Here is a 107,721-nt window from a genome sequence, read left to right as displayed (position 1 = left end):
GTGATTCCCCTAAACCCATTTCACCCTGGTTATAGAGCCATGTGGCATCTAAACGTCCCACTGCACAAAAAACATAAATCTGTTTAGAAAAGAAAATCAAACATACCCTTATTTTTTTCTTAGCAAAACGATGCAACATCCAAGTTTACACTATTTGCTGTTTTCCTGAAAATACACTGCTTTTCTAATCTTTTTCAGCTGCTGACCATTTTCTAAATTTAGAGCAAGTATTTCTTCATCAAACCAGTCAGTAAACCAAGTTTAGGTGTTGATGGAAACAAGATAAAACAGTTTATTCCGTCTTCACATCCATTTTTTGTTTTTTGCTATTTTAAAACATATTTTGCAACACAATGAACACTTGATCAAATCATAAATAGCCGCTGATAAAAAATGAACCAAAGACATTTTTTAAATATAATTTTCTCCCTAGCTGTGATTTTGAACAGTCTCTTGTGATTAAGCTTATTTGCTTCTCTTAAATCACACCAAATGTATTTTTTCTCTAATTTTGGCTTTTTTTTTATAAATCCCTGCTAACCTAAGCTTATGTCAATAAGATCGATTTGCGTTTATGCATCTCGTATGATTCTTCTGCCTTTCTAATTTCCTTGTTTATTATTTGTAAGCATGTTCTCTGTCTTGTACTCAACTCTTCCAACCTGCCTGACATAGGCTGCATCATTTTCTCTGTAGCTGATAGTTTTGACCGTATCCTGGCAACCCGAATGCTGGGAGCCGATGTATAGACACCAATATTTACTGGATTTGTTCATAACCGCTTCCATAAACTTCAATTTAGACATCAGAAACCAGGAGATGTTTTTTTTCCACCACGTGAGACACACACTTCCTCTAGCTTATTTTATCATAAACATGAATGAATCTCTATGTTTATCTTCTTGCTTTTCGTTCACACATTCTGCCATTACCAACAGTAAAAGTAAAACAATCTTTTATTTACAGAAGAAAAGAAACAGATTTTATGAAATCACACGTTTAGTTGTTTCAGCAGGACAGATACAACATGAGGAAACTGTTAAAATATATTTTTAGCCCCAACAGTGAGCTGCAGCTTTCCCCATGTTTTAAAAATCCAGCAGTGGCTTCATCCCCATCTACTTTAAATATACAGACACATACATGCTCGCGATGTTTGGAAATTCTGAAAAATACAAACTAAAAAGCCTTTTAGAAACACAACAGAAGCTTTTATTTTATTTTTTTTTAATAAAACACATTGAAGGCTGCTATGTGATTTGGTAAACACGTGGTCCTCAGAATGGGAACCTCTGTTTTATTAAACTCTTTCTGATGCAATTTAGTCTGAAAGCTTTTAACCGTTAAAGTAGGACGTTGATGCATAACGAAGATGAGAGTGAGTGTGTCAAACATCTTTCCTTAGAAAAGCTCTTAGCATTTCCACATTTTACAGAGTGGGATCTTTGATCCTCTTCTCCCAGTCTGAGTTGATCACCCAGAATCCTCTCTGCTTTTCAGCTCATCATAGATTTTTCAGAGGATTTAGGTCTGAGAACTGAAATGGACTTACAAGGTGTCACATCTGACCATATGATCTGTATCACTTCCTGTTTTCTGCCAAGCATGCATTTCAAATATTAAAGTGTTTGAATGACCAAGGTTCCCGCCCCCAGCTCCTTTAGAAAACAAACAGGCCCACAGCATGACGGCTCCTCCGCTGTGCTGAACAGCAGACATGAAGGGCTTTTCAACATATTCATCTTTTGTTGCTTATGATAGCACTTCAACCAGATAAATTAAATACAGCTGTGTGAGTGATGTAACCTGTTCACACCTGCGCTTTTATTTTTGCCACAAAGAAAAGAAATCCTGTTGACTTCTTGGATTCAAGTTGAGGATCAGGCTGTAGTTTTGCTGATCCAAGCGGACTCGGACATCTTGCACAGATTTTAAACATGACTTGACTCATGGGGGCTAAAACATTAAGAGCACTTGTCTCATCATTACACCGACAGACTGTCAGTTTTATTGCTCATGTGTTGACATGACATGCAAGCAGCTGCAAAAGCCCTTCATTTTAAGCTTTTTGAATAAAAAGCCAGAAATCAACTGCAGGAACCAGACAGGCACTGATAAAGAAGACTTTGACACAGGAAAAGGACTGCATGTCCCATCAGTCCTTGCTCTCTGGGGCTTTGGAGTTGTGCGATCTCTTCAGGTGCGCCCAGTCGGCCTCGCTCTCGCAGCGCTGGACTCTGCTGAAAAACGTCTTGATGAGAACTTTAGCTTCACCTTTAACTGCAGACACAGAGGTTATAGTTACTGACAAGTAACTATACTGACAAAACAAACAAAAAACAATTTCATATGGTGCCAAGTGTTTAATTACCTTGGCTTTTTTCACAACTTTTACCCTCTGTAAGAAGGTGAGACAAGTATCGCGCAAAAGACTTAAACAGAACCTGTGAAAGCATTCATACATTTATTAAACACATTAAATTTAGTTCTAATTTGCTAATATAGAACTCTGCACACCTTAGTAGCAAACTTTCCCTGAGTATAATAGGGGTTGAGATAATGGACCACAATGTTAGCCGTTTCCTGCAGCGTCACGGCCTTCACAGGTTCACCGGGCGGCGGCAGCGACCTCTCCTGCACCTCCGGGTTGAACGTCACTCTCCTTTTGCTAGAACCCAGCGTCCGGCTGCGCTTCGCCGCAGGAGACGTCTCCTTCTGCTCCGTTTCCACGTCGTCTGTAACCTGCAAACACACAGCGCTGTCATCCATCGCCGAGAATTAAATGAAAACGCAAGTCCTGCACAAAGAGCGACATTTTATATCATGGACCAACACGAAGCAGTGCATAACTAAGAATCAGAAGGAGAAGTGGAACCTGTTCCGGCAAAAGCAGTTTAAGTCCTTCATGGACTTTGACTAGGCCGTTCTAACAAGCGAATATTTAGCTCTGGCTGAATATTTCATATTATTGACCTGCTAAACAAATAAACCTTTGTCTAAAGGAGTAATTAATAATGTAGGTGAAACCTCTGCTTAGCCCGCCTCTATGATGCGAGTGGAAACTGGGTGTTATTGGTTAAATACGGGTGAGCTATTTAACCAATAATAGTTGGCTAAATAGCTCTCTACTTAACCAACTATGCTAAAATAAGTTTTTTTATATGTCAGATAAAATCTATTGGTCTAGAAGTGAGTTTTTTTTTACTTGGGCATATCACCTTCTGCTTTGCTGTTTTAGTTGTTTTTTTTTCACAATGGAGCAGCGTTTAAATTTGCTCTCCCTCATAAATTCACAAAACGTCTCAAAACTTGGTCCCTCTTTATGCTCATTTTTTTCCTGAGTTATTCTGTATTTAAATCCAATAATCTAAATTAGTTTTTTTTTTTTTTCGTGTAGTGAAGTGAGTGACTAAAAACTGTTTAGATAACTTTATTTCTGGTGTGTCTGCCGTTTTTCTTGTCTTCACATCTGTTCTTTAACGGACCTCTGATGCTTTCACAGAACATCTGCATTTTTACCGATGTTAAATTAAACACAGTTTGAATAACCAGTTAGGTCATTTCTGAAGGCAGTCGATTCTATTTAGAGGTATCAAAGCAAAAGGGGACTGAAATCAAATGCATGTTACACTTTTCAGATTTTTTTATGGGTGAAATAATGTGAAACCATGTATCATTTTCCATCCACTTCACAGCTGAGAGCACCAATAATCTCCAATAAAGCATGTTAAAGTGTGTGTCCATAATGAGACAAAAGGTGGAATAGTTTAAGCGTTATGAATATTTTTGTAAGACACTCTACCTCTTGAACTAAAAGTAGACTAGAAGATGCTTCTTCTTCTTCTTTAGGTTGGTTTGGTCTGAAAATGGTGAAAATGTAGTTAAGGTTGTAAAAAAGACTTTTGCCAGTAAAGTTTGATAGAAATGTTTACTGAGGTTAAAGTACGCTGTGATAGTAGTCGTATCCTCATGAGGAATGTCTTCAACCAGAGTCATAGCTGCTTCTCTTCCCGCTTCCTGCTCTTCATCGTCGGACAAAACGATGACTTCCGTTTTAGGTTCTATCAGGATCAGATCCTCGCTCTCTACAAGCGCAGGGTCGCTCGGCAGGGAAGGCAGCTCCTGCCTTGAGTTCTCTTCATAAACCTCACTGGGAGTCTCTGACGACAAGCCGCCTGCCTCCGGGCGCAGCTCTTCCTCCTCCGCGAGTTTCTTCTTCACAAAGTACTGCGAGATGTTGCGAGAACTCTTCGCCGCTTCCGCCATCTTCTGCTGCTTCCTGCTCATGACTCTGCCTGCTTTGGCCGGGCTGACGGCTCCGGTTCTGACGGATGATGCCGTCTCTGTCTCCGACTCTTTCACCCTGATCCGTTTGACGTCTGACTCCACGGAGGAGTCGCCGATGAAGCCCCCGTTCTCCGTCACTTTGCTAGACACAGGATTCAGGAGATCCTTGGCGGACTGGAAGCAGTTAGAGGAGCCCCTCTGGCCCGCTCCCACTCTTTTCCGCTTCATCTAGAGCAAAAAGGAGGAGAATTAAATCGTGCTCAATGTTCTGTGATGATTGTGTAAAAAGCCACTCGTACCGAGTAGATCTGAGAGGCCGAGGTGAAGCCCTGCAGCTCCTCTGGGTATAAACACGAGGAATTTCCATCGGCTTTATGCTTCGTCTCCGTTTCTCTGGAGTCGTTGCTGCTGCCTTCTTCTGTCCGAGGTGCTGATTTTGTAATCTCCGACACCTTCAGGACAACAGATGAGTTAAACAGAAAACATGCCTGGTTTTATTTTATTTTTCTTTTTTTAAATCGCTCATATTGTGGCGCAGACATTTTCAATCTACCTTCTTCAAGATGGCAGCTTTGTACAAGTTGGAGGTTTTGCAGCTATTGAAGACCTCGTGCTCTAAATCCACCGCTGACATCAGACTGCTGCAGCTGAGCGACAGAAAGGAAATAAAGGAAGACTGTTATTTATTTCACTCTATCGGGTTTCGGCTGAACGGTTGTTGAGAACATCTGAATCCTCTGACCTGAATATGTCTTCTGACCCCTGGTGGTCACGCAGAGCATCTCGCAGGCGGTACAGGCAATGCTCTCTGGTCTGAAACGAGACTCAAGTTTACTAAATTAATTTTTTACATTTGTTATGTCAACATTTATTTATTACAGTTCTCAGGCTGCTTTGTGGCATGTTTTTAAAATGTAAAAACAAAAACTCACCTTTTATTTACTGTAGACTTTTTTTTTTTTTTTTATAGAGGAAGGAATTTAACTTTTCCATACTTTTTGATTAACCCTGGAAACCTCTTTATTAAACTTCATATCTTAATCTGTTCATATGAAATGAACGTCCGTTGAGAGGTAATACCTAAATAAAAATATAGATTTCACATTCTTGTATCAATAGAGCAACTACTGTACATGGTGGACACATGTGGGAAAAATGCATTTCAAATAAAGTCTACACATTTTACTGCAGCTGGACAGGCATCTGCTAACCGGCGCCTTGCCTGCGAGTTAACGAGCGTTCGCTAATGAATGCAGGCGAGGAATGTGTTCCAGTTCTGTCATGTACCTTCACCGTGAGCCGGGGGATCCTCTGGCTGCTGGCCTCTCTGAGCGGACAGTCAGCATCTGCACAACAGGAACAACTTGTTACTCCACCAATAAACCGCTCTACTCATCTCTGTGTCTTATTCCACTGTTGGCGGTACCTGGTGGAACAAAGTCCTTCCTCAGGCCGTCAGAGCCCTGAAGACACACGAGCATCGACATGAGTTAGCATTTTCACACTGACACGTCTTTTAACCACGCCGTGTGAAAACGATACTGTAATGGTTGTTTTTCTATTGGACTGCACTGTCAGAAAGGGGTTTAAGTTTTTATTCGGCTCCTTTTTCTTTCACCATCTTTGACATTCCTGTGTTATGTTGTTCTGTAAAGGGTTTGGCTGGCCGCCGCTTAGAGCAGTTTGACTCAAACGTTGTGCCAGCTCTCTCCAACATGTGGGAGTGATTTCACAAGACGGGCTCCAACAGGAATGGTCAGTCTTTGCTGCTAACAGCTTGCATGCAAATGGTAGAGAAGCTCCAAAATTCAGCAAATGTTGATTGAAACTAATAGGGGGGAGGTAGGAAATGCGTTGGGGCATATTTTGTTCTATGCATTTTTAATGTTTAAAAATACATTTAAAAAATCCCATTTAGGAAGAAAAAGTCTAACTGTGATGTGATCAGCTAGGCATCAAATTGTTGAATAAATATTAAAAGTCACCTTTCGTAGATTCATCTGCTTCTTGAAGAGGTCAGAAAACTCTTTCTTCCTCTTTTTGGTCTCCTCTTCAGCATTTCCTTCCTCCCCTTCATCGTACCTGCAGAGGTAGAATGCAGCATCATCATCATCATTACCTCACACCAAGTCGCATTAAAACTGCATTTCAGAAAGCGTAACAAGAGTTCGCCCTGCCTTTCGAAGCCGTAGCCCTTCTTCCCTCCTTCATATTGCTCCGGCAGGTACCCGAACGGCCCCTTGGGCTGTCCACTCTGGCCCTCTGCGGTCTTGGTGCTGAGAGCGGCCGCTTGCTCCAGCTGGGCCCGCACCACTTTGGGATTGAGGCAGAAGTCGCAGGCACCCGCGCACTTCGGTGTCTTGTCCCCAAAAAACTTGGAGATGTTGGCATGGCGACATCTGATGAGAATAAGGATGCAAGATAACGATTAATGAGCTAATAATCTAAAGTTGACGGATCTTTTCAATTGACCAGCAATTTTCCTAAAAGTCTGAGTTTTCTTTCGTATAAACAGGGTTGACCATATTTACATAACATGAACTGCTAAATTTTTCATAATATGCTTAATTTAAATAAATCTATCTATCTATAAATTACATTTTAACATTAGTAAGTGTCAGCTGTATTAAATGCTGAATAAATTGTTGTTTTCTCATGTTATTGAACTTTATATTTATAAAAAAAATAAACAGGAACATCTAGCTGCTGAACCGAAAAATAAAAGATAAAAAGGATCAAATATAAATAAGCACTGGATATTTATATTAAAATATAAATATAAATAAGCACAATAAAATAATTCATTTTATTAAATAAAATAAATAAAGATGTCAAGGGTTCATATTTCTAAACAGAACCACATAAAGTGCATTTTGCATCCTAAACCAGACTCTGTTTGAAACGTTTCTCTTTCCCATTCTGTTACAGTCCGGCCATCTTTGCTTCTGTATCCACTAAATCCACTTACGGATGACCAGAGGCGCCCTCATCTGGATGACGTCCAAATTATAACACTAAGAGAAGGCTTAAGTGGTCGTTATTAGTGAGTCGATTGAAACCAATTTTAATCTAATAAACCATTAATCGACAATTAACCGTAAGTCTATGAATCGTTTGCATCACTGGATGAGAGGATAAAAGATGAGAGAAAGAGGTCCAGCTAATGACCCTGCGTTATCCAGTAGAGCCTTATTGATCATCAGCTATTGTGTAACCATCACATATTTAGAATCAATGCTTGTGTTATCAGGTCAGTCAATAATTATTGTCTTTTTTAAAAGAAAAAATATGAGTTTGTCACAGAACTCACTTTCACAAAATGTCCTTATAAAATTCAGATTATAAAGTTTGTTAGAAAAAACACCAGACAGTCTCGCTTTGGAACCGCGGTTACATAACCGCTAACATCCACACATCCTCGCAGCCGTAGAGCCCGTTTGGGAACCAGCCGCATCAACCCCAACGCTGGAAATGGGAACGCTGCCACTTCCTTTTGTGTGAACAGGGAAGCTTAAGCAAAGCAGGCAGAGGAGTAAACCAGAGGGCAGCTCTAAGTGTAAAGCAGCAGTCCCTCCCAGTCCCAGACAGGACTGTCAAAGAGAAAACTGCAGCTTCTGAGCTAGACGGGACAGCAAAAGGAAGAACTCAAGAGCAAAGGTAAAAGATGACTTTCTGTCCTACTTTAGGACCTGCAGCAGCGTCACACAACACCAACTAACTAGTTCTGCCAAACAAAACCCTCTGCAGGGGAACTGCCCCTGGGAACACACTGTAGCATGCTCACACGGTCTCCACCCTGTCCTCCTCCTCTTCTGTTGGCTCAGGAACTTCTGACACTCAGTGTGGGCTTGACTAATTGTGGGAAAACTGCTGAGACTCTCACAGGTAGGTGTCTTTCAGTCCTTCTCAGCACTAATATGACTTAAAAATAGCGACAGCTGTGAAAAAGTTCGAAGAATGTCTTAAAAATAAGTATTTAATTGTAAACATATGCTAGAAAGTCAGAGCAGCATGCATCAAATTACATGGAAATCACTGATTTACAGCAGTATCTTGTACATAAAGGTTATTTCCAAGTGAAATAAATCCATCTGAGATTTATAGACCCATCATTGTGGTGCTACCCCAATTGGCAAAAGCATCCTGCATCCTTTTTTGTTGGAAAAAGCAAATAAACTGTCCTGGTACTTGCGTTTTAACCTGCAACAGAAAAAAAGTTCATCTAGTCTGTAAAAGTTTGGAGTGAAACTAACAAATCTGACTCCTCTCTTACTTTCAATGTATTAAAAAAAATGTAAGTAAAAAGTCTAAAATTACAGTAAACTCATGCGGATAGCTCTGCTCAGAGCTGTTTCTGATTATATTTGGTACATGCTGTCCAGAGAAACATATGTTTGTGCTTAAAGTCACTTAAGCAACGCCAGCTTCTCAGTGTTTTCAATGATCACGCGTCCCTAGCCATGAAAACAGTTAGCTAAGGCTCTTCGATACATGTAAGTTTAATAATTGTAGAGTTTTGTTTAAATTGTAATGTAAATCTGCAATCACAAAAGGAAATAGAGCGTCACACCCATGTGAGTAATTCAGCAAGAACACGGCAGCACCGTCAACAGTAAACAACTGGAATCAGTTTCCACCTCCCATTATGCTCATTACAGTGTGAAACTTCAAGGCAGAAAAGACTACACTTATAGTTAAAACATCTTACAAAATTATTCCCAACTCTTGAATCTCTCAGTGTGTTCTGACATTACAACAACAAGCTTGATTTTGTTTGTTTATGTCTTTTAATTTTGCGTCAAAAGCAGAGCGCAACTGCACCTGATGCATGGCTCCTAAAAATGTCCTTTGCATAAAAATCTGAAATGTTAAACAAGTATTTGTGTTACTCTAAACAAAACCAGAGCACACAATGTCTTCTAAACACCCACACCACTGGGGTGGAGTTTCACCTTCCAGCCGAACAAAACCAAACATTCAGCCAAAACTACAAGGAATGCATGCATGCATTAGAATAGCCTAGCTCAAGTCAAAGTCTAAATCTTTTAAGAAGCTATCTGTGGTAATAATTGATCAAATAAATGTTTACAGCTTGAGCAAAAGTTTCAGTACCCTTCATATTACTATCTAGGCAACTTCTGAAGGCAAGTGGTTGCACTGGATTTTAATTGGAGGTATCAGAGTAAAAGTGGTTACATAAAAACAAACAGCTTTCTTTTTTTTTAACCCCTCCAGTGGGTCTTTTGTGGGCTCTAGTGTCCCTTATATGATAGTAGGCTGACAGGAAACGGGGAAGGAGAGAGGGGGGAAGACATGCGGCAAATGTCGTCGGGTCCGGGAGTCGAACCCGCGACGGCCGCGTCGAGGACTCAAGGCCTCCAAATACAGGTCGCGCTAACCGCTACGCCACCACGGCACGCCCCCCAAACAGCTTTCTTATGGTTCTTCCACTTATGAGAGACGAACCAATTGGTGTTGCTCCATCACACCGCTGACATGTAAGACGACAAAATAGTAAAAAAGTTCAATGAGTATGATTATTGTTGCAGGTTACATTTGGGCTTAAATCTGCACAGTGTTGTTTTAGAAGTAGATTCACATTCAGACACACAGGCAGTAAAACTCCCGGGTTCCCTTTTCCTTAGTGTACAGAAACTGACAACAGACGCACACTAATGTGACTCAGATATGCTCTTTGTCCTCAGCAGGATGGATGCCAGAGAGGAGACAGTGGGTCTCCTGAACAATGTCCTGTTCAAGCTTCAAAGTCTGCCCAGTGCCCACCCTCTGGAGCTGGGAGGCTTCTTCATCCTCCTAATCTTCATCTGTGAGTCATGCCTCATTTAAAAAAAAAAAACCAAACACATTTCTTGGAATTAAAAAAAAAAACAACTAAAATACATAACTTTCCAACAGTTATGGTGATTTTCATGATGGTGCTCACCTGCGTGAGCCACTGCTGCTGCTGCTGTAAGTCCAAACAAGACGAGCTCGACGTCTAAGGGAACATTTTCACTTTCCGACAGGTTTTTCCTGCCGATCTGCTCACCACAGTGCTTAGAAATCCTGCCTGGGTTTCAGACATAAGCTGCACAACGTGTGCACAGGAAAGGAGACGGTGCCACAGCACAACAAAACAAACTCTTGGATTGCGTTCTAGACTAACAAAGCACACCGGTTAATGCTGCCAGGCCTTCAGGAGAAGCAGCATTCCTTTGGAGCATCCCTCCCTGCGGAGCAACAACAGCTCATCTATCATGAGGAGAAGGCAGGGCCGGAAACAACTGACTTATAAACAAATACGCAGCACCGAACAGGCTTACAGGTCTTTAAAAAACAACAAGCTGCTCAGTGTCAGATGAGCGGAAAGCCATATGTTTGAGAATGATGACCTTGTATCATACCTCTGTGAGGAATATTAGAATGGAAAGTTGATGTTTTAATTTTATAAGCAAGTAAATAATTGCATGTTGGGATACACCATTAGGAAAATAGGTTTAAATTTTTTTTTGTTGTTGTTTTCAGGATTTAAATTAAAATAGAATCATTTCAATGTTTGAATTGAGAAACGTAAAAAAGTGAGAGAGAGGAAAGAAGGCAGCACAACACAGGAACACAGCTGAAAGCTGTTTAAGGATCAGATAGCAAAGTCTCTCGTTCCAATTATAGCTCATAAAGTAAAGATTTATGTGGAGATTTGTCCAGTGAGGAAGAGGAAACCAGGAGAAATGTCTTCTGAAAGCGACAGATTAGAGCACAAACAAAACACTCTATTGAGGAATTTATAAGATCTGTGGTGAGGAAACATTTTTGACAAAAAAAAGTTACACAATTAAACCTAAACACTGCTGAACTCATTTTGTACTAGAACTATCACGGATATGACATCTGCTACTCTCAATAATCAGTGGTTTAAAAAATAACGGCTGTAAATTTAACTGTACTTCATATTTCTGAGACTTTTAGGCGATTTGCCTCTAAAATAAATTTGCCTTTAAAGTGTTCATTGAAAGCAGGGAATAGGAGGCCAAGTCTGCCCCCTGCTGTTCAGAAATAGAAAATTGGATATTCAAAGAAAGGAATAATGTTCATATCTGAAACTGTTAAATGAGCTCAAGTATACTGATGTGAGATTTTAACTGCATCGTAATGTAGTGAAGTGATTTTTATACAATAAAAGTTTTTTCTAAAGGATGTGTGCGTCGAATACTTCTCTTACCCTTCATGCTCACAAAACAAAACCATGGCTTCCAAATCCGTGAGAGCTGCTTTGTCAGTTTCCTTAAAAGAGCCTCGTTTCTCCTAAAGGAAATTAAAGAAACCTTCAGGCAAATGTTTTGGTGATAACATTTCATCCTCCTAAAGCTCTTCTGCTGCTAATCCGACCTGTCTCCGGGTGACTTCCTGCCGAATGAGGAAGTTTAGCTGATCCTTATCCTTCCGACTATAATATGTGCGACACAACGAGGGCAGACCGTCTCTACCTGCTCGTCCGGACTCTTGGTAGAAACCCGCCAGAGACTTTGCCAGGTTCCAATGTGCAACAAATCTGCAATAACATCAGCATGTGTGTAAAAATAAAAAATAAGAGAACGGGAAAAACAGAAGCAGGATATTTGCTCCCTTACCTGACGTTGGCTTTGTCCACTCCCATGCCAAAGCTGATGGTTGCAACAATAACCAGCACCTTCCCCTGCATCCACTCGTTCTGCGCCTCTGTGCGATCTACTGCCTTCATACCTACAAAAAACCTGAGTCTTGTCACTTGAAACCCAGAATGCATGTGGGGTTTAAAAACCTCGGACACATTTAAACATCCTACCTGCGTGATAAGCCTTTGCTACGACTCCAAGCTTGTTCAGCTGATAAGCAACCGTTTCACAGCCATCCCGAGTTCGACAGTAAACAATCCCACAGCCCTGAAAACAAACGGTGTAAAAGAAAACAACAAAACTCATTATGTATGAATTGACTAATTTGTATCTGATTTAAATACATATAGACAGGAAATAAATTAGGAGCTGTGGCATACTATTGCTTTAACTCTGGACAACAGAGTTAAAGCAATAAAAGCTGAGCGAGCAAAATGATTCTCATGGATGGGGGGCAAAAAATATTACATCTGTCCATTTCTGCTAAAAAGCTTTAGAGAGTTTTCTGTCTTCACCGATCAAGACTTTAAGAGCTTGTGACAAATTAAAAACTTTGGCTTATTTACTGATAGAAACGGAACTGATAACAAGCAAGGCCACAGCTGCAGACCCGGAGCTGAGCAAACTGAGATTTCTTTGTTATAAGCATGAGGGAAAAACTCCCTAAGAAGAGGTAGCTGAGCAGGAAGTACTGTGTGTACGTGACTGAAAACATATTAAAATATTAAATTGAATTGAATGGTTTTAAGTTTCACTTCTTTCTCTAGCTTGACCTCTGAGAATCACTGTTCATTTTGCTTTGTAATAAAATAACTAAAAGGCAAATGCGCATTTCTCTGATTGATTCAGCGTGTCTCTCTTTATTATATAAGAATATTCAAAACAAGTTTCAAACTGAGCATTTCTATTTTCTAAGTGGGAGACATAAAGGCGCAACGTGAACCAAAAGACTCCAAAGATGCGTCATATCATTTCCATTGTGGTAAATAACACCAGGCTTGTGCAGTATGTTAATATAATCCCTCAAAGTTCTATTTTACAAACCTGTCCAGCAGCTCCACTGTCCATAGCCAGGGCTTTTTTGATGAAGGCATGGAGGTGAGCATAAGGGTTCGGCAGCAGATCCCTGAAGATCACGTCATAATGAAGGTTGCTGCGGAAGACAGGCGTGACGAAAGACATCGGACACTGCAGCTTAAGCGACTGAACAATGTCTTCTTGAACGTTCTTGGGAGCTGTTGCCGTCAGCGCCAAACAGGGAACTCCTGGTATGCGAGCCCGCAGCTCACCCAGTTTGAGATAGTCTGGCCTAAAATCGTGGCCCCACTGGGAGACGCAGTGAGCCTCGTCCACAGCCAGGTAGGACAGCAGGCCGCGGGAACACAGGTCCGTCAGACAGGGATGGAAAGAGGGCGAGGCCACCATCTCTGGAGTGATGTAGAGTAGCTTCAGTTTGGGCCGCTTGCTCCTCAGATCAGCCAGGATCAGACGGCGCTCGCCCACCGGAAGCTTGGAGTTGATGGAGCAGGCAGCGATGTTGAGCTCCTTCAGGTGATCCACTTGGTCCTGGAGAATATCATGCAGTTCAAATAAAATATCAGCAGTGTGTAAGGTGAAGCAAAACCCCACATCGATATTGTCAATTTAATCTGCGATTATCTTAAAATTGAAAAAGATGAGCTAACTTTGTTAGTTAATTGAATGACCTGGTCGTCTTAGGAGGAAATCTAAGAAAATCTGTGGACAATCTAATAACTTTGAAGAACTATATCAGCTAAAGTGGGTACTGTCTTGTCAAAATGTGATTTCTACTAAAGAAAACTGACTAGTTATTTTTAAATAGAAAAAACATCCTTTAAATTGTATTTTTCAATATCAAAAAGCTAGTTATTTTAACAAGAATATTCAAGTTTGAGAGGCTTTACAGAAAAAGTTGAACCAATGCGCTGACATAATAACAGAAAATCTAAGAAAACAGAATTTCATAAGGATAAAAGGATTAAACTATCAACCTACCAAAATCATTGCACATGCAATAAAATACACAATTAAACTCTACCTTAGTAAACTTTTATTGGGTAGAAGTAGATGTTATATTGTAGATAGTTAATCAAAAAGGTGACCAGCAAGGCTCTGTATATGATCACATTCAGAAAGCACAACAGCAATAACTTTCTGCAGTATCGTTTTTGTTGTGCGATAGCTTTTACAGAAACCTGTTGAGATTTTCTTTTGTTTTTGAATTGTGAACAACAGAGCTTCGACAGATTGCCTTGCAGAGTCAGTATGAGGAGAGGGAAGAGTCTGACCTGAATGAGAGCGATTAGCGGGGATATAACCAGAGTAATACCCTCAGCCAGCACTGCAGGCAGCTGATAGCACAGAGACTTCCCTGCTCCGGTTGGCATGCACACGAACACATCCCTCTGACCTAAAACAAGACAAGAAAAGTCACATTTTTTAACAATGAAAGACAGTTTGACTTCCTTTCGTAGCCTGCTTCAAATGTTACATGCACTGAATGGGATAGCACTTCTGCTACTCTGCTGCTAGGGCAGAAAGACGACAAAGACTGAGAAGAAAATGTGAATTAACCACACTGTTTTTTGACTTACCTCTAACGACAACGTTAACAACATCTTCCTGAAGCTTAGACCTAAAGCCGTCGAAGCCAAAGTGAGATTTTAAAGCCTGTTTTAAACTTGTTGACATCCTTCGTCTGACTACAGACAACTTTCTCGTCGTCGCACACCTATTACGTCATTCGAACCGGAAAAAAGACGAGGAAATAAAAGTAATGGTAATAATGATCTGTTCTCATTGTATTTACATATAGTAGCCATTACGTTATTTACTTTGATGATTTTAATATTTAAACGAAAATAAAGAAAAAGTCAGCTATGATATAGTTGGTAACAGTGAACTCGAGCTCTGATTGGTTCAGCTGGGTGCACCTGCTAGCCTGAAATTTTAATTACCTGTCGTCATTCTTGACCCTTGCTTCCTGCTGCATGAATTTATTGTACATTCATAAAAAAAACAATGACCTGCTGTGATTTATAGGTTGCTGTTCGTTGCACTTCAATCAAGTTTCAACATGAATTAAAAAGGATTGTAAAATGAATGAATGAAGGCAATTTTATGTTACACTCTGATGAATTCTAAGAAAATTGGCTTTATTTGGTGTAAGTATTTCAATTTTAAAACAAGTTGGGCTTAGTGTAAGTTGTAGATGATAAAATACTTCAGTAATCACTTACTGATTGATGTTAGTTTCTAAATGACAAAAACGGCTATTTTGTTGTACAAACATTGTTAGAGTAAACTGTGACTGTTCATTAGTCTTAAAATTCTCAAAAGTCAAAATACTACATATGGAAATTATAATAAGGCTTGGCTCACGCTCTACTGTGGCCACACGATATTAGAAAATCCGATGTGTCTTCCCCGTTTTCAATACATTTAGAATGAGGAAGGCGAGCGCTGTTGGTATCTGACAGGCTTATCTCTGATTATTTAAGGAACTGCTGATCTACTGGTATTTGCAGACACAACCATCTTTTGGGCAAAACAAGAATACTCTTAAACAGAAATCAGAAATGTTCGATTGTAAGTAAGTTGGTAGAAACTCAGAGATCTATCATATTACTCTCCACCATCAGTTTTCAAGTTAGCATTATTGACGAGATTGGACAATATTAAAATTGTAGATAGACTTGGACTCTACATGAATATGGTGCTTGTTTTTTCCCCTAGGTAATTCTGATAACTAATAAGGTCAGGAGAGAATGGGAAGGAAATGGTAACTAACAGTGGCTAAAATAAATCAATTCAATAATTTAAAGATATTTTTTTAAGGCTTGAAGGAGAAATAAACAGCTCAATTAAAACTGAATTTGGTTTATTCTTTATTCACAGAAGTGCATTGTTGTCATCATATTAGTATTGCACATTACAGAAGATTTTTACATTGGGAGTTTCTGCTTAAATGTCTGAATACAGAAAAGACCAGAGAGTGGTGCTCTAACTCTTTTTTGAGAAAATAGCAGCAGAAATCACATTAAAGCAGAAGCAACATACAGAGTGGTCATTTATATCAGCATTTCACTGCTATTCCGGGTTCTTATACTCTAACTTTACTGGCTCATAGAGGAAAACTTGACTGGTGGGTGGTGGTGGGGGGTGAGAAACCTAGGCCCACAGGCAGGACGTGGGGCAGAGACAGTGGGACTTAGCTGCTGGAGACCGGATCACGAGATCCTTAACAATCTCCACTGTACCAAACAACGGGAACAGCCTTTCGGTGAAGGTCTCATTGTAGGTGTAGATGTGCAAGTGTTTGTCCACGTCGTAGAAGGACAGCTGGCCGTTGTCATAGTCGAGGTAGATGCCCACCTTACGGGGGATCAGGCCAGGTGGCAAGGCGGTGAAGGGGACCGTCAGGGCTTTAAACTCAGTGCCCCTCTCCAGCCGCAGGGTCATGTACCCGGTGCCAGTGTTCAGCGACTTGAAGCCTTTCCTCAGCGCCGACTCTTTGGCCACACCCAGCCGCCAGTCGCGCTCGCCGACCTCCGCCTCCCAGTAGTGGCGGCCGGAGCCCAGGCCGTGCACGCCAACGGCGCACCACCACCCGTCGAAACGCTGGTGGAAGTTGGGAACATCTTTCCGCTCGAAGCCGCAGCGCATCCTCTTCTCGTCAACAGAGATGAGCAGGTCTGGATTGGCTGTGTCCAGATCCAGAGTTACCTCCACTTTGGGTGGGAAGGAAGACGGTTTGAATATCAAGACGACTCATAAAACTGACCAAAATATTTCCAGGAAACATGTTCAAGTACCTGCAGCATCTCCAATCCAGTCCCACACTAAAAGAACAATAAAAAAAAGATTTATCTCAGCATGAACATAACTTTTTTTGCAACTGATGCATGTGAGGAATATTTCTCGAAAACATTTGAGTTTTCGAACTAAAATTCATCCAATTAGCTGCTTCAAAACAAAGTGTACCAGGGCCATTAGATATCTTGAGATCATGGTTGTCTGTTCTCTCATTGTGGTCTAAAGTCTTGGGAGGATTTTGAAAATAATTCTCACATAGGAAAAACTCTCATTTCTATTTGGCTGCCTAATTAACCGGTTTTAAACTTCAGTACCCATGTAAGGGCACTTCTGACATGGGTTGTTTTTCCTCCTCTGAATAAATGTACTCAAATTAATATTTATTTATGTTACTGTTGGATCATGCTCATGCGATAAAGTTGAATCTGTGTTAATCCCTTTAATAAATTTCTATCTTAGAGTGCCAATAAGAGTGCTAGATGCTGTAAATAGCAATATTTCACAGATATTTCTACATGTAAGCAATGTTTCCTGCGTCACTGTAAGGATAAACCCTGTATGCTTTTCCTAAATTTTTTGAGCAAAACAATATTTTCATCTTACTTGTACTATAATAGCAATATAACTCCTGTGTTGCTTGGAAATTGTTTCTATTAAATAATCTGTAACTTACCGAATCAAATCTATAAATTTAAGCTGTTTTGATTTCTGTCTTGAAGAGATTTGCCAGACAAATTTCAAAGTGTACTTTGATATTCTTGGTCTCATTTACCTGGCTGAGGAATGTAGGATATGGCACCTGGAAGGGAAACGATGAAACTGATGAAAACGAACATTTCCTTAAATTAAACTGCATCAGAATGAATTCTGGAGGGATTTACGAACCAATCTTGTAAGTTCTCTGCTTCCACAAAAGCCACTGCTGTGGGATGGTGTCCTGCAACAAAAAAGGAGGAAAAAAAGGGGGGTTTTGTTGGATTTTTGGCCCAGAAAATGTTCAGCATACTCTGCGATTCACAATACAAGCTGTTACCTTGTCAGGTCGCTGTGACACTAAAGTCCACAGAACCAACTCCATAGCGGTCAGGAGATTGGGCGCACGCCCCCAGCGCCAGGCTGACTGGAGGTCCTCCAGGATCTTGGCGACTGGTTCTCCGGGCCACACGCTTTGCTGGACATTCATGTGTTTAGAAAGAACAGCTTTTATTTTGAAGGTCCAGTACAACAGGAAGGGGTTAGTCGCATACTTAAACTTCCCACCTCAGGCTGGGCCCTCAGGTCTTTGATCCAGTTAAGGATGACAGCTTTGGCCCGCTCCAGGTCCTGTCCGTTAATCAGATCAGGCTGCTTGCCCTCATCCATCTCTGGCCAGCCATCAGTCTGCATCAGTGTCTTCTGCATACAGAAATTCACCTTAAGCAACACACCTTAGCTTTCATACCGCTATCATTTTTTTAAAAATAAGTGACATGTTGTCGTTGGGGGGTTTTTTTTGCATCCTGGCTTGGCACCTTGTTCTCCAGCATGGATGCCGACTGCAGGATGAAGAGTCGGCAGAGAGGAGACGACCAAGTGTCGTCTTGATTACAGATGTGCTCCAGGACTTCTGACCTCTGCAGGAATTAACAAAAAGAGAGAGAATAAAACACAATAGCGAAAGACAGCAGATAATTCTCTTATTCGGAAAAATTTAATTATTTTGTACGGCGGCTTTCCTGTCGGACTATCAATTAGCTGCGTAGTGCCGTGTGACGTAACAGAATAAGAAAGTAAAAAAAACAAAAGAAAACAGACAAAAAAACAGAGAAGTTGAGGAGAAAAAGAAAATACTCTAGATTGCTCTTGCAAATATGCTTCTTTCATGTTGAAGCTGTACCTGGCAGACCCGGCTCAGGTCTTTAGCCAGTTCCACCACAAACAGCTGATCCTCATCCAGAGGCTCCTTCTTCTCTCTCTTTGCTCTCTTGTTCGACTCCTGTCAGAAAGAAAAAAAACAACACACAAACAAAGGGGTTTCTGTTAGATACTCATTGGAATGAGAGTGAGGCTTCAAGACCCTCATTGAGGATGCCAGTGCTCATCCAGAAGTGCTTTACAAAGTAATAATGTCAATCTGGAGAGGAGGCAGTGGCTTGGCCTGATCAAAATGCACATCAAGGCTCTGATGGTGTTAGCAGAGACATCCAACTGGCTCTTTTCTGCAAAATAAAAGCAAGGTGCGCATCCTAGATGGCCATGATAACAATGTTTTCAAATGAATTATCTACTTGAGTAACAATGTGACCTAAAAAAAAAAAAAAAGTTTGAACATTAAACATGTTGAAGAAAACAACGCTGACCTTAATCTTGGCTGTGAGGTTTTTGGCCGGCTCGACCATGAAGTGAAAACACTGCATCATCTTGGCTGCTGTCTGTGCCTGTGTCCTGCAATGACAGATGTAAGCAAATACTGCTTACCGAAAGCATCACGGGTAGGTTTAATAAAAACAAACATGACCTCTTTTATTTATTGTTTGCCAGCCTGTGCTGTTGCCCTGACATAAAGGATAACCAGTTTTTAAGGGGATGTTAAAAATCTGAATGGTTTGGCCAACCTGAGGCCAGTTTACCTGTCACATTTTAAGTGAAACCCTAACCCTGAAATACTTGTTTTTAAATTGCATTTCTCCTCATAACAGAATTAATTATTCATGGAAAGATCAAATCAGGAATGCTTCTTCGAAGGAGGTGGACTTTGTGCAAGAGGTGAGCTAATGTTTACGGAAAAAACATCAGAATGGAGCTTATGACACGTGATGGAAACTTCACCTTTCTACCCAGCGTGATCACAACAGCAATGCCTTTGTTGCTTAGAGCACCTCTGCAACATAAACAAACTCAAGGAAGTGCAAACAGTTCAGAAAATAAGTTATCAAGCCAGAAGCCACTATTAACCAGAGCGGAACCAGAAAACTCTGGATTTTTTTTATCAGTTCCCTTCCGTTTACTATAACTTTCAAACTATTCAAGTTTTTCTAATGATGTATACAATTGCTGAATGTGTCAATCTGTTCTCTTTCAAAACCCCAAAGCAGTGCAAAGTTTGCTTATATGTTGGGCCTGCTCTGGTTGTGTCCTTGTTAAGGTCCTCTCTCTGTCTGAAATCCTTACACTCTGTTTATGCCACATTCACATTCTCCTACAATCTGCAGAGCAATACAAAGCAGTCAGATTGTGCATCAGAAAGCCATCACTGCAGCTCACACAGTCCAGCCCCATGCTCAATTATTAAGATGCAGCAACAAAACCTGAAAATAAAGAAGACTATCTAAGTTAGGGTTGAATGACGCTTTTTAAAAAAAAAAAATTAAATATTTCATTTTAGAATAAGTGACGGTTCACGCGGATAAGAAACATGCCGGATTTTGATTTAAATGCATGCAGCACATCCAGTGATCGTATTCATACAGTAGGAGAGCATGACCACGTAGTTTCAGCCCCGACCCAGTTCGAGGTCAGCTGATGACTGCGCAAGAAGTAAACACAGAGCCGCAGAGCGACTTTGCAGCAGGTCTGCACCAAAGCATCAGTAACTCTCTTCATACACTTTGCAAACTTATTTTGTTTTTCCACTATCATACAGTCCCATTAAACGCGTTTTTCTTTCAGGCAGCGCCACACAATTTCACCCCTGCAGTGCGTCATGCAGATAAACCTCGCTGGTTTTTCCGAATCGCTGAAGCGCAGCTTACCTTAAAATTGAGATTTTGTTGGGTCTCTTCTTGGTTTAAAAAAAAAATCAGGAGGGTTCGGCTCGGGAAGAAGTCTAGTCTGTGTGCTGCAGAGTCTGACCTTGTTTACATACCAAACTGACGGTCGGCGGCTCGGGGAAGTTCGGTTTTCTCCGTGAGTGACGCAAGCGGCTGTCCAATTGCCACAGCGCTGAGTCACGCTGGAGAAATAATAATACTGTCGTTCACAAAGTGTAAGGAGCTGAAAAAGAAAAACCTTTAAATCCATACATTACTCGATATTTAAAGCCCTGGGAGTGAGTCAATAGTGTTTTTTTTTTTTTTTTGGCTAGTTCAGTTGGTGTTGAGTTGAAAACATAACAGAAAACAAACGAGTGTCTTTTATTACTATTCTTAGCATCTTTATAAACAACTTAGTTTAACCATTTAATGAGGTTGAAATGCACAGTGAACAATTATAAGATACGACACATGGCGTTACAAAAATATCCGTATCCTCTGTCTGCATTTTGTAGTTTTAACTACAAACATCAATTTGTTTTATTGGGGTTTTATGTGACAGACCAACACGGAGTGGCACAAAACTGTAAAGTGGACAGACAATGACACATGCTTCTCGAATTTTCCTACAAATGAAAATCTGAAAATTTGGGTTTGCATTTTTGTGTGACCTGAACTGTCAGCAAATACTTTTTAGAACCACCTTTTGGTCCAATTAAAGCTGAAAGTCTGCTGCCGGCTTTGCGGATCTGAAATTTGCATCAACTCTTCTTTATTCCATGCAACTGGATATTAAAATAAACACACCTGTGCTGTTTTATTTCTTTTTGTTGAGCTATAATCAGTTGCACCATTATTTTATTTAGAGGTACAAGTATATATGGGCCTGAAATAAGTACATGCCACACTTATCAGATTTTTATCTGCAAGAATTTTTCAGAACCATATATCATTTTCCTACAATTTCGCAATAAAGCTCTACTTTCTGTTGGTCACATAAAATCCCAATAAAATAGCAAAAAAAAGAGAAGTTTGTTGATGCAACATGGCGCAATGTGAAAAAAGTTCACTATTAAATAACAAGAGGTAGAGTTCCTAGCAAAGTGTTTTGGGGAATTGGATTGAATTTTCATTACAAGATTTTTAAGACAGTTTTGTGTCTTATAATCTAATTATTTTAATTAGAAATACATGAACAATGCCATAAGAGAACTATTGATGGCACCTGCATGTGTCTGAGTTTGACTCCTCTGCTCCACGCAATTATAATCCATAAAAGCGTTAGTAGAAGAGAGGAAGGGGCTGTGAGACGTCTGCTGACCAGGTTGTGTATTTACTGTTCTTGACTTTGTGGAAAACTGGAAGGATATGCTGTGTCTCTCTAACCTTACTCATTTTAAGAACATCCTAAGGAAAAGCAAAAACAAATTCGTTTAAAAGCCAAATTTCATGTATTAATTTTGGACAACAAAACAATCATTTTGTGACCCATCCACATCACAAGAGAAGTCTTCATAATCAGAGCAAAACAATTTATGCGTTTTCCTCAAAGACTCTCTGTTCAGTTTATATTTAAAATGTTCTCCTCCTATTAAAGTCTCACACCTGTACAGACAAATCTCTTTACACTGCAGCTTTGTTGTGCACATGTTTTTTTTTTTTTTAATTCTCTCTTAATCATATGAAACTTAAATTATGACAGGCCATCAACAAAATAGTAAAACTGTTTATTTCTTGCGTTTCCACAAAGTAGAAACATGAGGGAAATTATTGTTCTTCAATAAATACAATACAGAACGAGTTCAAGATTAAACCAAGCCATGAACACACAGTGAGGTAAATGAACACAATAAAAACAGACATTGTTGCACAGTGGGAAATATAAGAATTTGATTTTTGTATTTAAGTTGTGTGATTTGCTCATATTACATTTTGCATTTCTTTACTTTTGTTTCCCTCTGTAAAACATACTATTTGATTGGTGACTACAGAGGACGATTCTCAGACTGTTATTTTAAGTTGTGTTTTATTGAATTTTACAAAACTAGCTCCTTGTTGTTCATTTGTTCTCTGGGTTTGAGTTGTTCCTCCCACTTTTATAGAGAACATAGAGATTTGGGAGCATTTAGCTCAACTTTCTTAAAAGTGAAAATTACTTTTGTCTCCTTCTCTTGTGGTTGGCTACACAAACAAATATCTGCTTTACAGCACATCTGAATAAAAATATACAATGTGTTTTCACTTTATGCTTCATGATAAAAAAAATCTTTAAAAAAACAAAACAAAACAAAACTATGAGCAGAAGCGCACCCACACCACTGTTATTAATGGGTTTTTTCGTTTTGGTCATTTTCCTTCGTTAAGATGTCCCAGCCACCTTCGTCGTTGAATGCTCCGTTTTTTGAAGTATTCATATGTGCCTCTGATTAGATGGGATGCAGCTCCTCTTTGGGTTGGGTGTTTGGCTCAGTTTGAGGTATCTGGATCAGAAAGTTTTGTTGAACTCTTTCAGAAACTGAGGTACAGCTTCCCTTTGCATTCTTTCGCCGGCTTGAGGACTTGTTTGGCATCATACAGGAGGTAGAACGGTGCTGTCTGTGGCGTAACCTGGGCTCTCGCTCATGTAAGCTCTCTGAGGAGGGGGAACATCCAGGTCAGATGACAGGATGTCGCACGGCAGCTCCACAGACTGGCGGATGCTCTCTTCGTATGATGGAGGAGACTGTATGGATCACAAATGACAGAGGAGGTCTGTGGCTTGTTTCTCCAAAAAAGCATCTTCTTAGGTAATAGGCAATAGATTTTGATTACTTTTCACTGAAAATATTTGGAGTTTGTTTCAACAATGACTTAAACAGAGGCAAATTTATGAGCACATGTATGTCTTGAGTTTTGATTCGCCAGAAATGCGAATTTGTTTTTAAGAAATTCCAACACCCATTGAATAGACTGTTGCAGGCAGAACCAAATTAATCTCAAGAGTAAACATCAGCAATTCCCAACAAAACTGAATTCCAACATTTAACAAAAGAAATATTCTCAAGTTTTCACAACCATCCATAAAACCTCCCATGTACTTCTTAAAATTGACCAATCAGGTTTTTACTGTTAGATATGAACCTGTAGGTTTTGTTAGAGGTGTGATCTGCTAATTTAGATCAAATGCAGATTCTGATTTTCTTCCAAAGGTCTATAATGCCCACAGCTCACCACATTGGGGTGCAGGCTCCTTGACATAGTGGTTCTAGACCTATCAAACAACAAATGGATTATAAATGTATGTCTATTCATATGTCAAACTGTGAGTTCCTAAATGTTATCAGTTGGTTTTGTTCTGTGCTCGAAATAATAATACATCTTGTTTATTGATACATTTACAGGTGGGAAATTTGGGAGTTCAGGTTGTCAGTGTTTGACCAACCACCAGTCAGAGCTAATTAAAGGAAAACAAGCTCAATCTTTGGTAAATTGATAAAGCATCAATTAGTCTTTAAGGTTTTGTCTTGTCTTGAAGACAGTTAATACTCTTGAAAATTTCAATCTAAAACAAAGAAGAAGTCATCACGCACTGGTGACTTTAGTGACCTAAAAATAATACAGACTGACAGCAATCTAATATCAACTGCTGATGTCTGTTGACAATCACAAAGGTAACTGAATAACTCCCAGTGGTGTTAGTGGCCTCCATTTGATTGGAGTTTTCAGAAAAATTCCACACAATTAAGCCCTTAAATAATCAATGTTTCCGAAAAATGTTGCTTTGTAGATTACTAATATAAGTTTTTGCTGCAAAGTAGGGTTTTTTTAGATATAAGTCCTATTAACGTTTTGTGAGTTTAAAAAAACTGAGTCAGTAGAATAGTGGGATTTTTAGCTACTTCCATCCACTGCATTTGTATGTTATACAAAACACTGAAATGCAGGGATCATCTGAGATGCTATCTAAGGGATACACATTTCTAGTAAGAGTTTAGATTGTGGTTTTTGGAGTTGGTTTAGGGTTAAATGTGTCCATATAACTTTGCTTTGCTTTGTGCCAATAAAGTTATATTCATAAACATCAAAAGGACAGACCAAATACAGCTGCTGGACCCAATCACATTTCCTGATTAAATTCCTGGATTGCGTGTTTGTGGGAAAAAGGGAGTTAGAGAACATCCTGTGGCCTGCAGGGCATGAAGCCTATTTTTAAAGAACAAAAGGAACATGTTTGTATTTACATTACCAATTAATCCGGTCCCACTCCAGCTGGCTGGAACGTGTTTTTTTCTCTTCATTATCTGCCTGATAAACTCGAGCAGATCCACGCTGCCTTACTGAGTTCTCTTATCTTTTAATTGCTCTGGGACCCTCAGGCAACACGAACAACCCCACACCCTGCGCTCTGTCTCACTCCACACACATGCGCCAGCCTGCAAATGTTTCCTTGCCGTCCTGCCTCAGGCTGCAGGAGAGATGGGAGACAATGAGCGGGCACCACTATCTGAATTCTCGCTCACGTTCAGCCCAGAAGGGGGAGGAGGCGGGAGGGATATTTGCTTCTTTATTGACCGCTGCTGTGATGGGCAAAAAGCAGCGGGTGTGAGCTCACTTTCATGTGTGTGTGTCATGTCAGGGAGTGTCTGATTAAGAAAAAGGAGGGAAGACGACAGGAGCACAAAGCTGCTTTCTTGGCCACTGTTTGCACTCATGGATGCAGCCTCTAATTATGTTCGATGTGCCTTTTTCTAATTACCTTGTTTGCTGGAGCGTTGTGCGAACCCAAAGCTCAGCCGTAGATCAACAAGGTAAAATGTTATTAGTGGTAACACAATGCAGAGGCGCTGATCGTGCTTTCTGATTACCGCGATGAGACTGCTGTCTGATCTCTTGCAGCAGAACTGTCTGTCAGTGAAACAGTGACAGATAAAAACGCACTTTAATGTATCTTTATTTAGTGCTAAGCCACACATTGAGCAGACCTTGCATGACTGAAGTGACAACTGTCTCCAGATCCCATTACAAAAAGCTCGACACCAGTCTCCGAAGGACTTCATCGTCACGGGATCTGTGACTGTATCGCATGCTGCGGCGAGGTCTTGAATCAACTCACCCTACCTCAGTAACAATGGGTCCATTGAGGCCGAAACGGTCTGCGATCATCATGTGAATCTGCCGCTGGCGGTCCTTCTTTCGGACGCTCTCGTAGGAGGGGAGCTTCGGCAGGGTGGTCTCCAGGGTGGGCAGGCTGTAGCTGGAGGGCAGGCCCACGTAGAACAGCTCACCCGGCAGCTGAGAGGCACAGAGGACACTGGACACTTAAGGCAAAAACAATGACTTTAAAATGAAACACACCGAGTTATGATCCAAGGATGTGATTTCAGCAAAGGATTGTTTTTGATAGAAATGATGAGTGCACAGAAGTGGGGTTACCTGGGTGACGCTGTCTTCAGGGATGTGAGTCTGCTCCAAACGAGGAGATCCAACCAGAGTCTGTCTGCTGCTGTAGTACTGAGGGGCAGCATCCTGAAACAAACAGCAGTGACTTCAGAAGATGCAGCTGATCCGGTGCCTTGAACAAGTATTCATACAAATTAAGTCATGGGAACCACAAATTCCAATGTTTTTTTTTTATAGAAATGTAACGTGATAGATCAATGCAAAATGCAGAATTGTAAAGGAGAAGGAATATTCTACGTGGTTTTTATCATTTTTGGCAAATTAAAATCTGAATAGAGGTATTTTAATCTCTTAACCCTTAAATACGACAGGACCAAACAAGGTGCTCTGGTCAGACAGAGCCAAAATGTTAACCTTTAATACCCTGGACACAACATGCCCACTGTGAAACATGATGGCGGATGCATCACACTGTGGGAAGTGTTTTTCTTCAGCAGGCTGATTAAAGTTTTTGAGAAGATGGGTGGAAGAAAAGCTGTTACAGGCTGCAAAACATACAACCAGAGCTCCAGTCTAAGGGTTTAGAAGAGTCCTATTAGTGTTACAATAGCCCAGTAAAATTCCAGAGTTAAATCTAAATGAGAATCTGTGGACAGATGTTCCACCTTTGTCCTGATTCAGCTGCGGCTATATTTTGCAACAACAACAACAAAAAAACACAAGTAAAAATGTCAGTCTGAATGCGCAAAACTCTAATTTCTGTTAAATCCCCCCAAAATACATATATGCAACGTGGCAAAAGTAACAGAGTTCAAGAGGTAAACGTACTTTTATGGGGCTCTGTATTCCGACAAGCAACACTAGTTGTTGTTTCCCCATCTGCGATTAGCCAGACAGCCACTAACTTCAGCCCAATTGACCAATTTTCATGCCTTGTTTCATCCCTGTGGGCCCCGGACGGTTTAGTAGCACCATAAATTATTAGATCAATAAGGCGACAACATGACCACCCTCTGATTTCTGCACCTCCTCCTTCCCACACCCCTTTCATTAAACAACAAGACCTGTCAGCGTCTCACTGTATGTGGTTCTGGGATGCGGGAAAAAAGGCTGACAGAAAAGCGAGTTAATTGCCTTGCGTCTAAATGAGTGTCCTTTGTGAGGAGAACAATGTGATGTACTGACTGTGTCAGGAGGGTCCAAGAGGTCTTTTCAGTGTTCTCCTTGTAGCTGCGGCAGGTAGCTGTTAATAAGCACACTCCAGTGAACATTATCTCCCTGCATGTCATGACCATAACAATGTCAATTTGTTGCGTGGATGACACTAAGTCTGAGTATTAGGAGCAACAGGCTTCTTCTGGACTTCAACATTTTATGTCATTTAGCTGTTCTGAAGTGTTAAATTGATCATTTTCTGTGGGCAGAATAAACTAACACTTTTCTCACACTCAAAAAAGACGCACAACGGCGACGTTTGGCTTGACCCCTCGCAGCATTTTGAGAAGCAACAGAGGACACTCGGAAAAGGTGATGGCAGAGGTCTCTGGTCTTTAAGGTCTTTAAGAGGTCTTTAAAGAAGTAGAAGAACGTCCTCAGGAAAGGGGAAAAAGAAAAGAAGGTTTGTCCTTTTGTTGCCTGCCATTGATTCGGCCAGTGTGAAAAAGCACAACCGTGTAAAATCGGTGTTGAAGTCGGGGGAGGATCCCAGCAGCGGCTCGTTTTTTTTTTCTTTTTTTCTATTGCTTCAAACTAAAGGAGATCCATTGTCTCCGTTGTGTCCCCAACACCCACAGTGTGGTCTGTCCCCTATTCATGGGGGCAAAGTGAAGCAGGGAAAGGTATGTGGCTATGAAGTTGAAGACGTGAAATATCCCTCTGAGAAACAATGAAAGAGGGCTTCTGTTTGTTCTGAACTTTTTCTTAAGTATAAGTCCAACAGACAACAGGGTTCTCTGTTCCTGAGTCCTAAATAGATGAATCATGTTTGGGATTTATGATTATTTAAAAGCAAAATCTCATCTTATGCGTGCGTATGGACGTAACTGGAGGCCAGAGCGGCCAGTTTAGAGCTGTGAATTAGGCTCTCTTGGTTCCTTAAGCTAGGCGGCAGGTCTATCTAATCCAGACCATGGCTGAGCACAGCTTCCTGTCTTGCATGTGCTTGTGCTCCTGCAGTCCAAAGATAGCGCTCAAGCCTCACCCCTGGGACTAATGAAGATGAGAAGCAAGTCAGGAAAAGGGAAGTGGAGAGAACGGTTGCCATCTTTGAACTGTTTACATTTCCGCACCAGTAACGTCCTGGTGCACCAAGCTGATAATCGAGCGTGATATCCGGCAAACATTTGTATAGCATGTAAAGTAGTTTAATAGTAGTATGCAACAGGAAACGCAACAGGAAAATCTGCTCCCACAGCATAATGCTTCATTGTAGGGTTGGTGTGTTCAAGGTAAAGTCCTGTGCTAGTTTTCTGTCACACACTGTGTTTTGCATGAAGGCACACCTGACCAGAGACATTGTTTCCTCTGCTTGACTTGTTCCAGACTTCAACCACAATTTCTTAAGGCATTTCCAGTGGTACCATAATCTTTCTGAGTTTAGGTGAGGAATTGAACACTTGGAATATTCACACAGAGTGTCAGTAAAAAAAAAAAAAAAAAAAAAAAGTGATTTGCTCTGATTTAATTACATTGGTGGTGAAGTTGCATCAGTATGCACGGTAAGAGCTAATTCTGTCCAATTCCATTAGAATCACTGAGTCTCTGTGAGATATTTCTGGAGGGCAGTTAATTCACACTGAGGCGAATCCATTGCTGCAGAACGATGATATCAAGCTTATTCAGTCCTTTCGCCACAGCCAGGCAGAACTTAATCTGACACTTGTTAACGGTGCTACACACACACTTCTCTCTCTCGTCAGGGTGTCCTAAACCACTGAACGTACAGATCACCTTCAGAAGAAAGCTCAGCACAAGGGAAACTTTTCATACCGTTGTGTGTTTATTTATTTTTTTGTTCTCTCTCTGAATTACTCACCATATCCGCATGTGGGTCCTGGTAGGAGCCGTGTTTGCAGCACTGGGGATCTTTACGGTAAATAATGGAAAGCAGCAAGACGACAACGAAAAAGAACACCAGAGAAGAAACTGTTTCGAAAGAGAAAAAGGGAAATAGTTCATTAGTAATTACTGCTTGTTTATGAGAACACATTGTGGTGTAATGGTTCACATTCTAACAAGGACGAATCGATATTCAAAACCTTCACTTTAGACAGAGGTGGAACTTACAATCTGCAATTAATTGGATTTTCTCTAATCAGAGACTAATCGGCAGATCAGTTGCTTATATTTTTTGTTTCATTAAATGCTTCAGAACTAAAACATTACTTTCCTGAAACTCAAATGTTACTCTCTGAAACTTACAGGGTATTTTCTGAAACTTTCCTGGAAGTTGCAGGTACTCTTGTTGGCTCACCTGTGACTCTCCAGAACGATGTGGCACTGAAAGTATCATGGGATCTAATAATTGCTTTTTATGAAAACTATTTGCTCCTTTTTTCAGAACTCAATAAGAACATTTACCTTACCAGTTTACTAGTTTACTCCTTGCACTTACTAGTCACTTTCCATGAATGCACCTGCTGCTTTCAGACCTTAGCAATTACTTTCAGGAAAATGTCTTCTAAAGTCCAGCAAAGTATCAGAATAAGAATGAGAAAAAAATCCCTTAAAGATAATTCCCCTTACACTTCCCCTCTAGTTTGTTTTGGAAAGGGATTTGTTATGTTTGAGTATTAGACAGGACATGCTGCGATTTGAATAATGTAGCAACACCCTCGTTTAATTTAAAACTACTATTTACTGTCAAAAAACATGCAGAACATTTATGTTTCACTCAAATAAAACCAAAAACTGATGTCAGCCCAAAAATCTTTTTTGACTGGTGCATCTCTGCTCAGCTGTTCAACAATTATCGATAAAAAAAATAGACACAAAATCACATGACAACGTGTGATAGCAAGTTGGATTTAAATAAAATAATCTCTTTGGCAGCAGCTGAAATACATAACTGATCTTGATGCTGCATATAAAGCAACATCGGGATGTTTTCTTCTCCTTGTAACTTGTTTGACGAAGTTATGAAAAGCAAATATTGAACAGGATTGGCGTTTAATGATCTACTTACAGGAGGCAACGAGCACCGTGAGCTGATCCGAGGTCAGCTGTGAGGTGGGAATGGTCGGGCTCGCAGATGTGGACATCTCCTCTGCTTGGAAATTGAAAGTTTCTTCCATAAATCTTTCCGAGCTCCCCAGCCTCAGTGCAAATGCTCTCATCTTACACCTCAGGAAGAAGAAAAAAAAAAGAGAGAGCGAGAGAGGAACTCCAGTTTAGCGGCTCCTCTTCACGACTGCCATCTCCGCGGGGGGACACATGCGCTCTGGAAGTCAGGATCCCAAACTCTCCTCCTCTCCTTCCTTGTAAACACGCTGCCGCTAAGGGCGCGTAAAATGCGCACTGACCGACGCCCTCCAGCAGGCTGCGTGGCAGCAAACGAGGCCGCCTTCACGCACTGACACAACACACTTATGATGCAGGGATTGTTTGGGAGCGGTTTGTTTCAGTTGGTGTCTGTGTGCACATGAGATTGCAGAGAGAGCGGCTTGTAAACACAGAGAGTTACTGAGCTGCTTCCTCCGCCGGTTTAATTAATGGCATCCAGACTATAGCAGGGAAACACACGACGTGCCTGAGGCTGAGTCCCGTTACCCTGGAGACGGTGGGTGTCCCATCCTGAGGGGATTTCTATGCAGACAAAGAACAAAAAAAAATGTAGCAATGGTATTCATGAGTGGATTTCTATATAATCGGACAACTTGTATTATATATTTAAAAAACGTGAATTAAGGAAATATTTTATATTGTGGCAAACCTTTGCAGAGCCAGTGAATATGAGATCTAGCCTCCCATAAAGGAAAGGCAATAATTACATATTTGTCATGAAATCCATTAACTGTGGATTTGATCTGCTGACAGATCAACAAATTAAAGGTTATGGAAGAAGTGGTGTGTGTTTACATTCTACTGAATAGATATCACAAATTATTTAGTATGTGCAGTGCCTTGAAAAAATTGCTTACCTTGACTTTGAATCACACTACTTAATAAAATAATTATAATGATTTTGAACTAGTAGGTAAAATACACGGTTTTCAAAGTTGCTACAGGAAAAAAAAACTGTAGGACTAAAATATTGTAGGTACCTTTTACACTGACACCCAAAAATAAAATCCAGAACAAACAATAGTCATCAGGTATGACTTTATTTGTAAAAGATTCACAGCTTTGTCTAATCTGTTGATAGGACAATTTTATAAGCACTGCTTTAAAAGGTGTTGGCCCTTTACAAATGTCGTCCTTTTTGTTGCAGTTGTTTCAGATCATCAAGTTTTATTTTAAAAATGAATTAAAAATGAATGCGTTGCACTTCTGGCTTCAGCCCGATTGAGGTAGGACCTGAAGGGGTCTATGGATGTTACATAAGGGGTCTGCAACATGCAGTTCCAGAGCCTCAAGTACCTCTTTGGTTCTGTGTCTCATTTAATATTTTAAACAATAAAACATTTCCCTCATTTTTTACTTTCTACTTTTGTTTTGCGAACCGATTATAAAAAAAGAAACGCTGGCTCGTCCCTTATAAGTTTGGTCCACTGAACACCGGCTGTATGTTTTCAAGTGAAATTGTAAAAATGAATATCTAGATAATAATATTTAACTTGAAATACTTTTGTTGTAATAAAACTTTAACTATAGTAAAACAAGTTAAAAACGTGATTACAAACAATGGATTGCCAGGAACAAATGTACAGTGCCATTGTGTCTTAAATTTATTTGTCCAACTTTTTTTAATCGCCCCACTTGTCTCCCTCCAAGTTTCATTTAAAAGTTGGCAACTCTACTTATCTGTATACTTTTGGAGAAAGACTGAGAGAACATGCTGTATAGTTTAAGTTTAGACAGGAGGAAAGCAGTCCCATAAGAAGTACACAGAAACATAACCAAACCCAATCCAGTTATTTAATATCAATGCAGCTCTGAGAGTGAAGAATCGTTTGAGAAGCAGAAGAGCCGATTCTTGCTCGTGAGCCGAGCCAAATCAGTCGAATCCCTAAAACGAACCGGAAATCTCACCCTGAGCACAGAGCGACCCCGCGTGGACGCTCTGCTCAGAACGTGCCGTGCTGGAAAAATGGTGGCCAGCGTGCGAGTCCAAAAGCTGCTTCGACGGTATAAACTAGTGATTTCCGCTGCTTTAATGATCCTCCTGATCCAGGGACTTGTGGTTTGGAGTCTTAGGAGCTTGGAAGAAGGCCCACCAGAGGTGAGAAACAGTCCCACTGACTATTTTACAGACACGGCTCAGATTTTGTTTGGATTAGCCGTTGGCGTTTAGCTCATCGCACTGTGCGTTATTATACTGTAACGGTAGCTTATGTTAGCTCTTAGTAGAAACATGTTACTATTGCTGGATCAGCCTCGCCTCTGTTGTCATTTATCACAAACGCTCAAGAGAAACAGGAGAGAGCAGATTGCTCTTCTTGTTTTAACTGCACATTTTTGGTTCTCACTGTGGAAAGCTGAATGAAAACGAAGTTGTTTCAGAAGCAACAGTGGGCTGTGTGCTGCTTGTTGTCATGCTGTTTCATCTGGCTCTTTCAAGTAGAGAAAATGGGAAGCAAAGAGAGGAAACAGAAAAAACATCTAATAGGGAAGTCGGTTATTAAGTAATTCAGTTAGTCTGCGTAAGTCTGAGTACTCAATTAAGACCCTTCATAGGAAGCAAACTATCAGTCAGAGGCTCTGTTTATAGCCAGAGTTCATGTCCAGGCAGGGAAAACATGGAATATTGATTACAGTATTTTACAGGTTTGAAAAATTCTGGAAAAAGAAACACCTAAAATCGAAACACAATTTTAAATCCACACTCTATTCCCTGACACTTTGTCTAAATTTAATTGAGTTTGAAGATGCTTGAATTTCATTCTGGAATTAATAAATGTTATATTAGTCAAGGTTGTTCAAAGAGTTCTTGTAGATGCTGGTGACTTTGGGCTGGAAGGATGTTCTGTAGCAATCTGTATTACACAGGCTCTGATGAAACTTCTGACTGAAGACACACGGTTATTGTTGTAACTTTTTTCCTTTTTAAATATAAACTTGTTCTTGGCACCATCATCTCCTAGTTCTCCACAGTGGTACTCAGAACAGAACCAGCCTTTCTTTATCAGGTTGTTTAGAGTTTGGTTCTGATGCCGTTACCCCAACAGATGATTGCACTGTCAGCAAAAGACTTATAGAAGATCTGCAGCACACCTTGAAGGATCTTAGCTTCCTCAAGAATCAAAGTCTGCTCTATCCTTTCTTATAGACGACTTCACTGTTGCGTCTCCAGTCCAGTCTGTTGTCCAGATGAACACTGATGTGTCTATATTCCTCATCCACCTCCACTTCTTCCCTCATAATGGAAATAGAGCTTGTTTTAACCCAGTTTCTCATGAAATCTACAATCACCTCCTTTGTTTTGTTTACATTTGAGATGAGATGATTGTTTTCACACCACAAGGTGATCCACCAGCTCTCTCAACTCAGCTTCTAGACCATCAATGATACACCCCAGTCTCATCTGAGTATTTCTGTAGATGACAGAAGTCTGACTTGTGCTGGGCAGTCTGAAGTGTACAGAGTGAAAAGTAATGATGAGAGTACAGCGCCCTGTGGTGCTCCTGCGCTGCTGACCACCTGGTTAGACACAGTCCTTCAGTCTCAAGCTATAAATTCACCTTTCTACATATCATTTTAAAGTGGTCTGAAAATGAATTAATAACTCTGGAGCTGTGAGCTTGGAAGTTCATATAACTCCTAGAATACCCAGAGTGCTTTGTAGTTTAGTTTTTTACATCCCTTTTCGTCAGAATCTGCTGCTTTATTTGTTCATAAAGAACATGACCTGAATACGAGCTGAAGTTGAAAAGTGGCTCAGCCTGCTCAGGTTGTGCTTGTCCGAAAAAAAAAAAAAAAAAAAAGAACAAAACCTGGAATGACTTCACCACGTTGAAACCTGAGGATGTGATGGCCTGAAAAGTGTGGAAGGTGCATTATTTCCCCCCAGTGTGGAGGGTAGATTTGTGGGCGGAGCTTTGAGGGTTTGCAGGGTTGCCTGACCTTTGCCTCAGATAAAGGTAGACAACCGACTTCCCAGGTCTTCAGAGGAGATTAGTGCTGCAGATCATTTCCGTTTAAACCCCTAAGCTCATCAGAGAGCTCAAGGCTCAATTGGCCGTAGCCTTGGCTCCTCTCCATTTAGTCAGGATAAAATCTAGCATCTTAAACAATGAAACGCCTCCATTTGAATGTCAAACGACTCGTCATTTGTTTTATTGACTAAAAGGAAGGGCGAATCAGTTTTCCATAACCCTCTGTAAGCCCTAGCTGGAGGCAGAGAGCGCTCTCCTTAGTGCGGAGGTCAGCCGTATATTCCACTGTGTTGGCAGACAGCTATGCAGATGTCAGCACCAAGTCTGTGTGCGCCTGATGCAGAACGCTGAAAGACCATCAGCCCTGAGCGAACACACTCAGTCACATGCATTTCATTAAACCCCTTTGTTGCTCGAGAGAGAAGGGACAGACGAAAACCACAGAGTCTTCCTCCTCCTCCTCCTCCTTATCTTCATCCCCCCCTCCTCCGTTGTCGAGTCCCGCTCCAGCAGATGGTGACACTGATTCGTTCTCGCTCCACTTTTAATTGGGAAATAAAGTCTCTGCCTCGCCTGCTTCTCCTTCCATGTGTTTTTTTTTTCTTTTTTTTCCGAAACAATGACTTTTTTTTCTTTTAAAAAAAAATTAAAAGCCACGAAAGCCAGTTGATAAGAATAATTGAAACTTCAGCCAGTGGGTCATGCGTGCTGTATGTACGAGATTTTCTCTCGTGGCTGAAAAAAAAAAAAAGAAGAAACTTTTGCAAAAATGAAATCCAGACAAGGATCATTATGAGCTGCTTCTAAAAGCAGAAATCATGGTTGTAGCAAATTGTCAACGTTTTGCTGCAATTTGCACTTGGAAATGAGTCATAATTAAATTTTTGCTGTAAATGAAGAATGCTGAATATGCTAAGCCACCATTCTAAGCAATAATTTTCCCAGATTTTGTCACGTTGAAACTGCAAGTTTCTATTTATTTTATTGACATTGAAGAAAAATGGCTGTACCTCCACCCCTTTACTCGGTTATCTGTCTGAAGTTACATAATTAGTGAACAGAATCCACCTGTGTCTAATCACTGATATATTATTCACTGATATATTGGTTTATTGGTTGAAATTAAATCAGGCAAGCCATACTTTTCTGATTTTTTCTTGACAGAAAATGGAAACGATGTATCATTTTCGCTTCTCTGTCACATAAAATCCCAATAGAAGTATTGAAGTTTGTTGCAGTAATGTGACGAAATGTTGAAAAGTTCAGAATGTATGAATTAAACCTGTTGCAAAAAGTCAATTAATACCATGATAAATTAAGATGATTTAAACTGACTATTTTATTTGTTGGTTTAGTTATATATTTTGAATATTTAATTAAAAAGTTCCAGTGTTAAACACTTGATCTTTGAGAGGGCGTATTTGCATTATATTGGTTGGAAATAGTCTCGTAAAACAACACTATTATCATTTACTACAGTAACTTCTGAAAATGTATCATAACGGTACGATGAATAAAACTTTCAAACTGAGTGTTTCACATCATTCCTGAGAGAAACTGCGCAAACTCGTCTTTATATAAAACAGTTGAGGTATGTTCTGAATGTTTGGATCCGTCCTGCAACACCTCACTGATGATCCAGTGGCCGCTATCGGCCGGCAGCAGCTGACCGTCCTGCATCGGCTGTCAGCTACTTTCCTGTTGGCCGGGGATCATCTGGCCCCCGATCCTACCACAGAGCCGCCGGCCTGCCTCCGTTTCCCAGCATCCCCCCTGCAGTCTGCATGCCAGCGGTGGGAGGCGAGCGATCCTTCGTTCTGCCATATTGGTTTGAAGCGTCTGAAAGCTTTCTGCCTACTCACTACTTTTTTTTTTTTTTTTTCATGTGCATATTTTTAAAAAGCCGCTGCAGTGTGCCAACACTGTGACGCTGAGTTCTTCTTTCTTGTCCTTTCAAAGGATTTTGTTAAAGTGTACGCTTTGTGCTCCTGATTCGTTGTATTTCTACTTTAAGTCTTGCACAGTAGAGTGGAAAATTAACCTCAGTCCAAGTCCTAATTGGTTCCCCTCATTGGTTCCAACATGCAGCAACTCTCATTATGGCGCTTTAGCAGTTTATGTCTGAGTAAAACACACAGCTCCTTCGTTCCAGTCACTGCAGTACCAAAATAATCCACACACAAACACACACACCCCATCTGTTTGGATTTTAATGTTGCACACACCTGACCCAAATTTCACGAGTGTGGAATTTGCCTGCCAAAAAGAGGCAAGTGGGTTTTGTTGGTTTGCGTGGTGAATCACTGGATTGTTTGTGACTCTCCACGAAAACACGGAGGCGCTGCTAAAAATAACTCAGATGAGAGAACTGGGAAGAAAGCCCCCCAAAAAAATAAGAACCAAGTAAACACATCGTCGCCTCTAGGGCTTTCTGCTGATGCCTCAGTGGCCATCTTTGTTTACCTTATGTCAGAGTATGAATCAGCATCTGTAACAGGATTACAAATGTCTTTTTTTTTTTTTTTTTTTTTTTCTTTTCTGGTCTCATTTTTCAGGGAAAAACAAGACGGTCCAAGCTGCCCGACCCCAACAGCCAGGACTCCAAGAGAGACAAAGCAAATTCTTTGTCTGGGCAGAACAGGGGCAGATGGAGCACCAGGTTTGAGAGGCAGAGGGGAACGGCAACCCTCCCGCAGAGGAAAGGCGGCAACCGGCGAGCCGCGAAGCCCGGCGTCAGACAGAAGACCCCCCAGGAGAGGGGAATGGCGGCGGCCGGGCTGGACGGCGCGGTCTCTCACGATCTGTCGAGCAGCCGCCGCAACTTCAGCCTGGACGGAGCGGCAAAGATGCAAGCCGCCGGGATCCCCGGGGAGCCCGGGAGCGTGGACGGCGCGCACCAGGCGCCCAACGGTGACTTCATGCCGAAATGTGACATCGTGGGCAAGGACGCACTGTCGGCTCTGCACCGCGCCAGGTCGCAGCAGTGCCGGCAGGAGATCGCCAACATCGTGTGCCAACATCAGGCGGGGCAGCTCATGCCAGAAGCGCTGCCCCAGTTCTGCCCCCAACTCGGTGAGCTCCAAGCTGCGCTCACAGGACTTTACTTTATGGCTGCAACTATCGAGTATTTTAGTTATCAGTGAATTGATCGATTAATCGAAACTGACACAATGTGCAGATTTTTCATTGTAAACAATTCCCTTACTTTTTAGGTTAGCATTCTTTGAGCGTGAGCTGGATCTTTTGTAGTGAAGGATTCATGTGGAGCTAAAAAATACTTTGAACATCAACATGTAAAGAGATCAGGCATTTTGGCTGGACCAGGCATCAATATAGCGTAAGGCTGATCTGTTGACAATTTTTTGGACCGACTGATTAATAATTGAGTAGCAAAAACTGCTTAAAAGGAGATTTGATTTTTTTTTTTTTTACAGAATTTGAACAAGGTGAAGCTAAAACTGTCACTTTATGTGTTTTAGGTTGAACATATTTACAGACAAAGTTTTTTGTTTTTCCTTAAATGCAAAATGTATTTCTGTTTTGTTCAATCTTGATCTGATTACAGTTCTGAGGGTTTTGTTCTTTTAGCCATTGTCGTCTTTTTTTGAGTCTGCATACTTCAATTTACGATTAATCGATTACTGAATTAGTTGACTGGTATGTCAATAATCAATTCACCATGATTAATCTGATGAATAATTTTAGCCCTACTTTACTTTTAGATTGTTTACAGTGTATGATCATCATTTTCTAACCTGCATCTGGATTCTGTGGCCAGGTGTGTCTCAGCCGGTCGAGGCTGCAGGCGACGTGGAACTCAGCTTGTCCAAGGTGGAGAACCCGGTCAGGGTGGCGTTCGTGCTGATGGTCCACGGCCGAGCCGTACGGCAGCTCAGGCGTCTCATCAAGGCCATATACCACAGAGATCATTACTACTACATCCATGTAGACAAGGTACAGCCAGTAGATGAACCACCACACTGTTCTATGTAGGTCAGGGGTGTATAAAGTGCGGCCCGGGGGCCGTTTGTGGCCCTCTGAAGGATTTTGTGCAACCTGTTGCGGCCCAAGGCCTTTTCTCTGGGTCTCGCTAACATCTTTGTTTCAGAGCTCCTAATTAGTGCTGATTGGAAATGGAGGCAGCTGGCCAGTGTCTCCAGAACAAATTGAGATCCAGCTTGAGATCCACCACCGTCTCTCACTCACCTCGCCCGTTCTCTCTCTTTTCTCCCTCTCCTTGCCCCCTTTTCTCCAGCCATTCATGATTTTTGTTAGATCTAATCTTAAGTTATCCCTTGCGTTGCTTCCCTTTATTTGTTATGGTTCTAGAGCCAGACCATAACAAATTGGGGGCTTGTCCTGGATTTGAACCCGGGACCTCCTGACCACAAAGCTGGTGTGAAACCAATCTGGCCTGCTAAAACAGCAAAATAATTACAAATTTATTAACCAGACTTCTGCGTTAATCTTAACCCAGAAAATCAAGAAACAGTGTGTCGGTTTATTATTAACAGTTAAAAACTTTCTGAATGCAATGATTAACAGATCCTTCTTGTACAAAAGTATGTTTTGTTTGATTAAACGTAGTCTTGCATATTTAGTTTATTATTGAGCAGATACAATAAAAAAGTCTCAGGAAATGTATTTGTAGACTTCAAAAGAGAAAAAAAAGATTTTTTTTGTTCATATTAACAATTTTGTCCCTCAAGGCAAAACGTTTGCACACACCTGAATTAGGTCCTACTTCCTGGTTACATTAACACCGTTAGGATTGTTTTTCTTACTGTGAGCTTACAATGACCAGCTCTCCCTCTGTCCCAGAGGTTGCCTTTACCCTGCTCTCCTCTCGCTGCAGTAAAACAGGGATGTCACGGTTATTCTTCAGGAATCCGTCTTTTGCTAGAAAACTTGCTGTTGTGTACGAAAGGAAAGCAGATGGCGAATCTGTTGAGCAGAGAGCCGGTTAGGTTCCTGAAAACAGGACTCCTGTTGTAGCCAGACACCTGGTCACTTCCTCTGTTCTGCTGCCAACAGACGGCGGCCGGTTTTCACAGAGAGAGACCATTCGTCTCTGTGAAAACTCCTGCTTGAGCTGAACAGTTGGGGTTATATGTGAGTCTCCAGCTCTGTGCTTCATCACCCAGCCTCTAACTCTACAGCTGAAGGCTGAGTTTAGGCTGTTCCTTTTGCCTTTTTCTTTCATTTGACCTTATTTCTAAACACCAGGCGGGAAGCTGCTTAATCTTGTCAAATCCCGTTAAAGTTCTTGCCCACTTCTGCTGACCTCGATCGGTTTCTCAGAGCAGATTCATTACACACCATTTGTTCTTCTCTTAACAAAATTGGACTTTATGTCCCTGGACAATCTATTTTAAGGCGTCTGTTTCCCTTGAACTGCCCATTTATCGCTCCACAATCTTGAGTAACCTTTTTTAAAGGAGCTGTTTATAACAAATCTAATTGATCTCCAAGGAATAAATAAGAGCTTTTATTTCCTCCTATTTGGAGTCCACAATTTTAGCTTGTCAAAGCACGCTCTCTCTTAAGTTCAACATTTCCTTTTAGATGATAAACAACCGTTTTCGTTTCCCTTTTGTCATTATTTTGATGAGTCACAGTAGAAACCAGCATTCAGCGTTTGGGTTTTTATTTTTTTATTTTGTGTGATGAAACGCTTTGAAGCTGAGCCAGCGTTTTCGGATCTGCTCCGTTTCCTGCAGCGGTCCGGCTACATGCATCGGGAGGTGCTGCAGATAGCCGAGCAGTACCCCAACGTGCGCGCCACTCCCTGGCGGATGGTCACCATCTGGGGAGGGGCCAGTCTCCTGAAAGCCTACCTGCGAAGCATGCAGGACCTGCTCGCCATGCAGGAGTGGAAATGGGACTATTTCATCAACCTCAGCGCCACAGACTTCCCGACCAGGTTAGCTACATGAGCAGAAACGGAGCAAAATAATGTTGAATAAAGTGATGGATGTTTGTAGAAAGAGGCTGTATTGAAAGGTTGAAAATGGTGTCTCTTATAGTATTGTAGTTTTCAAAACACAAATAATATGGCCAAACTGCTTTTATTTAAAACTGAAAAGTAGCAATAATTTTTCCAAACATAATATGTTGTTTATTACAATTATGATGCTTTTTAGTACACTGTTTCCTTCCACTAAACTTTCTATGAATATACTTGGATAAATCTGTGAGTAGCCAACTTCTATAGCACTGACCTTTTGTAGCATGCCTAATTGTAGATAGGTCTGGCACAAAAACAAACTTTTATTTTAGCAATTTTTAAAAACACCTGTATCTATAAATAGCTAATGCCCAGTTCTGCAGTAATTACTTCATTTTAAGGGTTTCTTCCTGTTTTGGTCTCTAACTGACCCCGGCAGCTTTAGAAAGTGGCAGCCGTAGCATTTCTCCTGATGGAAACATTAATCTGTTTTGCAACGTTGTGGTTAATAAACCGTTCTGGTCACTTAGTCACAGAGCCGATGGTAAACGGTCTCCAGCTGGGTTTTTGGGGGCAGCCAACTGAGTCCCAATCAAAGTAGTTGATTGTCCACCTGGATTGTCCCCAGAGAGGTTCACTTCCTGGTCCTAAGTCTTTTCCAAAGTAGTTTATTACTCAAGCTCCTTTATATTCAACAAAATCTCCTATCTGCTGTTTTTTTTCTGTCTTTTCCTCTCGCCATATCGAATTCATGTAGGACCAACGATGAACTGGTGATGTTTCTGTCGATGCACCGAGACAAGAACTTCCTCAAGTCGCATGGGAGAGAGAATGCAAGGTGAGCGTGCTCATCTTAAAGGTAGACCCCTTACCAGAACTCCCAACAATGCTTTGGTATGCGCTCTTTCTTCCAGGTTCATCAAGAAGCAGGGCCTCGACCGGCTTTTCCACGAGTGCGACAACCACATGTGGCGTCTCGGTGAGCGCAGCATCCCAGAAGGCCTGGAGGTCTCCGGCGGCTCCGACTGGTTTGCTCTGACCCGCCGCTTCGTGGACTACGTGGTCGGCTCCCGCGACCAGCTGGTGTTGGGCCTGAAGCAGTTCTACACCTACGCTTTGCTGCCCGCCGAGGTAAGAGAGCCGTCTGCGGTTTTTGTGTCTGCCTTAGCCGAGGCTCAGAGTGAGGAAAGAGCCCGTCTCAGGCTCCACATCCCTGCCAAGTCAGAGCAGCCTAGCGGCAGAGATAATGGAGGACTGTAAGCTGCGCAGCACAGCATGCAGCAGCGGCGCCGCATGAGAGGAACTACTGTACAGCTGTGACCTTCTGTAATCCAGACCTCGTGTTTGGAGCCAGTTCATCCAGACTTTCTGTTTGACTCATATTTATCTCTCCGTCCCTCTCTTTTTTTTATTTCTTCTATAGTTTGTTGATCTTTCTGTGTCTTTTTTCTTAATTTTTTCTTTGTCATTTTCTTTTTGTTTCTTTCTTTCTGTCTCTCTTTTTCTGTTTTTTGTCTTTCTCTTCTCTTCCTTGTTTTCTCCTTTTTCTGTGTTTCTGTCACTTTTCCTATGTCTTTTTTCTTTCTGTCTGGTCTTCCTTTCTTTCTCTCTTTCACTCAAGAAGAAAAAAATAGTTGTTTAAATTTTCTTTGGAATTTAATTGAGCAGAAAACATAAGATTAACAACGAACAAAATTCTGAATGTGTAAAGCTTTTCCAGGGTATAATTAAAATCAAGAGTGATGTTAGAAAAAATTTTTTAAATGAATGAACTGGATGTTTTCCAAAATCTCTGTGATTATAAAGGTATTCTGAACTTTCCTTTATGAATGTGTTGCTTTGAGTTGACTGTTTATGTAAATCACTAATGTTGAATAAATGAGTTTTTAAAAGTCTGTCTCCCTCTCTCTCTCTCTCTCAGTCGTTTTTCCACACAGTGCTTGGTAACAGTCACATGTGTGACACCCTGGTGGACAACAACCTGCGTGTCACCAACTGGAACCGTAAGCTGGGCTGTAAATGCCAGTACAAGCACATCGTGGACTGGTGCGGCTGCTCCCCCAACGACTTCAAACCACAAGACCTCATTCGGATTCAGGTCAGGTCACCACAAGAGGGCAGTGTCTCATTCTTCTGAGATTACACTGCCTTGCAAAAGTATTCATACTCCCTCAAAATAAAATCCTGACTGGTGTTTTATCTATTAGATTTATTACATGTGGAAAACTATTTTATTATTATTTTTTTTTTAATCTACAGCAATTGACTCGTCCGACGTTTTTCGCCCGAAAGTTTGAGTCGACGGTGAACCAGGAGGCCATAGACATCCTGGACACCCACCTGTACGGCCAGTACGCCCCGGGAACTGTCGCCATCAAGGCGTACTGGGAGAGCGTTTTTGAGCAGCTGGAGGGCGTCGGCTCCCTCAGTGACGTGGCGCTCACGGCTTACACCTCTTTCTTTCGCCTGACCCTGAAGGGCCTGATGACCTCTCAGAGCCAGACAGAAGCCTGCAGGTTCATTTTCTGTTTCCTCTTTGAATATTATCTGACTGGTAACAGAATGTTGTTACAAGGAACTTCTTCTTTTGAAGGTTTGAACCAGTAGGTGACCCTCTCTCCGTCCATTTGTACTTCTACGATGACCGTTTCCAAGGCTACCTGGTTCGCCAGGATGTGCGCTGCGTGGAGTCGAAGCGCAGGGAGACGCTGGAGCTGTGGGCCATGCCTCAAGCGACGCTCGTCTTCGAGACAAACCTCAAAGAGTTCGAGAGGCTCAAGAATCTGGAGGTTTTCATGGCAACATTTTAAACATCGACGACCCCTAAACCAAAATGTTTTCTAAAAAAAACCCAGATTCCAGAAAATGCTAATTTAACTGACGTGTTTTTCTCGGGAACAGATCGGGACAGACTGGGATCCCAAAGAAAGGATCTTCCGTAACTTCGGCGGCGTCATCGGCCCGATAGACGAGCCGCTGGCGGTCCAGAAGTGGGCCCGTGGGCCCAACCTCACGGCCACCATCGTCTGGATCGACCCGGCGCAGGTGGTGGCAGCGTCCTATGACATCACAGTAGAGATGGATGCAGAGTACACGCAGTACAAACCACCTCTACAGCACCCCCTACGGCCCGGCGCCTGGACCGTGCGGGTGTTGAAACAGTGGAAGCGTGTAGCGGAGGTTCGATTCCTCGTGATGCCGCTGACTTTTAATAATAAAGAGCCACTGCGCAGAGGTACGTTTACTCTGTTATAATAACTCTAACAAAACTCAATGAAGTGTTGAGAAAAAGTTGAAGGGCTATGAATTATTTTCTAAAACATGTTATATTCCAGGTTCGTATGCTTGCTTGAAATCCTTCAATCAGGTGTTTTCAAGGTTTGGAAAGTAATTGATTTCTGTATAAAGTCCTTGAAAGTGCTTGTTATTCAAACTGAGCAGTTTTGTAATGGAGTGCAATCTTGATTAAAAGCCAAAATTTGGAAAATTTTATTCACAGTTGAAACCAGATGTTTTCATACAGCTAATAAAAAGACTTTCATTGTCTGAATGCTTAATCAGACCAAGCATTTATTGTTTTAGGTTTGCTAGAACTGCCAAATTTATTTCTTTGATAAAAGGAAAAACATTTTTGTTTTTTTATTATTATTTTTTGTGACTTTTTTTTGTATAAAATGTATAAAATTTGAGTAGGAAGGTCATTTACTTGTAATGAATATTTACTATTCCTAATGACTCAATGACTTATTATTTGTCTTCTGTTTTGTATGTTCAAAATGATCAAAACTGTGGTGTCTTTTTTTCTTTTTTTTAATTAATGTTTTGTGCTCAAGCTAAGGTATGCAGGAGACATTTCAAAACATAAAATGTTGCTACATTTTAGATGACCTTTTCTGTGCTGCAGAATGTAGAAAACAAGATTAACAGCACTAATAAATGACATCTTACAATAGTAAATTAAAACCATTTCTTTCAGTTGATTTGTATTGTGTTTGTCTGCAAAGTGCGGTGCTGGAGAAATTTGAAAAGTGCTTGAATTTTACTGGGGGAAAGTGTATGATCCCTCTATGTGTAATCCATAAATATTCTGAGAAAATGGTGATTTTTACAGACTAATTCTTGTTTTTTATATATTTACTTTTTTCTGTTCCAGAGGAGGACAGCTGGCTGCATTCGGGCCCTCCTGGTAACCTGTATCTGGACCAGAGCTTCCAGCAGCTGAACTCCGTGCTGAAGCTGCCTCCTCAGGAGCCCGCCATGCAGGCGGCCCGGCGAGCCGCTCAGCTGGTGGGCCGGCCCCTGGACGCCTGGGTGGACAGCCTGGTGGGGGCGTTCTGGGTGATAGGTGACCTCTGTTCCACCAAGACCTCCTCCTGCCCGGCCGTGGGGCTGTGCACCAAGACTACCTGGAGCTCCCTCTCCCCTGATCCAAAGTCCGAACTGGGCCCAGTCAAAAGCGACGGGCGGATCAGGTAGCGCGAGTAGAAACACTGAACACACAAAACACTGCTGGAAAGCCTGAATGAACCCGATATCTGCACACATACTCCGAGGAGCTGCTGCTGCCACAGGCAGAAACGACGGGAGGACTGCAGAAAATTTGCACATTGCCTGCAAAAAAAAAGACAAACATATCATGTTTTGCTGAACGGGTACATGAAACCCCACATGTTTCGGTATGATTTTAGCTGCCGCACACATTTCCAGTCACACAACTGTCTCAGTGGAAATGCAAGGGTCCTCGTTCGGTTGTCCCCTTCAAGCAGCTGTTTCCCTTCATTTCAAAGGAGAGTAGAACCTCTGGATCTTAATAATGTGCTTATTTTGAAGCATAGGAGAGATGCATGAAGTGCACTTTACTGCAGGATGTTGTCGTTGGTTACGGCGGGAGGGGTCGAGGGCGGGACGTTTTAATACGTCTGTGCAGGGTCACATATTTTTTTGCAACAACTCATCACTAAATACAAGGACATGTTGGAGAAAATAGCTGTAATGTTTCCTTTCAAAAGTATCTACACCCCTTATATTTATCTTTTACATTTTGTCAGGTTGCAAACACAACATTTTTATAGGAAACTAACATGAAATAGTTTACAGTTGTGTTGCGTGCAGCCTCTTTAACTTTGGTACCCCTATATAAAATGCATTAATTGCTTTTGATTTTGTTTGGTGGCATCAGATTGATACAAGAAAACTTTCCTTCAACTTGATGCTTATCTAATGATTTAAACCAGGGGTGTCAAACTCCAGTCCTCAAGGGCCTCTGTCCTGCAGTTTTTAGATGTGCCACAGGTACAAAACACTGGAATGAAATGACTTAATTGCCTCCTCCTTGTGTAGATCAGTTCTCCAGAGCCTTGCTAATGACCTAATTATTCCATTCAGGTGTGGTGCAGCAGAGGCACATCTAAAAGTTGCAGGACAGCGGCCCTCGAGGACTGGAGTTTGACACCCCTGATTTAAACTAAAAGGTTGTAATGCAACAAAACGTGAAAAACGTTGAAGTGTGTCAATACTTTTGTGAGGCACTTTTGTTAAAAATATATATTTCTAGTATTTTTTTTTTATCTTAGTTGGTGTGTTAGTTTTAAATAGTTTTTGTGTTGCAAAATTCCTCTGAGGGTTTTTGTTTGTTTTTCTTTTGGTTTTTTTTGCATTCAAATCAGTCTGAAAATCTTAACCCAATCACCTGAGGTGAAAGATCAACATGAGCTGGAGTCATTTTAAGTATCAAAGATGAAACTTTATACTGAGATTTATAGCATTACTCTAAAAACTATAATGGAAATAGTTTTAAAAACCACATTTGTTATTAAGTTTTGTTATGCTGTGAGGAAGAAACAAAATGTCGTGCTACCTTGTCTGCAAAATCAACGTCTCTGCATCCATCAGGGAACTTTAAAGCTCGTTTTTTCCGTTAGTTTTGAACACACTGACCTCAGTGTTAAATGTTCAGATTTTGTCTTTTTAAAGCAATCGGGCCTAAAGTTACATATTTCCACTAAAAGTGTCATTCTTTTACATTGCATGGTAGGCATTGAAACAACAGATCGTTATACCTCCTGTTTGCCTGTGCAGATGCTGTACTGTCATGCCTGTTTGTGGTTATTTCTTACATATCTGTTTTATTTTAGTATTTTTACTCCTTAAATTTTAAACAGTCCACTGTATTTTTTTATTATGTTTTTATTTTTTTTTTAACGCTAATTGTTTTAGTTTGATCAGGAAGAATCTAAGCTGCCTTTATGTGGAAAAAGGTTGACGTTTGCAGAATAGTTTGCAGAAACGAGTGTTTTTACTTTAGTTTTTTTTTTTTTTGTTTTTTTGTGTTCTGAAATAATGACCGTCCAACACGCACGTTGTTTTTAAGTGACCTTGTGTAGCTTGCACAGTACAGTCGCTTCAGTGAAGCCCCGGTTTTATTGAGAGAATAAGCAGATTAATGGATCTTTGTAAATGTTATTTTTCTATCCAGTTGGAGGGAAGCTGTACGCTGTCTGTTCGTCTCTTGGCTCCCTGAGCTGTTAAAACTGCTCTCTAATTGTGTTGCATTCGACAGTCCACCTGTTCGGTGTCGCATGACGCGGCTCCTCTGGGTTTTGGGAGGTTGAGATTTCTGTCCGTGCTGTTGTGATAGTCGGGAGCAGCCCGGACGGTGACTCATCCTCGGCTCCGTCGCTCCGATCTGTAGGGAACAGGAGCCTGTCGCTGCTGTGGAGAAGATCAGACAGTCTCACTGAAAACTCAATAAATAGATGACTATATTCCAGCTTTTGTTGTTATACTTGTTTGTACCTTGAAGCATGTCTGGATTTAATCTAGTGGTTATAAAACAGCTCACTTTGAACGGGAGTTGTCCTTGCTAGGAGCAGATTTTTGCGCACATTAAGACCTTCTGAATCCTCAATGAATTTAAAATGATAAAACGTGAGATGCAATGTATTTTTATTAGGATTTTATGCAACAGACCAAATTCTGCCATGGTGTCGCACACCCTTAAAAGGTCTTAAATGTAAACATCTAAAATTCAGGCCTTAAAATATCTTAAATTCATTTAAAAGATGTATTTATACTGGCCTAAAATGCGTTAATCACAAGTCTTAAATGTTGTTTCATGATTATTTAGTCGTTAGTCTTTGTTCTTATGGGACTTTTCTGTCGCCTGCAGATGCCTTCACTGCGTTCTGTGACTTCAAGCAGTTCATGCTACCGGTGACCAGATGCTAAAATACCGTTGCTAGCTTGATTCGTAAATTTCAAATGTTTTGTTTAACTAAATAATCTGAAAAGTGTGGCGTACATTTCAGTTCAGCTCCCTGAGAGCATACTTTGAGAATTAACTTGGTTCTACAATTACACTTAACAGCTTTGCACATATAGAGACTGTCATTTTTGCCCGTTCCTCTTCGCAGACTAGCCAAGTGATCAATCTAACACCTGAATATTTGACCTGAACTATTCTTTTATATCTCACCAGGTTGTGTGTGTGTAGAGTTGCTGTAGGTCCTGCATTCCCCTGCCTGTTGCTTCATCCATCATCTCTGCCCCTGCTGAGAGGAAAACGTCCCTTCAGCCTTTCATGGTGTGTTTGTGGTGATCTGCTCGCTCGCTGTCACCACAGGCGATCTATGAATGAATGATTTTCCTTCATCTTCACAGTTGTGCTCTAGCTATTTTTGATGCAATCCACAGACATCACAATTTAATGTGACAAAATATGAGAAAAAGTCAAGAATGAATAATTTTGGATTATATAAAGGATGTAAACACACTCCGGAGTGCTGAAGCTTCCTTCCTTCATAAATACTGTAAGCAACACTTCTGAACTTCCCCGTATAAATATTTGAAGTGTTTTCCGGTTCAAGTGCACAGTTCAAGGCAGTTTTCCCCTCTGTGCACCGGATGTGAACCATATGGAGAAAATGGAGACCTGTGGAGGAGGAGGGCCAGGTGTTGGGGACAGCGGGCTGTAAACTCGACTTAAAAGGAGTGAGGAGTGGAAGGTCTCTGGGTTGAGTTGCCGGTTTCTGAGCAGAGATCTGATTTGTGTGAGACAGAGACGCAGGAGACAATGGACAACCTGTCTGGATCATCTGTGATTGACATGGAGGACATGCAGACACCCTATAATGAAGAGCTAACACATAAGGTAAGCTAAGGATTTTATTAGTTACTAGTTTGCTTCTACTTATTAAATTATTGGTTTATTTATAGCTAAGAGCTAATAAACCAATAATAGTATTTTCAATTTCACCCAATAGCAGGTTAACTCTTAGCCAATCCCACGCTTCATGTTCACAGATGACAGAGCATTGGTGTCAGCAAACAGCTCAGCTTCTCTCTGCTGAGTTTTTGTTGCTTTTGTCACAATAATACGTCCAGATTTTCAAGTGATTGGTCTGGCAGGTTAAAGCTCGCTTCTATCAAACAGATTGAGGCTTTCGCTGCGGCATGCAGCTAACGGGATTAGAGGATATCTGAGATTGTAATTACTGGATGTTGAAACAAGTATTACTTTGTGGCGAGCTGAGATGGAGCTCCTGCCTCTCCACTGATTAAATTTCAGCTTGTATTTGTTGCTTTGCCCAGTCAAAAACAACAAAAGGCGCCACACTCGGATGGCTCCGGCTTTTTTTGTTTGTTTGTTTTATATTTACTTATTTTTATTTTGCTGGCAGCTGAGCCAGTTGGATCTCAGCTGATTCAAATGAAGCTTTGGGTGCTTTCTAAAAATGCTGGGGAGAAATTAGCTTCTTGAGAGAAAGAAAAATATCAAATATACAAACTGTGAATTTTACTGTGAATTTCAAGCAAATAAAAATAGGTAATTACACATTTGTGCATATATTTTTTCCTTCTGCAAAGATATCAGTCAGGAGAAGATTACAAAAAAAGCATCCAAAGCATTTTATATTTGACAGGAGGCTGCAGGAAGATATGATATTCAGCATTCCCCGTATGACAGGAATGAGAAGTTTGACATCTTCCTTCTCAAGAAAACATTTACAAAAACTTGACATGAAAAATTAGCATCATATTTAGTGAAGTGTGGCAGTGGCAGTATCATGGTGTGAGGTTTTGTGTCACACAAATGTGGCATTTTAAAGGGGATGTTCACTGAAACTATAACTGTAACCTGTGTAATTAGGGGCTGGTTTATGAAAATATATCTAGTTATTTATATAGGCCGTATTTCAAGACAGAAGGTGAACTTAACATCTAATTCACCGCAGGATATTTTTTTTCACCATTAGTATACATCACCAAAAAGTGAAAACTCAATCGCTTATTATCACCCTGAGAGTTATTCTTATCCGAACTGTGAGGTTTTCACAAGCTCCACAAACCATCATCCATGGATATTTTTTGTTGCTTTGCTCCCATCATCAAAATGCTAGCATGTCTGAATCAGTCTTTAACGCGGGAGCGATGAAATGGTAATACTCTGATTTCACTCGGGCCTCTGAAACCCAGCACAGCACATCCCCCTCGCTCTGACTCATCAGCCTCTCCTCTGGTTTGCATCATTTGCTCTCCAGGTACGGGTTCGGCCTGTTACCTCCTCCTGCTGTTCGCCGTCATCAGCCGCCTGCCTCTGCATCCACTTCTCTCAGAGCGAGCCATTCAGGAAGAGAAGTCCTGCGTTTCCAAGGAGTCCAAGGACACAGAGGGTTTAAAATACACAGGCTGTAGCAGATGTTTACATGTAAAGAGAACACAGAAAGTTTCCCCATGCAGAACGGTGTGGGCGCTGCCGGCATCTTTATTGGCTCTCTGAACAGTTTCAGTCTCATCTATTCATCAGGTTTAGGAAAATTTGGAGTTTTAGTAATTATCAATGACAACATTCACTCTGAGCAATCTTCCTGACTTACACGTGGATATTTTATCCACGGTTAGATCTAAACGGCATCAGATAAACAAAAAATATCATAAGGCCCAGACAAAGTCCTGTAAATAACGCTGCACAGATTGCATTTTGACAACAAGGCTATTCCTCCATGTTGCTGTAGACAAAGGTACGTTTTTCATTTTTAACAATGGCAGTAGTTCAGGATGAATCATAATTTCCTACTCTCATTCAGCGGCAGCTTCTCTGTGTTACTGAGCTGCTTGCAACACAAAGCGGCTGCAGCGGCACATGAAGAAGTGAGTTTAATTTGTATTCCTGAAAACAAACAATAACAGTAATCAGTGTTCCTGGTGCACAAAGAATACTCCTACACACGTTTCCTTTCTGCACCACGAAGCGGGCAGCCGTGTTGCTCGACGAGTTAATATGTTAAAAGTTGAAAGGTCTTGAGTTTTTTATCTTTTTTTCCCCACTGCCTTCTACTCTGTTTGCTTTTAAAGCATGACTAAACGACGTCTACATGTAGACTGCAAATAAACATCTAAAAAAAGAATTAATTTAGACTTTGTAAAAGCGTTCACTTTCTGATTAAACATACACGTTTTTGACATTGTTTACTTATTTTCAACTATAAAAACTAAATTCACTGGGTTCACTGTGCCATGCTGTATTTATATATCACGACGGATTTGTTTCTACCCTTCTCCTGACTGATAGCGTTGCAAAATGAGATACTCCTGAAACATTTTATCCACTCTGCAAACTTGGACGTTACAGCTGCTTCTTGCCAAACTATAGAAATTACGTATCAAAGTCTCCTGGCATTTTGAACAGGGCTGTGCAGACATTTGAGAGGCGGTGAGTGCGCTTGTTGACAGTTTGTGTCATCTTATGGTATTAATTATCCAGTTATCTGGTGTGTTTTTTTTTAGTCTCCATAGTCACATTGTTATTTCTTCATTTACCTGAGTGCGGTCAGCTGCAGCTCTTTGTGGAGATGTTGTTGTCCACTTAGCAAAATTTTAGCTTCCACTGATAAATTCATCTTCCCGGCCTCTTTCTTCATTTGATGAATGGCCACTCGCTCTATGCTCAAGTGTGAGTGAAGAGGCGAGCAGAATGCGACTCCTATGGACCGAATAAATTTAGATCCGCTCCAACCTTCGCCAACTTGTCCGTTGTAATGGAACATCAAAGCCGACGTGTCGTACATGCACGAGGATGATTAAAGCGAGCGCATTACCAGCAGTGGAGCCCGGCATGCTGTCACTCTCTGCTGTACATTTGCTCTTGTAGGCAGCAGATAAGAAGCAGGAGACTCTGGCTTCCTGCATGTGGAGTGGAAAAGAGAAAGAGAGAGAGAGAGAGAGAGAGTACTGTGGCTGTACGGTGATAAATTTCCACAATAAAAGTAAACATCTGCTGCCAAGTAGCTCTATTGGTGCTCCGGCTCTCGAGAGAGGCAATAACCAGAGATAAAAAGGTCAGCTGATGCCCACATCCGGAGCAACGCTTTCAGATCTGCAGACCGCTAAATGTGTTTGAGGCTGGCTTTCAGAGGAAGTGGTGGAGGAAGAGAAGAAGATTCATTGCTCAGAGTCTAATAAAAAATATGGTTTTCATTAGCCCCACATTTAATTAGCTGTAATATTGAACAAATTTTAAAGCTTTACGTGGTTCGTTAGCGGACAGACATTTTTACACGGAGCCTCGCAAAAGTATTCATCCCTGTAGTATTGGTAAATGGACTAAACCTTTATATGTTTTTAAGACTTTAAAACGTCATCTTCATCTTTCTGCAGCGCTGAGGAGGAGGAGGAAACCTGGAATCAAACCTGCAACTTTCTTTAATTTTCAGACCTGAGTCTGAGCTGGAAGGAGATTAATATCAAAGGCCAACCCGATGAATGTCAAGCAGAATGTTTATATATATAATTTTGTTCCAAATAGAAAAGTAAAATGTGTTATAAATTTATATTCAGTGGCCTGAATCTGTGCTCCTATAATCTCCGTTGCTTTAAATACAGCTGCATGTGGTTTTCAGCTGTTTGTCTAAGATTTTCACCACATCAGGCCCATTTGCAAAGTAGCTCAAGAGGCCTCAGAAGTCTTGTTACAGATGGGTAATCTGCACTTTGACTAGGCCATTCTATTTGTTCCTGTTTTAAACTAAACCATCCTATTGTAACTTTAGCAGTGTGAACTTCTAACTTTTATTTTGCTTAGTTTTCATAAGATTATTGAACAGTTTTTTTTTCTTGGACCTTGGTAGCTTTTCAACCATTTTCTGCTTAATTCTTGACCTAAATCAAGACAGCATGTTGTCATGTGTGCGTGTGTGTATGTTTGAAAATGATGGAACTGAACAAGTTGAGATCAAATAAATAAAATCTACCTGGAACAGTAACAAAAAAGAAATAAAACCAACACATATTCCCCTCTGTTCGGGAGCCTAATGAGTTATTTGGCTTTACAAATTGATAAAAAAAAAAATTCCTCTGAACATTGTTAGGAGCTGGAAGCCAAACAGAAAAGAAGCACTCTGAAACATCTTCAGAAAGTGTGAGGAATTATAGCTTAAACCCACTTCTATGACTTTCCCAGAAAGTCTGGAAGGAAATCGTAGATCTGTGAAACTTTTGCACAGATCTGAACATGCACAGAGCAGAAGGATAACGGAGGAGAACTTCTCCATGTTCCCCTCAGGGAGATTTTTTTCTTTCTGACCCTCCAGCTCATTGTGAAGCAGGTCCAGCCTTCGCGTCAACGCCGACCTTCCCTCGTGAAGACACCGAGCCAACCTCCAGCTGTCGCAAAGCATCAGACAGCGGCGCTGAGCAACACATGATGAACTCGTACAATAACCCGCTCCTCATGCCCACACAGCGCTGCGGCCTCGGGCGATTAAAACGGCGCGAGGCTGCAGAACATGACGTCTCCTGCGTGCGCGCGTGTGTGTGTCTCAATCTGCAGACCATCCTGGTGGGAGACAACGGCGTGGGCAAGACCTCTCTGCTGGTTCAGTTTGACCAGGGCAAGTTCATCCCGGGGTCATTCACCTCCACTGTGGGCATTGGCTTCACAGTTAAGTCAACACACACACACAACCTCCCTCCACTCCCACTGTCTGTGTTTTTCCTCCTTCCTGTTATGTTGTTGACTTCATCCCAGTGAGAAGGACATGTCACTCCGCTGGGCTGTTTGTACTTAAGTCGTGACATAACAGCACGACTGAGCAGATCCTCTCTCTGAATCGCCCATGAATCAGTGGTGCTCTCCTGAGTGGGATGCCACTTCTTTTCTTTTTTCTTTTTTTTTCTCACTGCATTAATTACGATCCTTAACAGTTCGTTAGAGGAGAATTATTATGGTCAACAATCTCAGCGCTGCGATTAAATTACTGGCAAGAAAGCGCGTCTAATGAATGTCACTGAGCCCGAGCTGCGTGCTGCGGGAGCCGTGTAACAAAGCTGTGCCAGACGGGGCTGATTTTATGCTCTGTGACAAGTTTTTAGGTGGGAGCTGATGGGCGAGGGACACTGAGACGCGGTGAGACAGAGCGGCAGAGGTGTGGGGGGGTTTATTTAAGGAGCGATTAATCTGCTGTGACACTGAAAAATCTGTGACCGTCACAAATATAAGGCGAAAAGAATCAGCGAGGTTCTGTGAAATTGGTTTGCCATTTTATATTAGCATATGCTTATGCATATACAGTAAGAGTGTGCGTGATTCAAGGTTTGTGAGAAGAAAAAAAATGACTGGCAGAGAAAGGGGGGCGGGGGGGGGGGGGTGTTTGTGGGAATTAAGACACTTTGATGTGTTTAATCCAGTTGGATTTAGAGTCAGAACCTGGGAAGAAGAGTTTGATCACATTTATTGTGAAGCCATCAGGTGTCATTTTTGATTCAGAGCACAGTAAAAAAAAAAAAAAAAAAAGAAAAACTCATCCATGGCTGATTCCTGCTTTTCTCTGCTTCAAAACATTTCTCATCTTTAACATTTCAGACCTTTTCAGCCTCCATGTTTGCTGGAACCGATTTGTCTTTACAGCAGTGGTTCTTGCATGAATAGCGCCTCCCCCCCTTTGAGAAACCGCCCCGGGCAACTGCCCTTACAGACTACTGGGCTTAAAGTTGAAGACAACTTTTTTTTATCTATCAAGTGTTTTGCTAGTATTTTTTTACAGGATGTTCAATGGAAGTGTATTAGTTGTAATGTCAAACTTGCGTAACTCTCTTGACGTTTTAACTGTTTTTAAGACAGAAGCATCCAGTGTGTAGCCTGGGGGGAATTTGCAGGAAATTCTGAGGTTGTTGTTTTTTTTTAGGTAAAAATAAACTTTTATATTTCAAAAGATTTCCATTTTTCAATAAAAAAAAAAAAAATCTGTATACAGAATTATAATCACCATCGCAATATCAGGTGTTGAAATTACAAAGGAAGGACACAATATTTGAAAGAAAACAATATTTAAAGTGTCAGGAGATCAAGTTATTACCGATCATATTTCATTTTATTGTACCATAAATCTTCATATTTTAAAGATCTTGTCAGCTCTCCTCAGGGCCTCTAATGACGTTTTCTTGTTCAGAAATTTAAATGCAGCCTTTGGTTATTCTGCACGTCTGATACAGCTCCCAATCCTTTTGTTTCTTATTTATCGTTTATGGAATGAAAATACTTTCAATAATCTTTGTTACTCTTAAGCCAGTAGTTCCCCAAGGTTGTGTTCTCAGACCTGTTTTAATTGTGCCTCATTTGCTTCCATTAAATAATTTCAGACAGTTTATGACCATCTCCTGCTACTGCTCTGATGGTAACATTAATGATTAGCTTTTTACAACTTGTAAATTTCAACACAAAATTGCCTTATTGTTGCTGATTTATCTGCATTAGTTTTCAGCACAAAATTAACAAAATTTAAATTTTTGAACAAGTTAAGTCTCCGTTTTTATAGAGTTTTTATACGTTTTTGAACTTCTGCAGCCATATACTACCACCAGGACTCTGAGGTCGACTGATCAGGGTTTGTACCTCAATCAAGCGCCAAGACTAAAAGGAACAAAACCCCTATGCTCTTGAACACCTCGCCCTATCATCAATGGTCTGACTTCATCAGAAGAACAGGTTAACGTTTGGTTGTGTGGAGGCAGGAGAAGGAGCAGCGATTCCTGCGAGAGCGGCCTCTGGTTCCCTGACATGACTACGAAACTTTAGCTCTTATTTTGTAACGTTTACACCAGGGGTCTCAAACGCCAGTCCTCGAGGGCCGGAGACCTACAGTTTTTAGATGTGCCACAGGTACAAAACACTGGAATGAAATGACTTAATTACCTCCTCCTTGTGTAGATCAGTTCTCCAGAGCCTTGCTAATGACCTAATTATTCTATTCAGGTGTGCTGCAGCAGAGGCACATCTAAAAGTTGCAGGACTGCGGCCCTCAAGGACTGGAGTTTGAGACCCCTGGTTTACACCTTCAAGTGATTTCCACTCAAACCCCCCAAGCAGCCGCATACTCTGCTTATCCCTCGGGCCGGCTCAGATCACGCAGGGAGTCAGGAGCTCATGTACATGCCAGTTATGTAACTTTAATGATCTCTGCTCCTGTGTCATTGACACAGAAGGAGAAAGGGACAGCTGAATGTCTGATTGCGCCCCTAGGGGGAGACAAACACTGCAAGAAAAAAAGATTCATTCACGGGCTTCTTTATGAGGAAATTGAGTCTGTGAGACCATTTTAGATATGTATGAAGTGAAGAGGTGGGGTAATCGGTCATTTGCCTGCTGTGACCCAAAAAAGGTAGAAGTCTAGATGAGAATCACTTGATGGCAGAATGAGATGTTCTAGTCCAGTCTGTGCATGCTCCGTGGGGTCAGATATGCGCTCTGAGGTGTTAAACTCTCACCTCCTCTTCCTGCCTCCCCTCTGGTGGGTGTGAGACCCTGTGACCTTTCCACCTGTAGCAGATCGGATGAATCTGACCCCTCTCTCATCCTCAACTCCGCGCCAACAATAACAAAAAGAGAGAGAGACGCGGCGCAAATAAGCGAACCTGTCGACGTCCTTCAGTGCATCTGTGGCCACAGCTCTAATTATCTGCCCACGCCAGGATGCGCCGCGCCGCTTCGCCAAAGCAGAGAAATGTTTCCGCCTGCTTGTCATTGCCGCTCTCTTGACTGCTGGATGCAGACGCGCCTCAGCCTCAGCTCGCCCGCCGCGCAAGTTTCGCCACCGTGCGCCTTCGTGTTTCTAAACACTGTTCAGGTGTGATCTTCCCCGCTTCTCCCATCTCCCATCTCGCCGCCCCTGCAGGAAGTGTCTGTACTGTACATTACTATGCGAGCAGAGGGGCTGGAGGTCGGCGCAGCCCGGGACTGATCGCTCTCTGACACCGCGCGCCTCTTCCTCTTCCTCGGACGCGTCTTGGAGGTACAAAAGCTGCTGCTCCGGATCGCCTTGGTTAGTGCCATGTCCACGCGAAAGACGTCGTTGACGGACAAGCAGGCTAAAAACGGCACGTCAAAATATGTGTTGGAGAGATGCGCCTCTATTAACGAGTACTATGATGTTGCCTTCAAGGTGCGTATTTCCGCTTTAAGTGGGTCGTTTTTCTGCATGTTTTTTTCTGGGTGTAGACGCCGTAATAAACAGGCATTAGGAGAATGTGCACTAGTCCTGGGGACCTTACAATACCAGCTGATTGGTTTCCCTTTTGTTATTATTGCCTTCGTTAACACCAAGTCAGCCAGCAGATGGTTGGGAAGTCTTACTGATTCAAATATTTACCAAGGGTGTACTTGTTGCTTCTCTCCTGAATATTTGCTTGGAGACTCGAGCAGACAAGTGGGTGATCTCTTTTTGCATCTCTCATCTGACGTGTAATATTTTTAATCAAATGTAACTGAAATGATTGCATAATTGCTCATCCTGCTGTTGCAATTATTGTTGATTAGTTGTTGGAGAGAGAGAGATAGAGATCCATGCTGTAAATGCAGAGTTGACAACGATCATTTTCTCTAATTATTTATTAGAAAGCTGACAGTTTGTGGGCATGGGTCGGTGTAAGATTCTCACTGCATGATGACACAAATATGAAAGTATATGTATTGAAAACAGTTAAAAAGCTTTATTCCTACTGCTGCTGAAACAACACAATATATTCATTGTAACATTTACATGTTGTTTTATTTTTATTTGAATTTTTACTCTCAGACAGAAGCAAAAATGGTCTAAAAAGTAACTTATTTTGCTGTTGAGGCATAAACAAACTGAACAGCTGCCCTCCAAACAGACAGGGGGAGCCCAAGAGTACTAGAATTCTCAATTAAGTCAGGTTTACAAATGTATTTCTTAATTAGGTTAACACATGTATGATGATTGCGCAAAACAAAATTTGCGATACCTTAAATTTAACATTTGACATGTAAATCAGCAAAGAGAGGCTTCCTTTGTAGCAGCTAGCTTGCTCCATGGGGTCTAACATGTTTGTTTGGTCCAAGCAGATACCGCTCAGGCTAACTGCATGGATTTCTCGTTTGGAAACTACTTTTGTTGAGCTAAAACCATCGACGTGTGCAAAACCAGGCAGGCACCATTAGACAGAATTAGCTGGGTTTCAAATTGGTATTAGGACATATATGGCTTTTTACCCAGAGATGTCATGGTAACTTTGAGGAAGCTACAGAGATCCACAGCTAGTTGTGCACTTCATGGCTGACCACAATGCAAAAGAGGCATAATCAAAGTAACTCTTCGAGAAAATCATAAGAATTCCCCTTTCAGATTGACACAACAAACATGTTAAAGGAGGTTGCCATTTTCTCCATCCAAAACGATGTGTGCAGTGGACGTCACCCTGAACACACCACCCATCTAGTGAAGCTCAGTGGTGGCAGCATCATCCTGTGGAAAGATTTTTCCTTAGCAGGGACAGGGAAGCCCATTCAATCAGAGCCAAAATGAAATTATTCAGATCAGACATATTTATGTCAATATGTCACCTGCACACAGGTAAATCTGTTGCCCAGTATTCAACCTATGTGGCTCAAATATGGAGATAAATTTCAGAAGTATTTGCTCCACCTTTTCATGTCCTTTAATCATTGATTGATGCATGACTGATATTACCTTGTAATTGTAAACTATAAAAATGTTTATGTTGTTTTCTACAAAGACATTTAAACATGGATGTTAATATTAGTTGAGCTGTGAGGATTGTCAGCATTAAAGTTCTTGAAATTTAATGCCTCTTTAAAATGGTTAATTAGTCAAGCTATCCGCACATGTGGCCTGCAGCTGACTGATGAATGGACATGCAGCTGGTTACTTTTCATCATAAAACATTGCAGTGGTTGGCGCTCTACGACTGTTGATGTTTTTCATAGTTTCCGTAATTAAATCTCTGATTGTGAGCTGGAATCTGTGATCTGAGGTCGTTCAGTGTGACACCGACAGCTCTCCTGACCAAAGATGACCTAAAATTAAAACTAATAGCTTGCTGTCTTTTCATTAATGGACTGATAACTGTCAAATCTTTCTGAGTGTTTCGTTTGCAGCAAGAAATCCTAAACACAAACTGTGACATGTTCCAATCCTGTAGGATTTTGAAGTCAGACAATAGGCAGCTGGTGCAACTTTCTGACACTTTATCTTGAAATGTAACTTTTAAGAACTAGGTATGCACCACGCATATCTAGCTAACATTTTACTGGCCAACATTTATATCCAGTTTTCTGTAATGACCTTATTGGCCAAAACCTATTTATTTTATTCTAAGAACTTTAAGGAATGAAAGAGTATATTGTAGAAAGTTGCAATGTCTACTTGATTCCTAACTGAAAGTACAGATATTTTTGCCTGGCACCAATCAATTAACCACAGATGAAATCTTGCCAATTTGCTGAGCTAATAGGCTAACTAATGAAAATATTTTTTTTTCTTGTAAAATACACCAACCAAAAAAACTCCCACCATTCAGACCTCATCTCAGCATGCTCTTTGATGCCCATTTTTAAAGTTTTGTGAAGATCTGATAAATATCAAAGTTGCACGAGTCAGGGTTTCCCTATTTTTGCTTTTTTCTTGGGTCAAACCTGCTGATTCAGACTATTTTTTCTGGGGTTATTGTACCTAAATGCTGCTGCATGTTATTTAAAAGAGCTTTAATTTGACAGAAGGAATAACAATGCCTCAAAGTGCAGGTTCCTGAGCTTTATCGGATTTTATTTATTAAACTTGCATCAAAGTGCATGCTGTTGGCTGATGGATCTGAGTGATTGATTATTGCATCTCCACCAAAAATAGTGAGTTTTTTTGTTTGGATTTATTTAATAGCTGGGGGAGAAAATCCACATTTTTCAGTATTTAACCTTAATCTTTCAGAGCTGTGTAAGGAAAAATGTATTGATTTCAAACTTTGGTCTATTGATTGGTGCATCTCTACTTAAGGCGCTGATATAATTTGACCGCAGTAACTGACCCATGCCTACTCCCAAACATTTTAAACCAACTTGTGCAATTTAGTTTTTCACAGTTGCTGCAGATTCTGTTTAGATAATGTGAACCTGGTGTCGTAACATTCATTCCACTGACCAGATGTGACCTGTGACCCTTCTCTGCTGGCGGGGTGTCTCTAGGTGATGCTGCTCGGAGACTCTGCGGTGGGGAAGACGTGCGTCTTGGTGCGCTTTAAAGACGGGGCGTTTCTGGGAGGAAACTTTATAGCCACCGTCGGAATAGACTTTAGGGTGAGAAACGATACATCTGACCTGTGTGAACCATTGTGTGGGTATGTGTGTGTGTGTTTCCACTTATTAGTTTAATGAGGTAATTGTTTTTCTTTTCTTTAATGAAATCAACAAAAACAACAAGTGATCCCCCTGGCAGGAGTGCCATCGGGCCAATTAGCGCCTGTTTCCACGCGGAATGCTTCGTCACTCTGCGATGATAGCACCAAATGTACAAATCCTCTCGCCAATCAGTCAAGTTCACAGACCACTTGTGCTGCTAGGAGCTTTGGACGGCTTCGTAAATGTCTTGGCAGATGCCTGCCCACGTCTCTGTCTCCTGGAAAGATTGGCCGTGGCTCATCTCGGCCCTGGAGGAGTCACCCTGCTGTCGGATGAGCTCCTACCTCGTCACACGCATCTGTTGCACAAAGAGACACGCCACACATACGAACAAAGGCAGCGGCTGGTGGTGGATTTCAAGCAAATGACTACTGTGCATCATTCTTGTCTGTGCAAGAGTGGGGGAAAAAAAACAAAAACAAATAGGCGCCTGGGCCTCAAGCTTTGCTTCGCCTGCTGTCAAAGAAAAACATGTGCAATGATGGCAAGTGAAGTATAGGGGTGTTCGGTCTGAGAGGAAAGTGTGTTGCATTAGCCAAAGTGATGCCTAGTCTCTCAGCGGACACAAAAGAACATTGTCCGTGTCTGACAGATTTTATTTTATTTTTTTAAATGCCTCAAAATGTCCCTTTTGTTTGTACAAAAGCAACAAGTTTCCGCTGAAACGGTCCGACGATGTGGGGGCAAAGATGCTGGCTTGCATTCATTAAAAACCATAATTATTCGATACCATTCATTGAGAAAAAGTGGCTGAGGGTGTAATTGCCTTTCTGTCTCCGTGCTCGTTCACAAGCAGGGCTCTGAAGCTGCTTGGTAACAAAGCAATTTGAGATAAACAGTTGAGTCAATATGTTGAGGATGTCCTCTTTGCATGGTTAGGCAGGCGAGGCTGGCAGCTTTTACATGCCGGTCTATTTTAGGCCTGCTTTCCTTGTAGCAGTTTCTCAGCATGCAGGCTGCTCTCACGTCATAATTGGGGGGAGAGGGACACAAAAAATGGAAACCCATGGCAACTAATGCAAGGGTTGAACTGTGTTCCCTCTGCCAAGGCTGAGGCTTCAGCGGGTGGCGGTGCTCACTGTCGCCGACGGCTCGGCACGCAACACTTGGGCTCAGCGTCGTCGTTGAGGTAGTTTGTTGCTGCATTTCCTTGTTGAGCAAGTGGATGTTTGTTTTTGGGGGTTTTTTGTGGGCTGTTAGTCATGACCTCTCACTGATAAGGTCCTCCAGGAAGTGCATTTTTCTTGCCTCACTTCCTTCTTGTAAGCAATTTTTTCTTTTTTTGCTGTTGTGGTTTTTACTTTGCTTCTTGGTTGCGACCCGTTGCCTGTAGCAGGAGGTCATGACGACTAAGAGACAGCACAGAGCTTTTGCATCTAAACCGTGGTGCATTTACAGCACCGCAGAAAGAATTCACACCCTTTGAGCTATATCACTTTTTCTTTTTCACAAGATTTTCTGCGGTAGACCAACACCAGTTAAAATCTAATTGTGAAGCCGAAGAAAAAGGATGCATGTTTTTGTTATTTGTTTTTTTTAAATTGTTGCCCATAAAAATCACGAAAACCCATTTTAATCTGAGATAGCTAAACGAAATCCAGTTCAAAGCGATGCAATCAGAAGTCATCTAATTAGTAAAAGGATGCAGCTGTTCTTTGAAGACCTCAGGGGTTTGTTAGTGAACAACAGAGAACAAACAACATCAGGAAGACCAAGGAGCACAGCAGGCAGGTCAGGGAGAAAGTTAAAGAAGAGTCGGGTTATGAAGCAATATCGCAAGCTTTGAACAAATGTGGAAGGAGTAAGGCACAAAGACAAATACAGCAATCCACACTCTGTTGATAACTCTAGAGGAGCTGCAGGAAAAGTAGTTTTGTACGACACATTTTCAGCCACAAAGGGCTTTATGTGACTAAGAGGAAAATAAAACGACAAGAAAAAGAGTAAGAGAGAACGATGACAGGTGGAAAGACAGACAAGTTTATGATGTTCTAGTTATTAATCAGGCAAGTCTAATCTGGTGGGTTTTTAGTGTTGATTTAAATGAATTAATGCGTTATCATTTTTGGAGGTTTATTGGAAGTTTATTGGAGATTTGAGCTTAAAGTGAAATACAGGAAGATCTTGGAAAAATGACATGTTTAGTTGCTTTAAAAGATTTGAGGCTGGGACAGAAGTTCACCATTCAGAACATGTGGCCTAGTCAAAGTCCATACTTTTCTGTTTTTTTAAACATCTTGTATTAAAAGTGAAAACCACAGGCTGCTTTGTGTTGGTCTATTGCATAAAACCTCAATAGAATGCATCGAGGTTTGTGTTTGTGATGAAACAAATCCTGAAAAATCGCAAGGGGTGTGAATGCATTTACATGGCTCTGTACAGTAATACAAAATCCTCATGCTGTAGAGTATCCCCGCTCTTCTCAAAGCACCCGTCCGCAACACTTTGGGGGTCGTACCCTTTTCCAGACTTGCCTTGGGTCTGCAGGAAATCAGAGGGCACCCCTACAGGGCTGCAGGAAATTAATGGGGGAGTCCGTTGTTATGCTGCCAGCCGCCTTTCTCACTCTGCTGTAATTAAGTCTAATCCCGGGACCTTGTTATTGTGTGGGTGTTGCAAATTACTTTCTCTGCCAGCATTCAAAGCCACTTTTAGCCGCCTTGTATCTCCTGCCGCACGCTGAGTCGCTGTGCTTTTTTAGCCCCGCCATAAATGCTTATCAGCCGCTTCCGTGCCATTTTTCAAACATATGCCGGATTGTCTTTCACTCCCGGTCCCTCTTGTTTCCGCAGAATAAAGTGGTGGATGTTGACAACCTGAAAGTCAAGCTGCAGGTGAGAGCGCTGTTATCCTTTTGCACCTTTCAGATCCTATCAGCTCATCTTGCTGATAGATTTGTGACCTAAGCTGAACACTCATCCAGTAGGTGTTGCAGGAGCTAAATAAACAGATCGGTGTGAAACGTGCTTTAAATTCGTTCGCCCGGCTGCCATTTTTAATCCATTCCACCCGAGGCGCATATTCCCCCCCCTTTCATTCAACACTGAGTGGGAGGTGACAAAATTAGACTCCCTCCAGTGGCTCCTGTAAATCATCAGTTTCTCTTCCACACGTTTTTCACATGACATAATAGCTGCTCTGGTAATAAATAGATACTGACAGTAAATTTAGCCCCCAGAACAAAAAAAGGAAAGTGAGACTTAAGAAGTCTGTGTTATCATTTTAGACAAACAGGGAAGCAGAATGTAATGAAAAGAATCCTCCACACTTTAGCATAAAGGCCTTTCCCTCATTCCCTCTCTATCATGGATTTTTTCCCCCCACTTTTTAATTACTGATAAGGCTGAATTTCCTCTCTTGTGAATAATCTGATCATTTGAATGGAATGTTCTCTTTTATTTCCTATTTTGAAGAAATTTTAAGGAAATTGGTCTCTGTGGTTTCTCCTTATTTATGCCGAAGTGAAACTAGAAGTGATAAATCACTAATTGATCCTTAATGCTCAATGTAAAGTTGATTTTAGAAAGCTTTAAACACTTTAAATACATTCATTTTACCATTAAACAATGGTATTGGTATTTATAACAGCTGTGGTTTTGGTAAAAATACATATTTATTAACATGTTGTTTTAAAACAGTAAAGTTAGAATAAAAACAGACATTCCTGACATTTTAAGTCTGAGATCATGTTAATGTTATGAAAGCTGCATTTTATCTCGTCTGCCAATGAAGAGGAAGGACACTATGTTTAAAAGTTATATTTAAAACAGTTGTATTTATTAAACTTCTGTTTTGAGTAGTTTTATAATTTCTTCAGCTTTATGAAACACTAATAACATTAATCTTTGTGAAAATCTCTTTAGCGGGTTACTCAAAAATGTCTGAATAACTACAGTACAGTCACTTTTGTTCTTTTGTTCGATTTCCAACCAAAGTTTTAGAGTTTACAGTCTGCTATTGATATTTTATTCTTCTGCGGTTTGCACATTTCATGTGTTTTTTTTGGGGTGGGGGTTTGTCAGGCGGCCATGGTGGTGAGGGTTTACCAGCTATTCTCAAACAAATTAAGGAATAAATGAAATAAATGTTTATTTTATTTAAATTAGTCAGCTAAAATGCCTTTTTTCTTTTCCAGACATATCTGATGTATTGCAACATATTTGTGCGTGCTTTTACTTTCAAGTTCAGTTTCACCTTAACATATGTCACCTTTAGTGGCATATGTTTTTTTTTCCTACACTTGAACACATGGGACATAAACAAAAAATATTAGATGGTGAAAAGAAAATACATCTTTAGGAAACTTCAGATATTAGGAATTACAAACTATCAGGAAGTTACATGTTTTATGTTCCAGCAGTTGTCGGATGGTTTAAATCAGAGAATATTCTTATTTTAAAATGGTCTAGTCAAAGTTCAGACTGAAATTTAATTGAGAATCTTTCCAAACACAAAGACTGCTGAGGCTTGTGGTAATAATTTAAAAAATAAATAAATAAAGGGGTATGAAAACTTCTGCTAAGCGCTACGCCAAAGTTAAGAATCCCTTTATATGGTATTTTTACTCGGCAGTGTGCATATCAGATTATATTTGGTAAGAAAAAAAAAATCCTCAGACTGTGATCTGTGCTTTCTTTGTACTGCGTTTGTAGATCATTAATATTCCATGGTGCTGCTTCGTCCCTGGGCTGGTTGCGATTAGCTGGGAGGTCTTTCTGTGTCGGATCCTGTGTAATTGTGCCTCTTGTTCTGCAGATCTGGGACACAGCTGGTCAGGAGAGATTCCGGAGCGTAACGCACGCCTACTACAGAGATGCCCAGGGTAACCTTTGCTGTTTATATTTCACTTCTCCATGCCGAGCGTGTGTGTGTGTCTGTGATGGAGCAGCCGAAATTCACGCATGAATGAAGGCGCTGACGGTAAAATCTGCTGTTCTCTTCTTATTTTTTGCAGCGTTACTTCTACTTTATGATATCACCAACAAGCCATCTTTTGACAACATCAGGGTAAGACGCCCCTTCCACCTCCTTTCCTTATCATCCTTTTCCCTCCTGCTCCTAAAACTCGAGCTGAACGATTCCGCCTCTCCACATGCAAAGCCCCACCTGGGCCTGTAACTTTTCCTCTCAGACCTATTTAGAAATGACGCGACGCTGTCGTCTGCCTGGCTACACGCTCCCCGGTTTCAGTAATGAAAAGCAATAAAAGCGCTCAAGGATAAGAATGACTCAGTGTCGGCATGATTGATAAGAGCGTGCTCACAATGCAACGCAGCTTAGGAGAAGACCGAGGAGAAGAAGAAGAAGAAAGCGCATTCTTCAAGTGGTCCCTGTTTGTTTTGGTTACATCTCCTCTTCTGTCTGTACTTTTGAAGGCTTGGCTGACTGAAATATTCGACTATGCCCAGAAGGATGTGGTCATCATGTTGCTCGGCAACAAGGTGAGCAAAGCTTCATTTCTTTTTTTCTTTTGTGTGTGTGTGTGTGTGTTTTCCAGATGATGGGAAGGATATTGGTTTCTTTAGCTCAGTTTTAACACACTCTTATCACATTCGGGCAGACATGTGAACGCCTTAAAAGGTGGAAAATTTTTCCAGCGTGACACAAATGCATAAAGACAAACTGTGGTTTGCTTATTCCAACACAAACATGGGAAACATGGAAAATGTGTCCTGAATAATACAGCTCTGTGACAAAGCATTTCATAACACACAGGTTTACATCAGACAAAAATAATCAGAGTAAATACAAAAACTGTATTCGAGGATAATTTCATTTATTAAGGGATTAAAGCAAACCATTAATATGTGGCCCTTTGTGAAAACATACTTGCTTCTTTTATTATATCATTAGCTGTGATCAACCATATTTCTTTGGTTCATTTTCCCTCATCACACACATGTCTGATTACTCTAAAAGCAGCACAACATTCCCCAATATAAAGAAATTTAAGAACAAATGAGAAATAAACGAACAGACATCTACAAAGGGTTACTAAACCATTTCCAAGGTTTCGGTTTGTTACACACAAATGAAACCAAATCATGTCCCAGTGGTGAAGCTCCTTTTCCAAAATTACTCCATGAGCGGATCGACGACTCATCCAGGAAGTCATTAAAGAATCCACAGCAACGTCCCATGCACTGCAGGCGTCACTCACTTGCCTCGGGTAAGGTCAGAGTTCAAGGGTCAGCAACAAGAGACTGAGCAAAAATCTGCATTCAAAGGGGAAAATCAAATAGTCAGTTGCTTTAAACTTCCTGATGTTTCCCAAGATTTTCTAGAAAGTATTCCTTGGACTCAAGGGAGAGGAAAGTGGATGTTTTTGGACGGTTTGCATCCCAAAACTCCAGACGTAAAACGAACACACCTTTTCATATTAACAGAATTATTTTGATAGTGAAGTACGATGGAGGCATTGTGAGGTTCTGTTGCCATCAGTAAAAACCTCAGACAGGACAGAAGTTTGTCAGCAAAGCTTAAAGCTTCTTGGGTTATGTTGCAAGACAATCATCCAAAACACGTCAAGTCCACCGAATTGTTTAAGAAACCTTAACAGTAAATGGATTAAACTCATAAGATGGCTTTTCTGTTTATGCTAACAACTCAAAAATGTTTTATTCACTCACCCTTAGACACCAGAACACAGATCAGTTGGGAACTTGGGATTAAATAGCAAGGAGGAAACTGGAATCAAACCCATAACCTTTCATCGCTTTCGACGAGAAAGGTCTTCTAGTGGCCTAGCGAAAGTCTGGATTTGAATCTGATAGAAATGTTGAGGTGGGAGCTTAAGCAAAATACTGATGCTCAAGATGTGGACGAATGAAATCAATTCTGCCAAGAGAAGTGGGCTATGATTCCTCCTCTGTCATGTAAAAGACTATCACAAACACTTGATGGAAGTCGATTCATCGAAAGATGGCATAACCATCGAAACAATTTCTTTATCCCAGAGGCCAAGGTTAGTATGGGCTGGCATTTATCCTTAACAAGTACAATCATTGTTTTCAAAACTCCTTTCTTTAATTCAAGCAGGATATCTTTGTCTGACATCACACATTAAAGTGTGATAAAAAAGCAAAAACATGACTTCATAACAGACTCTATAACTTGCCCCCTCAGCGTTTCCCCCTTTTGTTTTAAACCTCTGCCCAGAGCAGAAAAAAACCGCTTTAAAGAGGAAAAATCTGTTCCCTCATCCCAACCAGCAGTCACTGCTAATTTATCTAAAAAGCTCCCTCTGGTGGTTCAGAGAGGACTCATCAAAGGGTCGTGGGTGTCACGTAGCAGCAGCTCAGATCATTTGCTGTGAAAGCAGCAGGACTGGCGGCGTCGGTCTGTGCGAGCGCTGCTCTTCTGCTGGGGGTGGAGCCGCTGACATCCCATCATTCCTGATGGAGCTGCGGCTCAGGCAGCCTGGCAGCCAGATAAGCAGGCTGACAGGACGGTGCATCACTGTGGCTAATTTTCTGGTGAATCTGTGACCCCCTGACATGTTTCTCTCTCTCTGTCTCTCACAGTCAGACATGGCTGCAGAGAGAGTGGTGAAGACAGAGGAAGGAGAGAAGCTGGCCAAGGTAATGAAGGATGTCCTCTAAGTGCTTACATCCACTTAGAAAACACTCCGCCGGTGCTCTTCTAATGTTTTTTCCGTTTTAGGAATATGGAGTGCCGTTTATGGAGACCAGTGCGAAGACGGGGGTCAACGTGGAGCTGGCTTTTCTCGCAATAGCAAAGTAAGTCCTAAATCCGACCACGAAATGTCTTGGGTTTAAAGTGTCGTTTCTGATGAAGAGCAGATTTGCTCGTTTCTCATTTCGTTCTTTTGTTCAGTGATTGCTGAAAGAGTGATTATGCGCCTCTTTTAATCAGCTTGCTGTGCTGCCATCAAGTGGCGACAAAAACTTTCCGAAGTTGAGGCATTAAAAATCGTGACGTCAAAAACTAAAAGTGAGAGGATTTATTCAGGCGGTGTGGCTCCGAGTCTAAGTCGGAGATTAAAATCACAGTTTGCAGACTCGGCTGCTTTTAAAGTTGCAAACAGCTTCAGATAAGACGCTTAACAATCAAATAAAAGTCATAAGCCTTACGTAGCTTGTTTCTACTGTTCTTGAGTTTTTCTACTGCAAGCTACACGTCACATGCATCACACTATATTATATTACAGCAGTGTCTGATCTTATTTACATTTATTTACACCTCGGCAAAACGTCTAAAGTATTTTTAGGAGATTTTGTGAAGGAGCAGCACAAAGTTTCTGGTTTTCTTGCGTCGCCTGCGGTAAACTGAGAAGTGGAAGTTTCAGTGGCTTTCTTTCTATGTGCCATATTTCTACAAAGGCCGGATTTGTGGAGTGAATAAGTAAGAGTTTGTCCTGTCAGCCGAGACCTGCATCAAACTTTTCAGCAATCTGAGTTACAGCGGATCATTTGTCAGATTTGTCGATGCAACTTAACCCGTTTATACTTCTCCATTCATCTCCACGCATATCCGATACGCAAGTTTCAGCGACAGATAACTAACTAAAGCTAAATGTTCAAAAAATTTATAATTTTTTTGTATTTATTTTTATTTAGTCAATTGTTCAGTGTTTCAGAAAACCCTTGTGAGAAATAAAATGTTGAAATCATACAAGATTAGGTAATCAGGCTGTGAGATACTTACCCTGGTTAAACTACTATTAAAAAAATCTCCATTAAAAGTATATCATTGAGGTGACTTTAAATTGTTTTATTATCACCAGATGAAACATTTCTCACTTCAAAAGCCCCAGTAGCTCCGAACGACAGTATAACCCGCGGTCACAAAGTTAATCTACCCACATATTGCACTAAATTTTGCACCTTTCGCTGCACATAATGGAAAAATTAAATTTAAATTGATGGAGAATCATTTATCATGTGGGTCAGACGACCATGTTTCGCATTAGGGGATTTGTATTTTAATCTCGCTCGTGCTCGCAGCTGACCTTCTCTGAGTTGACCTTGCAGTTCCTCTCGGGGATTCTCATTGTTGCATTTCGTGCACGGACGCCGTCTCGTCCCTGTCCGACTCCAGCATCGTCTAATCCAGCGCAGTGGTTCTTGACTAATTTGGTGTCGGCTGCTGTTGTCTCCTATTAACGGGATTGTGTGTGTTTGAGACTCCCACCTGGTGTCAGACATTTATGGTGTAATTTCTATTCCTTGTGTGGATGCCCTTCAAACTGAATGGCCAGAAATTATTTCTTTTTTTTTTCTTTGCTTTTCCTTTTAGAAGCCAGGTCGCTCTTGCTGCATAACAACAGCAGTAGATTCATTGCGGTTTTTGTTGTTGTTGTTGTTGTTTTTGCTTCATCAGACAATGTAGACGGCTAAGAAAGACTGTGATTCGTTTTGAAATATTTATTTAGAAAAGAATCTTTAAATCTTTGCAATAAAATGCAGATCAGCAAAGATAGTCCTAGTAGCATGTTTGATATGCAGAGCTTAGATGTTGTTCTGGATTCTTTTAAGATTTAATTCACCATTCCAATATATGCGATCAATCAAAGGGATTTCTTATTTAGCAAGAGGGAAAATATATTTTTGCATAAAGTCAGGTTGGTTTGGATCGGTTTTCCTCTTTATAGATCATTATAAAATTATTTTAAAATGATTTATTTTAAAAATTAAAAATAATATTATATTAATGTTAACATAATATTACTAATATTTGCATATCTATTATATACTAATATTAATTTATAATATTATCTATTAAAATTTTTTATTAAATTATTTATTTTAATAGTATTTCCTCTTTATTATTATTTTAAAACTATAATTTAGATTTACTCTGGTTATTGTTGTCTGATATTAAAAGGTTGTTTGATCTTTTTTTTTTTTTTTTACATCTGAGCGTGACAAAAAAAAAAGCAAAAAGAGAAGAAATCTGCAAGGAGCAGATGCTTCATCACAACACTGTTACTCTGGTGTGAGTCAGATTTATCTATAACAAGACAAAACTGCAATCTGTCAAATGTGATTTAAACCAGCGTAGTCCAGTTCTCCGGATCCAGGGGACATGTTCAAGACTCTGTAGAGGAATATTGTTTTTGACTGTATCTAATAAATCTCACAAGGCGCAAGTATGGGCATATTATTTCTATCTTTCATTTTTATAAATAGTTTGAAACCATAAGGTTCAATTTACACTGCAGTGGCTCACTTGTAAAATCAACCTACCTACCGTCGAAACCAGATATCTGGTATAAAATCGCAACCAATTTTTGCCTTATTGTGTGACAATGAGGTTTAGGTCAGTTAGTGTTACGATAAATATGTATTTCTAAATCCCCAATTAATTACTTTTTCTGTAAGTCAGAGGTTTGCATACACTAAGATTACTCCATCTTTAAGCACTTGGAAGCTCAGCTTTGGATGTTTTTAAGGGAACACTATGAACACAGTGTTTTCTTTTTTGACATTATGGGGAAATATAAAAGAAATCAGAACAAAATTTGAACCACCACCACTCTGGTTCATCCTTTGTCATAACTTTCAGATGCCTAAAGTTGCCTCATTCATCTGCTGAAGCAATTATGTCCAAGTATGAACACCAAAGAAAATGTCCAACTATCATCCTGCTCAGGAATTCAGTTAAATTCTGTTCAATTTGAAAATACTTTATTAATCCCAAAGAAAAACTAAATTCTGTTGTAGCTCATTTAATTAAAAAGTAAAATAAAAAAAGATGAACTCCTTCTGGAAGAAGTTTTAGAGGAGCTTGCAAGCCTGCAGAGCTGTGAAATCCTGGGGAATGGCAGCATCATGTTGTGTTGGTGTCTGGCCCACTTCCCAACGCTGAAGAATATTGAAGTGACATCTCAGCCAATAAATAAAACTCTGCTGGCAAATTACTTGCAGAGTGGTGTAAGGATCACATTTTAGAGTGGCCATCTTAAAGTCCTGATATCAATATTTTCTCAGGGAAAAATTTAGGGTGGGACTGAAAAGGTATGTATGGAAATACGACGTACAAATCTGACTCAGTCACCAGTTCACACTAGAGGACTGGGCCAAAATTCCAGCAAAGCACTTTGGAGATGCATCCAAATGCAATCCTACCCAATGCTAACGAGCGAACCTTTCTGACTTTGACAAAACTGTTTAAAAATTTGACGCAATCTTGGTAATCCTAACAGACCTAAAGCAGAAAACCTTGTTTGCTTTTATGCAAAAATATATTCAATTATGCAAACAGTATCAGCAATTTGGTGTTTATTTGTGTCTGAGTCTCAGATAAAGGAGTCAGGAAGTAGAGTCTGGTTTTTAGTTTTTGTTCACAACTGAAGGCCATAAAACTAATCAGTGAGTCATCATTTTGTTACAGAGGAGAGATGTTTGATTCATCTGCATATTACCGGAGGATGAGGTGAAAAAGGCTCTCACTATACAGGGAAATTAAAATGTAAAAGAAAATGTGGTAGAGTAGTAAAAAAGAACCATCGACTCTTACAGGAGAAATAAACGGATCATTTCTATAATGAAGAAATACCAGCCGATTCTGCAAACCCCTGGTCACCATAGATACTGTCTAAGGAGCGCTAACTTCACCTCTCCTTGCAACAACAACCAATCCCGTCGTAATGCGCCAGTCGCACAGTCTGCGTTTCGAACCGAGTTGTTTGGTGACGACGTTTTGTTTGGCAAAGGAGACGAGAATCATTCCACACCAAGAGCTTCGTCTCCAGTGGGGCTTCATTAGATTGTGGTTCGACAGAGTTTATTGTACATAAAAATCCGTCTTTGGGCTTAAATGTAGGCAATGTGTCGTCTCCATGTGATGTCAGTTTGAAGCACAAGCTGTGATAGATGATATTCCATCAGAGGCATTTTGATCAAATCTCAATGCTTCTGCTTTCCTTTCTCCCTCCTTCTTTTTTATATTCTTGATTTGTTCGCCCTGTCTGTGCTCCATCCCACACATCCACCCCCTCTGCTTCTAACTTCCTTTCTCTCTCTCCCTCCCTCCCTCTCTCCTTCTCCTTTTCTCTGTCAGGGAGCTGAAGCACAGAGCAACGCAGCTGCCAAATGAGCCCAAGTTCAAGCTTCATGACTACATCGAATCTCAGAAGCACAAGTCTGGCTGCTGCAGGCTCGGGTAGCAGAAGCTGAACGCCACGCAGAGAGATAAAGGGTAGAGAAAGGATGGAGGAAGGAAGGGTGGGATTGAAGATGGGGTCAAGGTAAAAAGAATAAAGAAAAAATGTCAGCTCTCTTTTATGAAAAGCCAATCCAAGCAACCATACACCCCACAACCCGTCCCGAGAGGCGGATGTTCTTCTGCGCAGAGCTTTTGGCTGAGTGGAAGCGAATCTGGACTTACTGCCATCCCTTTGCTGAAATGTGAATTTAAATAGTTTGTGTAATGTGTAGAAACGTTCGTGATCTTTGTGGTGACAGTTGTATCGGAGTACAAATCAGGAGTAACAATCTGAAATGCTATACCCGTCTGCAGGGACTCCCTTGAAAAGCGGCAGGTTTTCATGGACCATCAAAGCGACTGTTGATGTGGATATAGCATTTTATTTTATCTTATTTTCTCTGTGTGAACTGAACCCCATCCTTCTGGCCTTACAGTCTCCATCTTCAGTCGAGAGCTTACAGCCAGGTTGTAGCTAAATGGTCCCATTTGTTTTCATCTGTACTGCTGTTAGGTAGAATAAAGCCAATATTTTGAGGGTAATTACCAACCTCGTGTCTGTCTGTACGTTCATATCAAGATGCTGTAGATGTAAGGTTCCAGTTAGAACTTCACATATACTCGTCATGGATGTTAATGCCACGTTTATTTAGGCATTTAATGATATTTTTTAGCGTCCATTTTCTACGTGTGCCGCTTTTCCGACATTAAACTTCAATGATTTTCCAGGAAAGAACTGGAAGTTTAATTTACGGTGTCGTTCTCCAACTCGCAGGGTGTCGAATTGGTCATTCAACACTGAAGACGACTTAAATTTGATGGTGTCAAATTTTAGTCTACAATAAGTTTTCAATACAAAAGCTGTTCTGCAGTTTGGAAGAACTAATTAAGTCATTGGTGTCTAGAAAATGGACAGAAAATCCTGATTTTAGTGGTTAAATATTTCTAAGAGCCATAAATAAACTTCTTGTGTAATTCTGGCTTAACATACGTCTTCTTTTCTTATCAGAACGAGTAGAGATCAGCACTGTTTGGTTTCTCGGGGCAAACCCAGCACAGGGACACAAACTGTACATTTTCAGTAGAGTAGAACTACTTCCTTAGGTGAAGGGAATTTGAGAATATTCATAATAGCCAGCTTTATCCATTTAAAATCCAGTTTTATTGTGAGTGTTGGATCATTGTCCTGTTTGAACACTAAACTGTCACCAAAATTGAACCGTCTAGTTGTTGACTTTTAAGTAAAGTTGAGGAGTTTGGGGTTAGTCCTCCGTAATTATTCCCTGCACCACTTAAAGCAAAACTGTACAGTGTTCTTAGGTTTGAAAGTTTTACTTTAGCTCGTCCAAAATGTCTTCTGGTCATAGTCATAGGACTATGAGTAATGATGAGCGAGTTAATGTTTTGTATCGCATAAATAGTTAAAAATCATATATAATTTTGTTCACTGGATAATCTGGTTGCATTCATAGTGTAAGGGAACCCAATAGGGTCAATTTGTGAGTAAACTGAGACTGATGTTTTTGTGATTTGTTGTTCACCTTCTTGGTCCACACCAGTCTCCCCAAAGGCATCAAACAATCGAATGAAACGAACTCTGGTCCGTTTCACTTGTACCAAAGAGTCCTGATGCGAAAGTGCCCGAGTGAGCTCAATCTTTGCCCCATCTGACTATAAACCTGAAACAGTGCTCTAAAGTCTAAAGGCCTCGTGAAGAGTGATGCCCTCGAGCCTCAGTGTTCCCTGGGTTGTTTATTAACATCCTAATGAATTTGGATCAAGTGGTTAAAACTTGGGCACAACTTGTGAACCAACAGGACAATGATCTCAAACACACATCAAAACTGGGTTTGGATACGAGAAAAGCATGCCGGAATGACCCCTGATCCTAGCTCAGTTGTACATTTTACTGTCTGGGATTGACAACTGGGTTAGTGTCAGTAAACCGATCAATTTAAGTGAACTCTACTTATTCTGCTTTGAAGGGCATTCAGATATTCCACCTCAAGTTATATGTTGCACAGTCGGTCAACTCTGGAAGAACAGTTTCAAAGAAATCCTTAAAAGTGAAAGCTTACTGGGACTTTCATAATTTCTGAGAGCATACAAACATCTTACTGGTGCTGTAGTTTCACCTCATATGAATAATAATAATAAAAAACCATACTCATACAGATTCCCACACCCCCCAAAGCATCACTGTCTCTTCTAATGATGGATGTTGTTGTTGAGGCTGTGCCAAGCTGTATTTGTTGATGCACCACATTCTGTATTACTTTGTACTCTGTTCATTATGAATGTTTGGTTGTCTCTCCCTCCTCGGAGACGTCACAGTGATCACAAAGTGCCATTAAAGTGCTTTGTTATCGTACGAAAGATATAAAAAGTATATTTTGTAATGTATGTGATGTTGCCTTATTGAAGTTGGTCTTGTCTGTGCTGCTTTGTGTGTGTGAGTGTGTGTTTGTGAAACAGGAGTCTGGGTCCACCCTGAATGGCAGGGTGTGTTGAGGTTAATGAGCCACAGTGTGGCAGCAGCTCCCTGTTTATTCTCCTCTTTGCACAATAAGTCAATATTTACTACTGCAGGACAGATCATAAAAATTTTGAATCTGAAATTAATAGTAAACAGACAGTAATTCAAAAGGATATTTTTTTTAATTGTGGTGTTTTTGCTAACAGTGTGCTACTTTTTCGCTTGTCTTTTTTCCTGTGTTTGAAGTTTCGTGTGATTCTCTGCGACACCTGTACTCGGCTTCCCACCTCGCCCCCTCACATCCATCCATAGCATGAGTCACTCTGCAGATGCAGGAATTAGTTTGTGCATTTCTTTGTTCTTTTCTGTAAAAAACAACAACAACAACAACAACAAAAAAAAAAAACAGGAATCCGTTAATAAGCACAAGAAAACAGCACTAAAGCTCTGAACGGAGAACAAGTAGAGAAACTTACTATGTACCCCGCAGAGATGATCCTTTCTGAATGCTAGCTCACTCTAATGTGACTGGACATTTTTGAATGATTACCAAAGAAACCTGAGGCAAAACACACAGGCACTCAAACTTTCATCCCAGGGTTTAAAATATAATAATAATAATTAATAATAAAAATCATCCAACCCCACACTGGCTTGAAAAGAGCATCATCTCTGTTAATCGTGTGCTGAATCCCAACTTTTCAGCTAAGGGTGTTTTGCATATCACTGCTATTGTTTTTAATACACTTTAAAAACGGTGTTATCTTTGGTAGATTTAGTGACAGGCTCCATTTCAAACAGATTATTATATATAAATAAATTATAGAGAAGAGTTTCAAGGCTTGACAAAAGAACAAAAGCAAACAAAATCAGCCATCGATAGATGAATACAAACTCAGACTGAGAGAAGACTAAAACCTGCTGCGTTGTCTGGCCACACCTTGACTAAATTATAAATACGTTTGTATTTTATAAATAGGGGGGGAAGGAAGGGCTCGCCCTGGGCGCCATTCATGCATGAACCGCTACTGTTTCTGGATAGCCTCGGTTTGTCTTCGCTCATCCACTCGTCCCCCCTCTTTTGCATAAAGCAGCAGCTGGGCTGTTCCGTGAACGCACCTCCCTCTTCCTGAGTGGCTTTTCCACTTCTGCAGCAGCGGTGAAACGCCTTTACAGCTGAGTGGATTTAATCAGGCTCAGATCTGATCGGCAGACCCGGATCAGGATCCAGCAGAGCCGCAGTTTGGACTGAACCAGGCGTCCACGCAGTAACTTGTGTGAAAGTGAGGAGTAGAGAGTGGGACGCTCACCAGCGCGGTTCTCTGTCCCCCTCCCCGCCCCTCTCACGGACTTATCTCCCCAACAGGACGGGGGCCGGGTGTTTTTAAGGGATACCGCTCAGGCTAAAACAAACACACCCTCCCCAGCAGCATCCTGAGGAGTCTCAGTCACTTCCACTGAGAGGGAGCAACAGGTTGAGAAGGAAGGAGAGAGAGAAGCTCACCATGCCGAGCAAAAGCCAGTATCTGCGCCCCCGGCTCTGCACGCTGCACAAGGGGGACAACGGCTACGGCTTCCACCTCCACGGGGAGAAGGGGAAGACGGGCCAGTTCATCCGCCTGGTGGAGCCCGACAGCCCGGCCGAGTCGTCGGGGCTCTGCGCCGGAGACCGGCTGGTGTTCGTGAACGGCGACGAGGTGGAGAGCGAGAGCCACCAGCAGGTCGTGTCCCGGATACGAGCCACCGCGGGCCCGCTGGAGCTCATAGTGGTGGACCCGGAGACGGAGCAGCTGCTGAAGAAGCACAACTTAAAGTGTTTGAAGGAGTACGTCTCCGAGGGTCTCCCCTTACCTCTAGAGGAGGAGGAGGAGGAGGAGGAGGAAGGCGAGGAGGTGACGGTGGAAGAGGAGAAGGAGGCTGAGGAGGAGGAGGAGGTAGTGGTGGAGGAGGAGGACACGGAGGCAGACGGGACAGAAAACGGGGATGTGAAGGTGGCAGAGGTGGAAAATGAGGTGGAGGTGGCTGAGCAGGAGCAGGAACCGGAGGAGACACCCAGGGAGCTCACTCCGGTCCCGGTGGTACCGGACAGGAACGGAGAAGTCCATCAACAGGTGGAGAAGAAGCTGAGCATCAGCTCCGAGAAGGTGAGTCAAATACAGAAATGTTCCTGCATCATGTCACAGCCTCCACCTGCTGGCTGCTTTAATTAGGAAACACCTGATTCCAAAGACTTTATTGTCGAGCTTTGATGAGAGCTGGCAGGTCGGTCCATCCAGTAAGAATCAGGTGGGGGTTCAGAGAAAGGGTTAGAAAACGCCATCCTCCTGAGAAACAGAGACCCACTCTGTCAGTCTGCCTCCACTGAGACAGTGGCGGCTGTTGCTTAAACGCTGCCTTGGGCAAGCACATGACTCTGAGCCCCCATTACCCCACCCCACAAGGAACCAGCCCCTTACAGTAACATATAAGCAGGTTTTACCGATCAACATTATCTCAATCTAAGCTGGTGCAAAAGCTTAGGGAATGTTTTTTTGTTCTTCTTTTTCATAACTTAAGAAAAAGGTTTCATAAAATTCAAATTATGCTTTAAGGAATCTTTAAGAGTAAATAACCCAGTTCAGGGGCGTGCCGTGGTGGCGTAGTGGTTAGCGCAACCCATGTTTGGAGGCCTTGAGTTCTCGATGCGTACATCGCAGGTTCGACTCCCTGACCCGGCGATATTTGCCGCATGTCTTCCCTCCTCTCCTTCCCCCTTTTCTATAAGCCTACTGTCATATAAGTAGGCTTATAGAAAGTAGGCTCATATAAGGGACACTAGAGCCCACAAAAGACCCCCTGGAGGGGTAAAAAAAACTAATAATAATAATCCAGTTCAGATCTTCAAATCGGATATCAGCTTTAGTGCCAATAGGTAACTGTGATGAACAATTTGGGTCCACTTGACAAGTTGTATTTTTTTATATACATATGACTCATAAAACTCATCCCTATTCGTGACCCCCTGAATGTGCCACCCTGGGTGGTTAGCCATAATGCCCATACCACAAATATTGCCATTTCACAGAGGAATCACCTACAAATAAAATATGTTCTGGATTCTGACACATTTAGGTGAATTATTGAGTCAAATGAAAACAAGCAGAGTAAAGTTAAGGAGAATCAAAAACAAAACTTCAGATTCTGCCGACTACAGCAAGTCGACTTCACCAAACAGCAGGGAATAATTTGGTTCTGTTTATTTAATCTTCACACAATGAATCCCTTTATTTGATTTTGTTTCACCCTTTCATCTTTGCCTGCTAAACATTATGGGGGAATTTTGTTTTTTTTCTTCAGTCACTTGTCTATGTCCTCTTTTATTTTCTGTGTGTGTGTGAGGCTGTGTTTCACTCGAAGCACTTGAGAAGACGCTCCAGTCGAGGACAGCTGTGGCCCCTCGCTGAGCTTTGCTGGATGTTTACCCCCGGGGCTGTTTCTGTCCGTGTCCAAATAACGCTCATCCTCAGAGGGGCAGAAAAACGCAAAATTAAACCTGTTGTAGCTTCTTTTATTGTATATTCTGCAAACTGAACCATAAATGGTTCCCACTGTGCTGCAGGAGCCTGATAAAACGTAGAAAGTGTAAGAATAAAAGCGCTTAGGAATCACCTCATTGAGAAGACGCTTCAATTTTTAAAAAAAGTAGATTTGCTTTTCGTTCTTTTTGCTTGATGATTTTCAATAAAATATATTCATAAATGTAACAATCTACTAGGTTATTGTGGAGAAATCTAAAGAGGACTGCATGTGATTTACAGTTTGTTTTTAAGCTCTTGTTTTTATGAAATACAGCATGGGGAGATCTGCTGTTTCCCTCATTTGTATAATTTATCTGTCAGTGATGAGAGTTGCAATAATATCCTGGAGAGAAATCAACCTATTTTTTTCTTCTAGGTTGTTTTCTTCTCAGTTGTCACCCTATAAATCTGTAGAGAAAATCCGAATCTGTGAGGTTGTGTGTGTGTTTTCTCAGAAAAGCGTGTAAAAACCCAAAGGGACAAGAATTTTAATTTTTTTTTAAATTGATAAATAAAATCATTCTTAGAAATCGCCTACCTGATAAAATGGTGCAAACTTCAGCTGCTGTCTTATGTTGAACTGGAGAATGTCTTTTTCGCTCCTGCCAGATGTTTAAAACTTAAAAAAAAAGACACAGAAACCATTGTCTTCTAAGTTGAATGCAATTATGTTTATTGAATGAATCTTAAAAGCAGAATCCCCCGCTGCGCTACATTCGTCTTAGTTCATAACAACAATATAATGACAGCTTTGGGTTTTCCATTGCAGGCTCTTCCATTTGGATTCATGTTTCTGGTATTTAAAAGATTTTTTTCCTCTCTCTCTCTTCTTCTCACATGAAAATAGCAACTGCCCACGCTTGTTTGTGCTCCGCACTTGAGCATTGCTGGGTTGTGTTGTTTGTCCTACGAATACACAGCAATTGTTCTTGTGTTTACTCCCGATACTCTCCACAGATGGCCTAATGGAGCTGCGGCAGTTCACTTGAGTCTGGCACGCAAGCCAAGGGGAAGCGGCGTCGAGGCAAACAATGGCGCTCCCCAACAAAGTCGTTTTCAAGCGTTGGATTTTTAATTCAGCAGCTTCCCGTCGCCTGAACCTAGACAAAAAAACAAAACAAAAAAATGAGACCCTGAGTAAATAATGTTGAGCAGCAAACCCAGTTGGGAATTTTCTTTGCGTTAAAGATGATTTTCCGTTGACATCAGAGCACATTGTAGTGAAAATTAGACTCTAGAGACACCTTCAAGTCTCTAGTCTCTGCTTTGCAGGGGCACCTCGAGGCGTAATGTTGCGTTAACTCGACTGTTTCTGGAATTTTCTTCCTGCATCCTGTCTGGCATTCCTGTGTCCAAGCATTGTCGCTCAGCCAGTGACACACACACACACACTGATCGCATACACTCCAGGCACACTCCGCTCCTGTTCAGCAGTCCAACTCTGCTTGTCTGATCTCACCTTTTTTTTTTTTCTTTTTGCGGCCCGAACTTTGCATGTACTCTCTGGAAGCTGAGGAGGCTAAGCTTTGCGGTTGCCACGGCAACGCTGGGTCGAGCGTGTGCGCGCGCTTGCAGGCCTTGTGAAAGTGTGCGCGAGGACGGAGGTAGGTGGAAGTGAGAACGTGTAAGAGAAGGGAGGTGTGAAAAGCATGGATGAGCGGTGATTAAGGGTCAGAAACGTTCAGTTCGCCCCGGGAGAACAGAGTCCGCTATCGTCACTGCAGAGCGGAAAAACAGACCAAAGCACATCGGCCGTTCCAAAGGTCATTGCTCTGTTTACCACGCTGTAAAATTTTTACTCTGTCATCAGGCAGGAAAGTGCCTGGAGGATGTAGCCTCTGCCATTAATAAAAATATTGGGCATAAGGGTAAAATTTATAGAAATTGGAACGCAAAAGTTGAGTTATGTAGTCAAACACAATATTTTACTATTTAAATGCTTAAAAGTTGAGGAAACTTTATGAATGTTCGTGCCAAATTTATTTATATCAGCGTGTATCTAGGCAACAAAATATTCTAGCAGCACAAGAATAAAAGATTGGTTACAAAAAAACATAAGGCGTCCCAGAAACTGAGATATTCTGAGCTAAACTTTGTTGGATAAGGTCCAGGAAATTAACAATGCCAAAAATATGCTCTAATTTACATATTATTATGAAAAGATTTAGATAGTATAGATATCTTAAAGTGGTAGTATATGTTGTTGAAGTGGAGTTATGTGGAGTATTTATCAGCAGTCAGTGTCTGACCTGCAGTAAATGGTACTCGTCTGATTTTGGAAAAACATAAACAACGTTGGATTTAATTGGTAGTCAGAACTTCAATATGTGTATCACTAAACATCTAATGTTGGTATGTTCTAGATAGAAGTTGCCTGTTGTTAATGTTCGAAAAGATTAATTTAATAAACATGCTCACAAATAGAGGTTATACAGTATCATGGTTGCCTCTGGTGTAATACTAATAGTAGATGTAAATAACCTTGCAATAAATAATTCATACCTGCAAGATACTCACTGTTTTTCCAAGGTAACCCCATATAAATCAAATCAGCTGGCGCTTCCCTTTAAAAACAATAAAAAAAAGAGCAGTATTTAATGTTGAAGACCCTCAACGGTGCCAAAAAGAGCAAAATAAGGACCAGCAAACATCAAAACTTTTACCTGGAAATATTACATATTTAGACAAAATAAAATCTTTTGAGAATCCAGGCATTCACATTAGTCTGAGCTAGTACAAAATAGGTAACTCTCACGTCTCTTAATGCGAAAGTTCATTTCTGAGAGAGCTTGAATATTGAAAAGAAAAACATTCTTCATTGACAACACTTTCATTAACACACCTTTTTGGCTATTCTTGCATAGTGTGGTGTATTATTTAACACACAATGTGTTCAAAGTATTGTGTGCAGTACTATTTTTTTCTTTCAGAAAAGCAGCTTCACAAAAACCGGTGTGAGTAAATTTAGTTTGTTATGTAACTTGGAGCTGATAAGGCAGCTGTTGCGCCTACTAGGTTTAGAGAAACGATTAACTGTGTAATTTTAAGCAAAATCAATGAGTTTATGACTGCTGAATCATGTGTTTTCTTTTAGTCATTAGTCACAGTATTTGCAAATAATTAATCATCCAAATGAGCAACATTGTATTTTAAATTGTAGATTTGGACCAAATGTAGCCATTTCTAATAAAAACAGTGCCTATGATTCAGATCGCAGAAACAGGGTGTGATATGTTATTTTGGAAGCTCCTCTCTTCACCACTGGCTGCTTTCACAAGCTTGTCTTTAAACTGTAATTACAGAAGAAGAGCACTTGTGTCAGATGAAATTGGCTGTGCCGAGATGAAATCTAAAAAGCAGGGAGGCGTTTCTAAGTTTGTATCTTTGTGTGTGTGTGTTTGGGATTCTGCAGTCCTAGACACCACACACACACATACATGAGGTAGAGTTTGTGTCGAAGTGCCCTCTGTTTGCCATTTCTTCTCTCTAATCTGATTCCTATAAAAGCTGCTTATTAAAGAGCCTGGAACCGATGTGTCACCAGTCACGCCTGACACAGTTTTATTCTCACTTTATTTGGAAACCTGTGCAGAACGGCTTGTTTTTTTGCAGCAGACTCATCTTAACGCAGTTGTGAGAGGAGATTTAGTTTAGATTTTTATGCCCAAAGCATTGCATGGTCCTTAGCAATTACATTCGGTTCGGTGTGGTTGTGTAAGACAGCTGTGACTCATGTGAAGAATATTTTAACCGTCAAAGCTTTCAAACACGTTTTCAATTTCTTAAAGTTCTGGGGTTTTTTTCAAAACTAAGGATCTTCATCAAAGTGTTTTGCAAAAGTGTTCATACGCCATGGCATTGTGTGTATCTGATTGGGATTTTGTCTGATAGACCAACACAGTGTAGCACATCATTGTAAAGCTAAATAAAAACTTGCTTTAGTTGCAAATTTTTAGCCGAAAAATCTGAAAAGTGCGGCATGCATTTGTCTAAGGAGTCAGAATCACCTCATTTGCGTCCACAGATCGTCAGATGGCAGGTCAGACTGAATGGTTTGACTAAGCGTCTGTGGATATCCGTTATTCCTGGGTCTTGCAGATTCCACTGGTGGAAGGAGAACCTCCAACCAAATCTTAAGTCTTTTGCAGCCTCTTATAAAGTTTCGTACATGTTTGCAATTTATTTACTCTTATCCGTCTTCCCATCAGCTCAGAGCTGCTCTGATCTTATTTATTAGCATTACGTGGAACATTTATCAACATATTTGATGTTTTGTTTTTTTTTACTTGATGATTTTGATGATGGCTTCTGACAAAATTCAATGCTTATCGCTTATTTTATAATTGGTGACAGTATGACGTTAAATATGAACTTGATTTGACTGAGTGTCTTCATCTGCATGTTTGCTTTGGCCCCTAACATTTAAAAAAAACAAACCTATTTTCATTTAGCTCTAGCTTTTTTTTTTTTCTTGCCACTCCATAAAGAAAAGATTTGTTCAGCTGGATCCCTGCATCTCTTCTATTGTTACCGTTGGTTCTCTTGGCTGCTTTCTAAATAATAATCTCCTTGCTCCGCCTGTCAATTTAGGTGGATGAATGTGCGTTGTGTTGTAGCCTTTCCATTTTCATGATGTAGCTTTGTGAGATATCCAAAACCTAATCCTGCTTTAAACTTCCCCACAATTTTATCCCTGTCTGCTGTGATGCAAGAGTGGACATGATTACATATTAAGGGATTTTTTTTAAAAAAGTTATTTAAAAAGATTTTTTTTTTAAAGTAAGTGGTTGGAAGAAAAAGCATTGAAAACACTTAATACGGTATGAATAGAGTGTGTTTGCCAGCAGAGTTTGAGCTCAAGTTACTGACATTGAAAGGCATGCTTTAAGGATTAGCAGGTTGATAAGGCTGATAATAGAACAGACGTCAGCTTTGAGAATTTATTTGCACTAGAGGCAGAAATGGGCACACCTACAGTAACTATTCGAGCCAGGATGGTCAGGAGGAGGTTCTGAACTCAGGACGTTAACGCCGGTTTCCTGTCATTGTTGTTGGCGTAGGATTCTCCCACTTCCTTCAGCTTGATCCCTCTCTGACCCATCTTTCAAGGACAAACAATCTTTCATGGGTCAATCTTTCATCTAAAAAAACATATTATCCCATTATAAATGGTGATGTCTGTTTGGTTATCTCTTACCTTCTGCCTAAGAATGGATGCTGAGCTTTGGTTAAACGTAAGCAGTTTGTTCAGCTGATGGTTTGCTGCCTCTGAAAGTCTGGTTACTCTAAAAGCTACTGTGACAAAGCCAGGTTATTATTCCCTGTTTGTGTAACGAAGCGCCGTCTGACAGGATCAGATGTACCGAATGATTCATTCAGACCACCTGCGGACTCCCAACTTGAACATGCGTCGTCGCATTTAAATTCGTCCTGTGTGGGTGTTCAGGCACATATTGAGGTGGACACGTTTGCATGCGCAAGTGCGTTCTGGAGCAATTTCTATTTTGTTTATAAGATTTGAACCTTCTGATAGGTTTGTATATTCATGTTCCCCTTTTGAGAGATCAGAGCTTCGGCCTGAGATGTAGATACAACAACAAAATGTCTAGTCGAATTTTGTGTTTATCAGTACCAAGTGCACACATACAGCACTTCTATAATAGAGCTGTAAGGATCAGATCAGCCTCCACCAGCAGCTGGCATTCACAAATGTTGCATAAACGTCGTTGCTTTCAGGTGATGTGTGTCTTGCGTAGAAACACACTTGTCAGAACGTTGTGGTTCATTTGCAATCTTCCATTTTTGTACATCGTTGACATACTGATACAAATGTTAGTCAGTTCAAAATTTTCTTTAAAAACTATATAAAGTAAGTGAAAAAAACAACAGCATTTTAAATATTTCTTCTAGCCTTCCTGTTGTGGGTGATCATTAATTGTGTGTATAATTAGTAGAAGTGAAGCCACGTCATGTTTCTGAAGGAATTGATTTCTAAAACAAGAAATATTATTACAGAGTGGACGTCTAAAAATGTCTTTAGCATCTTACTTTAGCGGTTAGCTGTGGTTAGCATTAATAAAACAGTAGTCTCCTGATGTATTCATGGACAACATACATTTTTATCTTAAATATGAAATGTAGAAATGGCTGCCAAGATTTCCAACATTTGCTGTTCTCTTGTCACCTGCTGAAGTCTTTCACTCTGTCACTTTCTCAAGGCCTGGATAAAAAAATGCACACACATTGTAGAAATCACAGTTTTCATTTAAATGACTTGTAATATTTGTTACAGCCTTTGACCTCAATAGAAACACTTTGCTAGTGCTGAAAAGATATAACTTTACCCAAAGGTGCTCAACAGATTAGAGTTTTATTATCGTAAACCGTGTTTATTCCTAGTGAACTTTCCTCAAGTCGGGTATTTCTAAACCACTGCCAACATTTCCATACATAAAATTTTAACTAAAAATCATAGCAAACCTGAGAGATAAAACAGATCACTGTTGCTGCATTATGTTTAGCTTTGCCATTATCTTTTAAAGTCTTGCTCTCACTTTCTCAAAGCCTGAATAAACAACAGAGTGTACTCAGAGGGCAGTGTCATGTCTCTGCATGCTGTGGAAAATGTGCTTTTCTTTCTACGTGATTCTAAATTGATTAGTAAATTTAACTTTTAAGAGTTAGTCACTCAGTAACAGAGGGCTGTACTATAATCTAGTTTCACTTATCCGTGAGGTATTTCAGGTTTTATAAAAGAAGGATATCAATAAAAATAGTTTCTTTTGTGTGGCTGCTTCGACTTGAAAAGCTGCGTGCCTTGTGGAAGGTAACCCACTATAAGCAGAGTGTTGTCATAAAAGACTACACACCCTCTGGCAATGTTTTCTAAGAATGTCCTGTGCAATATTTGGGGGAAAACAGAGAAACGTGACACAACACATAACAATCTAATTGGTGAAATAACAATCAGAGAGCAGAGTTGGCTTTTTAAAGTATATTGATATGTTTTTATGTATACATCCGCTAAAAAGAGTGGCGACAGGAAATGAGAGGAGGCAGAAACAAGGGTAGGGCAACATAAATCCTCAGCTGGCCTTCAACTGGGAACCCTGTCATTTTAACCCTTAACAAACACAGACATCTCTGTATGCAATTTTGTGTGTGTGGGGTGTGTGTGTGTGTGTGTGTGTGTGTGTGTGCGCGCGCGTCAGCTCATGTTCCCATGTAATGTTGCTTAAATGTCAAACAATTCAAAACAAAAGCTCCCTCTGGTAAATGTTTAGCTCCAGATAATTAGGTGAAGAACACTGCATCGTTTTAATAATCAGGATCATAGCAAATAATCAGTCTGGAGTGTTCTCCATAACATGCCATCATTGCTACTTAGCACTCTATCCTGCTGAAAACTGTGTGACATCAGCCCAAACAACAGAGCCACTGTCTCCAGGTCAGGAGTGGAACCTGAACCCTTTGTGTGTGTGTGGGTGTGTGAGGTTGGTGGTGACTGGGTCTCATGGGATACTGGACAGAGACTCCACAATGGCACATTCCAAGTCTCCACTTCATTATGCTAAAGGTTCACCACCCTGGCCGGACAATGAGCTGGAGGCTCTGCCCCGCCCTATCGGCGGTGGAGGAGGGAAATGACTCGACCCTCGCCCCGTAATGCTCTCAGCCGCTTTCTATTTAAATCCAGCGGCACATTCCTTTCAAATTTAGTTTTCATTATCAAAGTAGAAGAAATTATGCTGGATACATGGGTGAAAAAGAGGCAAAGGGATGCTGTGGTGGCGCAGGGGCAAAGCACAACCCACGTAGTGAGGCCTTAGTCCTCGTGCCGGTGGTCGCAGGGAGTCGAACTTGCGACCACCGCATGTCTTCCCCTCTCTCATCACCCTCCTTCCTGTCGAACTACTTTCAAATAAAGGCCACTAGAGCCAACAAAACCTCTAAGAAAAAGAGGCTAGCAGGAGCCTCAGGTACAGATTTACAAGATTCAAGGTTTCCCCCAGAAAACTTGCTAAGCCCGGTGGTTGTGATCTAGGGCAGTCATTCATCCAGCGGACTGTCGTGTTTTTGAGTTAAAAAATGTTTAAAGTTGACAGGAAATTTGAAAATATCACTTGATAATTATGTGTTACTGAAAGATTGAAAGATTAATACCTGAACACTAACTATAAAATCTTTAAAAAGGCTTAAATAAATAAGCAATGCTTAGCATGGTGGGGGCACAAGTAAAGCCTGGTGGCCCGCCAGGCTTGTAATTCACTGGGGGAAACCCTTAGATTGAAAATTCTTTCACCACTCTATTTAACATTATGATACAGAGCTGTTAAATCTGTATAAGGACTGCTAACATTAAGGAGAGGAGTGACAATAGCTGTTGTCAACTATCTAGCTTTATTGGGTGTAGATGTTGGTAAGTTGATATGAAAAGTCTCTACGTCCAGCAACAAAGCCTCCATAAGGAGCTTTTTTCTGCTATAAATTAAATATTCATGGGCCGAGGTGTAACCATGTGTGTCCATGAGAGATTGAGGGGAGTGACAGAAAGCAGGTGAGAGTTGTTTTTAGCTACTGTTATAGGCGATTCGCAACTGTAGCATTTGTTCAAATGCTTTCTTTGAATTAAAAATTTTCCCACGTCGAGTTCCAGGATGAAAATGTTGTCATCTTGGAAATAAATGTTTTAAATATGTGCATTTCTTAGTAACTGGATGTAATACCCTGAAAGAAAGACAGAGTATGCTGGGTTCAACATAGTAGACGAGCTGCAACAACAGTTCTTTTATTAGCCCAAATCTAGCATCTATGCACCACAAATTTGGAACAAACTTCCAGAAAACTGTAAAGCAGCTGAAACACTGACTTCTTTTAAATTTCAACTAAAAACCCACCTGTTTAGGATTGTATTTGAAATGTAATCAATTACAAATTTATTGATGGAACTTGACTTAATGCTGTGTTTTGATTATTGATTCTATGTTGCATTGTGTTTCTGTGTTTGATATGATGTAAAGCACTTTGAAATGCCTTGCTGCTGAAATGTGCTATACAAATAAAATTTGATTGATTGATTGATTCAAAACTATCTGAAATTATACTTTTGTCCCAGAACATGACTCACTGTCTGTCTTAAAAACATAACGGTGACATCTACGTTCTGAAACTGTTCAGAACGGGATGAGAGCGCCACGTACAACCAGAAATGGTGATAAAAGAAAAGGTCCTTCCATCCACCGCTTCCAGGCCCAAACCGGCCCACATACAAACAGAACAAATCTGAAACAATAACTTTACAGTGCAGGCTCAAAAGTGATTGAGTACCAGAACCGAGCCATGAACCGCGAAGCTTCCAGGTTCTGTGGTTTTAAAGCTGTCACAGTAAGGCCACAGGAACAGAGCGTGCCCAGTACATGTCATCAGCTCTGCTTGTTTTCAACAAAGCCTGAGTGCTCAGCTTTTTTTTCAATGTCACCATTTCTATTCTCCATGCCATCCTTTATTTTATGAGAAATTTCATTATTTATGTTTTTTGGATTCATCTATTGGGTTGTCTTCGTTGCGTTTTTGGTGTATGATTGGATGATATTGCCACTGATTTGATTTTAAACAATCCTGGGTAAATACACATAATAAATTTTTTTTTACCTGATGTTCCTTGTGAAATTATTCACATCCATAGAACTTTATTTCAAAAACTTCACAACGTTCCAACCCCAAACTTCAATGTGTTTTATTGGGCTTTAATGTGTGACAGACCAACACAAAGTTGCACGGAATTGAGAAGCAGAAGAAAATTTTATGTTTTTCCAAAGAAAAAGAACTATAAAGGCATCCATTTTTATTCATACTTTTTGAGTCAGCACTTTGTAAAGCAACCATTTGCTCCTGTAACAACTGACATTTTTGTCACTATTTTGCAAACCAACTCAAGCTCAGTCAGACTGGAGCAGATTGGTAATTCAATTTCAGTCTGCTGGGCCATTCTAACACTGGCTGCATGTTTGTGATTGTCATCCAACTGGAAAGTGAACCTCTTCCCCAGGATCAGGTTGGCTGGAGCCAACAACAGGTTTCTGAACAGCACTAGCAAGCATCTAACTCCATCCATCTTCAAATTTGTGGGTTTTAACAGCTATCCAGTCCTCTTTTGCCCAAAGCAAGAGCTGCGTTCACATTCTCGCCACAAAGTTGAGCCTGTTCCCCGTGTGTGTTGGACTCCATCAGGGCTTTGTTCCCCTCTCTCCTAGCCTCCCACCTGGTCCAATGATCCAGCTTGAAACCCAGCTTGGCTCACAGGGTTCACTCAAAACATGCAAGAAGCACAAAAATTTCTGCTATGCTTAAGAAAGACCAAGATTTACATCAAACGTTATCGAGTCTGATCTTGAGGCTGTTACCTGCTCATGACAATCACAAGGACCACAGGGCTTACTTACGGTGTCCCGTGTCATGGAGTAACCATGGTGCCTGGCTGCATGTCACTTCAGCGGTTACTGTTTATGCTGATCAAAGAGGCCAGACTCATGTGAGAGACGTCTTGCTTCATTGGCACGACAAGGGAAATGGGGTCAAAGTCTGAACAGAGAGCTGACAGAGAAATGGCCGATAACCAGTTGTCACTGATGATCTACAGAAAGTGTGATTTCACAGCATGTCGTCTGTTCTGGATAAAGATGTTCTGCTAAAATGCATCGCTGTGGTTTTATGGGAAAATTTGGAATGTCACATTGGATTAAATGCTCTTTTCTTGTTTGTATTTTTTAAATGGATGCTCTTCTCTTACATTTCTGCCTGTGGTTATTTGTCAAATTGGCCAAGAATTAGGGAAAATATGAATTAAGTGGCTGGCTGAGTGGCAGGGCTGCAGCAGCTGAAATATCACACTCGGATTGCTCCCTCTGTGCCAGACACTGAGTGGTTTATGGCTCCAGCTCCCCTCCATTGAACAGCATCAGCACAACAAACTGGATAATGCGGAATGGCTGCTGGCTCAGGCGGCGGGTGATAAACATGACGGGTATTTATTATGACATTTGCGACTCCCTGAAGATTCATATCAGTCAAGCCTACTTGGAAGTCAGAGTTAAATATCTTGTTTAGAAGTGTGTGTGTTTGCAGCATCAACTTGATTTTGGCCATTTTCTTTAGTGCAGGCTAAAATATTTCACAGATAACCAGGGAGGTTTCTAAAATATAATCTAAAGTCAAATAATTAACTATAATTAACTGAGCCAGACAGGTTCTGGTTCTGCAGGAGGTTACTTCCTGTTAAAGGGAAGTGTTTACTCTCCACTGTCGCCACATGCAAGGTGGATGTGGAGAGATTGCTGTAAAGTCAACAACGCAACGACATGCTTGTCCAGGAGGAGTGAATGACTCAGTGCGATCTGCTGGGTTTCCTTAGACAGAGAACTTTTTTAACTAATTTGAAAAACTTTAATAACGAGGATCATTTGAAATATAATCATGACTGAATTGAAATTACTTTTATGAAGACAACTTGTTAGGACTTGGTACTATGTTTACTGAACTGAATTAAATTGAATTATAATACATTGCTCCTTTAAATTTGACTGTTTAAGCATTTGTTGTGTTTTAAGAGCACAATAAATATAATAAATTTATTCTAGGAATGTTGGCATTTTACGTCACACTTTGAATTAGTTTGCATTATTCATTTAGCTGATATTATGCTCTCAGGGCATTTATGATCTAGGCTTGTTGCACCTGTGATTAACAAGGGTTAAAAAATTATACAGTGGTTAGTAACGGGTTAAAAACTTAACCCGTTAATTTCTCCTGAACTTACACACAACCCCTGCTACTTATAAGATTGTGCAACTTTTATTGTAGTTGCATGATCTTCTACTGAAATTTCCAGAGACATTAATCAAACATTAAGCATATTTTTGCTAAGCTTATGGTGCCACGGCGAGTCCCAAAAACGAAGAACAATAAAAACATTTCTTTATTTTTGCTTTACTTCTATAAATTAGGCTTTTAAGTTGAAATTGGTGACTTATTGATTCTGCAGCATAAACATGACCTTAGTAACTCTTCAAAATGGGATAGACAAAATGGGATCGTCATTGAGCCATGACGTCAGACATGCAGCGTGTGTTTGGTTCTTTGGATGAGAAAGCAGTTCATAAAAATATCATTTGATAACAGGCAATATTCAGCACACACAAATAAGAAAGGAACAATGAGAGTTTAAACCTAACTTTGAATAAAAAACGGGAAGCTACATTAGATTTGACAATGTTGAAGGCGGCCTGGTCTGCTGAGGTTGGAGTAGGGGAAGTTCCTCTGATTTTACAGATACTCCTTGCAGGGTTTCCCTGAAAGAAACTAGATATAATTACCCTTTCAGTCTTGGTTTGGCCAGATAGGATAGATAAAGTGACTTTTTGACACAATATTGAACTTATATCTCCTGAATTACCCCTATGTTAAGTACACTTTCCATGATAAAACAGTAAAATTTTTGTAAAACTGTCCCTTGAGTATAAATTCTTACACTGCATGTGTGTGGGCATGTGCACGTGTGTGTTTACTAGTTGATTTTGCAACGCTACTATGCTTGTCACAGCTACTATTGCATCTATTGTTCTTGTTGATAACTTCTTCTACAGGGTAGGAAATTATATGACTTCAGTTGATCGGTTTGTGATAGAAAGCTTCATGGTCCAATCTGTAGTGAGTCCAAATAAAGAAAATGTTTGTTGCAAACCACAGAGTAATGATTGTTGACATGTGATGGCGCAGAGAATAAGTTTAAAAGAAGTTCTGTGTGTCTTTATGTGATTGGAAACCTATGAAAATACAATACAAGTCCTATGCAGAATCCTAAAATGATAAGAAAAAAAAGTAAAGCCTATTGTAACTGTCTGACATTGTATATACATTTTTCGCTTTTGCAAAAAGCGTTCAGTTTTAGGCGCCATTATGTCAAACCGAATGGTGAAATTTATCAGAGCTTTCAGAGGGAACACAGACCAGGTCTCGAACGCGATCACGTCAAGCCGTGAAGTGAATCTTCAAAACAAAGCAGGAGCTAAAACTTCAGATTTATTTCTACAAAAGTGTCACGCACCTAAGGCAGTTTATAAATAAAAAATTAAAGTCCAAAAGGCTCCAAAAGCAGAAACAGATTCTTTGACTAGTTTTGTTCTAAAAAAAAAAAAAAGTTAAGAAAAGTGCTATTTTGAGGGTTTAAAATTTGCCAATTACAGTGGAAAACCCTTGAGGTCAAAACTGAATTATTTTAATTGCCATCTTGCATCTCTGAGCTACATCTGCCTTCAAAACGAACACCTCGCAAAACCGAGAATAGCTAACCCATCTTCAGTTGGTAGCAACTTCCAAACTGAAGAGATTAAGGATGATGCGTTGCACTGATCTATGATTAAAGAAAAAAAAAGTCCTAAATTGTACATGATGTGTGATGACTATATTAAACTCACTTAGACATTAGATATGCTAATCTGCATGAAGACAAGTGGAAAGAGGTAGGGTTAGGGGGTTAGGGTTTCAGCCATGGCACTGGACTCCTGGGCGCCCCAGCTGACGTTGGGCATCCCTGCGACTTGGGACAGGACGCAGCTCACCCTGGCAGGGACAACAGAGGACGGTCTGTGTCACAGAGGAGCGGAGGACTGAGGAATCTCCACACGGCTCGGCAATCTGTGGAATCTGCTGAGCACACGCAACCCGGGACGAGAATTCAAGACACTGGCAAATGTGATTATACTTCAGCTGCTCAGTGCTTTAATGGTACACGCACACTATGTACAATATGACAAAATGTTTCAGAGGAAACTAGTTTTTAAAAAAGTGTTTAATCTATCCTAAAAAAACTGACTTATCCAGCGGTATGTCTTATCTCCTTGACATTTTGTTTGTTTTAGCTTTCTTCCCAGAACATAAATCATGCGAAAGAATATGATACGTGGAAGGAAAACGGACTGAATTCTCGACTTGTGTTGCTTGTTCAGAGTTTGTTTGGTTAACGCAAAGCCTACAGAGAGGCTGTGAAAATCCCTAATTTCCTTTTGTAGCATGACACATGATAATACAACATCATCTCACCCGCGTGAAGCTCTTTATCTCTAAGGAAGCTTAAAAAAATAATCCTCACCATCTTGTCCCGCTTATCAATATTTGCCGCAGTTTTATGAAAGATCAAAGTCAAATGGCGTCTTTATTGGAGTTTGCGAAACGTTCCTCCCAGAAATGGAAAAAAAAGAAAGAAATGTTTTTGAAATGAACACACTTTCAGGGACTCAGACTTTCCCTTTGAGAAGAGAGGAAGTGAAGAACAGGAACTGTTGACACATCTTTCCTCAATAAGCTTCCGTCTGTTGGCTCAACTTCCTAACATGAAAGAGAAATCGGCACAAAAACAAGTAGGAGCTTTGAAACCCATACTGCACGCACACCGTCACGAGCAAAGAGGGTTTAGCTGATTAGCACATTCGGCTTGAGATGTCACTAAACAGTGAATCAAAGGAGTTTTTAACGTTGCACAAGAGATGGTGCTTTTCTGAGTTAAACATAGCTTGAAAATGGTGCAAAGTGCTCCTGTAGCATTGGGGGAACGGCAGTAAGAGAGGAAATGATCCACTAATTTAGACCCACTGACGCAAAATGAAGCGTAAAAAGCAGACTCCACCTTTTTGTCCCCTCTGTAATTTTACTTGCATCTTTGCAATTTGGAGCCCACGTAAGGCAATGCACGTTTTTTCTTTTATGCAGCCCTTAGCATATGCAGTGTGTCCAAAGAGCTTTACACAAAATCCAAGGAAAGAAATTAAAATTACACAAAAAATTAAGATGATTTATATGCTAATTTAAAAGTAACACTCATGCCTTTTTGAGATCTTTTAGCGTATTTCATGTTGTCAGACAGGTCTTGCTTTAAAACGTATTGATTTTAGAGGTATGGCTTTGGTGAGGTTGATGAAACTGAACCAAAAACGCTCACAGTTCATTTATGATTTAACATTGAGGACAGTTACATTTTCACCTAGAAATTTGGATCGTTTTTTACCTTTAATAAATGAAATCATCATTTTTGAAACTTTTGTATTTACTCGGGTTATTCAAACATGTTGTGTGACATAAAAGCAAAAGGAGAAGAAATCTGCGACGGTGAAACTGCATTTCCACTGCACAGCATAACGGTTTATCAAATGCTGCTTTGTTACTGCGATGTTGCGTTGGCAGAGACTACAGTGACGATCATAATGCCATGCAATGTGCCATTTAATTTCAGTTCTCATTGCTGAGGTGACGTTTTTCTTATATTAGGTCAATCTAACCTCAGAGGTTACGTTTCCAGTTTCTATCAGCTGCTGGGTTCGTACAAAGGGTCACAGACATTGTGATTCATTAATCACAAGAGTGGTGTGGCCTCTCTTTTTTCTCTATCACACCACGTGACTTATAAGAAATGAATTTCTCAGTTTTGCATCCTCCGGTGTAGAAACTGATGTATATTGGTTTATATATTCTAACTGTTCCAGTTTATTCTTACGGTTTCTCTTTCTGCCAACACAGATCTTCCTCTAAACCTTTGTACTTCTGTTAAACCTGGTTAAACCTGAATTTCTCATTTTAGGTACTTTCTTCTGCCAAACGGAGCAGTTTGGTGGATGTGGGAGGGGTTGTTGGCTAAGAACAGCTGGCTTACGTAACAGCGAAGTGACAATCACTACTCTTTGGTTTCTGTATTGCGAGATAAATTGTTGAGTCAGGCTGCATCAGGTATTGAAATAAGTAAAGTTAATGGTTTTATGTGCTTTTAATTGGCCACTGATTTCTCTTGAAAGCGTCTGGTTGACTAAGGGAGGGAGCGTCAGGTCAGGTGTGACCACGGTGACAAAGATCGCCTTGACTCTAGGATTTCACTCATTATTTTAGCCTCGTCCACTTTGATGACAAAACCATTCAACCCTCCCAGTTCTAAACTTAGTACCTGTTTCATCCCACCAGCGGAAGGGAGGCTCTGGGATCAGGCAGGAGGCTTTTTCCTGGATGACAATACAGCTCCGACTCTCCCTGCCATCCCAGAGCAGGATTGGTCGAGACAGGGATAGCAGAGGCGGTCAGAGGTCAACGCCCAGCTCCCATTGTCCTTCTCGGAGCCGCTCCGGAACCGGTCCCTTTTCCTCAGAGCCCCCTTCGCAAATACTCCAGAAACCTTCCCAACAGACCTCCAATCACAGACCCCCTTTCCTTCCTGGCGAGCACTCGGAATCACGTGGGCCGAAAAACCGCCGCTGAAGTTTACCCCTGATTGTTGAAAGCACGGCACACAACACAGCAGCATGCAGCAGCAGACACCTGCATGTTCGCCCTTGGCTTTATATTCATGGTAAACGAGTCACAGGAGCTCTCCGTCATCTTCGTGCCCCTTGTCCTCTCTGAGCCGACACCCATGGTGGAGGTATTTAGTTATTGTTTTTCCTCCCTGAGGTTCTGACCCGTTGCTTCGCTCCTGCCGCTCAGATCACCAACATGTGTGTTTTGTCCTACAGGAGGAGCGCGCCGAGCTGCGGCCGCGTCTCTGCGTGATCCAGCGCGGGTCTAACGGATATGGCTTCAACCTGCACAGCGAGCGGGCGCGACCGGGCCAGTACATCAGAGCGGTGGATGACGACTCTCCAGCCGAGAGGGCCGGCCTGCAGCCGAAGGACAGGATAGTAGAGGTAATGTTAAAAATCTGGAGTCCTTTGAAGCCACACAGGACGGGAAATAACCACAGAGACATCATTAAAGCTAAGTGGATGTCTAACAGGATCAGTCCTGTTATATTCTTGTAGAAATAAGCTTAAGAGCCACCAGAAAACATTCCCACAGGCGCATCCTGATTAGTCTTGCACACTTCCGCTCTCGTCAGCTCAGGGTTTCTTGGACAAAAATAGAGAAGAATGGCGTGTTGCGTAATCAGGCCTCACCTACAGTGTGGTTTAAGATTGAAAGCCTTTTTTATGTTCGCTGTTCTGGGCTTTTCTGTGATCCGCCGGCTTCACGTTTTAGGTATCAAGTGGCGGGCGTGCGTAAGGGCATGAATTCACGTTTGCTTGTTTGTTTGAACCAGTTTCAGTCGTTCTTGACTGCTGCAAAGATTAGCTTATTTTTAAAAAAGTTCATTTGGAAATTTGAATGGGGTTCGCCAATATTGAGTCTAATGTGAAGCAGTGAAACTGAGGCTAGTCTTCCTCAGTCACTGTTCAAAATGGGGGGAAAACATAAGAACATGCATTTAATAAAGGGCATAAACAGGTGAAATCACATTTATAAAACCCTGTAAAAAGTTACACTTCCTCTTTGTTAAATTAGATTTAGTCACAATAGGCAAAATGATTTCCAATTTCTAAATGTCAAAAGTATTGTGGCTTCTTTTTAAAGTCTTTCTTCAAATTCCAGAGTTTACAAATTTGCTAAGCCTTTAAAAATGTGTTAAAGCCCAGATGAAGTTGTGACAGTTTGGCAATATATTTGAGTTAATTAGAGACACATGTCATGAACGTGGCATTTATGTCCATAAAAACAAAGGCTTCTTTGTTTTTATGGACATAAATAAATCAGACAAGATATCAGAGAAAAGTGTGTACTTCATCCCATGGGAGCAAGTTTTAAAAAGTGCCACATTCATTTGTTGTGTGTCGTTAGGTCTAAAATATAAACAAAAAGCAGAACACCATGTAAAGATGCTGATTGATGCTGGTAATAGAGTGCATTATCCACAGTGAAATTAGTCCTGTATGAGCATGGACTGAAAGGCCACTCAGAACGGAAGAATCCATTATTAAAAAGATTGTCACTCCACGACAATGGAGTGACAATTTTTAGAAATCTCTTCTGATAAAACTACAATTAAAGTGTTTTAGTGGAAGATGTTGAAGCTTAAAGTGACCATGTTTAGAGCAATCTTTGCTAAACCCTAATCTCAGCCCCATTGGAAATGTTTGGGCCGAGTTGAAAAGGAGAGTGAGAAACGCAGCCTAATAAACTTTCCCAGTTCCACCAGTTCTGTCAGGAGGAATGGGCCTACATTTCCACAAACTGGTGTGAGAAATATGTGGGAGGATTCCCAAAATGTTTCTTATACAGGAACAATTCGACCAAATACTGTGAGGTTAAAATACTTGGAACCTTTAGTCGAACCTGGCAGGTCTGTGGACGCTGAGAACCTGGAGTCAGACTAATAAATAGTGACTGTAATGGAAATGTTTAAAAAAAAACACCTTCCTTTACGTCATGCCTAAGAAACTTCCAGGCAAAGCAACATAGAAACTGAATTTCATAACAATCTGCAATACTTAAAGGTGGAGCAAAGTGTGGTGTACTCCTCTTTGCAAATAAAAAATAAAATAAAAAATAAGCAACAGTACAATAAAAGGTAATGAAAGGAAGAAGAGAGGGATTAAGCGGACTGCAGGATGTGCTTCAGTCTTGAGTTAGGTCTCCACTCCCTGAGAGGGCCCCAGACAGCCACGCCACCCACTGAGGAGGGAGCGGACAGCCATTGTTGCTGCTGTTATTGGCCAAGCTGCTATTGTCCAGTTTCCTCTGTAGGACTGGGCTTAAGTCTTGGAGGTCCACCCAGTGACCTAAACACACTCAGACACACACACACACACACACACCCATGGCTTGAGACATTTCTCACATGCTTTCCTATGGAGATTTAAACAGAAAAATAATCATCTGATCTGAAAGCTGACCCATGATGGATTGTGCCGTTCTTAAGGGACGATAGTCTCTGAAAAGAGTGTAAATACATGGAAGAACGTGCACTCTTTTGTGTGCGTGTGTGTGTGTGTGTGGACACAGGACTTCCTGTTTGATACTGTTGAGAAAAGAAGACGGCGATAAACTACATGCCAGCAAACATACATAACCCCCCCACCCCCCCAAAAAAAACATGTCGTTATTTCTGAACTGTGTCTGGTTAAAGTAAAAGGATCTAAAACTCTTTTTATCTTCTTCAGGTGAACAGTGTCTCTGTGGAGGGGAAGACGCATTCAGAGGTGGTCGGCGCCATTAAAGCGGGCGGAGACGTGACCCGGCTGCTCGTGGTGGACCCCGACACCGACGCCTTCTTCAAGAGATGCAGGGTGACCCCCACCTTGGAGCACTTAACTGGTGAGACGACTGCTTCACCACCACCACCCTACTGACATCAGCAGCAATTGTGAGGCAGTGATTGATTGAATGACTGCAATTATCTCGTAATGTTTCTCTCCGGGTTCATTGTCAGTCACCGGCTGCATTTATAGCCACTTCACTGCCTCCCCTCTTGTTCCTTGGTTCTCTTCTGCTATATTTTTCTCTTTTTCTTTTCTTTTCTCTACAAGGCGCCCTCTCTCTCTTTTTTTTTTTTTTTTTGAGGATCACAGACACTAAGCCACTTCCTGCCCGAACCACCTAATGTTGTTGCCCTGCAGGGAAAGTGAATCCTTTCAGCATAAATACATCAGAACAGACGGATCAGAGACTAGCCGGGTTGTTTACGTTTGAGGGCAAAGAGATTTTCTGAAATTGAGCCTAACAGTGCAAATAAATACCAGAAATATTACATAAAAACTACATTTGAATAATCTTACATAATTTTCTCAAATCTGATTATTTTAATCTGAGGATGTGTCTCAGAGTGCAGGTGAAGTTCACAAGCTACTTAAATCTCCTTTTCCCTTTTTATCTCAAGAAGAGGTTTGTTTCGAGTTGTTTTTTTCTAATAAAGCCACTAGAGGGAGCTCTAGTAAAGTCCTTGTTTCTGATGTAAAAACATCTCCCAGAAAACACAAGATTGCTCCTTAGACACTCAACATGTTTACTTTTATAAACATGAACGTCTTTGCACCCAGGCAGAGATGTTTAAATGAAAAAAAGACAACAGTAGAGGAACTCTGTGTCTCAACTCAAGGTTTTTATTTACAAGTTGTCATTTTAGTCTCCTTATATTAAACGTATAAATTTACTTGGTCCAGTGATTCCTTAGTCAATGACAAGTCAGGTAAAGCTAGTCGGTGGAATAACTGCATAGTTTGAACAGTTTGAGCCTCAGCTAAGCCTCTTGAGACTTTAAGGATTAGTATTTAGACCCGGCAGGTTCCCTTTCATTTTTTTCTGCGTTTGTTTGTCTACTTTTATTGTCCAAAGTAAGATAAATTGTACAAATTATGGGATATTTTATCACAGAGGCACAATATTGTGCGGACTTAGTATTGTACACATGTTGTGTGGTTTCCTGCGCATTTTAGATGTAGGGCACCTGAATGAAGTGAATTATTTGTTATCAGACCTCTGCAGAGCTAAAGTGACATCCTGAGGAGATAATCTGTGTCTGAATGAGGTGTGTTGAAGCAAAGACACGTCGTAAGCCTTGGGGACTGGAGCTGTAACCTCAAACTAAAAAAAGTGTCTGATTTTTATGCTAAGTTCCCATTTTAAATAAATGTTGTTGTGTTTAAATATTTAGGAATTGAGATCGGTATGGTCTACTTTTTGGCCCATGTCATGTTTTTATTGCTGTTCATTGTTAAACTCAAGAACCTTGAAGGCTGTCAAAAATACAATTTAGTGGTGCTGTGCAGTGACAATAAAGTATAAAGTTATGTAACACTGCCCCTCCCTCACCTATTGCTGCAAACTGATGGCTGAAAAAAGACAAACTGGCCTGTTTGGGAATATTTTAGGTTCTGTAATAAGAGTGCCTCCTATCACTCTCATTAAGGTAATGCTGTGCAAAATGTTATAAGCTGCTTAGAAGCTGGTCTGTCAAGCAGCCATTAGCAGCTTTACTATCGGAGCAGATAGCCCCACTAATTACCCATGTTGTTAGACTTATTCTACTCAAAGTGCAAAACAGTAAAAAAATGTTAGTTTAAAACAAATTTAAAAAAACAACTTCTACCTGCATGCCATCAATTTGTTGTATTTTAATCACTTTACTTCTACAGACCCATGTCTACGTTCTATATTTCCGTGACGGATTAAATTGCTCGGTCCAGAATTAGAAATGATGTCCCTCTTTGTAGGGGAAAGATTTCAGCAAGGTGTTTCCCAGGTAACTGCCAGCTCTCCACACGCTGCCCACTCTCACTCAGCAAACCGACACACACCGCTGCACGTCTCCAAGCAGCCTTCGCTGCACAGCACTTTGTTTGGTTTCCACAAAGTCCGGTACAAGACGCCACTCATGCCGAAACTACGTTGAGGCTTGTTTTAAGAAGGTCACAGAGTTACATAGGCAATAAGGGTCAGAAGATTTAAATCTAAAATTATTTCTTATTAGTCTTTTATAAGAAGTCATCTGTTCAGGTAGTGAAGGAGTTAATAGGATGGAAGGTAACGCTACAGCTTCAACTTTTCAGCATGCGGTTTAAAAGAAAAGAAATAGTTGAATTACTGTTCCAGCTGAGACAGATTGAGACATTTACCTGGCTAACTGCGGCGACTTGTTTGATTTTTTTCTTCAGGTCCCCTTCCAGAGCCAGTCGTTAATGGAGAAGAGAAGGTAAGATTAACCAACAATAGCAGACTCATCTTTGAGTTTTCAAATATTTTTTTTTTTTATCAGCTGGCTTTGAAACAAAAACTTAGTGTGTGATTTGAACTTTTAAGTGTGCAAAGATGGCCAATCTCCCGCAGAGGTGACTTCCCTCTTCTCTGATCCAGCTTCTTCCTGCCAACAGAAAGAGGACAAGAATAGTTTTCTGCTTCAAGAACTCCTTGAAACCAAGGATGTTCAAAAGCAAAATATAACTTTGTATTTTTTTTATTTTTTTTGGTATAGTGGTGTGCTACTTTGGAAAATTGAAACACTGATGAATTGACTTATTAATCAAAGATGTTTACAGAACAGCCTTTCCTGTTATTGTCTGACAACTCTGGTCTTTATTGTGTGGAGATCTGCTAAAGTCTCCGCCCCACTGGCTCTCCAAAAAGTTTGGATGATTTGTGTGCTTCATAGACTGTATATGAAAAAATACCTTGTTTTCTGAAATGAGTTTGAACAATGGAAATGGGAACGGTTTTTGTCCAGATTTAACAAGATTTATAAAATTTTTATATAGCAAAGCTGATTTGTTTTTCTCCTGCTTTCGTTAGCGACCAGGGGTACAGCCAAACTTTGAATCACTGTTTACCTTTCCACTAACTTTCCCAGTTGCCAAACATTTTCCTTGAAATCAGGTATTGCATATACAAACAAAACCTCATAACCTTGCACTTGTGTTTGTTGTTCCAATGTCATTTGCATCAGTTGTGCCAGATATCTAGGATATCTCACCTCTGTGTAAATGCACTATATCGACATGTAAGTGATATTGTTTTAGGTGGATACACCCACGCAGAGAATTAAGAGAAACTGCTTTGTTTTACGCTGACCAATTTGACTCTGGCTTTGGGCCAGTAACCTGACCGGAAGTGGCGGTCAGGTTACTCAGGAACGTTATGTGCAACAGCAGACATGCTTTTTCCGTGCATTGTTGCGTAACGCACCTTGATGAGCAGTGAAGGGAGGAGATGAACCTGGAGGTCAGGTGAAATGCTGGATTATTGGTGGATAAAAGTGTTTAACCAGTAACACGTTTACAAGTCCATGACCAATGAGCTGGAAAGGTTTTTGCTGATCCAAGTTAAGATTCATTTGCAGCTGAAACAAATATTTATTTTATTTAAATTTTTTTGCTTACCAGCTTTTCATTATTATTTTTGATCAAATTCCTACTATTTTCTTCCAAAATAAATTTAGAGATTTTATAATAGTAAAAAAAAAAAATTGAATATGCTATAAAAGATTTAGAACAAAATTTTAGGTAAAAATGTTTTGCCCTGTTTTTATGAGGGGTGGGTTTGCTACGTGGCACACTTTATTTTATTAAAGTGAGTCAAGTCTGAATAGTTTCCTAAAATATTTCAAATCCAACTCTGCCCCCAGGTGGCAAAATTAGATACTACAACAAAGCTTGACTTCCTGCTATCTTGCTTTTAATATTATTGCATAAAATCTTTGACTATTTGAAGGAATGCCGATGAATGTTTGTCTGACTAGGTGAATGGAAGAGTACCCAAAGAGAGAGAGAGAGAGAGGAACTCGAAGCTTTCCGTCAGTCCTTCTCCGTCCAATGCGTCGTCCAACGCCTCACTCACAACCCCGTCTGCACACACCCCACCTGAGGTACGTCGCAGAAAATAATCAGCCTCCTCATATATGATTTAGTTCTTAAAGTAGAGTCTTTTTAAACAGGGGAGTTAACATATTTTGTTTGTTTCCTTCCTCAGGGTCTGGTCACAAATGCCATCCCAGGTCTCAACCTCACGCTGCAGCAGGTCAAAGAGCTCACCCACCAGAAACGCTCCAACAAGAGAGCACCACCCATGGACTGGACCAAGAAAAACGAGCTCTTCAGCAACCTATAGGACACCTGTGTTCACCCGAAGCCACACTTTTAATTTTAGAAAATCTTTCCTAGAGATGTCAGAGAGAGGTATTTTATTATGATGATGTTCTACAGATAAACACATCATAGGAAGTTAATGCTGTTCTATAAAATATAGCATTCCTCTAAGGTATTATTCCTCACGTTATTATAAACCGTATATAATACTGTTTATTTTTATGTGCTTCTAACCAGAAGAAATATATATGCCAATGAAACAGAGACCTATATTCTGGTCAGGTTGGAGTAGACAGTTGCCTCTTTCTGTTTTGATTTCTGAGTGTGTGTCTGACCAAGCGTGTGTGTTAGGCACATGAGGAAATGTGAAGGAGTTGCATATTTTAACACTGAACTTTTTATTGTCAAAACAGCCACATGACTACCGCCTGACAATCAGTCAATTAATATAAAGTTTTTTCTAAGTTACTCCCATGTCTTTCAGTTCTGACGTGAATAAATCACTGAAAGAGTTCATTGTTTTCCCCTAGAATCTACTTTCTAACTGTGTATCCTTTTTATGCTTAAACCCTATTTGGTATTTTATAAATAATTAAATCACCTCTGACCAACTTCCACATCCCTACTGAAGAAAAGCACAGCACGATGCTGCCGCCATGTTTTCATGCGTTCATTTTCAGCTACGTGTAAAATTCAAAACCTTACAAAAATGCTCTCTAACACATGATACAGTCATTTGTATTGACTCATCTGGAGTCGATAGAAAATGAACATTTTGTATTGCAACTAAAAACAGATATTTTATTTTCACCTGCCTCTCAGGGTTTCCATAGTTTGTCCTTCTTGTCTTTTTTGAGTTTATATATCATTTTAACCTAAATCCCTATTAAATATCCTTAATTATTCAATAAAATAAGCATTGCTGCTTTGTTATAAAATTGTTTTGATGTGATCCAGCTTTTTTGGGGGGGTAGACAGCTTAAAACAAGAAATAACTATATTTTAATTTGCATTATTGTTTAATATATGTATGTATATATTTCTTTTATTATATATGTTTTTAGGCTTATGACTGAAATTCCACTGATTTTTATCCAGCCATAACAAATGTGTACTTTACTGAGCGTGTGAGCCATGGTGGAAACCTTTACCGCCCCCTTGTGGCCATCGCTGTAACTGCTTATGGCTCAAATAAATGCTAGAGGTTTTTATTCCTTCGGGAGAAATAAAAATGTGAGGTGTGTGTTTAAAAACTGTAAAACTGTGTCATTTCGAACATCATATGGGCTTTCTGTCCCTCAGTAGATTTCATCAGTAGTAGTAACTGCTGTCGAGATGAGTGGAGGCAAAGACCGAATCTATGGAAAGCTTTTTGTACTTTGTGGAAGCAATAAGGATTTTCAGATCTGTAGTGCGTCTGTCATGATAGCAATATTGTGTTATCTGAGGATAAATAAAAAATATTCTCAAATCTATGTTTTAAGAATTTTCTGGGCCCCATAGAGTTTCTTACAGAAGTTTTTTAACTCGCACTGTCACATTACAACACTAAGTACAGCATATTTATGTTTCACATAACATAAATATTTCCAAATAAAAATCTGAAAAGTGTGACTGGCGTATGTTTGATCAGTAGATGAACTTTTGTGCATTATATTAAAGCTGTGTTTCACACCAGTATGATAGTTGAAAATGCTTTAGTCCCAACCACTGCAGGAATCCTTTGTGGATTTTCCTGTTTTCAGCTTCGTCCATTTCCCCAAGAACTTATAGCACCGGAAAATGAAAATCCTCCCCTCACCATGAAGCTGCCACCGCCATTTCTCACACTGGAGATGGTGTGTTTAGTGATGTGAGGTTTTCTGAAACACTCTTTGAGTGCGAACGCTTGGCGTGTTCACTTTTCCAAGTTTTGAGAAACTGCAAATGACATTTTACCTATCGTAAAACCTCTGCAAAATATAGTAAACTTTGAGGTTGTATCAAAATAAAAAGTGAAAAAAGCAAGAGGATATGAATACTTCTGCTCTGACTGAATATTTTTCAAAAAGAAAGTTTTTTTCCACTCCAGAACTTATAACATACTTGGTCTTCCTATATTAGGATGTTTTTTTTCTCTCTCTAGATGCCTCGTGCACCTCAATGTTTAAGTCCAAATTGAGGCCAACATGCTTTTATGCAATCCGTTTTCCTGTACCTGGTAACTAAATGTCACGTTCAACAAGCACAAATTTAAAGTTGGCCTTAATTAATGCAACTATACCACTTATTGCCAAATTGTATTCTCCAGTTCTCACTATTTTCCCCTCAGACTGCATGGATATCTACTCATCCTCCAACATGTCTCTCCAGCTCTCTCTAATAGCATTGACATTTCTGCTCCAACACTCTCCTCCCGTCATTACCACGGCTCTCTGTCACTCTGTGAGCCGCTCACCGTCCCTCTCCGGGGGATAATGAACTTAATTGGACTTCATGACATTGTGGGACATCAGGGTACCATCAGGTAAATTGGAAATGTTGTAATAAGATAGTCCAACAATGTGGATTATAGTGATTGTTATAATTGCTTATAGGAGCGCTGGCAAAGCATCAGCACTAGTGATAATATCGTTACAAAGGGACTGCCAGAGCTCTGCTTTTTAATTGAATTTTCTGAAGATATTGATGAATATTTTTCACAAAAAAAAAATCTTGAATCTCTTGTGGTGTGTGGACTTCCCATCTGGCTGAGAGCTGTAAGCAGCAAATGCAACAACATTATCAGGATTATTCCAAACTTTGTCAGAGTTACTGTGTAAATGAAAGGTTTATTCCACCAAATACTGATTTCTGAACTCTTTCTGAGTTAAAACATTAGTATTGTTGTTTCTAAATGAACATGAATTTGTTTTCTTTGCTTTATTTGAAGTCTGAAAGCACTGCATCTTTTGCGTTATTTTGACCAATTATTTTCTGCAAATAAATACAAAAGTTTTGCTTTGAATTTCAGAGACCTGCTGTCAGCAGCTCATGGAATAAAAGAACAATGTTCATTTTACTCAAACATATGCCTATAAAAAGTAAAATCAGAGAAACTAACAATTTTAAGCAGTCTCTTAATTTTGCCATGGGTTTGTAAATACAAAAACATTTTTAACCTTAAATGATGGATTTCAATTGTTTTCTTTTGTTGTGTGTGTAGAAAACAAAGTAAAAAAACAATCTCAAATGTCAAAATGCTGTTTTAGTATTCAGTCCATTTTAATCTCCCAGTAAAACCAGCTGACTTGACGTCCTCCTGGTTAGTAAAATGATTCTGAATGTGTGTACTTTGGAGATCTGGTCTTTTAGCACCTAACCATCGCTCCACTGTACATCAACAAACAAATCAATGTTGTAAATGTGTGGCTGGCCCGGATCTTTATAGTCAGATCTCCAACTATTTAAACTCTTATCAGTTTGTCCACAGGGTTTTCAGTTTCTGCGATGAGTAAAATCCATAAGGATCGAGACAACTTGAGCGGGACGGCACGCAGTGGCGCTGATAATTAGGACGACGAAGGGCAGGTGGGGGTCGTGCGCTGGACCTTCACAGCTTAGGTGCAAACACTACTGGTTGCTAAGCGATTGTGCTCTCCAAGGGGGTCCTTGTAAGGCATGCAGCTGGGGGTAAGAAAAGGAGTCAACAGAGTTTTACCTTAAAACCCCGCACTGGGTTATAAATAGGCCGGGGATGTGTGTGTCAGTGGTGAGAATTACAGACAAACACAAAGCTACATGGAGTGTGTGACATTAGGTGCATGAAGGGGGAGACGAAGGACAAGGTTTGAGGGGAGTGATATAAGCCTGCAGGTCTGACGCATGAGCCGAGCAGTGTCTGAGGTTGCTGCTGTAATAGGATCTTCTTCCTGTCTTCTCTGAGAAATCCTCATCCTCTTCTGCTTTGCACACGCTTCCTCTCTCTTTCTCTCTCTCTCTCTCGCTAACACACACACACACCTTTTATAAAAATACCCAAGGACAATCCTCACTATTAATAGAAGTGTTGTCAACCGGCTCTGGAGAAATGGGACCTTCTGTTCAGCTAACTATTTTTGCAGCCCTTTCTACTTATGACCCCTCACACTGTCAATTACATCTTACTGGGACAATCAATCAAGCCAGCCCCACTACTTCCAGTGAGATTTCACCATAATGGTGCCAAGCTGTTAAAACAAGAAGTCGTTTCCTGCTCCTTCGCCCTGACATGCAAGGATGCAGTGGCTATTGTTCTCTGGGCATTATCAGCACACACAGATCGTTCTGGAGCAGCCTTGATGGACTCCGTTTGGCTAATATGTCAACACTGGGCTCTTGTGGTTCCAGCTCTGGTGTGGTAATCAAACGCCACACATACTGCAGGTGATTTATACGCCTTGAGGTTGCAATTCAGCCGTCCCGGCATCAGCTCTCCCCCCCGAGTCTGAACGCAGAAATAAACTTCAAGTCATCGCTGGTATCCACTTTTAATGAGAGGAACTGTTTTTGAGTCGGCGCCTACACCGATTGCACCGAGCTATTTAGGAATCACTCAGGAAGTTCGCACCATACTGCCACATGCAGAGGTTTGGGAGAAGGAATATTGACTCTTTTTCTTGAGCAAAAAGTTAAAGACGGTGTCGTACTGTTATAGAAAGGGACAGACATAACTAGAAAATGTGCATTTCCTGGGAAAATGTTTTAAGCAGGGTTAAAAAGGAGGATTAGATTGGGAATCCTCAGAGCTACAGGGCCAGTGTTTTTTTTTTTTTTTTTTAAGAATATAAAAAGCGTAATACCAGCAAAAACTTGAAGAGGGATTTTATGAAAACTGCAAAAAATTGGAAAAAAGTGAAATAAACAGTTGAAGGATAATGCTACAGTTTAAAGTTTTAGTGGCATTTCTAGTTGAAAATGCATTGAAGTACTTAGTTGTTAAAGAACTCATCATAACTTTTCAGAAATGCTCCTTTCATTTCCAAGATGATCACAAAAAGTTTAATATTTTATAAACCATAGAATTTGTCAATACCAAAAGCTGGTAAAGTCCTGAATGAGCAGAATATGGGGAATAGCACAAAGTCTGCAGAAGAAGTCTAGTGGCAAAAATACAGAAAAAAGTGAAGGAACTCAAGGGTGTGAATCCACACAGCATTCACTCTAATAAAATAAGCATCTCCATCCAGATGGATGGATGGAGATGTTCCTGTTTAGATAAAAGTTAGGCTGGCTGCTGCAGAAAGCCTGAGTTTAAAACTCCCATTAGCCTTCACTGGTTCAAAGTTGTAGCAATAATCTCCTGGTTGATTTTTCCGTGTAAAAACAACTGTCTTGCATTCATGGGCAGAGGCACAAAATGGTTGCTACATGTTTGCACATTTGTTCAACACGTTTCTAGTTCTAAAAATTCAACCCAAGAGCAGATCTGCTCTGAGCTGAGTCACTCTGTGCTGACAGAAATCCCTTTCAGATCATAGCTTTGGTAAAAAAAATTAAAAAATTAAAAAGAACAACAACAAAACATTACAAGTCCTTTCAAATTGCACGAGTTGATCCACTAATATTTCGGATCATGTGAGGATCCAAGATCTTGTTGGTTTATTCCTATGTCTGCATTAGTGGCTTGATATCTAATACTTCAAAGTTGTTGGTACGTGCATTTAGAGAATAGAAATAAAATTCCCGCTAAGGTTTCCGTACTACACTTCATGAATATCCCACAGTATGATCACGGTACACACACCTGAGGACCTCCCGGTTCTGATGGAGGAGCTTCATGGGCGTAGCAGCAAGCAGTCACTCGGATCTTAAAACATGGCGGCGTTTGTGTCTGCGAGCATCTGTGTTCACCAGGAATAGGGCTCGGGTTGGGAAAACACTTACAGCTTAACACCGGTCCTGCAAAACACCTGTCACCAACCCACACACACACACCCACACACACGCCCACACACCCCGACTGTTGCACACCACTCACACATGCACACCCGCACAAACGCTCGTCTGATGCATGGCATGCCATGCACTGTCTGACTGCTTCTCTGCTTGTCTCACTCTCTCTTGAACACACGGTGACATGCTTAGAAATGTTTACACTTGTGTCTGCAAGGTCACATTGATTTATTCTCTCACATGGCTGCCGTTACTGTCTTCTGATTACAGCGCGCATCCATCCTGACAATTACTCCTGTCAAACTCTGCCCAATAGTGTGTGGGCTGTTTTTTTTTCCTTCAAAAAGTCACAGAAACGTAGTCTGTATTCTGTGATTTCCTGTATGAGTCTGACTGAGGACATCAAATTAAATCAGGCCAAT

General features: G+C 40.8%; 6 protein-coding genes and 2 long non-coding RNA genes across 11 annotated transcripts; 4 read left to right on the top strand and 4 right to left on the bottom strand.

The window, feature by feature from the left end:
• Positions 1-938: 938 nt before the first annotated feature.
• On the bottom strand, positions 939-14,699 carry recql5 (RecQ like helicase 5; the record flags this gene model as incomplete). Its single annotated transcript, XM_014471763.2, has 19 exons — positions 939-2,280; positions 2,372-2,444; positions 2,518-2,742; positions 3,803-3,860; positions 3,947-4,515; positions 4,587-4,739; positions 4,841-4,934; positions 5,030-5,100; positions 5,575-5,633; positions 5,714-5,750; positions 6,273-6,369; positions 6,465-6,686; positions 11,507-11,589; positions 11,674-11,836; positions 11,916-12,027; positions 12,110-12,206; positions 12,984-13,505; positions 14,249-14,370; positions 14,555-14,699. Coding segments are annotated over 19 exons (3,027 nt in total), but the record flags the coding sequence as incomplete, so codon positions are not given.
• On the top strand, positions 7,605-11,481 carry LOC111611620. Of its 4 annotated transcripts, none has more exons than XR_002754123.1 (4): positions 7,605-7,944; positions 8,035-8,172; positions 9,996-10,114; positions 10,204-11,481. It is a non-coding gene; the product is annotated as an uncharacterized LOC111611620 (long non-coding RNA). The 4 variants fall into 4 exon arrangements; XR_002754122.1 differs by having other exon boundaries at positions 9,993-10,114; XR_002754124.1 differs by having other exon boundaries at positions 7,607-7,944; positions 8,063-8,172; positions 9,993-10,114.
• A 1,124-nt stretch (positions 14,700-15,823) lies between the features above and the next one.
• LOC102217037 (butyrophilin-like protein 9) lies at positions 15,824-20,655 on the bottom strand. Its single transcript, XM_005807016.2, has 10 exons — positions 20,507-20,655; positions 19,115-19,199; positions 18,652-18,750; positions 18,287-18,388; positions 18,036-18,170; positions 17,809-17,946; positions 17,661-17,712; positions 17,548-17,574; positions 16,775-16,801; positions 15,824-16,690 (listed from the first exon to the last, which is right to left on the bottom strand). Exons 2-10 carry the CDS (start codon positions 19,172-19,174, stop codon positions 16,131-16,133), a joined length of 1,200 nt encoding a protein of 399 aa, XP_005807073.1. The 5' UTR covers positions 19,175-19,199; positions 20,507-20,655; the 3' UTR covers positions 15,824-16,130.
• A 1,589-nt stretch (positions 20,656-22,244) lies between these two features.
• Positions 22,245-30,367, bottom strand: LOC111611615. Its single transcript, XM_023348762.1, has 5 exons — positions 30,069-30,367; positions 28,920-29,029; positions 25,919-26,011; positions 25,604-25,777; positions 22,245-23,228 (listed from the first exon to the last, which is right to left on the bottom strand). The coding sequence occupies exons 1-5, from the start codon at positions 30,217-30,219 to the stop codon at positions 23,076-23,078; spliced, it is 681 nt and encodes a 226-aa protein (XP_023204530.1). The 5' UTR covers positions 30,220-30,367; the 3' UTR covers positions 22,245-23,075.
• A 1,750-nt stretch (positions 30,368-32,117) lies between these two features.
• Positions 32,118-45,384, top strand: xylt2 (xylosyltransferase 2). The gene is made up of 11 exons (XM_005807015.2): positions 32,118-32,264; positions 36,693-37,209; positions 37,916-38,091; positions 39,858-40,060; positions 40,842-40,922; positions 40,999-41,215; positions 42,006-42,182; positions 42,344-42,600; positions 42,678-42,873; positions 42,986-43,319; positions 44,238-45,384. Exons 1-11 carry the CDS (start codon positions 32,133-32,135, stop codon positions 44,558-44,560), a joined length of 2,613 nt encoding a protein of 870 aa, XP_005807072.1. The 5' UTR covers positions 32,118-32,132; the 3' UTR covers positions 44,561-45,384.
• Positions 45,385-46,388: 1,004 nt separating this feature from the next.
• LOC111611623 lies at positions 46,389-51,427 on the bottom strand. Its single transcript, XR_002754128.1, has 4 exons — positions 50,903-51,427; positions 49,644-49,723; positions 47,559-47,634; positions 46,389-46,795 (listed from the first exon to the last, which is right to left on the bottom strand). It is a non-coding gene; the product is annotated as an uncharacterized LOC111611623 (long non-coding RNA).
• Positions 51,428-56,049: 4,622 nt separating this feature from the next.
• LOC102216514 (ras-related protein Rab-37-like) lies at positions 56,050-72,929 on the top strand. Its single transcript, XM_005807014.3, has 9 exons — positions 56,050-56,517; positions 59,574-59,684; positions 62,579-62,620; positions 64,542-64,608; positions 64,741-64,793; positions 65,162-65,227; positions 67,310-67,366; positions 67,449-67,525; positions 71,811-72,929. The coding sequence occupies exons 1-9, from the start codon at positions 56,407-56,409 to the stop codon at positions 71,914-71,916; spliced, it is 690 nt and encodes a 229-aa protein (XP_005807071.1). The 5' UTR covers positions 56,050-56,406; the 3' UTR covers positions 71,917-72,929.
• A 2,709-nt stretch (positions 72,930-75,638) lies between these two features.
• LOC102238324 (Na(+)/H(+) exchange regulatory cofactor NHE-RF1-like) lies at positions 75,639-102,302 on the top strand. Its single transcript, XM_014471755.2, has 6 exons — positions 75,639-76,574; positions 94,535-94,705; positions 96,995-97,148; positions 99,485-99,522; positions 101,062-101,187; positions 101,292-102,302. The coding sequence occupies exons 1-6, from the start codon at positions 75,936-75,938 to the stop codon at positions 101,427-101,429; spliced, it is 1,266 nt and encodes a 421-aa protein (XP_014327241.2). The 5' UTR covers positions 75,639-75,935; the 3' UTR covers positions 101,430-102,302.
• Positions 102,303-107,721: the final 5,419 nt, after the last annotated feature.

This window comes from Xiphophorus maculatus, chromosome 16 (genome assembly GCF_002775205.1).
Source record: "Xiphophorus maculatus strain JP 163 A chromosome 16, X_maculatus-5.0-male, whole genome shotgun sequence".
Lineage (NCBI taxonomy): Eukaryota > Metazoa > Chordata > Actinopteri > Cyprinodontiformes > Poeciliidae > Xiphophorus > Xiphophorus maculatus.
This window is presented reverse-complemented; position numbering and strand designations above follow the sequence as displayed.

Coding starts and splice junctions, on each gene's coding strand:
- LOC102217037 (XM_005807016.2), bottom strand. CDS start 19,174: ATGATGCAGTGTTTTCACTTCATGGTCGAGCCGGCCAAAAACCTCACA. Junction 17,947..18,035: donor ACCTGAGGGCCCAGCCTGAG/GTGGGAAGTTTA, acceptor ATGAATGTCCAG/CAAAGCGTGTGGCCCGGAGA. Junction 17,575..17,660: donor GCAGAGAACTTACAAGATTG/GTTCGTAAATCC, acceptor TTTCCCTTCCAG/GTGCCATATCCTACATTCCT.
- LOC111611615 (XM_023348762.1), bottom strand. CDS start 30,219: ATGAGAGCATTTGCACTGAGGCTGGGGAGCTCGGAAAGATTTATGGAA. Junction 29,030..30,068: donor CACGGTGCTCGTTGCCTCCT/GTAAGTAGATCA, acceptor CTTTCGAAACAG/TTTCTTCTCTGGTGTTCTTT. Junction 25,778..25,918: donor CTGAAGACAGCGTCACCCAG/GTAACCCCACTT, acceptor TGTGCCTCTCAG/CTGCCGGGTGAGCTGTTCTA.
- LOC102216514 (XM_005807014.3), top strand. CDS start 56,407: ATGTCCACGCGAAAGACGTCGTTGACGGACAAGCAGGCTAAAAACGGC. Junction 64,609..64,740: donor CTACTACAGAGATGCCCAGG/GTAACCTTTGCT, acceptor TATTTTTTGCAG/CGTTACTTCTACTTTATGAT. Junction 67,367..67,448: donor AAGGAGAGAAGCTGGCCAAG/GTAATGAAGGAT, acceptor TTTCCGTTTTAG/GAATATGGAGTGCCGTTTAT.
- LOC102238324 (XM_014471755.2), top strand. CDS start 75,936: ATGCCGAGCAAAAGCCAGTATCTGCGCCCCCGGCTCTGCACGCTGCAC. Junction 94,706..96,994: donor CGAAGGACAGGATAGTAGAG/GTAATGTTAAAA, acceptor TATCTTCTTCAG/GTGAACAGTGTCTCTGTGGA. Junction 99,523..101,061: donor TCGTTAATGGAGAAGAGAAG/GTAAGATTAACC, acceptor TTGTCTGACTAG/GTGAATGGAAGAGTACCCAA.
- xylt2 (XM_005807015.2), top strand. CDS start 32,133: ATGGTGGCCAGCGTGCGAGTCCAAAAGCTGCTTCGACGGTATAAACTA. Junction 40,923..40,998: donor CATGGGAGAGAGAATGCAAG/GTGAGCGTGCTC, acceptor TCTTTCTTCCAG/GTTCATCAAGAAGCAGGGCC. Junction 42,183..42,343: donor AAGACCTCATTCGGATTCAG/GTCAGGTCACCA, acceptor TTTAATCTACAG/CAATTGACTCGTCCGACGTT.